Here is a 104,034-nt window from a genome sequence, read left to right on the forward strand (position 1 = left end):
CGCAACCAATCATCCACAACTCCTGCAGAAAAACTACCACATTCACCACTTACCCTTGCACTAACTATTTAATGTCTTTGTCGAAATCGTTGAATCCAAGCTGTAGAGCAGGTGAAGTTATTTTTGCCCACCCCTTTTGCAAAGTCTTCTGCCTTAGTTTGTAGACTTGGTCCGCTTAATAGAATATTCAGCTTCTTTGGACTTTGAACCATCTTAGCAAAGTTTCATCTATGTCGGGATGTTGACTGCATCGATTTTTTTTTATTTTTAAGTTGGATTCTTCAAAATTCTTCTTAATTTACTCTCGGTCTTTGAAAATGGTAAAGATTGTTGACGCCGATACAGTAAACTCTGCTGCCAAACTTTTATTGGAATCACCAGCTTGGAGCCTTGAAATTATTGCAGATTATCTTCAATCGTAAAAACTCTACGCTTTTAACTCATTTTGAAAAAAATCTAACACATTTAACCAAGTATGACTATTTCAGTTCCTCTCAGAAACAGAAATTCGAGTATAAACACAACAAAAAAAGGGAATTCCCATAATTTATAAGTGATACATTTTTAAATATTCCATTTAAAATAGTTCGTTATAGGCGATATCGTTAAAACCGATATTTGGTTAGTACATTTTGTATAAACCTCGGCCGGGACTTCGAGATAAGTTTAAATTACTGATGTTTCGTTATAACCGATTTTGACTCGACCCTAAACTAAACTGGAAACTAAATATTGAAGTACGGGTTAAGAAGGCCTGTGTTGCATTCTACGCCTGCAGCAAAACTTTCGGCAAAAAGTGAGGACTTCAGTCGAAGATGATTTTGTGGACATGATTGGATATGATTCGGTTGTGTGGTGGCCTGCCCTTAGCAAAGCCTAAAATATTGATAAGCTAAAGAAGGTTCAGAGAACAGCTTGCGTGGGCACCACAGGGGCCATACGTACTTGCCCAAAGGACGCCTTAAACGTTATTTTGGATGTTCTGCCAATCGACCTTTTTATAAAATACATAGTTTCCTGCAGCGCTTTAGACTGAAAGAATCAAACATCAGCTAGTTGTCAAAACCTTATGGTCACAGCAACACTACGAAATTGATTCCCTCAGATATTATCTCGGTAGACACTGACTACTGCACTCCTACTTTGAGCCTTAGTAAGGGTTTTAAGGTTATTTTCCCATCCAGAGAAGATTGGGAGGGTGACATCGTGTCGATAGGTTTCGACACAATCATCTTTACTGACGGCCCAAAGATGGAGTGCGGAGTTGGTTCTGGGATCTTTTCTGAGTCCCTAAATGTAGCCAAATCCTTTAGGCTTCCTGACTTTGCTAGCGTTTTTCAGGCTGAACTGCTGGCAATAAGGGAGGCATGTACGATACTTAAACAAAACCCAAACCAAAACCGAAATGCGGCTATCTTTATAGACAGTCAGGCAGCTGTCAAAGCCATTAAATCGGCCATATCCTCATCTAAATTGGTCCAGCAATGTCGCGATGAGCTTCTGAACCTGAATATTAACCTCGGTGTCACCCTGATCTGGGTTCCGGGCCATAGTGGTTTCGTGGGAAATTAACGGGCTGACGAGCTAGCCAGGCAAGGATCGGCCCTTCATAGCTCACTTGGGGAAATGGTTAACATTCCTCTTGGTGCTATGAAGGGTTAAATCTTTTCTATCTACCAAACTGAATGAAACCGAAGGTGGAGCAATTTACCTAACTGCATTATATCTAGGAAGACATGGCCCACCTATAACAAAACCCGTACAAACGATCTTCTATGCAGGCCAAGGCAAGACATAGCCGGACATTGGCCGAGTTTTTGGTATCAAAACGGCGCAATACCCCGCTTATTGGATCTCAGACTAGGTTGCCTTAAGATCGCCATTTCTACCTATCTACCGATTTTGACTGTATTTGTTATATACCGATAACATAATTCTACATTTCTCTTATTTTTAACTCATAAAACAACGACAAAAACCGTTCGTTATAAGGTCTAAGAGAAGCTCGGATCAATATTAAAGAGAAGCTCGGATCAATATTGAACGAGATATAAAGATTGTTTCCTCTAAAGCATGTCATAGAGCCATCAAAAATATTGTCCAACGAATAGATTGCTGCCAAATTTTCCTTCGTGGATGTATAATATTGATCTCTGATTCAATTAAAAAAAAATATGGACTTTATCGTCTACCCCTAAATCCATAACAAAGATAAACAATTTATGGTATTGTTTTATACAAAATTTATTGCAATATACTCTTAGATAGTTATTTTAAAAGTCCAAGCAAAATCGAGTTCATTTTTATCAATCAAATGCTTCCCTGGCATCTTGATGTGAAGACTAGATTTGTTTAATGACCACTATAAAAAAAAAACTGATTAAAATATATCTTTAAATAACAAAAAGTATGCTTACCTTAATAGTTGTACTTGGCATACCCAGCAATGAAATTTTCGTTGTTCCATCGACCATTCCATGCAAAGCAAATAAATCAATCTCATTTGAATCATAGGGATAATCCAAAATAATAGCATAAACATTTGTGCCTCCATTAGGCATTTGATTGCTTGTATACCACACGCCCGGAGTAACTGTGTCATTTTGATAAGCCCATGGCTTGGTGCCGTAAATAGCTTCACCATTTATTCGAAGCCATTTTCCCATATCTCTAAGTCTTTCCTCGAAAATAGGCAAAATTGTTCCGTATTTTGTTGGGCCCACATTAACAAGAATATTTCCACCACAACTTACAGTAGTTACAAGTTCTTTTTGAAAATCATTAAATATCATTATGTTATGTTCATTGACTGATGATTATTATTGGGATACCTTTTATGAGTTCCTTGGAGGTCATGTAATCTGCAAGGGTGGTATCATAACGCTGGCCCCAACTAGTCTTGTCTAAGGTAAATGCATTTTCCCATTTATGAGGTTGAAGGACTCCTTGAAAAGTAGAAAAATGACAAGAAAAGTCAGTAATCAAACCCCTCTTTAAAAGCTATCACAAGAAACTAAATTCTAAGATGTATAGGAATGCTGATCAAAAGAAGAGATCAACTTATAGAGTATAACCTGGATTGTATCTATCAGAACAAGTCCAGAAATCTCCATGCAAACAATGTGTGGCAAATCCCCATCTGTCGTTTGTCACCACAGTATCCCGAACTGGACTTTCATTATACAACCTTAAAAGAAAAACAAAACAAAAATTAAATTTAAGAAGAACATTTTTAACAATATTTAAATACCAAGCGATAAAATCAGTTGAATTCCAATATGGTGGTGGGGCCTCCCAATCACCATCCGACCAAATCACTTCTGGACCATAGAGTTCCACCAACTCACGAAGTTCAGGTAAGACTTTATCTTGTACATATTTGTTCTCCAAAAATATATGTAATTTATCTTCCACATAGAGCCGATTAAACCACTCAAACAGTGAATAATACAAACCAAATCGAATGGAAGTTTTTTCACGTATAGCGGTAGATAATTCTCCTATAAAATACCAAACAAAATCATAAAATTTATAAATGAAATACATTATTTTTTTTTATATCGATTTGGACACACCTATAATATCAATTCCTGGACCAACGTCTTTTGAGTTCCAACTAAAGGAACGACTCGATGGCCAAAGGGCGAATCCATCATGATGTTTGCTCGTAAGCACAACGTATCTACAATTGAAAGTAAGTACATTTTTTTCAATTCAATAATTTGCTTAAGTTAAAGATTACTTTGCTCCACTGTCTTGAAATAGAAGTGCCCATTGAGTTGAGTTGAATAGCTCAGCTGTGAATTCCTTTGCAAACTCCTGATACGTAAAACCCGGCCGGTAATTATTCTTCATAAAATCTATGTACGAAGGTATTTTCTGTCCTACAAACAAAAAAATCATAAATTGATAAGAATATTTTAATTAAAACAAAATGGAAATATATGTACAAACCTTGCCAATTAGTCCAAAACCACTCGGAACCATAACTTGGAACAGAATATACACCCCAATGGAGGAATATTCCAACCTTGGCATCATCATACCATTGCGGCAAAGGTCTTTTATCTAAGCTTTTCCAATTCGGTTCGTATTTTTGTCTTATTTTATTATCACACTGTCGATTATCACATTCGAAATTAAATTTTGAAGAATTGACTTTAACAAAATCGAATAAGATTAATACAGTAATGGAGTAAACAAGCGACAGTAAGAAGCGAGTCATGACTTATTTAAGAGACGATGCAACTAAAACTAATCATAACAATCGGTCAAGTGTGAAGTGGTTCGAGTTCAGAGAATTATAGTATGTATAGGTACGTTGTAGTGTAGGAATCTATAGTACATCTGCTTTTGCTTTCGACAATTGAGTAGATTCTAGATTCGCTCACTTGTTATCTAAATATTTATAAGCGAGTAGCTTATCGACAGTAAAACCCACTTATTATCACATTATGTTTGTATGTTACTTTAGAATATAATGTCAATAATCAACATATAGTCGATGCTTGCAACTTTTAGAGTTTTAAACTCAAAAAGGCATTTGAAAAATTATTAAAATGCGTCTGGTTAGAAGAAAGTCGCATCCAAAACGTCTTGGACATACATATTTGTAACCAGGGAATGTCATCAATGAATGAATCAGATATTAAGATAAGAAAACCTTAAAAATGTTTATAAACTATTATTTATACTCAATCTAGACTCCATTATCTGAATTAAACAATCGATATAATGGAACCTGAAAAAAGGAGGCCCTTTAAACTGCACCAACTATAGAGGAATCAGTCTACTTAAAATCGCCTATAAAATCTTCTCTGTCGTAATATATGTGAACGTCTAAAGCCCATCGTCAACAACCTGATAGACCTGGAAAGCCCACATTCGATCAAATATTCACATCACATCATCCTGGAAAAAACCCAAGAACACAAAATCTATACCTACCATCTTTTCATCGATTTCAAGGCAGAATATGACAGCGTCTAAAGGGACGAGCTGTATAGAGCCATGTCTAGTTTTGGCATCCCTGCCAAACTTGTCCGTTTGTGCAGGATAACCATGGAGAATTCACGCTGCTCCATAAAGGTTGGAAACAACTTAACGGAACCTTTCGATGTCAAAAAAGGTGATGCGCTTTGATGAGATTTTTTTTTTAACATAGTGCTTGAAAGAATAGTGCAGAGTTCACAATTCAACACTAGAGGTACTATCTTTCAAAAGTCTGTCCAATTACTAGCATATGCTGATGACATTGACATAATCGGAAGAACTCAGCGTGAGTTCCACTAACTAACCGCTGTTTCTTTGGACTAAAAAACCAATTGATTGGTAAACTCCTCCCTCGAGGGACCAAAGTTTCGCTATATAAGGCCCTTATCATCCCCGTCCTGCTATACGGTGCAGAAGCATGGACTATGACAGAAGCGGATAAAAGCACCTTGGGTCGGTTCGAGAGAAAAGTTCTTCTTGAAGGGGAGTGGAGGAGAAGATGGAATGACGAGCTGTATGGTTTGTACAGCGACGTAGACTTATCCAAAAGGGTAAAAGTGCAAAAACTATGGCTGGGTCACGTAGAGCGCATGGAAACCAATGCTCCGACCCGGAAAGTCTTCGAATCCACACCCACAGGGCAGCGTAGTAGAGGAAGACCGCGTATCAGGTGGCGCGCACAAGTGAAAAATGAGCTCATCCAACTTGGAGCCCGAAACTATAGACATCTAGCTAGGGACCGAGATGGATGGAGTAGTTTATTGGGCTAGGCCCTAGTTCACACAGGACTTTAGCGCCACCTTAAGTAAGTAAGTAAATCGATATGCGCGGGCTGTCAGACATTGGTTACCTTGAATTGTACTCCAATCGCAGTTCTTCCAGCCTTTGACAGCCAAAAACATTGTAATTATCTATCCTAAAACATTTATTCCAAATAGATTCCTGATTTCAAGCCTAAAGTCTCTGGTAGCTAGTGCTGTTAATTGCTTTTTTTATAATAAGCGGGGATAATACTAATCTTATTATGTAGACACAGTGTGAGCACTAAGAAAGTGAGAGAGGGGTTGAAAGGAGGTGTCAGTGCACATTGATACGATGAAGTTGTGCCCGAAGGTATATTGATGAGCATTCTTAGAAGCTCGAGTAATACAGTTGAACTGTTTAAGGGGACACAACTGGCTATTTCTCTAGAGCATAAACCGTTAAAATAACGGTAAAAGAAGGTGAGACAGGAAACATTTCGACGATAATAAGCGAATGATCTTATGATGGTAATATCACCAATCAATCTAAATGTGCTACGTTCAATACTGTCCAAGAAGATTAAGTAGGTTGCAGGAGCACCAGCCCAGATATGGGAATTATACTCAAGCGTTGGACGTATACAAGTCTTGTAAATAACAGCCAGATCAGAGGGGGAGAAAAACTTCTTGCATCGCCTTAGAAAACCCAAACATCTTGCGTCATTTTTGGCGACATCGCGTATGTGATCGTTCCACAAAAGGTGGTTGGTGATACACATACCGAGAATATCGAGATGTTTAGTTTCCTCAATGCAAGTGCCATTTATTGATAATGGCAAGGGGGGTATATCGCGCTTTAACGAATTTCACGCGGTTTTTTCTTCCCCATTGTACAATGCTGTTTAGGTCGGAATTTAATAAGCTTATCATATTTCGTCGTTGCAGTTCCACATCCGAAGAAGAGGGGTGTGAATCTGAAAACGAATATGAAAAGCTAAGAGTACTATCGTCAGCGAAACAATGTATTGGATTATAAGTTGCAGACAGGAGATCATTAATAAAAATGAGAAAGAGTGTTGGAGATAGAACAGAGCCCTGGGTCACATCAGCATTTATTTTGTGGTTTTCAGACTTGAATCCATCCAATTCAAATTGTATTGAATGATTCGAAAGGTAATTACTAATCCAATGAAGCAGGGATTCATGAAAACCGAAAGCACGCATTTTGGATAAAGAAGCCTGATGCCAATCATTTTGATATAACAAGTGAAATAATCTTTCTTTCTCTAAATAGATGTAAAGATTTGCTCCACTGTTCGGTGCGATTGGCGATGAGATAACCAGTGGACCTATTGCTACGAAAGCCGTATTGTCGGTCATTAAGAAAATTTCCATCTTCGAGAGCTGATAATTAATCAGCGTTTCCATGACCTTGCAAAAAGGGATGTAAGTGCAATCGGGCGGCGGAATAGGCTGCACATATGCGGTTTTCCATCCGCTCAGAACGAGACCTGAGGAGTAGGACAGATAAAAAAGCGTACGCAGGGGTTTTGCCAGCGTTGAAGTACACGTCTTCAGAACAATAGCGGGGATACCATCCGGCCCAGCAGGTTTATGTATTTTAATATCTTTTAGGACTCTCGCTACAGTACGATTACGAAAAAAGATTTGCCCCAAAGAATCATTAACTCGCTCAAGTACAGGCGGAGTCATAACACTCACTCGCAGCGTTGAATTGGCGGCGAACTGCCTAGCAAAGAGATTTGCTTTCTCTAAAAAGCTAACAAATGGAGTGTCATTGGAACCGAGGAAGAGTTTCTCATATCTTTTACAAATGACCAAAAATTTTTACTGCCTTTGGGACATTGCATTCGTGTTCATTCTGTTTAACACATAAAAAGATATTTGTGAAAAGTTACAAAATTATTATGTTATATTGCTTAATTATTATTATGTTTTTTTTTTATCCTTTAAAAAATAACGGAATAAGAACGGAAATTGTTCAGCAAGAAAGTAACTTAACGGTGAAAGTATTTCAAATTCTTTTAGTATTTTGTAGAGGCACCCCTATTATTAATAACTTCCTCCATCGAATTCACCAAATTGGCAATAATGTCTCTACGGGTGTGGAATACAATTCCCTTTAAATTTTCATTAAAATCTCGATCCGATAAGTGCTCATTTGGGTTCAGGCCGCGAGATTGTGATGGCCATTCCATAACATTGATTTTATTTTGTTGTCAGTCTTTGTTAGCCAATTTGGAGGTGTGCTTCGGCTCATTATTCTGCCAAAACTCCTATTTGATTGGCACCTTCTCTTCAGTTAATGGTAGCATAACTGAACTTAAGATGCGGACTTAATCTACATCGCACATCTTATCTTTGATCCAAAATATTGGACCTTTACCAAGTGCTGAAAAGTACCCTAAAATCATTATATTTCCACTAACGTGGTTTACTTTCTTCTTTTTGTATTTTGAGTTAAACTTCTCACATAGCCTACTCACATACATTTTTCCATAACAAGTAGACAAATTGATCTTCGACCACAAATCGTTATTCCAATAAGCCCGGTGTAAGTGTTTTGCAAAGGAAAGCCTTTGTATAATATATAATTGTTTTCTAGGTTGAAAAATGGTACTTTACGTGGACTTCTACCAGAAAGACTTGCTTCTATAAGTTGGTTTCTTATTGTTCTAGCTGCCACTGGTCCATTTATCCATTTAATACATTTTTGAGTTGTCTTAAAGAAAGAAAAGTTTTCTTCTTACATATTCTTACCAATAGTAAAAGTAACAGAGCAATTTTATGACATAATTTTGTGTTCAATACTGCCTGAAGATAGTTCATTTAAGCAGATCCAGCAGATATTATTTTTTTTTAACAGAAATTAGTTGCAAACCATTAGGTCCTTCATGCTCTTAGACCTTTCATCGTTGTCTATCCTAAGGCGTTTCTTATAAAGACATTAACGCACTAAACTATGTTTAAACGCTATTAAAAATAGGATATGGAAGGTTAAGACCCGACGCCAAAATCTGTGACACTAACAGATTAATCATTCCAATTTTAAAGGCAATTAAGTTTCTAACACGGCAAACCTAGACAAATTGTGCTTCTCCCATTGTAAGCTAAGTTTTGCACGCCAATTTGATTGAGGTTCTTTCTACTGCACCGTCCCTCGGAATTGGATTCGAAGACCTTCCGGGCTTGATTGTTAATGTCCATTTGTCTACATCTCCCAGCCATCTTATTTTTTGGACCCTTATTTATTTAACGAGGTCAGTGTCGCTATCCATCCCGTATAGCTCGTCTGTGTATCTTCTCCACTCTCCATCTTTGCAGATGAGAGGACCAAAAATCACTCGGAAGATTTTTACTCACAGCTGTCCATGGCGACGTTTTATCCAAGACGTCGTCGTTCAATGTCTATTCAAACACTCCACCAGCTTTGAAAAAATCGATAAAGAGACGGTGGGTCTCGATTCGAAGTTCCAGTTTTTTCCAAGATCTGAAATTTAAAGTTATATACCTTCTAAAAAAACAGACGTTATTATTAACTCTATCAAAACCGTTAAGCTAATGATTATACATGATACCTTAGGTTAGGTTAAGTTGGATTGGCTGTCCAGATGTCATTGGCGCTCGTAGACCTCAAGGGTCCATTGTAATACCACTAATGAGGTTACTCATGGGAGAGTAGTGAACTTAAACAAACCATTTTGTACTTTTAATAAAGTTAGAGAGACATTTTGTGTCAATCGTTGCCAGTTCACTGGTATTATCGAAGAAGGGATTACCGAGAAAGTTATTCCTTCTAATGGAGATTGCTGGACATGTACAAAGAACGTGTTGGACTGTTTCCTCTTCCTCCTCGTCCATGCAGCTTCTACAGAAGTCATTTGTGTAGACCCTTAGCCTCAGAGCATGTCTTCCTATGAGGCAGTGTCCTGTTATTTCTCCAATTCTAGAGCTTATACTTTGTTTGCTCAGGGATATCAAGCCTTTTGACCGTTTTAAGTCTATGATTGGCCATATTTGCTTGGTTGCTAGGCAGGTGGTACTCTGTGACCATCTAGCATTTGTTGATTCCAGAGCATATTGTTTGAGAAGATATTTGCATGTAGCAAATGGTGTTCCTATGTTATGTTTTTTTCTAATATGAGGCAGAAGTGTTCCGTTTTTGGCGAGCTCATCGGCTTTACAATTTCCCGGAATGTCTCTGTGGGCCGGCAGCCAAATGAGGTGAATATTAAACTGTTCCGTCATATCATTCAAAGATGATCGACAATCGTGGACTATTTGAGAGTTTGTGGAGGCAGACGCTAGAGATTTAAGATCGGCTTGGCTGTCCGAGAAGATTGGTATATCCTTGCAAGATATAACGTTTTCCTTGAGCCAGGATAGTGCTTCTTTAATCGCCATTACTTCTGCCTGGAATACACTACATTGGTTGGAAAGTCTATAGGATAGACTGAGATTCCGTTGTTCCTAATAGATACCACTTCCAACTCCGTGATCGGTCTTTAAACCGTCTGTATAGAAGTGTACCGCATCGTCTTCCAGGGGTCTCTCTTCTTTCCAGGAGGATCTTGAAGGGATGGACACATGGAAGCTTTTATCGAATACCATTTTTGGGGTGGTATAGTCTAAGTGATCTGGGATAGATCTGAAACTGTCTAGAATAGTAGTATGTCCAGTATTGTTACTGTTCCATTGAGAGGTGGCTCTAAGCCTCACACATGAGTTGGGTGCCACCATTTTGGAGAAGATGTCAAGAGGTGTTAGGTTTAAAAGCACTTACAGTGCTGCGGTTGGTGTTGAGCGAAGTGCCCTGTGATGCACATAACTGCTGACCACTGCACTTTGATGAGCTTATTTAGATTTACCATCTTGTCCAGTGCGGTCCCCCATACGACAGCTCCATAAATGAGTATCGGTCTGATTACCGAAGTGGATTATTTTTGGGGAGAAGCCCCATTTTGATCCTATGGCCTTTTTACAAGTTAAAAGCGTTACAGTAGCCTTTTTCACTCTTTCATCAATATTTGCCTTCCAATTTAGTTTTTTGTCTAAAATGAGGCCTAAATATTTAGCTTTGTCGAAAAAGCTTAATGGTATTCCTTTAATCTTGGGTGGGCTAATCTGAGGAATTTTATATCTTCTCGAAAAGAGTATTAATTCTGTTTTATGTGGATTGACGTCCAAGCCACATCGCTTAGCCCATTTTGTTAGCCTATTTAAGGAATTTTGTAGGAGTTCCGAGAGAACTTGGGGATGCTTCCCAGATACAGATATTGCAACGTCGTCAGCATAAGTAATCACCCTGAAATCCTCTGCTTCTAATGATGTAAGTAGGTCGTTTACTACCATGTTCCATAAAAGAGGCGAAAGGACCCCACCTTGGGGGGTGCCTCGATTCACCGATCTGGTGGTAGTAAAACTACTTATGTTAGAAATTATTGTCCTGCTTTTGAGCATGAGACTTATAAGATTTATGAGTGATTTCTCTAATTTGAGCTTATCCATTTCTGTTGTGATCGCCTGGTAACTGACGTTGTTGAAAGCTCCTTCAATATCTAGAAACGCTACGCTACTAGGTTATATTCTTTGTATTCGAGGGAATGAAGTGCTGATTCTACTGATTTTCCCTTAGAGTAAGCATGTTGAGCTGTGGAAATGAGACATGGTTTTAAGTTATGTCTGATGTAAATTTCAATCAATCTTTCCAAGGTTTTAAGAAGGAAGGATGATAGGCTGATTGGTCGTAGATCTTTAGGGTTAACGTGTGAGGGTTTCCCTGCTTTAGGAATGAAGACTACTTTTGCCATTCTCCAGGCTTTGGGAATATATCTCAACCTTACACAGCTTGTCAGAATGATTTCCAATGGTGAATGATTTCCAATGGTAGGAATGAAGACTACTTTTGCTATTCTCCAGCCTTTGGGAATATATCTCAATTTCCAATGGTGGAATGATCATGTCTCAGCATTTTTGTAGTTCGGCCGGAATGATGCCGTCTGGCCCTGGAGATTTATATGGATCAAAGCTGTCTATGGCCCATTGCAGTTTTTCCCGCGTTACTAGATGAACTAATTCGCTTGTAGAAGCTTGAGACTCTGATGTTAAGTCGTTGAGTATGTTAGAGCTACCTGGAAAGTGGGTGCCTAATAACAGATTAAGAGATTCTTCATCTATGATAGTCCACGTGCCTGCTTCTGTCTTTAAAGCACTCGGTATTGTTGGACTTTTTGAGAGAATTACATGATAACTTCGGTATTTGAATCTCATCTTTGTAAAGGGTGATTTTTTTGAGGTTAGGATTTTCATGCATTAGTATTTGACAGATCACGCGGGATTTCAGACATGGTGTCAAAGAGAAAGATGCTCAGTATGCTTTGACATTTCATCATGAATAGACTTACTAACGAGCAACGCTTGCAAATCATTGAATTTTATTACCAAAATCAGTGTTCGGTTCGAAATGTGTTTCGCGCTTTAAGTCCGATTTATGGTCTACATAATCGACCAAGTGAGCAAACAATTAATGCGATTGTGACCAAGTTTCGCACTCAGTTTACTTTATTGGACATTAAACCAACCACACGAATGCGTACAGTGCGTACAGAAGAGAATATTGCGTCTGTTTCTGAGAGTGTTGCTGAAGACCGTGAAATGTCGATTCGTCGCCGTTCGCAGCAATTGGGTTTGTGTTATTCGACCACATGGAAGATTTTACGCAAAGATCTTGGTGTAAAACCGTATAAAATACAGCTCGTGCAAGAACTGAAGCCGAACGATCTGCCACAACGTCGAATTTTCAGTGAATGGGCCCTAGAAAAGTTGGCAGAAAATCCGCTTTTTTATCGACAAATTTTGTTCAGCGATGAGGCTCATTTCTGGTTGAATGGCTACGTAAATAAGCAAAATTGCCGCATTTGGAGTGAAGAGCAACCAGAAGCCTTTCAAGAACTGCCCATGCATCCCGAAAAATGCACTGTTTGGTGTGGTTTGTACGCTGGTGGAATCATTGGACCGTATTTTTTCAAAGATGCTGTTGGACGCAACGTTACGGTGAATGACTATCGCTATCGTTCAATGCTAACAAACTTTTTGTTGCAAAAATGGAAGAACTGAACTTGGTTGACATGTGGTTTCAACAAGATGGCCATTTCGAGGGAAAACTTCAGAGAACAATTCATCTCAAGGAATGGACCGGTAAGTTGGCCACCATGATCATGCGATTTGACGCCTTTAGACTATTTTTTGTGGGGCTACGTCAAGTTTAAAGTCTACACAAATAAGCCAGCAACTATTCCAGCTTTGGAAGACAACATTTCCGAAGAAATTCGGGCTATTCCGGCCGAAATGCTCGAAAAAGTTACCCAATATTGGACTTTCCGAATGGACCACCTAAGACGCAGCCGCGGTCAACACTTAAATGAAATTATCTTCAAAAAGTAAATGTCATGGACCAATCTAACGTTTCAAATAAAGAATCGATGAGATTTTGCAAATTTTATGCGTTTTTTTTTTTAAAGTTCTTAAGCTCTTAAGAAATCACCGTTTATAAGAAAATCATTTTTTAACGAAGATTTAACGAAACAAAATTCCAATACGATTTTAATAGTTGAGTGGTTCGGGTATAAGATTTGATTGAGTTTTTTTTCTATATTTTTCCCAATGACGTAAATATTCTCGTTTGTCTGAGACTGAGTTCGAAAAACAAACGAAGGTAATGAGAACAATTGTTGTTCGAAAAATAAAAAAAGAGAACCAAAAGAGCGGAGAAAATTCTCTCTTAAATTTTGCCAACTGTGCATTGCCTTTATATGTGTGTGCCCTGTGCAGTGTAGAATAACAAAATACACTCAAACCATTAATATACCATTTGATGCCAAAATATAAAGCTGAAGAGTTAGCTGAGCTCCTAGCTAGCACAGCATGAGTATCGGTCTAATTACCGAAGTGTATAGCCAGTGGGTTATTTTTGGGGAGACGCCCCATTTTGATCCTATGGCTTTTTTACAAGTAAAAAGCATTACAGTAACCTTTTTTACTCTTTCATCAATATTTGTCTTCCAATTTAGTTTTTTGTCTAAAATGAGGCCTAAATATTTAGCTTGGTCGGAAAAGCTTAATGGTATTCCTTTAATCTTGAGTGGGCTAATCTAAGGAATTTTATATCTTCTCGAAAAGAGTATTAATTCTGTTTTATGTGGATTGATGTCAAAGCCACATTGCTTAGCCCATTTTCTTAGCCTATTTAAGGCATTTTGTAGGAGTTCCGAGAGAACTTGGGGTGCTTCCCAGATACAGATATTGCAACGTCGTCAGCATAAGTAATCACCCTGAAATCCTCTGCTTCTAATGATGTAAGTAGGTCGTTTACTACCATGTTCCATAAAAGAGGCGAAAGGACCCCACCTTGGGGGGTGCCTCGATTCACCGATCTGGTGGTAGTAAAACTACTTATGTTAGAAATTATTGTCCTGCTTTTGAGCATGAGACTTATAAGATTTATGAGTGATTTCTCTAATTTGAGCTTATCCATTTCTGTTGTGATCGCCTGGTAACTGACGTTGTTGAAAGCTCCTTCAATATCTAGAAACGCTACGCTACTAGGTTATATTCTTTGTATTCGAGGGAATGAAGTGCTGATTCTACTGATTTTCCCTTAGAGTAAGCATGTTGAGCTGTGGAAATGAGACATGGTTTTAAGTTATGTCTGATGTAAATTTCAATCAATCTTTCCAAGGTTTTAAGAAGGAAGGATGATAGGCTGATTGGTCGTAGATCTTTAGGGTTAACGTGTGAGGGTTTCCCTGCTTTAGGAATGAAGACTACTTTTGCCATTCTCCAGGCTTTGGGAATATATCTCAACCTTACACAGCTTGTCAGAATGATTTCCAATGGTGAATGATTTCCAATGGTAGGAATGAAGACTACTTTTGCTATTCTCCAGCCTTTGGGAATATATCTCAATTTCCAATGGTGGAATGATCATGTCTCAGCATTTTTGTAGTTCGGCCGGAATGATGCCGTCTGGCCCTGGAGATTTATATGGATCAAAGCTGTCTATGGCCCATTGCAGTTTTTCCCGCGTTACTAGATGAACTAATTCGCTTGTAGAAGCTTGAGACTCTGATGTTAAGTCGTTGAGTATGTTAGAGCTACCTGGAAAGTGGGTGTCTAATAACAGATTAAGAGATTCTTCATCTATATTGTTGGACTTTTTGAAAGACTTACATGATACCTTGGTAACTTCGGTATTTAAATTTCATTTTTGTATAAGAAAATCATTTTTTAACGAAGATTTAACGAAACAAAATTCGAATACGATTTTAATAGTTGAGTGGTTCGGGTATCAGATTTTATTCACTTTTTTTTCTATATTTTTCCCAGTGACGTAAATATTCTCGTTTATCTGAGTTCGAAAAACAAACGAAGGTAATGAGAACAATTGTTGTTCGAAAAATAAAAAAAGAGAACCAAAAGAGCGGAGAAAATTCTCTCTTAAATTTTGCCAACTGTGCATTGCCTTTATATGTGTGTGTACCGTGCAGTGTAGAATAACAAAATACACTCAAACCATTAATATACCATTTGATGCCAAAATATAAAGCTGAAGAGTTAGCTGAGCTCCTAGCTAGCACAGCACTTTTAGACATTCACTTGCGTCGGTTTGTTGGAAGCGAAAGGTTGCCGCTGCTCCTTAGGTGTGGTGCAAAAGTGTATATATCGGTAATGAGAAGAGCGCGCGTTTAAAAACTGCAATTAATTATTGATTTTATTAAAACAACAAAAAACTACATATTTATAAGAGCTGAAAATTAAACAAATAATAATTCCACTTCCAAAAAGTTATATTACCTCATGTAAGTCTTTCTTCTTCTACTGCTTAAAATTTCTTAAATAAGTTTTCAAAATCTAATCTGAAATATTTGTTTGTGTTAATATTATTTTGTACCTAGTGGATGAAGTTGATATTAAAAAATAAAAAAAATAAATATTTTTGCACTTGAAGAACGACGAAGAACGAGCATTCCCTCTTTTTTTTGTTTTAATCGGCACGGCACGGTTGTAACGAAAATGAAAAAAATCAATTCATGAGATGTTCCCTACTTGCGGGTATTTTCGTCATCATGGCTAAGACTGCTAAGAGACACGACACGTTGAACATATTTCTGATTCTGTGGGTCTTTTTTGGTGAATATCGTATGTGTACATACCTATAGCAATATTGAGATTCCTTATATTACGAATTACGAGTGCATTCGCACTGTAGGCTATTTTAAGCTACAGATTATTGGCAATTTATTTTAGTTTCTCAGTTGAGTTTTCAGTGTGTCTTTCGAATTTCGATTTCGAGGATACTGAGGATGAGGAGAGACAGGTAAGAACTTCAACTTATAGAAAATTTCCACCGCATGTGGCAGGCAGCTCTAACATGGGTGCATCTTTTCTTTTTTTTTTGTGTCGTACAGGGTAGGGTATCATCGAACTTACCTACCTAATTTTAACAGGGCTATAAATCAGTCTATATAGAGGTATAGCAGCTATGCTCCTTTCCTATGTATGGTTTTTCTTTTGTCTCGCATTGTTCCTCAGAACCTAGGTACTCGTACCTAGTACAGTACCTAAAACAAAATCGTTATTTGCGTGTGAAAAGAGGTATAAATGTCTTCTTACAGTTGTCGTTGTCTTTTATTCTTTAAGCTTAACACGTTGACAATTTTTTTTTTCTTTTCAAAGTGCACGAATAGTTTTTGAACGGTTGTTCAGAGGTATTTTTCAATATATTGATTTCTGATTAGATACGTTGTTGATTCCCCTATTGTTATAGGGTTTTAGTCTAGGGAACTTTGAATTTGAAATAATGATAAAAAAATCAAGTTACATTTGAGTATATAACAGTTTTTGTAGGTAGGTTTGTCTACACGTGTTTTTTAAAACTTCTTTTCATGAATGAATACATAAAATAAGTCATTTTCAAGGTTTTTTTCAATCTCAAGAAGCAGCTCACAAGTTCTTAATAGAGTATAGATTATTCACTTATGAGGAACCCACTAAATAAGGAAACATGTTTTATGACACAAAATGTTAAATACTCATGGTAGATTGGGTTGATAGAAATAAGAAAACCGTTAAAGGAAACAGCATATTAAAACTTAAAATTAATTAATTGTATATGACGTAGCAATTATTGTGTTATCCAAATCGGAAATGCTTTATCATTTAGTTATCATAAGGGTAAACCGTTTTATTATTTCCACTTTAAAATCTTCAAAACAAATGTTATTTGTCAAAGAGCCATTGTTTTTGGTTGATTAAACAAAACATCCCTAATTTTGAGGTTTTATTTTAGGTCGAAGGTTTCTTTAGTCAACAAATTGTATTTTGTAACTTTGTAATTGGTTATCAGAAATGAGTCATCTATTATGTACATAGGTACATACGTACATCTATGTTAGGTATATGCAACATAAAAAAGTACTTAAGGGCTGAAGGATGTTTATTTACTTCATTTTAAAAAAATGCCAAGTCATGTTTCTGAAATTTCACCAATTTCGTTCTTTCTAAAAGGTGACTAAGCAAATGCAATTTGTTGAAAATAAAATAAGAAAATTGTTTTGTGATTGGAAATATTGACAAATTTGAATAATGATGATCTTAGGTAGATTGCTTCTTTTATTTTATTAGTATCAACGTTTACAAATCACTTGTGGAAACTGAAATATGCGTGTTTTTCGGTTAAATCTAATATAAATAGAGTGGCTTACATATTTAACAAGAAATACTAAGAAACTTAATTGGTAAAAATTGACGTTCGACTTAAATATCTTTTTAAAAACTTAAGATATTGTCCTCGAACTAAGTTCATCTTATAAAAACCATAGTTTTAAACATTCAGTACGATTTTGGATATGATCTAATTGACAAAAAAAAAAAACATTGCTAAAACTTATTTTCGACTCAAATATCTTTTCAAGATATTGACATCAAACTAATTTCAACTTATCGAAACATCATACAATTGTTTAAAAAAATAAAGAACAACTTTTATATGCTGTTGTCGTTGATTAAATTGTTGAGTTCTCTATGAGTTTGATAGCTAAACACATGTTAAAAGAAGTATTTCTAACTTCCTATAGGAAACTATTGTAATCGGTCCGATTTGTCGAATTTTCAAAAATTTCAATTCGACGTTTCAAGGTCCCTTGAATCAAAATAATAGATTTTTAAGGAAATGTCTGTTTAAACGCACCTTTGTACGTCTGTGCGTTCGGGAAGCTTTTTTGTCTTCCATATCTCAAGAACCAGTGGAGATAACGACTTCAAATAAATTTTGTTTTAAACATAATAATGTTGAAAAATGCTGTAAAGACTCATATTTTGGTTAAGCCAAAATATCTCACCTCAAATATTTAACTAAAAAAAAATGTTTTATTATTGTAATCGGCTGAGTAGTCGAATTAAAAAAATTGACATTTCGTGACGTGTCAAGGTCCCTAGAATAAAAATAAAAGATTTTAAAGGAAATGTATGTTTAAATGTCTGAGTGCCACAGTAGCTCAATTTCGGGCATACTGTAAAGTATAGAGATTCTTTCTTAAATCGCACATCGAGAATGTGGAATTCTTTTGCCAACTCTGTTTTCCCTCCCATTTTGATGTCTAGAACTTTAAGGCCAATGTGCACCGGCATCCCCTCTTAAATCCTTCCCTATTCTCCTAACGCTCGCCCTGTGTTAAAATACGGGTATAAACATATAAAGGGTACCTACTAAGAGCCCCTTAAGTGCCTGTAAATTATAAAAAAAAATTACTTTTGTACGGCCACGGCCGGGAAGCTTTTTTTGCCGTCCATATCTCAAAAACCAGTAAAGATAACGACTTTCAATAAATTTTGTTTTACACATAATAATGTTGAAAAATGCTGTAAGGACTCTCAAAAAAATTATTGGTAGTTTTTGCTACCATAGCAATTTTTAAAAAAGTGAACATTTTGGTTAAGCCAAAATATCTCACTTCAAATGTTTAACGAAAAAAAATAATTGTATGCAATGAAAAAAGCGTTTCTGACATTTAGTAAAATTTGGAGAAAATTTTTTTTTTTTAAAAAAAACCCTCAAAAACATTACTAAAAGGTGGTAAAAATTGACTTACGAGTTAAATATCTTTTTAAAAATTAAAGATATTGTGTTTCAGATAATTGTATATAAAAATATAGTTTTAAATATTCAGTAAGATGTTGGGAATGATCGAATTGACAGTTCTTTTTTTAATAAACAATTTTTATACGACAGTCAGTTTTTTAATAAAAATTAAAATCTACAAACAATTATAACCAAATTGGTAAAAAATGATGTTCTATTCTCGATATCTCGTGAATTAATGGACGTATTGACTTCAAAATGATTTCATTCTGTGATAAATTTAAAAAAAAATTAATCTATTTTTTGTAAGTATAAGAAATAAAAACTTTCACGAAATTCACCTAAAACGGTCTTGTTAACAACAATATATTTTGAAATCACACTATTTCATCATATTCAAAATATTGTTGGTAATTTTCATTAAATTTTTTGGAGAAAAACAACTGACAACATTTTAAAAAAAAAACAAGAAAACAAACTAAAAAACCAACCAAAAACAGATATGGAATTGTTTTCGACTCAAAGAAAGATATTGAATTCAAATTATTTATCTTACATAAAATTGTAATGAATATTTTGTTTAAGTTTTAAGCGAGACATCGACAGACGAAATGGGAAGTTATCAGTGTAGGTTGCATCCCAGCCTCTTTTTAAAAAATGTACTATAGGATGATCTAAAAATTCGACAACTTTAACAATTTTAAACAATTTTTTTACTGCAATAAAAAAGTAACTTTTCTCGCAATATATTTTTTTTCTGAAAAATGTCATTAACCAAGATTAAAAAAATATATCTTGAGTCACACCGAACTGCACCGCAATGCCTTATAAACTTTTTAATGAAAATACAGAATTGATAACAATTAAAGTATATTATTGGCTTTTTTTGCATTTCTGTAATTTGTTGTCCCAAATTTCGACGGAACTTTTTTAATAGACATTTAGAGTTAAAGAAAAAAACCAATTCACATTTCTTGTTTCCTGCTTGTTTGTAAAATAGTTGAACTTTTAAGGATTCGAGGTGTTAGAACATTAAAATAAAGTTAATAAAAATTCAAACAATATGTAGAACACAGGTCAACACTACACAGAATTTGAATGTTCATTGTTTGTCTCAATGTGTATCTTTGATTGTAATCTTTGCTAAAGTCCACTTCACATTTTGTTTCCTCTTGATCTTATCTCCTTTTATTTTTAAATTTGTATAAATTTGTATCATCTCTCATTTTTAAAAACGATGAATTATTAAAATTACAAAGTCCAATCGGAATAAATCGATTATTTTAATAATATTTAAAAAAAAACATGTTTATCTTCTCAACTGAACACTCGTGTTTACAATTTCAATATTGCATTAGTTGGAAAATACTATTCTGTTTTCTTTTAAATTTTATTCAAACAATATAAAAATAGGATTTACGTATATGTAAACAAAAGAAAAACATTTTCCTTATGTTGTTTACTTATCTCTTATCAGTTTTTATTAATTTTATTATCTATTTCGAGCTAATGAAATAAGTACACTATATACTAGGTAGTTGAATTATGTCAATTCATTGCAATTTTTATCACTCTAACTTCTTTGGGTGAAACAATTTATATCTTTGTGCATTTTTCTAATAAAGAAATATACTAATTTTAGAGTAAATGTATGTAGTTTCAAATTAAAATTCCAGCAGCAATAGTCATATCTTATATTATATAAAAATTTAATTAAACTGTAAGAGAGGTTTGTATAGGAACCTTTATAAGATTATTATATGTAATTCATTTTATTACCAACAATTACAATGTTATTGAAAGTTTATTTGCTTCATAGGCTACTTCCATATCGAAATTAATAGTAATAGTTATTAAGTACGAGTAGTTTTATTTTTTTAAGATTTAATATAAGCAATAATTATATATTATTGCTATCTGTCTCCACCATGCCTTATTCACACATGTTTGTTAATTGAATAATGTCATAAGAGCTAAGTTAAATAAACATCCGATACACAACGTTGTATAAATAAATGATAAAAACAAATTAAAAGTCATTCCCGATGCAGTTAGAAGTTATATTTAATATATATCCAGAGACTAATCTTTATTTTTTATTGATAAATAATCAAAGTTTCAATATTTGCAATGGAAAAACTAATATTAGAAAATTTCTACAACATTTTAATCAAAAACTCTCTCGATTCAATCAAACTGTTTACGTTGAAAAAAAAGCTCTAAGAGCGATAAATAATATTTAGATTAATGAGGAACGGCTGTTTAAAGAACACCAGAACTACCCCAGAACTACGTATACGACTGGTTCTGACGCACTCTTTTAAAAGCGTTCACAAAAGTGCAATTTGTATCGTTGTGTCGATATGAGTAATTTCCACTCTTAAAAATTCCAATCAACAAATCAATTTTCCCATGTTTTGGAACATTTTTAAAATAGGACTATATCTTATTTACGGAGGGCAGGTCGGGTTTTTATAATTCAAAATTTTAAATTTTGCTATTAAACACGGTGGATAAGAACTAATAAAGGGAGTTTCTGAGCACCTTCGTATAATACTGGGTCATTTATTTGTTTGTTTTGGAAATAAAGCTACAGACCAAAATATAAAGCGGTCCTTCTTGATCTTTATTTATTTCACTACAAAGTTTGAACTTCGCCATTATGTGTGAAAAAAGGCGAATGTTTAAAAAAATAAGGACGTCAGATGTCATTAATTTCAAACTTGGAACTTCACTTGTCTTTCATTTACCAACCGAAATACCAACAAGATAACTTTCTACAAACAAAACTCCTAACAAATTCATCAAAAGTTGTGTTTTGTGTTGTAAAGAAAAAGTCCATATTCCTTTTCTAATATGACAAATTTGCATGGAATATGTGGTGAATAAAAAAGAGGACATTTTTATTGGGCAGGTTCAGCCTTCTTGAAAGTAAGGGAAGTTACTAATATCTGACTGGTCAGCTGCCAAAAAATGACCCTCCAATTAAGGCAACTTTATTGGAAAGTTGACTAGAAAGTTAATCACGAAAAATCTTCCTAACTATTAAGTCAAGTCTAGTTATGTGAAAATGACAGTTGATAATGTTTTTTTAATCAACTGAAATCTGAACTTTATTACTATATGATTCATTTATTTTCTGAACAGCTTTATTTAATGCTTTCTGTAAAAGGTTTTGTTGTCAATTTGGAAGAGAAATAAGTAACATTTCTTAACAATACAAAACACAGACCGTGATAGACTTGTAGCTTGGCTAAGGAGTGTTTTGCAGAGAGTAATCATTTTTGAACTATGATCTTAAAGTAGAGGTTTGTGAAGTAAAGTTTTGAATTTGAAATTCATGGAACTTAAAAGCTAACTAGTTGCCTTGGTCAAAATTTACGTTAAAAAAATGGAGTTGACTGCAAATGAAGTGCCTTATGTTATCTGCACCCGACCATTGACTAACTATCCTGTCAACTTTCCAATAAAGTTGGAAGACAATTTTTTGGCAGCTGGCAAATCAGATACTAAAAGCTTGCGTTACCTTCAAGTCCCTCATGTCGTTTCAACGTGCCCAATATCATTCAATTGGCGGCTTCATGAAGATTTGCAGCTGCGATTCTTTTAAAGAAATGTCAAACCAATAAATTTATCGATAACATCGTCCCTAAAACTTGAATTGACATTAGTATCACTTCCAATCTCTTCACAATTTCAACGATTGCTTGCTTAGTTGGTCGATAATGATAACGAAAAGTTAGTAAGTTTCAATAATTTTAGAGCGTTGTTCTATTGTTGAGCGATTCATTGGCTGCGTTCAATCTCGTGTTGGATTGAATATCTTGGATAGGTGGATTTTTAGATACCTTGTTGAACGAGTTGGTTTGATTCGAGCTGTAAAGAGGTTATTAGGATCAAAAATGTAAGTTTCCGGATTTACAAAGCCAACCCAACTGAGGAAAACCGGAATAAGTTCAAACAAGCTAGAAGGACCTGTAACAGACATATACGACGCATTAAATTTTGCATTACCAGAAATTAGGGCAAAAAATACTACAATGTCCCAATTGTAGTAAAAATTTCTGGTCATTTGTAAAAAATGTGCGTAACACTACGTCTTCGTCGGTTCCGACGCTTGTTTCCAATGACACTCCCTATGTAAGCTCGATTGATAAAGACAATTTGCTTGCATCACAGTTTGCTGTTAATTTGATGCTGCCAGTGAGTGACATGACTCTGCCTGTACTTGAAAGCGTTAACGATTTTATGGGATGAATCTTCTTTCGCACTCGTTCAGTTACTAGAGTACTTAAAAATATTGACATTCACAAATCCGCTGGGCCGGATAGTATCCCCGCTATTGTTCTGAAGAAGTGTTCTCCAACGCTGGCAAAACCACTGCGTAAGCTTTTCCATCTGTCCTTTTCTACAGGTCTCTTTCCGAGTGGATGGAAAACAGCATTTGTCCAACCTGTCCCTAAAGGAGGCGAATCCTCCTCACCATCCAACTATCGTCATGGAAACGCTGATCAATTTTCAGCTTAAGAAATATCTTGAAGAACGAAAGCTTCTTAATGACCGGCAGTATGGCTTTCTTTGCAATAGGTCCACTGCTGATCTCATGATTTATCTCACCGAACAGTGGAACAAATCTTTACATCGTTTTGGAGAAAGTAAGATTATTGCGCTTGATATTTCAAAAGCATTTGATAGAGTTTGGCATCAAGCTCTCTTATCGAAAATGCGTGCATTTGGTATTGATAAATCCCTTCTTCGTTGGGTTAGAAATTACCTTTCGGACCGTTTAATTCAAGTTGTATTGGACGGGTTCAAATCTGATATTCACAAAATAAACGCTGGTGTGCCCCAGGGCTCCGTTTTGTCTCCGACGCTCTTTCTCATCTTTATAAATTATCTTTTGTCTGAAACTTCTAACCCACTAAATTGTTTCGCGGATGACAGTACCCTCAACTTTTCATATTCGTTTTTAGATTCTCATCCTTGTTCTTCGGATGTGAACTACCAACGGCAGCGTATGATAAGCTAATTAAATTCAGATCTTAACAGCATTGTTCAATGGGGAATCGAAAACCGTGTAGAATTTAATGCTTCGAAAACTCAATGCTGTCCACTGTCGCAAAAGCGTAACCCTCCCCCAATGCCACTATCCATGAGTGGTACTTGCATCGAGGAGACTGGACAGCTATCAGTCCTAGGTATGTGCATTACAAACCACTTGTTGTGGAGTGATCACATATTTGACATCGCCAAAAATGCTGCTAAGTGTTTAGGTTTTCTTCGACGATGCAAGAAGTTTTTTACCCCTTCTGATCTGGCTATAATTTATAAAGCCTAAAGACAGAATTTAAAAGGGAGCTCTAAAAATGAAAGGTGACCATTGTCTAACTGAAACTTTTGCATCTCTCGAGCACCGTCGTAAGGTTTCATATCTCTCATTATTCTATCGCTACTTCCATAAGCAATGCTCTAATGTAATAGCCAGTTGCACTTCTCCCCTCAAACAATTCAACCGTAATACTCGTTCTTTTAGGAATGCCCATCAGTTTACCCTTGAGCCCAATTTCGGTCGTGATGTAAAGTTCAGAGATTCTTTTTTTAGTAAAACTACACGAATGTGGAATGCTTTACCAGACTCAATATTTCCCACTCATTACAATGTGCAGGCCTTCAAAACCAATGCGCATCGGTATCTCCTTTCAAATCCTATCCTCCCTTCATTATAAGAGTATTCATATCCCCTTGAGTGCGCGTACGAGCTTCGAACTCAAAATTGTTGTAAGATAAAAATAAATAATAATAAATAAATAATAAAATTCAGTGGCAAATAGCTTCTTCATCGTCTATTTTGTACAGAACATCCTCAAATACAACTTCAACTAATATTTTGTATGTTTTAGTTTTACCAACAAATACAAAAAGCTGAAATTAATTTTCAAATTTCTTGAAATTCGACCATGTTTTGAATCAGCTGTTCTGTCAGATACCTACGTACCCCAGAAATAATTGGATAACTTTGGATTCCTTTTTTGACATCTCAGCTGTTTTTGATCAGCTGTTATTTTACACGTAAGATTGAACGTATCTATTTTCGTAAATGAAACAAATTCAACTAAAATCATAACATTTAAAATGACATGTGTAAATCGTAAGCTCTACAAACTTGAAACTACAAAATGAATGACCTTATATTAGTTTAAAGATCATTTCATAATCACCCTAAGAAACAAGTTTCAATTAATCATAACCGCGATAATATGTACTGTCCGTATACCAAAATATGTATAATTAAATGTTAAAGTTTCTTGTGATGAAAACAATTTTTAGTGAGAATTCAGTGTCATTACACGATAACGCCATGTCATGCTAAATATTAGCATAACATAAGCCGCAAGTTACGTATAGATATTAAATAGACTTGTAAAACAACCGCCAATTAGGCAAGTCTTCCTAATGAACTTCTGTGTTACTTCTCGCTTATTATAACTACTATCGTTTTCTGTAGGCTTTAATTTTAAATTGATTCGATAGCAATGTCGTCATGTCATGTAAACTAGACCTACATTACGTACATATGAATATAAACAAATATTATTATCAAATCAAAATCAATATTCCATTTAATATTTAATTTTCCTTGAACTTAAATATGTAGAATTCTTTTGGGGCTTTAGGAATTGACAAATTTTTTGATTGTAAGTGATTTTTTCATATACTCGTATTCTTTTTCTTCATTCATTCATAACACTTGTCAAAAGAAATCAAACAATTAACAAAAGTGATGAAAGATTGCCCTCTGAATTGACATATTTTTCGTACGTTCTTGATTACATAATGTGTAGTTTTTGATTTACATAAATGTATATTACAAAGGGAGAGCCTACCATAATAATTTCGAAATGTATCTCAATTCAACTGTTAACAAAAGATACTTTAATTAAGATCATATTATGTATTAACATACTGCTATTTACTCTGAGACTTGACGTTCACACAATAAGAATATCTTTGAAAGTTCATGATTTCTTGGAATTAAAATTCTTCTAATCGAAAGTTTTTTTTTTTATTTGTATGTTTGTTCCAATGGGGAACATAAAAACACAATTTAATCTCATTAAATTTTCAAGTGATTCGCAAATCGCCACTTTGACAAAAAAAAAAACACTAATATAATAATAACAGGCCGGAAAAGGGTCTTCTATAATTTTTAACAAATGAACTTATAAAAAATTGATAGTTCAAAAGAAATTACAATACTTGCAGGGTGCTTTAGAATCACAGTAATTTTTTTACGAATTCAAAAATTGAACTCTTCTATTTTATTAACAAAAAAAATATTAAATATTTGTATCTTCTACTGACTATGTGTACATTCTTCACATTTTTCTAAGTTCAAGAAAAAAGTAAAGGGTGATTTTTTTGAGATTAGGATTTTCATGCATTAGTATTTGACAGATCACGTGGGATTTCAGACATGGTGTCAAAGAGAAAGATGCTCAGTATGCTTTGACATTTCATCAATAGACTTACTAACGAGCAACGCTTGCAAATCATTGAATTTTATTACCAAAATCAGTCTTCGGTTCGAAATGTGTTTCGCGCTTTACGTCCGATTTATGGTCTACATAATCGACCAAGTGAGCAAACAATTAATGCGATTGTGACCAAGTTTCGCACTCAGTTTACTTTATTGGACATTAAACCAACCACACGAATGCGTACAGTGAGTACAGAAGAGAATATTGCGTCTGCTTCTGAGAGTGTTGCTGAAGACCGTGAAATGTCGATTTGTCGCCGTTCGCAGCAATTGGGTTTGTGTTATTCGACCACATGGAAGATTTTACGCAAAGATCTTATTGTAAAACCGTATAAAATACAGCTCGTGCAAGAACTGAAGCCGAACGATCTGCCACAACGTCGAATTTTCAGTGAATGGGCCCTAGAAAAGTTGGCAGAATATCCGCTTTTTTATCGACAAATTTTGTTCAGCGATGAGGCTCATTTCTGGTTGAATGGCTACGTAAATAAGCAAAATTGCCACATTTAGAGTGAAGAGCAACCAGAAGCCGTTCAAGAACTGCCCATGCATCCCAAAAAATGCACTGTTTGGTGTGGTTTGTACGCTGGTGGAATCATTGGACCGTATTTTTTCAAAGATGCTGTTGGACGCAACGTTAGGGTGAATGGCGATCGCTATCGTTCAATGCTAACAAACTTTTTGTTGCCAAAAATGGAAGAACTGAACTTGGTTGACATGTGGTTTCAACAAGATGGCGCTACATGCCACACAGCTCGCGATTCTATGGCCATTTTGAGGGAAAACTTCGGAGAACAATTCATCTCAAGGAATGGACCGGTAAGTTGGCCACCAAGATCATGCGATTTGACGCCTTTAGACAATTTTTTGTGGGGCTACGTCAAGTCTAAAGACTACAAAAATAAGCCAGCAACTATTCCAGCTTTGGAAGACAACATTTCCGAAGAAATTCGGGCTATTCCGGCCGAAATGCTCGAAAAAGTTACCCAAAATTTGACTTTCCGAATGGACCACCTAAGACGCAGCCGCGGTAAACATTTAAATGAAATTATCTTCAAAAAGTAAATGTCATGGACCAATCTAACGTTTCAAATAAAGAATCGATGAGATTTTGCAAATTTTATGCGTTTTTTTTTTTTTTAAGTTTTCAAGCTCTTAAAAAATCACCGTTTAGTTGTAATATTCATAACATTGAAGTTACACAAGAACAATTGTGTAAATGTCATACGAATTTGAATAGTTTTTTTTGTTTTTTTTTTAATACATTATTTACGCTACAAATGAGTACCCTTTAACATTTATGATCGACATAACATAAGAATTTTTGTTTTCAAAGCTAAGTGAAGATACTATTTTCATATATTGTTATCTGAGCCATGTGTAAATAATACAATTAAAAGCATGGGGATGGAATGATACCAAAATTTAACTTTTTTTTTTCTAAAATGAGCAGTAAATGAGAAGCTCAAATTTAAAATTTGAAAAAATTAAAAATTTGTATCACTTATCTCTCGAAGTTTAAATATCTTTATACTTTTCAATTAGAACGGAAATTAGATTTTTTTTCAAATGCTAAGATATTTGATTTGATTAAAGATAATTTTTTATTTAGGTTCATGTTAGCCTAAGATTAAGAATTAATAACAATTCGGAATAAAAATGAGAATAACCTTCCTAGTGGTGGGACTTTTCATATTGATTTGGCTTAAAGCGTAGAAATGCAAAACAACTATAATAACGACCTTGTACGTATTTGAAGAAGGAAATAGCTGCTTATTTGAAGAGGTCCTTAGAAAAGTATTTAAGTTTATGTACCTATCTTATTTTATAAACCTGCGCACTGCAACTTTATACCTTATTTAGTTACGTAAAATATACTTTTGCATTCAATTGATTTTCAGTTTTACTAAACTTTTTTTTCGAAAATTAAAAATGAATTAATTGAGAAATAATTTGGGTTTTATCTTAATACAAAAATTACTTTATGAAAAATGCTTCACGAAGAACCAAAGGAAAGAAAAAAAAGATATAAATAGAAAAATAGAAAATACATACAAAAGAACTTATACGCCTTGGTTGTCTTTTCTTTTTCAAACTCATGGCAAAAGTCATTAAATTTCTCTTCGACTATATTGACTGCTGTCAAGGTTTGATAGAGTCTCTATATAATACGAGTATGTTCGTAAGAATGTGCATTATTTTTGCAGTGGTGAAGAATAAAGAATACAGCAAAATAGGAGGATAAGGGTAGCAAAAATATGCTACATAATAACAAGTAAAAAGTTGACGTAATTTCTTCCCTGCCTGCTGCAAAGGCTTTATTCTAATGTTGCGGTAATTTTTTGACAACAAAACCAGTAAACTAGTCAAAAAACATTCTTAAATTATTGAAACATTGGATTGTATAACATTATGGCAATTAAATTGTAAATGAGGGCTCCAAAGTCTTTGGTCGCGTGCAAGAATGTAAATATTTAAGTTATTATATTATAAGCTCGTTAAATATCCGTCCAGTCGAAAGTTCAATGAACTCAACGCCGAAATATAAATCTAGTGTCATTTATAAATATTTATGCAATATTTGATTTATTTTAAAATTATACACGTGCTTAACCCCAATTCATGCGAATTATTTTTTGGTGAATTGCCAATTACGGGAATTATCTTTTAAAAATATGTTTTTGTAAAATTTTTCCAATAGAAATCACTTCAAAAAGAAATCTACCAAGAAATAAAGTCTTAGTACTTATTTGTTTCTTTTTAATGCGATTGAATATCGAGAAACAATAAAACTGAAAAATAATATTTAAACTCATCATCATCAAATGCCCCAAGGTTGTATCCTCAGCCCAATCTTGTTTGCCCTCTACATTGATGATATTTCAGAGAATTTACCAGGTGGAGTTTGTTTTTCTGATATTCCTATAAAAGTACTTCTTTACGCGGATGACTTGGTTATGCTAGCGGATAACCCATCTTCTCTCCAGCTACAAATCAATAGGATCCAAACGTACTGTAATATCAGGGACCTTAAAATAAACTCAGAGAAAACAAAGATATTGGTATTCGAGGCACGGAGTTGTAGAAGGTTAATAATGAAATAGTACAGAAATTCAAATATCTAGGAGTGTTGAGGTCTGCTAACGGTAGCTTCAATAAACTTGTTCAGCGTAATAGTAAAGAAGCTAAAGAAGCTCTCAACATAATGTGGCCAACTTTCTTCTCAAACAAAAACATAGACTAAGGATCTAAATACCGAGTTTTCCAAGCAACCATTAACATTTCTTGAGTTCCAAATTAGAAGCTTCATTCAGCACTAGGCAAGTCCTTGAATCCCTCAATATCGACTTATTAAATAAGTTTTTTTACATTTTGGTTAACTCTAAATATCTCACGAACCAATAACGCTAAAGACTTGAATTACATTTTTATTATATATCTTTAAGTGGTACCAAACAAATATATTTATGGAAAAAATTCAATCAACGTTTTTTTATAAATCAAAAAAAAAAATGAAGAAAAAAAATATGTTGTCACTTCGAAAATTTTACAAATATTTATAATATATTATATTTATAAATTTTATCTCTAAAACAATTTTGTGCAACGAAAAATAACGTTTTTAACATCTGGTAAAATTTTGAGAAAAATCGAATTGACATTTTTTTTACAAAAAATTAAAAACCTAAAAAAAACATTACTCAAAGTTGGTAAAAATTGATTTTCGACACAAATATCTTTTCGAAACTTTGAGATATTGGCTTTAAACTACTTTTATCTCTTAAAAACTGTTGTTGTCAACATTTAGTAACATTTTGAGAAAAATTACAAAAAAAAACTTAAACAAAATTTAACAAAAATAGGTAAAAATTGATTTTCGAGTAAAATATCTTTTCAAAAATTTGAGATTTTAGCTTCCAACTAATTTGAACTTATTGAAAAAATTGTTTTCAACATTCGGAAACATTTTGAGAAAAATCGAATTGACAGTTTTCTTACAAAAAATAAAAACCTAAACAAAAAAATAATAAAAGTTGGTCAAAATTGCTTATCGGCTCAAATATCTTTTCGAAACTTTGAGATATTGGCTTTAAACTATTTTTATCTTTTAAAAAATATTGTTGTCAACATTCAGCAAAAAATAAAAACCTAATTAGCTTTTAAAAAATATTGTCTTCAAACTTTTTTTAGTTCATAAAAAATGTTGTTTTCGATATTCAGTAGTTTTTTTTTTTATAAAAATCCAACAAGCCGTTTTTTCATAAAAAAAAATAAAATCTTCAAAAAATAGTACGCAAATTTGGTAAAAATTGATGTTCGGTTCTTGATATCTCTCAAATTAATGGCATCCATCCAATTTGTAAAAATTTTATAAATGATACTAAAATTGGTAAAAATTTGTTTTCGACTAAAAATCTTTTTAACAAACCTAGATTTTCAAACTAAACTATTTCCTTATATGAAAAATATTGTTGGTAATTTTAAAACTTTAAAAAATAAGTCAACCGACAACTTTTTAACCCAACTCGAAAGTGTACAAACTTTTAAGCAAGTCAAATCGACAGAGGGATGGGAACTGGGAAGCTATCAGTGTGGGTCGCATCCCATCCTCTTTTTTGAATTGTGGTAGCAGATTTAGAAAGTCTCCAAAAATACAAATTTAAAGCGACGTGTTTAGACATTTCCTTATTTTATGTCGCTACTACTTTGTATTTTATACCATGAAGTAGAAAAGGATACAATTATAAACTATGTGAAGTTAAAATGAATCGCCAAGGTTGGACCCAACGTGAGATTGGCATATTTTGTGTTTTTTTTTTAAATAAAAGTAAATATTGTGATAAAATTACCAATTCTTTTCAATTATTGAAACCTATATTGAGCAGCTGAATCATTATAACGTGGCTGGCTACCTTCTTGAAAGACAACACCGATTATCCGCAAAAAGTACTTAGACAAATTGTGTTACCAAAATAGGAATTTGAAAATTCTTAACCCCAGTTTGCTGCTTTCTTTGGGGAAGAATCCTGGTCACCAAAGAGTCTACCTAAGCCTCGTACAAAATTGGTTAAGAATTGTAGTTTAATAGGCTTCAGTTAAATAAATAAATTCTTCAGTTTGTTAACAGTAAAAATTGATTGGCTATCAATAATTTAAGACATATTTAAATTTTTTTTTCTTTAAATATTTAAATTTTAATGAAAATTAAATTTAGAAAATGAAAAAATGTAAACAATTGAAGTACACCCCTGTTTTCTTTAAAATATGGATTGTTGCCAATTTTTTAAAATTACATTGTTTATGTAAGTTATTTGCCAAATATGCCAATATTCGCCTATAACAATTCTTCTGGGAAAAGTTTATTTCATTTCATGCTCGACCAAGCCTTCTTTTTTTTAATACGATATGAATATGTAACCATGGCACGACCGGATGTGTATAACAAACTATGAAATAATTTCTTTGATAACTTAATAATTATAGATACGGTTCTTTCTTTGTGGAAATCAATATTGATGGTGTCCAATGTTCACTAGAAATATTGTTTTGGTAGGTTAGGTGAAGTACATCCGTTGGTGGCCAAATGTCTTTATCATTGGTGCCAATTCTTATCTACTGTAAATTATTGACATATGAAATGAATTCATTCAAAAATATACAAACAAAATGTTTAATAATTTATGTTATTATTTATTCAGGTATGTATCTTAATCGACCTATTGAAGTAAATTCAATAAAATGAAATAAAAATAAACAATAAACAAAAAACAAAAAATACGCACGCGAACGGCGACGTTAAGTCAAATAATAACAATGTAACTAACCTTCAGCTATTGTTAAATACAGACTTTAAAAGTTATCTAATCATTTCTTATGTTTACCAAATTTCTTTCTCTTAGAACTTAAAGACTCTATCTAGGTGCTAGCTTGAAGCTATACACGCACAAAATATACAAAGTATCTATGAAATACCTACACAACACATTTCATTTTCTTTTTGTCACTATTTTGGTACAGTTTATATTTGTTTCGGATAATTAAATTCTAACCATGGTTGCTATAGATCAATTTAATAGCCCAGAATCGTAGCCGAAAGTAGCCCAAATATAACATCAGTTAAAATGTATTTTTTTAAAAAAAGGACAAAATGTAAAATTAGATATAAATGTTGATTAAATTCGATTTCGTATCAATATAAACAAAGCTAAAATTTTAATCTGTCATAAAGTAGTTTGGTCAACATATTAATCTTTTTTGGCTAAATTATAAATATTTTAGTTTTTACGATGCTGTAGATAGATTGTTTGAATGCAGTTAATAAAAGAAATATTTATTAATTTTTAAATTTGGGCGAAGAAACCCATAGCGCAAGAAAAATATAGAACAATCTTTGAAAAAACGCCAAATGTGGCAAGCCTGATGCCAACAATAAATCATTGCTTTTTCTATCTTTTACAAAAAAAACTATAATTTAATAGCACAAGTTGTGTCTATGGATAAAGAGTAAGGTGGCGACTCTTGTGTTAGTCACCAAAAGTGTGTAGGTTAGGTATCTACGTGTTCCATTTTTATCAATGATGATGATGGCGATGTGGGAGCGAGCGGGAGTAGCTATAACCTAAAAATAAATCTCAAACTTTATACAAAATTTAACATTTGCATGACGTCATAGAAATTTCGAAATCGTCATGGAAATCGAAATGTGTAAAAATCACACACCACATAAAGCAGAAGCAGTACATCTACCCAAGGCAAGGCCCAAGAAGACCCAAGCCCCTGGAAGAGAAAAATTGCTGATGAAATACTTTCTACAAATTTCAAAACTTACTCTCAAAGAAGCAAAAGAAAGAGTAAATGTATGTAGGTTAGGTATACACTAAAACTATACGTATAAATATACATTTTAACCGGTAAAAAAAAATTATAAGAAACAAAGCTATAGTATAAGAAAATGCTGAAGCTGATGTCATGACCATGTGCTATTAGAATGCAAGAAGTAAAACACTTAAAATATAAGTGCTTTTTATTGTTGGTTTTTGGTGTATCGTGTATTATGTATCTACGATATCGAGTTTCGAACTCACCACTCTTGTGTAGATAGATACAGGATACACTTAACGCGTGTTTCTTGTTTTTAGACAATTTCAAGATAATAAGTACAGTGCTGTGATAAAAACAGATATTGAGGTGAATGGAAGTTAATATCAAATTACTTACTGAATCTAAAGTGCCTTCAAAGAAACTAAACTCAATGCTAAAAAATTAAATTGAAATTGATAGAAGTCAAACGTAAAACAATTAACTAAATTTTTAATTGGTGTGTATTCACCCTTATTGTAGAAAGCGTTTATTCTACGAATGGAATTAAGTAGTTGTTGAACGAGCGTAAGGCTGGTTATCAGGACACAAAATAAATACGCAAATTTACTTGAGCATAAATCAAAATTGTTGTGATTTTTATACAGTAAAATATGAAATTGGCGTTCGCTCAGTTAACTCATGTTGTGAATGGGTTTGTTTGTTGGGATGGAATCGGCTAAGATGATTTTTGTTAAATGTCAAATTGATACCTAAAAACTGTCACAACAAAAATGTGATATTAATTTTCAACAAATATGTTTATTCCGAAAAGAGCTACCGGACGCTTACACAAACGACCGGAAAATTTTTTAGTTCACTCTTTCGTTAAAAAAAACACATTCTTGTGACCGACAAAGCTTACGATATTCGAAAAAAGCAAGAAAAATAAGAATTTTATTCAAACAGCCAAGTTGATACTTTTATTAAGATATTTATAAGAATCAATTTAAAATTTCACCAAGGCAATAATGAATTTTGACAATTTGAATCTTACACAGAAGGGATGAAAATGATATTCAATTTGACTATCAAAAAAATGATAGTCAACTTTCACCTTAGCCGATTCCACCCCAACAAACAACCCCATTCACAACATGAGTTAACTGAAAAAACCCCAATTTTATATTGGGTTTGTGTCGTGAATTGCGTTCTTAGCACCATCTTTTCAGTAAAACGCAAGTTTTTGTAAGAAAACCATCATTCATTTGTATTCTAATTGGCGTTTTAATTGTAAACTTAAACGTCTATCTCTGCCGATCAAAATTTTTTTAACGACTCTTCACAAAATTTACTTAACATGCAAGTTCTATTGCTATTTATATTCTTTTTTAACATATTTCATTTATTAAAGGGTTAAAATTACCAATCCGGAACAAACAAAGCTTCTTGTAGAGTTGATGGAACGAATCCATCTTTTGTAACGAATTTTGAGAGAAGAATCTGACAAAGTACTAACAAAAAAATTTGATGTTGGTCCATAGCCCCAACGTTGAACTGATGTGAACTACCAGTATGATCTGAAAAATTATATAAATTGTTCTAACTTTTTTCCTCCTCTAGTTTTTCACCCGAACTCTTTATTAGAAAAAATATCGAAACACTATTTTTTTGAAATTTTATGAAATTGAAAATTATTGACGCTTTTTGCTAATATCTTACTCGTATGTTGTAGTTGGACGCACGTTGATCGACAACTACTGACGTTTAAGTATCGTAATATTGACATTTAAACGACTAAAAAGTGACATCGACTCAGATAAACGACAATTACAATGGCTGCGGTTAATCTCAGACAGATACGGGTACCTTTTTGTTAGTGTTTCACGTGTAAAATAACAGCAGAAAAAGCTATTTGCCTCCGAATTAACAATTTGATTATGTAATATTGATGATGGGTTTTTACATGAGAAATATTCTTGGAATGTTGAACAATTCGCCATTTTATATACTTTCCGAGCAATGGACTATCTTGCTTACTCAAGATCCAAACAAAAAACAACAGTTTTTTCTCCAAGTTCTTTTATATTGCTGCACTTTGTGCAAGAGATCCTTATAATTCGAAATCGTTAATAAACAATTCTTTGTTTGTTCACATTTTATTGATGATTAGTTGATGATGCCCCTTGAATGGTTTTAAAAGAAGCGTCGGATCACCAAACGGGTATATCATGCAACAAAAGTTCTTGCGTTGGTCCCACCATTAAGCTTAAACTTTATCTACTGTGAACAAACCAATTCAAAATCTTACCGCAAAGCCACTTCTGCTCATTCGGAAATGAGATCGAAATTCTTTCAAACTATATCTAGTTATTGTGACTTCGTAAAAGTCCTCGTTTCTGTTAGAATAGTTTTCTGTTAAACGTTTAAAACCGGAGATTTCGCAAGTAAATTATTAATCTCCAGAATTCCAATTGAGCTAAGAGGAAATTTAACATAGATTACAGATTAAGATTATCTCTTTATTAAATTGTTACGCACCTATCAACTCATCATCGTCCGACGAATCAATCCAAGATACCCTATCCAACACGAGATTGAACGCAGCAGAAATATTGAACCTTGTTGACATTTTAGTTTGTCAACTAAACTGAAAATACTCTATATTATATTGAAATATTAACTTTTAAAAGTTTATTCGTTGCCCTAACGCAACTCATCAGAAAATTATAACTTAAAGTGTATTGTTATTGTTTTTTTTTTTTTTAAATACGCCCTAGTTACCTTTTGTCATTATTTCACAATTCAGAATCTTAAACTTACGATTGGAGAATACTGTCTTTTCCCTTTAGAGAATTTGCTTGTGTCACCCAGTAAAGCCATTTCGTGATCTGTTCCCTATGGAGTTCGTCATGTCTCAATTTCAAAAAAATCTAACTTGATATCAATGAAATTGAAGTGTGGCTATAATTTTATTTTTCGTATCTATAAGCGAACTTAGGTTTTTGTTTTGATAATTTTATCTGTAGGTTAATGAACTTATAAATTCTGTACTGGAAATAGTTAAGTCAAATTTAATAATTTTATGCAAGCATTTTGCTTGTACCATTAATTCAAATGATAAAAGACGTAATTTATGATAACTTATAATTTTGTAGCTTACGACATTGCATCAATACTTAAATCTTTCAATCTTTTTGTCACTTTTGTAAAACATCATTGGAAGTTTAAACTCTGAATGTAGTTAAAATCTAAAAAAGATAATATTTTTGGACACAGCAATGTATAGAAATTTAATTCGGCTTCTCTGTGAGTTCTCTTATCTAAAGTGCATAACGCGTGACGCACCAGAAAACCTCATGGTTCATGGCAATGAATTCCTTTCCTACAAATGTATTTCAAAAACTGGTTTCCGTTTTCATTTTTATTTAAAGGGGAAGATATTTATCGAAATGCTCTTTTTACGAGCCGGCCCTTTTTTCAATTCTGCAATTTGTTAGGTAAAATTTAATTTAGGATGTGCCGACCTCTTATACCTGTTCTTCTGTTCTTAAAATGTGTGTTGAAAACCTATTACATCTTCTTAGAATTACTTTGAAATTGGACATTGTACGATTCGAAATTTGACAAAGAGAAATTTTATTAAAGAGTTTCGAATTCAAATTTTTCAATTAGAATTTAATATAAAAAGTAAAAATTCTCTTTATATTTATTTTGTGAAACAAGAGAATCTTCAAAGAGTTTTTATTCTGTATTCGATTTCGATATTGGAGAAAAGTCATCAAAGCTGAGCAGAGGCAAAATCATCCACGATTATAAAGAAAATATATAAATATATCACGTGCAAGGTGCAGTATAGAAATGGCCTCAACTTAATAGATGGGTTTTCTAAGAGTATTTTATGTTTAATTTTAGGCGGGAAGAATAATATTGTCGCATCGCAGCTCACAGCAGCTATTCTGGTTTTCTCGGAGTCGGAAGCCGAATAAATTCGAAATTATTCGTCAATTGAAAAACCACGTGGTAGACGTAGTACTCGTAGTATTGTGAGAGACAATCTGTCGGAAATTATTTTCTTTTTTTAAATACACTTATACTTTCTTATTGTACTTGTAGAATATAGTTTGTATTGTTTTGTTAAAAAGTTTTACGATAGAATCGATTGTTAATTTGCAGTAGTACTAATGCCAACTAAAATATCTAGAGGGCGCGGTGATGGCGGTCTTGAAAGTAGATACCTTCTAAGATATATTGTAGATACTCGTATCGTAATTTATACTTGGCGACTATGGCTGATGCAATGCGTTTGTCTTTTTGCTAAAGCTGAAGATGAAGACCCATCAGACCCCCAACCATTCAAGACATTCACATTATAGTTTGACAAGCGAAGACGCCGCCGCCGACGATGACTGGCGCTGCCTTCGATATGCCATCACAAAATTAGATTGATTGAAAATCATTCAAGAATTTTAAATAATTTGATTTAAATTGAAAATGATTCAGTCTTTGGTATGTGAGTAAGATATTTAGAATTTTATTTAGGTACAGACAGACACACAGGTTACATACCAAGTTCATCATTTAGATTAGTATTGTTATCTTTAATTAGATTTATCTTATAGTTCTTAGGGTAGTTCAGTACATCATTGAGGATGAATTTATTCATTTATTAGGTAAATTAGTTTAATAAATACACTGGTCGACAAAGTTACATTAAAAAAGTAACAATACTTTTTCAAAAGATTAAGATGTCCTTTAAATTATTTCATCACACCAGGAATTTTAAAAATGCTAAATAACAACAAAAAACGGGGATTTTAAGCCTTAGTCAAAACTCAAATTATCTCTTAACAATAAATTGTATGAGGATTTCGAAAAGTACAAATCTTTCCTTTTAGATAGTTTCTAGAAATTCTTTTTAGTTATGAATCTTGCCCATGTTCTGCATTTCACTTATTGTGAATACACTTTGCAAAAGTAAATTAGGGTGTTCCGCAATTCGTTATTGTGAATTGCATTTTCGAACATGCAAATGGATGTTCTGTATTTCGCATTCAAACGCATTCAAATTACATTTTTTATTTCTGTGAATTGATCATTGATAGTTTCCTTCTGCTAGGAATCGAAGGGTTGCAGCAAGTTTTTGAATTGAAGGAATCGATGAAGGTATTATAAAAGGAACAAATAGAAAAGCGTCTTTACTTAATGTAAAATTATAATGAAAGGTTAATAGAGAAAATCAAGAATTTAATACATTTATTAGAACAATTCTACATAATTTTTGCACACTTACATTGTGTCAGGTAAATCCAATATATTTTATTTGTCTTGCAAAATTTGTCTTCTTATTTTTGAATTTTGTTTCCATTTTTCACTTAAAGTTGACAATAACATTGCATCTGCATCATTACTTCAGAAACAAAATAAAAATGGAGGATCCTTCAGCTCTGACAGTTCGAAGCAATTTCGAAGTTTCGAAATCGATCGAATTGAAGAACATGCAATTTCATTTTACGTGAAATTGAAAAGTGATTTAAATTCACTTTCGATCGAAATTTGGAACATGGGCGCTAATTTTTCCCTTGAATTCTGCTTCCTTTTTTTCTTAAAATTGGCAATAACATTGCATCCATTTTCACAACAGGAAAAATTTTACTTCAGAAACAAAATAAAAATGGAGGATCCTTCAGTTCTGACAGTTCGAAGCAATTTCGAAGTTTTTGAAATCGATCGAATTGAAAAACATGCAATTTCATTTCACGTGAAATTGAAAGTGATTTCAATTCACTTTCGATCGAAATTTGGAACATGGGCGTTTATTTGAATTTATGTATATGAAGTTTGCACACAAACTTGAATTTGATACTTAATAGTTTTGGAAAATACGTTTTGGACTTAATTTTTAGTGCTGATTTCGAATCCAAACTATAATTTTAACTAGGTACTTGCTTAAGTTTTAAAAATATCTTTTTTCAACATTATTTTTATATTTTTTAATATATTTCAAAAACTTGATATATGAGAATTGTTCAGGCAATAGATTCGTTATAAATACGAAACTAACGTTCAAACCGTTTCGAATGTTACATGAAATAATATAAATATTTCAACTGAATATTGAAGAAAAGCATTATATATTTGGAAAAGTATAACGGATTTTATTTAAAAAAAAACTACTTCATTAATTAAGATAGCATCAAAAGCCCTTAAATACGAGTTTCATTGATTTTAAAGTCGGATTTTAATAAAGGCTACCAAAACTCATTTAAAAATGCCATTTTTAATGCCAGTAAGAAAACCTTGTCGACCTTGAAGACAAATGGAGTAAATAGATTAATGCTTTTATGCACTAAAAGATCATTCACACTTTATATCAAACCACAATACTTATAGATTAATGTCATGGAGTAGGTTCAGGCAACATAAGGGAGTTCATTTGCAGTCAACTTAATTCTTCGATTGTACATTTTTACCAAGGCAACTAGTTAGTGTTTCGAGTGTTCTGAGTTTCAAACTTAGAACTTTACTTCACAAACCTCTACTCTAAGTGAATAGTACAGAAACTATCAAAAACTTTATTTCTGTCAAACACTCTTCGGGCAAGCTACAAGTCCATCACAATTTGTATTTTGTTTTGTTGCTATTGCTTATTTATTTTCCAAGTTGACAAGATCCTTTTGACAGAAAACATTAAATGAAGCTTTGCAGAAAATAAATAAATCATAAAATAATAAAGTTCAGCTTTCAGTTGAATGAAAAAGCATAATAAACTGTCATTTTGACAGAAGTAGATTTGACTTAATAGTTAGGGAGATTATTCTTGACTAACTTTCCAGTCAACTTTCCATTAAAGTTGCCTTAATTGGAAGGTAGTTTTTTGGCAGCTGGCCAATCAGATTTTAGAAATATGCCTTACTTTCAAGTCCCTTATGTCGTCTGTTGTGAAATGCTAACCAGTGATTTACAAAATTTCGATGATCCCAACCTGGTCTCGGAATGAGTTAAGTTCTGGTGTACTTGGTCTCCCGTCTATATTGAAAGATTCTCCATGAGCCAATAATTAGGAAATGTCTGCATAGGTATATTTAGAGTAAAGCATTGCACATAATTGAATACCGAAATGAATTCCCCTCTTGTGAATTTCAACAAAATAAAAACGAAATCTAAAACTGCTCGGGTTGAAATTAATTGGATCTCATCAAAATTAATTGATGTTCAACATTTTTGCGCCTGTTTTATATCATGCGAGTAGTGTCAAACAGAAATTCCAATTTAATAAAAGTCAATGTACCTACTACACTACATATTTGAGTTGAGCGGCGACTGGCGTGGCGGACATATGAAGACTTATTCTAAGAGGGGTCAAGAAAGATTATTGAATTAATTTTTTTAATTGAAATGAAGATTTCAGAAGATTCAAGTGTGTTTTTCGTAGATTAAGCAGAGATTTTATTACTTTGGATAATTTATATTTCTCTCGAAGTGATGCAATTGTCATTTAGCATAAAAAATCAGCTAAGAACTTATACTTTAATTAAGTCACGTATTTTGTTCTTAATTTATCGTTTATTACAAAGAATTTCTTAATAAGTGTTAAGGTGATTATGTAACTATGGATCTGATAAATGTTCTTGGCTCAAGGAAATTACTTCTTATACTATTTTTTGAAAATCAATCAAAAAGAAACAATATCAATTGTAAACTGTCAATTGATATTTGATAAATATTGATAAAATTGTTGACAATTGATGTTTTTTTGAGGTTTGGCAAAAATGACTTGATTCAGAAACTGGTCTCACGGACTCAATAAACTTAAAACGTTAATACCAAAATAAATATGAATTTGTCTGTCTTCTAGTCTAAAAGCTAAATTAATACCATATTAAGCAATTGTCCAAGTCTCAAGTTGTTAGTATTAAACGAAAAAGAAAAAAAAGAAGAAAGTCAAACCACACCAAAATCTTTAAATGCACTTTTTCGACTTAAGACCTTTTTATTAAATATAACTAGTCCAGACAATTTAACTTTGGCAAAGAGTTTAATTTATACTTGTGTGTGTCCAAGTAAAAAACGGACACACTTAGGCCAGTTCAAGGGCCCATTGTGATACCACATGAATCTGTAGACTTCCTCCTAAGCTCAAGGGAACAAGTTTAAATCCCTTACGAAACGTGAGAGGCTGATTATACCGATATGATTTAAATCGTTTAGATCGTTAAAGAAGAATTCTCCTAGGTAATTCTTGCGTTTTCGAGCTAGATCAGGGCATGTACAGAGAAGGTGAAGAACTGTTTTCTCCTCCTCCTCGTCAATACAGCTTCTGCAAAAGTAATTTGAGAAGACGCCTATTCGTTTGGTGTGGTTTCATATTAGACAATGTCCGGTTCTGCTTAGAGATAGCAAGTACCTTGAACGTTTTAAATCTAGTGTTGGCCTGATGTTTCTTGTGAATTGAGAAAATGCGGATATCACGTTTTTCTTAAATCACGACAAGGCTTCTTTTATCGCCAAAAGTTACGCCTGGAACACGCTACAATAGTGGGGAAGCCGAAATGAGATACTTAATTTCAGTCGTTTAGAGTACACACATCCACCAACCCCTTCTTTTTTTTTGAACCTTCTGTATAAAAATTTATTGACCCATCTTCCAGGAATGTCCTATCCTCCCAGGAAGATCTGGAAGGTATAGAAATCTTAAAATTTCTGTCGAATTACAGTTGGGGGATTGTGTAGTCTGTGCGCTTTGGAATTGATTCTAAATACCTAAGAATTATGGAGTGGCCAATGTTGTTGTTTTTGTATGCTAAATATGTAAAGAGGTGTTAGGTAGAGTAAGGTGTCCAGTGCCGCACATGGGCCGTCCGCTCATACAAAGGCAAGCTAAACGTTGAACTTTATTCAATTTATACCAGTTTATAGCTTTCTCTAAAGCAGTCCACCATACTGCCACACCGTACATTAAAATCGGTCTGATTACCGATATGTATAGCCAGTGCGTGATTCTGGGTTCTAAGCCCCATTTATTACCCATAGCTTTTTTGCAAGAAAAGAGTGTTACAGTAGCTTTCTTGACTCTTTCCTGTACGTTGCGTTTCCATTTTTGGGAGGCTTGACAAATGGAATTTTGTATCTCCTCGAAAATAAGAGAGGGGATAGAACACCACCTTGCGGTGTCCCTCTACTAACGAATCGTCTACTAGAAGAGTTGCCCAGTTTTGAATTAATTATTCTGCTAGTAAGCATTAAATGGATTTCCTCTTAAAGCGAACTCTCCACATTTAGAGATGTTAATGCAGATGTGTCCACGTTGTTAAAAGCACTTTCGATGTCAAGGAAAGCAACCATAGTGAACTCTTTATTATGGAAGGAATATTCGACGGTGCGTACTAAAGTGTGTAACGCTGTTTCCACCGATTTACCTTTACAGTAGGCATGTTGAGACGAAGACAGAAGTCTTGTAATAATACTTACCCTTAAATGGATATCAATCAATCTTTTCAAGGTCTTAAAAAGGAATGATGATAGACTTATAGGTCGTTGACCATTAAGATTGACTTGTGTACCAACAAAAAAAAATACTACTACTGGTAAATAAAGATTGTCCTATTTATGAAGAGTGCTTTTTAGGCTATATAAATGAAACTTATATTCAAAGTTCTGATTTTATGTCGTTTATCTTTATAAATACAATAAAAAATGTATTCAGTTCATTAACATAATATATAACATCACAAATAAATTATATATTACCTTGCAATAAAGTTTTGATCATCAGGTCTTAAAGCCATAGATCATTATACTAACCTAGAAAACCTGTTAATCAGATTTGTCTAACGTAGACTCTATTTTTATTAGTTTGTTGATAACACTTAAAATAAAAATAAAACCGTGTTGGCACTTGAGATCACATAAAGTTCCTCAATCATTACCACATTTCTAGTGTGTTTCTAATTTAAACTTTAGTGCAATTCTAATTCAATTTAATAAAATATTATTAGTTTCTTTAATTTAGTTTATTTAACAATAAGAACAAGAAATGCTTCGTCCAAGTATAGCAGTGTGGACTCTAGTCCTTGATTACGTATGCCAACCTTTTATAATAATCATTCAAAACATTGTGCTTATAGTTGAAATGCGATAAAGTTGTTTGCTGATAAGAGTTTGTTTTGAATAATATGATTTTTGCAATTGTCAATAATTATTGACGCTCGTATAGTTTTCTTTTTATTTTTGCTGTTATCATTTTTCTGTTTTGTGTTGTCAGCTTCGGTATTCTTTTGATCAAAATATTGGGAAAAACAAACAAAAAGCTTCTTGATAAAATAAACACATGTGGCTTTCAAAAAACTACATGAATAAGATTCTATCTTTTATGAAAAGCAATCTAATTCACTACACATAGCAATTATCATCGAAAAAGAAAAAGAAAAGTTCAAAATATTTTAGTATACCGTGATTTTAAAATTGGTAAGATACTTTTGTCATCTTTTTAAAATTGCAAAAATATAGTATTCCACAACCATAAAACGGAATATTTACTAAGGTTTCAAATAAGTTCCCAGTGTTAAGTTAAAAGAAAGCCCATCTAATATTTTGAACTTTTAGAATTTTACTACAGTGGCTCGAATTACATGTTTCACGACTACCAACACAATCATCATTTATAAATCTTAGTTTTATAATAATTGTCAACTTCCAAATTTGAAAAAAAACCATTCATTTATTTTTTTACCTAATTTTTTATTTATTGAAATATTTGTTAAAAATCTTTCAATAAAATCAATTTGTAAAAATTGTAACCTAAAAGCAATTCTAAAATGAAAAACAAATTAGTTCAACAAAATAAAACCTTCAAATTCCGAATAAACAATCTTCAATTTTGTTCTAGTTTTGTTTTCTTTCATATTTAAATAAAATTGCTATAATGCATGGGCGCCTAACATATCATCGAAACCGCAGACGATTTATTGGGTTTCTAAAAAGGTAACAATCTAAATATGAGAAGCTAATGTATCTACTAGTAAATCTGTGGATAAGGTGTTGGTTTAAACTATTTCTACTCCTATGTATAAAAATGTAAATATTGGCTTCATATCAAAACACGCAATAAATATTATAGATAGTAGGTATATATCTCTTTTTCGAAAGTGTATGAAATTATAAAAATTACATTTTTCTCTCGAAGCATCCAAAGACGCTCTCATCTTTCTTTGACAGGGTCCAGGCCTCAGCGCCATAAATGAGAAACGGGATGATAAGTGTCTTATAGATGGTGATTTTAGATGCTCGAGAGAGGGCTTTATTTCTCAATTGCCTTCTAAGTCCAAAGAAGCAGCGATTTGCAAGAATTATTCTTCGTTTGATTTCAGCGTTGGTATCGTTGTCTGTGTTTATAGCGGTGCTTAGGTAGATAAAGTCCTTAACTACCTCGAAGTTATAGCTATCCATGGTGATGTTTTGTCCAACATGTCGTTGTTCAATGTCCTTTTTTGATGACAGCATATACTTGGTCTTGCCCTCATTGATCACTTAACCCATCTTCTTCGCTTCCGTTGCAATGCTCAAAACGATCCACTGACATCACGCTTTGATCTTCCAATTATGTCAATATTATCTGTGTATCCGAGTAATTGGATGGACCTTTGGAAGATTGTGCCTCTAGTGCTGACGGTTGAGCTTTGCACAATTCTTTCCAGAACGATGTTGAAAAAGTCGCATGACAGTGCATCTCCTTGTCTAGAAACTTTTTTGACATCAAATGCATCGGTGAGATCTTTTTTTTCGGCCTTGATAGAGCAGCGTGCATTCTCCATTGTCATTCTGCACAAACGGATAAGTTTGACAGGGATAGCAAAACTAGACATTGCTCTGTAGAGCTCTTCCCTATGGATGCTGTCTTACGCGGCTTTAAAATCGATAAGGAGATGGTGGGGATCGATTTGAAGTTCCTGGGTTTTTTCCAAGATCTGCCGTAGTGTGAATATTTGGTCGATAGTGTACTTTCCTGGTCTGAATCCAAACTGATAAGAACCTATCAGGTTGTTGACGAACAGCTTCAGACGTTCACATAATACGGCAGAGAGGATCTTATATGCAGTTTTAAGAAGACTGATGCGTCTGTAGTTGACGCAGTTTAGAGGGTCTCCTTTCTTATGTATCGGGCACACTATGCTGAGATTTCACTCATCGGGCCTGCTTTCCTCTGACCATATTTTCCAGATGAGTTGGTGCATGTTCAAGTCATCGCCTGCTGCTTTGAATAGTTTGGCACCGATGTCGTCAGCCCCAGTGGCTTTGTTTGACTTCAGTTTAGATATAGGTATATTCGGGTAGGCGGAATTGTTGATCTGCGTCGCCTAGGTTGAGTGGTTCTATCTCCTTTACAGCGGAATTTGGTTCGTCAATTTTGTTATATAATTTGGAGAAGTGGTCTTTCCATATTCTCAACATCGACTGCGGTTCTACTACGATGTTTACCTGATCTCTTTAAAGGCTTCGGTTCGTGGCTTGTGCATTTGGGAGGTTTATTTTACCTTTTGGTAAAATTTACGAATCTCATTCCTGTTGTGGCATCCCTCTATCTGCTCGATCGCTCTCTCATGCTCTCTTTTTTTTCCATATAAGAAGCCGGTGTTCCTCTCTTCTCTTCTGCTCGTAGAGCTCGCGAACCTCTGGTCCTTTTGTGCAGAGCCGTTTTGTATGCCTGTTGTTTCGCTGAGTGCGCTTGCTGGCATTCGTCGTCAAACCAGGGGTTTCGCTGTGTTGGCCGTGTGAAACCTAGCACTTCAGAAGCAGCATCTGCAAGGCAGCCATCAGATGGTTTTCAATGCTTAATGCAGGCAGCATAGGACTCCTCAAGAGGTTATTAGCGACTCGATCGGAAAAGGACATGGCAGTCGCTTGCGATTGTAGCTGCCTAACTTCGAATCTTCACACAAAACTTCCTTGGTTTGGCTTGGACCGGGATATCCGTAGCCGTACCTTGGCTACAACGATGTAGTGGTCCGAGTCAATGTTGGCACCTCGGAATGTTCGGATATTCTGTATACTGGAGAAGTGTCGTGCGTCGATCGCAATGTGGTCCATCTGGTTGACAGTTGATTGATCAGGAGATTTCCATGTCCCCTTGGCGATATCAAGATGTGTACTGCGTACTAGCTACCAGACCGTCTCGCCCCGCAGCGAAATCGATGAGCATGAATCCGTTGTGGGAGGTGGTGTCGTGCAGGCTGTATCTTATCTCCCGATTGTGCCACCAAAGATAACTTCTCTTCCTAGCTTGGCATTAAAATCTCCTAAGACAATTTTAATGTCATAGCCAGGGCACTGCTCATATATCTTGCCCAAGAGCTCGAAGAATATGTCTTTGGTGTCTACATCTTTCTGCTCTGTTGGGGTATGCGTGAATATTAGGCTTATGTTGGCGAATTTAAATTTCAAGACTTTTTGCCTGAGTCTAGTTCCAACAACAAATCCACACCAAAATAGACGCTGTCTTTGTTCTCGGTTACAGTCGCCGTAGTATACATCGCAGTCTTTTAGTTTGCGTTTGCCCGGTCCATCCCATCGCACTTCTTGGATGGCGGTAATATCAAATAATTGCAGCAGTTAGGGCTTCCGTTTATTGTTCGACCGCATGTGGTCTGTTAAGGGAGCTAACATTCCACGTATAGATCCGAAGTTCGTTGTCCTTATTTCGTCTGTCAGAATTTGCTAGACTCATTAAAAACAACATCTAGAAAATTAAAAAGGCTAGAATCGAACAATTTTTTTTTAATTCTAGACAAAGTTCTTTGATAGGCGTCTGTTTTGTTTTGATATAACCAAAAGTCGAATAATTTTTTCTTTTGATTCGAATCTTGTGGTAAAAAATAATTGAAAAATCAATTGATATAAAATTTTAGTCTCGGAGTATTGACGCCAAAAATGAAAAATTTGTAAATTTATATTTCTAAAACGCGTGTATTCCTGAGATCATAGAAATATAAGAAAACATGATGTTTATCTCACTTAATGCTATATTTTTGTCGACCCTCAATTGTCAGCTATTAAAATTTTTGGAGGTAGGATTTCTTTAATATACAAATACAAACAAATTTTAATTTAAAATAATGCCTAAAATTCGTGTTTAAGTGTAGAGATTATTTCTTAGCCGTACTACGCGAATGTGAAGGCTTTACCACTTACCATTGCCCGGTCATTTAACAACAATTCTACCGATTGCTTAATTGAATTTCAAACAATCAATTAGTTTTTACTTTACTATACAGACAAAACCTTGAATTAAACAAAATAGCAATTTAATAACATGCCGTATCGCTGATAACGATAACGCTAAAATAAAATTTGTTTGAAAAATTGTCAAACAACAAAAGAAATAACTGATCGCCTGACCAACGCCACCATTATTTAAAAAAAATAAATATGTTATCGGAATTCATTGAAGTTTATCTGAAATAATTCCCAAGCTAACAAATTTCATTTAATCAAACATTAAATGGGCCCGCCAATTTGTCGTCTATCGATTAATTGAGTTTTAATGGATCATAATAGGGGTCATTCCTGTTATAAAATAATAAAATTAAACAAAAAAAACAATTACATATATTTCTCAATTAAATATTCTTTTCGTTGACCCATACATGAATAATTATTACTAAATTATTGTAAATTTTACTACACAGTGTGTGAATGAATTCTTTAATTTGAATATTTAAACTATAATTTAATTCTTTTCTTCTTCTCTTTTACAGAACCTTTGATTTAAACAAAACCCCCAAGATGGTTAACATATCTGTAAGTTGATAAATCAAACAAGATACAAATTAAAAATTAAATATTTCCTCTAAAGCAAAATCTCATGTGAAATTTTATTTGTTTTTTGTTTTTCAGGATGGCGGCAAAAATGTGCCGCAAGAAATGGAGCAGTTCCTTCCGCCTGGGGAAAAGAAGGCGGTCATTGTGTAAGTATCTATATTGTAATATTTGTATTTAATTTCAAAAGTATATAAATCTAGATTGTCAATTAAAAGAATTAAGATTTTATAAACAAAAAAATAGATGTTAGCAAAAAAAAAAGATTTGCAGGAACTCGAAACATTTTAATTTTGCAAGTGACTACGAAAGCCATGAGAGTAGTTTATTCATTTGGATTTCTGAACTTTTGTCATTTTTAAATATTTAATTAATTTATGTATGTGAAAGAAAATTAAAAAAAATGCCAGAATAATAATCACTTCGTAGAAATTGTTATAAATAAGATACAAAAGATTGATTTAAGCTACGCTAAATGTTTATCAGAGACATAACGAACCAATTAAATTTTCTTTAATTGATTTATTAAATTGTGTATGATTTTTTTTTTGAGCTTAAAGTTCAATGTGTTTGGCATGGGAATTGATTGCAGAGATACAGAATCTCTTTAGGAATTTTAATTTATATGGTCAAGGGTGAAGTCGTTTAAGAAAGTTTGTTTCTAACAAGATTTTTTAATAGAAGAAGAAGCAACTAGTCCTAATTGCATTCGATACAGGATATAATAATTCACTATGCTTAAAAGCATTATAAGCTGGGGTGGAATCGGCTAAGGTGATTGTTGATAAATGACAATCAAAATGATAGAATTTGATCTACATAAGGTGATAGTCAAATTGATACCTAAAAAGCTATCACAAAAAAATGTGATAGTCGTTTTCAAACAAATTTGTTTATTCCGAATAGAGCTACCAGACGCTTACACAAACGACTGGAAAATTTTCTTAGTTCACTTTGTTTCTTTTAAAAAACACATTCCTGTGACCGACAAAGCTTACGACATTCAAAAAAAGTAAGAAAAGTAACAATTTTATTCAAAATCAGCCAATTTGAAACATTTATTTAGATATTTTATAAGAATCAATTTAAAATTTCACCAAGGCAACAACGAATTTTGACAATTTGAATCTGAAATTGTTCAATCGAATTGAATTGAGTTGAATCATCTTACGCAGACGGAATGAAAATGATAGTCAATTTGACTATCAAAAAATTGATAGTCAACAATCACCTTAGCCGATTCCACCCCTGGCCTTGGTTAAAAGTGGACTTTACATTTAGTTTAAATGCTAGCTCGAATTGATATACTTTTCGATGAGTAACAGCTTCATAAAATTGTTAATGTTTTATCGTTTTTCATCTTTTGTTGACTTAGTCTTAAGTTAATTTCCACAATTTATTTCAGGTCTTTAAGATAACAGTTGCGTCCGTCAATCCATATCAGGCCATTTTGTTCTTCGTGTAAGTGATTAATATGTGATCTTGGTTTGAGTATAAATTGGTTAGAAGGGTACATACAGATTTTACAGAGATAATTAATTTGAGTAAAAGCTTTTGAACTTCATCCTGATATATTTGAGACAGTACTTTTTCGTGTTTTAAAAATGTTATATTTTTATTATTCATCGTTTGGAAAATCACATAATTAAATATTTCCTTAAACTATGGTCAGTTATAACAATGACCTTGTAAAAATGAATCCACTACTAAATTCCGTTTATGGTGATAACACCGCTCCCCATGTACAACATTGCATTAATTCATCTTTGTATGCGTTTAAAAAGTCATACCTACAGTTTCAAGGAAGGAGCTTGTCAAGTACTCCCCAATATTCCTACAAATTTATTATTTGCTTCCATAAAATTTACTATGATAACAACTTAAAGCTTCCTTCAGTTGAAATATTTGGCCTTGGCTGAGTCCAAAATCCATGAATAAATTCTAATACAAAATTTGATCGATATTCTAAAGACTTTAGACAGAGGAAAGGAAGGATTATTTAGTTAATTTATTGATTGATTGAATCAGATGTCAAAAACAACGTCAGTAACCCCACTATTTGAGGTTATCAGAAACAAGATTTTGTTTTGTTTCCCTACTATATATCATCACTTATCATTTATGACTCTTTAACTACCAGAATAGCTTGTAGCTTGGCTCGTACATACATATATGCCATATGAATCTATGTATGCTAGGAAGCAATTACTGTCAATAATTTTAAATACTTATGGTATTCGGAATTTTAAAAGATTTATAAGAAAAATCTATCGATAAATGTAGCATAATGAGCTTAGTCAGCTTCACTTTTAACTGACAAATCCTCCAAGAGTAATTCTTGTCATGGAAAAGTGCTTTCTCAAACTAGCCGTTCGGATTCGGCATATAAAGTGTAGGTCCCTTCCATCTCTGACAACATTACTCGCACACAGGAATGGTTGAGAGTTGTAAGTCACTATGCCCTGGTTCTTAATGGACTGTTGCGCAACCTAATTTTATAAGGCATAAGCTGCGTATGTGTATGTCCTTTTAGCCTGTTACAATGTGTTCTTCACATTTTTCTGCTTCACAGAAACTTAACTATTTTAAGCAGAAATTGTTTTTAGCTTGCTTCTAGATAAATATAAAATGAATACCCTTGTACAAACAGTTCTTCTGTTAAGTATTCAAAATCTTCCCAAAGATTCAAAACAGAAACGCGCGTTTCACTATTCCAAAACGATTTATTTATTGTAAATAATTTTTTGAATTCACATTATTTTTAATTCTTTCTGGAAATGAAAACAAAACTTCAACAGAAACATCTGCAATATTTTGCTTTGACCTGTTTGTTGTGTAACCTAAAATTTACCTACAAGTGTGAAATAAATTCAATGAGAATCAAAAAGCACAAAGTACTTTTATTATACCGAATGCAAAATACTTCCTGATAAAATCTTTTTCATCTCTCCCTATTGAATGAAATTTTCTTTGTTCATTCCAAACAATAAAAATAAACTCTTAACTGAAATTATTTCAAAATGCAAGAAAGTATACAAAAAAAAAATTTCTTGATATCAGGAAGAGGAGGGAATCTATTTTAAGATTTAAACATTCTGTCTACACAAATGAACAAACTATTCGTTCAACTTAGCATAAATCTTTTGTTGCAGAAAAATATAATGTTGAACTTACATACAAATTGAAATTTCTCGAAACGTAATAGTTTTCAAAAGCAAAATACTTTGAAAATGTCTCTTTTCAAAAAGCTAAAAATATTAATCTATTAATATGTGAAATAAGCAAACAAAAATTTAAGAACATCGGGACATTAAGAACGTATGTACGAGAGTACATTGTCATTAGGAAAAATTTAACAAAAATATTCAACAAAAGTTTAACCAAAGTCAAATCCGAGTTGAATAAAAACGTTGTTATAGATAAGAAAGGTTAAACAGATACGAAAAGTTCGAACTACCAAAGCTACGTAATCCTTCTTCGCAGTTGTTTTCTGTGTTATCAGAACTGAATGATGTGTAACTTTTGCAAAATATTTCCCATTTAGTACATTATGTGAAATCTGTCTAATCTTGTAAACAAAAACAAATTTGTTTTGTATGTTTTATCAATTACAATAATAGGACGTCATTAATGTTATAATATGAGGTTTTTTTTACGTAAGCACATTCAACAATGCTATGAATACGAATGATAATGAGGCTCCAGGGAAGCATTAAATCAAATGGCATCCGTTTGATTTTCAATTATTACAAACTATTATCTCGCTGAATGTATGCTATGAAAAAAATAAAGGGTTTTTCAATAAGAAGTTTCTTTTTGAAAAAAAAAATGTCAAGGTCTTTTTGTAAATATAAAAGTGCCATTAACAATAACATTGATAACAATCTAAACGTTAAAATTTTTACGATTTGTAAATTTGTTCATTACAAAGACTCAAATAATTTGATTTTAAAACAACCCGGAACTTAGTTTGATCGCTGTTTTGTACAATAATTTATCCAATGTTTAACGTTGATTCATCCCCTTTTCTAAATATTTGACGGAAGTTAAGAGCATCTACTATTTTTCTATCGTTATTCATTTCGATTTAATATTACACAAAGATTTTTTTCATTTTTGATTTTGTTAGTTTGACAGATTAACAATGGATGCGTTCAATCTCAGACATATAGGGTATCTGGATATCTTTTTGTTAGTGTCTTACGTGCAAAATAACAGCTGATCAAAAACAGCTGAGATGTCAAAAAAGGAATCCAAAGGTATCCAAGAATTTCAAGAAAATGGAAATTCTTCCAAATTTTATCTAGGTATTTTCACTTCATAAAAGTCCTCGTTTCTGTTAGGATAGTTTTCTGTTAAACGTAAATCGTTTAAAACTCGAAATTTCGCAGGTAAATTATTAATCGTATAGAATTCCAATTGAGCCAAGAGGAAATTTAACATATGTAGATTACAGATTAAGGTTATCTCTTATTTATTAAATTATTACGCACCTATCAATTCATCATCGTCCGACAAATCAGTTGAATTATCCATTAAATGTTTTATCTTACAACAATTCTGACTTCGAAGCTTAAATGTTTCTCTGTTTTCTGTGAACAGCTGAAAGTTGTTTTTATTTTTTGACAGCTACATATCTCAATACAGCTATCCAATTTGTTCAACAAGGTATCTAAAATCCACCTATCCAAGATAATATCCTATCTAGCACGAGATTGAACGGAGCCAATTTGTCTTTTCTAAATGAACATTTTTTTTTGACATAACAACTATGTATTGTTAACAATAGTTTAGAAAAGAACAGACCACTTGTCTTTCTAACGTCGTTTTCCATGTGTAAACTCAGATTTCCTTCATGAAATTGATTTCGTGTCGAATGGAACACAGTTGGATCTTTTTTTTTGTTTGTCCTTTTATCTGTGTAAATTTGTGAACGTGCTATAGAGTGCGATAGAGCTGTCAAATTCCCAGCTAAAATCTTTTAAAAATTTTATTAGTATTGGTGCGAAAAAGGTTTAATTTGATCTCAAATCAAAAATAAATCAATTTATTAAGCTCCATGGAATACAAAAATAGGAGATATGTATCAAGAATATGTTGATTTATTTTGCCCATGGAAAACCCCATTTTTAATCGACTATCTTTTAATTATCAAAAGATGACATTTTCAATATAAAAAGTGACAGTTGTACAAACATTTATTAGAAAACCCTATATTTGACGTGATTCTCTTCTCAATTGGTTCGAAATAATCGGTTGACAAAGAATCCCCTTGAGCAAAATTTCGTACTGTCAAGTAAAGAGATTCTCTTTTCTAGTTACATATCCAAAATGTGGAATGCTTTATGCAACAATGTTTTTCCCTCCTATTTTGGTATTCAAAACTTTAAGACAGATGTTCGCCGGTAGCTTTTAAAATGTTTAAACATTTTAAGGGTAGTGCCCGGAATTAAAAAGGCTGCAATACTAAATGCAGTTTAAAGAACTTCATTGTTATTAAAATCACGTTGCATGTAATACTAAGTAAAGCTCTCTCATCTTCAATTGATACGCAGAATAGAATATTTTGTATGGCTTGAAAATGTGATACTTCCTTCAGCTGTGCTACCTCAGTAGTTTGGCATAGGAACAGAAATTATAATACAGTTAAAATATCTATTAATCAACACAATTTTATGGAGTAATAACATGTTGCAAAAACAAAACTAAGACTGAATAACAAAAAGATAGAAAATAAAAAATGATATTTTATGCCCAAGAATTTATCAATATGTTTACACAAAAAGAAATAAAAATAATTTGTATTCCCAGATGAAAATATTACCTCTAAAATTAAATTGATGATATAAATAAAGCGGAAACAAAAATGACAGCTTAGGACTTTGTCACTATGACGTAATATAATATATGCATTGAGCTTATACACGTATTTCTGCTGTGTCATTTAAAAAGTGCTAATTACCAAAGGCTTGAGCAGAATGTTGAATAAATTTTTCTCGCTTTACGATAAAATATCCACATTGTATGTACATAGTAAAGGCTATAGAAGATGTGTCTCGTTAATGACAAGCTAATTAAAACATTAACAATTTGTTTTTGAAGCTTTGCATGCCTACATATGTAGTGAATCTTTTTTTTGACTATAATTAAATGACGTTTTCTGTCCATTAACAATTTGTTCTATGAATCTACAACAAAAATATTATAATATGCAATTTATTATATAGACAAAATAAAATAGACACATGTGAATGGTCGCATTCACAAAGCTACTGAATACGTGGTCAAGGGATTCTGATTGGCTAAATCTAACTACAAAAGTAGTTGAAATTTCCCCTCTGACGTAGTGTAAAAAAATTCGGCTACAAAGTTAGTGCAGAATGATTTTGACGTTTCACAATCAGCTGCTCGGTAAAGTAACACGAATTCAAAATGAAATAAATTGTTCAATATTAAAATACAAATATTATAAATCATTCAACTTGTGTCTTAAAATTGATTTAGAAACACAAAAGATAAGTTAAAGTTATCAAATCAAAATTGTTTCTTATTTTATATATTTGCATTTGTCAATAATATGACAGTTTTGCCTACGTATCCACTAGCTTTGACACTGCTTCCGTTAACTCTTTCTTAAGAGTTTAAAAACTCCCGTAAGAAATCTTTCAGACACGCTCTCCAATTCTGACCCCAAAAAATAATCTTAGGGATTAAAATGTGAACTTCCCTTCTTTAAAACCTTGTTTTGGTTTGTATTACCAGGATCTTGTTGAAGAATATATCTATTTCTATTGAAAAGGGTATTTGTTTAACAATTAACCAAACCCTTTACCACTTCTCTATAGCACAACTTGTCAACACTGTTCAAATTTGTTCCAAAAATTTGCGTTATGTGACACTTTGTCTGAGTGAGGCTTTCAATCTAAGCATTATAGAATTATTTCATGCTCATTTTTTGCGTGCCACAGTAAAAGCCCTTTGACTATTTCCGTCGAGCGACGATAGTCCTTTGTTCCCTAATCAGCGTTGAAATGGATCTGGTGAATATATCTTATTCGTTGGAAATTATCTGTCTCTTCAGAAGGGGTTTAAATCTTTATTGGCATTCGTTCTAGTAGCGTACAAATGTTGCCAAAGTTCGGACAATTGGCCTGAGCAGACGATCTTCTCTTGAAGATATGGGAAACTAGAGGAGAAACCGATTCCCGAACAATATTGTCGTTCGTAGTGGTTTTTAAAAGGCGACAATTTAACAGAAGTAAAATGAAATCTGATTGGCATTTACTCATAATAAATGAAAGTCTTGAAGTTTTGTAATAGAATTCATATACGTACATATATATACTTTTTGTAACAATTTACAATTCAGCAATTTTTGTAACAATTTATAATTCAGAATTGAAAGTGTTAAACTGTCAAAGTAAAAAATTTGTTTAAACACAAGTAATTGTTTTTGGCTTGGGAAAAAACAATGGCTGCGTTCAATCTAGTGTTGGATAGGTTATCTTGGATAGGTGGATTTTTAGATACCTTGTTGAACGAGTTGGATAGCTGTATTGAGATTGTATTTCCAAAAAATAAAAACAACCTAGAAAATTGGTCATCTACAAAACTAGAACAAAATAAGTCAATTTTGAAGTTTAAAAAAATAGATCATAATTACCTTCTAAAATTCGGAAGGAAATAGCTTCTTCATTGTCTATTATGTACAGAACATACTCAAATACAACTTCAACTAACATTTTGTATCTTTTTGTTTAAAAACAAATACAAAATGCTGAAATCAATTTTTAATTTTCTTGAAATTCAACCATGTGTTGAATCAGCCGTTCTGTCAGATACCTATATACCCCAGAAATTCTTGGATACGTTTGGATTCCTTTTTTGACATCTCAGTTGTTTTTGATCAGCTGTTATTTTACACGTAAAATACTAACAAAATGGTATCCGGATACCCTATCTTTCTGAGATTGAACACAGTGAATGCATTTAAAAGCCATACGTCATCTAAGTCGAGTCACAAATTTGTATTATACAATGAACCAATGTCGATGCCACTCTTGGCTTTTTAACCTTTTTGAAAAAAAACTAAAGATTTAAATGTTTAATTTTTTTTCCTTGCTTTATTTGTTTTGCAATTTAAAATTATAAAAATTGTTTTATTTTCAATTTTGATATTGGTCGATTGACAGATCAACAATTTCTAACAATTCAAAATTATTCAAATTATGCAAACAACATTTTAAAGCAAGGGATTTGAAATTAAGTGAAGGTTCTTTTATCCGATTAGCTGTCGTTTTGGCATAAGTGAACTTGACTTAATAGTTAGGGAAATTTTCAACTTTCCAATAAATTGCCTTAATTGGCACGCAATTTTTTGTCAGCTGGCCAATTAGACACTTGCAAGTCCCTTGCGTTGTCTGAACCTGCCCATTGCTCCTGTGATGTATAATCATACTTGGGTTTGTGTTTACCTAGTGATTTCCTATTTGTTATTAGTTTGGTTCTCTTCTGCCATTAAATTGCTCCTTTAACTGCAATCGCAATAGCTCTCCAACAAGCTCGCCGTTATTTGTTGCTATTGCATTGTTATCCCCATTACTAAAATAGGCATGTATTTTCAAAATGTCTGATGAAGCGAGGATCTGTTGGCCTCTGCCAAATACTAATTTAATCATCTTTTATGAAGTTTAACATCAACCTATTGCTGTATTTGGGATCATTAATGTATTGACATAAGAAGTTTTCGAGGATACTCGAAGTCAAATTTGAAAGCTAATGGTTTCTTAGGATTCTTGGTACTTTTATTTAGTAGTGGCTTACAATAATAAAAAAATGCAAAGTTCAGAAACTTCCTGTAATCGTAACATCCTGACAGGGTTTGTTGTTATGTAAACCCTTTTAAGGTTAACAAATGAAAACGATTGTAAAACGAAGATTGGAATACATTTTAACAGATTTTAGTATCACTATTCCAATAAGTTACAATCGTCTTCCAATAGCAAGATGTGACAATAAGATGATACTAAAAATCCAGATAAAATGTGCAGTGGAAGCATTTCAGTTTTTGGGTAAGTAGTAAAGAATCTATTGCCAACAATTCAACTTGGACTATAAAAACAATAATAATATGGTAACTTTTTGTTTATTAATGTTGAGTATCAAACAAAATTGAAGCAAATAATTTAACTATGGATTTGAGAGGTCAAAGCCTCTGTCATTTCAATACTACACTCGTATATCCATGTAAACAGTAGTAACATGATTAAAATTTTAAAAAAATCTGCAAACGTTGCAATAAGACAATTCGTCATAACAACATTCCAGACCAAAAATACTCAAGCTTAGCTGGCATTCTTTTGTATCTTATTTAGGTTTCAAATTCTTAAAAAAAAACTTTAAAAAAACAATACCCATGGCAAACTTATTATATGAAACTCATATTCACTTAATGTAAACCTTCTAAAATGTAGAAGAATAGTATAACCGATATTATGTTTATTTGGTTTTTATTATGACCCATAATGATGCAATAAAATTTCGAATTGCACTGAACTGAAAAATGCATTTTACGTGCAAAATTGTACATTTTAACTGAATTGACAGAATTCATATTCTCATTCATACGTGTAGTAAAAAATTAGTTTTTGTTTTTAAATTTTTGATGGTTTAATTTTTTTAGGGCACATTTAGAATTTAGTTGAGTTAAAAGTTTAGGTTAGATAGGTTCAACGAGAGCTGCAACAATTCTGTTGATTTTTTGTTTTAACAATATCGATTATAATTAATTAATAGATATAAAATGGCCGATCCTGAACAAGGAGGTGAAAAAGGATATGATCCGTTTGCAGAACGTCTTACAATGGAAAGTGCAACAACGTAAGTTTATATTTTTTTTTTAATTTTATTTAACACAAATAACAATTATTTGTTTTTTCTTTAGTGACAACGAAACCCTTACACATTTACTTAAAGCCGCCCTGGGAACTGGAATTCTATCTATGCCAATTGCTTTTATGTATGCCGGATTATTTTTTGGAATAGTTACAACAATGTTTACAGCTCTCATTTGCACACACTGCGCGTATGTTTTGGTAAGTTTAAATCTTCGACTACCGTAATACTGACTATCCGTGAAATTATTAAATCATTTTTATATCTTAACTAAAATGCGGTATTTTGAACTTAAAAGTTGTACAAATTTCAATTTCCTTAATTCGTTCCGAATTTAAAAAAAAACAGCTGCAGGCGCGATGGGGCACCTAGTTTCTCAATTCAAATATAAGCCTACATATATGTTACATGCCAGATAAATAAAAACACAAATATGAAATAAGTCATGCATGATGCCAAGTACTACGTGAATAATTGTTAAAGTAAAAATTAGTACAAAACTAAACTTTTCATTTAAATAAATTCCCGTATGTTGGCATTCAAATCAAAATCTTTCAATTTTATAGTAAAACGTAATTAAGTCAGGGATATAATAGGCGAGGTAATAGTTGATTGTCAATTTGTTGATATGCAGTGGTGCAAGAATTCATCGGATTTTTGGAAAGCGGTGAAAAGACTGAATTAAAATGAGTATAAGATACATAGTGATTTTGCAAAGACGACTTAATTTGTGGATTACACATAATGGTTTATTGAAGGATTTTCAAATCAGTTTCAGAGCCAGTTACTCCACGGTCGACCAAATTTTTGTCCTTTTGAACTTCCTACGAACCAAAAAGAAACTTTACTGTTTTTTAGTGGATTTTAAAGCAGCGTTTGATGCGGTGGACAGAAATGCGCTCTTATACAAACTTTATAGTCTAGGGATGTCCAGGAAATTCGGTAAAGTCCTCAAAAATATATACGATGATACTAAAGCCGCGGTTTGGAATAGTGAGAAAAACTCTAAATGGTTTCAGATTGAAACAGGCGTCCGGCAGGGGTGTGCGTTGAGTCCTCTTTTATTTGTGCTCTTTGGGGATGACCTTACCGACAATATTGGTGGAGGAGTGTAATTCGCCGGGAAAACGATCAAAGCACTATTCTATGCCGATGACATTGTGCTGTTTTCAAATTCACACAAATCACTGCAACTAATGATAAATACACAGGTCTAAAGTAGAATCTTTAAGTCAATTTAAGTAAATCTAAAATAATGATACTCAAAAACGGAGGTGGAAGAAATAAACGATGGAGCTACGATTCCAAATTGATTCAGGTGGTGAGAGAATTAAATTATCCAGGAGTGCGGTTTACAAAGAATTTTAGTATGGAAAGACATCTGAGTGGAAAACTTATAAAAACAAAACGTGCAATCAGAACTTCCTGGCAAAGTGTTTCTCAAAGCACAAAGTAGCAAATTTCTTGTGTTTGAAGCAGTGGGTAGGTCTATTATGCTTTACGTAGCACAGGTCTGGGGTACAAACAGTACAAACGTGTGGAAAAACTGCTAAGATTTTTTATTAAAAGAATATTTCATCTCCCCTACAACACACGAAATTACATGGTTTTGCTGGAAATTGGACTATGGCCTTTCCTAATTGCTCGCACAGTGTTAAATCATTATAAGGGTATTCTTAACCCCTTTAGTGCGCGCATAATATAAATAAAAAGTTAAGTCATAGATTTAAAAGGCAAATGTGATAGTTGATTGTTAAATTTTTTGATATGCTGTCGTTTTCAATATTGTTCTAACTTTTTTTTATAAATACGATAAAGCCAGCTGGGCCGAGATGATCGATTTTTTTACGCGGTGCGGGACCACCTTTCGTTTCCCAGTGAGGTTGTTACTTTAGTATTAATTAAATCATCATTCAAATTTGAAAGTACTTCCCCAAAGATCGGTTAAATGTTATTTTTACAACCTAGAATATTTTTAGATCTTATTTTTATTAAGAGCAGACTTATAACTAAGGTTTCTAGTACACTGCAGAACTTAGCTTTTTCTTGTGGCACTTCGTTTATGGTTTGATAGAAACTTCTCCGGTTGAACCTTAGCCTTATAACGGGTAAAACTCGTGTCTTACCTTCCAATCAATCCATTCGGACCTCCTTCCGACTATTGAAGCTTTTGAAAGATTTTGATATATTTACCAAAAATTAAACATATTAATTAATATAAAATTTGTCTCTCTTCTAGGTTCAATGTGGACACAAATTATATCACAAAGAACAAAAATCAAAAATGAGTTTTGCCGAAATATCTGAAAAGACATTTATGCTTGGACCTGGCTGGGTTCGAGCATTAGCTGTACCTTCGAAAATTGTTATTCTCTTTGGATTATTTCTAACATATTTCGGAACATGTTCTGTATATGCAGTTATTGTTGCCAAAAACTTTCAACAAGTAAGTAAAAAACACAATTAATTTAATTTTGTATTCAGATTACAAAACTCAAACAAAACCGTTTTTTTTTCTATCTTCTAGGTTATTGAGCATTATTATCAAAGTGAAATCAATTTGAAAATTCTTATTGCAATTTTACTTGTTCCATTGATCCTTCTAACATGGATTCCAAATTTGAAAAGCTTAGCACCAGTTTCAATGGCTGCTAACGTGTTTATGGGATGTGGTCTTGCTATAACCTTTTACTATTTGGTAGTTGGATTGGCTCCAATACATGAACGTGAATACGTGCAGCTATCCACGTTACCATCGTTCTTTGCTATAACTATTTTCGCTATGGAAGCTATTGGTGTTATAATGCCACTTGAAAACAGTATGAAGACACCACAGAATTTTGTTGGAGTTTTTGGTGTTCTGTCTAGGGGAATGTCTGGTGTAACAGTTATCTATATTTTGCTTGGATTTCTTGGATATTTGAGATTTGGAAATGATACTGGAGAAAGTATAACTCTTAATTTGCCCGTTGAAGAAGTGTAAGTTCTTAAATCTAATAACTATGATTGATTAGAGCTTCTTTTAAATGAAATATTGTAATATAGACCTGCTCAAATTGTGAAGGTGTTGATCGCCTTGGGAGTTTATTGTACTTTTGGACTTCAATTTACTGTTTGCCTGGAAATCGCATGGGATGGTATCAAGGATAACTTCACAAAAAGACCTCTTCTTGCTAATTATGTTTTAAGGTAAGTGAATAAAACAAAAATTATCTTTACGAAAAATGTATACAAAATTAACAAAAGCAGATCACCTTAAGTAATCGTCTTTATTTACATTGCAATGTGTTGGAACATAACATACACATAGCTTCATATTTTTAATTGTATTATTAATTTTTTTAATATTTGTATTCAAATTAATATCAAATGAGTACCGTTTAATATTTAAATTTCAAAGAATGAAAACATTATATAAAAAACCATGTTATTCGTTTTCAAAACTATTTTATATGAATGTTATACACTTTCCATTCTGATTTTCGGCAGTTTGTTTGAACTTTTTTTGTGTCTATCCATGGTCACAATATTATTGTTTTATTTTCAAGGCAGCTTGCATATCAGCTAACTTTTTACTAACTGTTCAGATTGTTGAAAGATATGATTGTAAATTTACTTAGGGGCTGAAAGTTTAACTAGCAACTAAATTGCCGATTTACTAATTTTTTGATCAAAATTAAAATAATAGTTTCAAAAATACGAACTTCTGCAGTAAGAACAATTTAAATACCTTAAATTGTGAATGTAACACAAACAAGCTGTTTTCTTGTTCCAAACAATCTTTCAGTTCAAAGTACAAGTTTACAATTTCAAATTGACACACAAATTTTTAAGTTAGCGAGTTTTTGGAGTTTTATTTAAATTAGCATTTTTATTAATGTTAACGCAAATCTGTTATCAAAAGTTATGCTTTAGAATATTTAATCTTAAATCTTTGATTTCATAAAAATAAGACTGGAATTAAATTAGTAAAACATTTATTAAAAGCCAGCACTTCGTCATTCGAATTAAGCTTAAATTATAAATATTCACAATTCACTTGTTTCAGAGATATGTTCAATCCTTTTTATTGACATATTTGCATTTGTTGCATTGTATTGTGTTTAATTTGATTGAATCGATGTAAATAATGTTCAGATAATTCTAGACCATGACGAGCATGAAAAATTTAACTATTTTTCAAAATTGAATAAGAAAATAACTTAAGAAAAAAATAGAATTTCCGCTCTATTTTTCTTTTCTTCAAAAATTGAGAAATGAGCTTAATATCAGCCAATTAAATAAAACATTTGAAACGAACTTTTTGCCCATGAAAGTTTGTAACATTATCCTCGAAAAGAAATGAAAGTTTCGGTACGATCTCAATAAATAACATTTTAACAGAATTGTAAAGAATTTAGTAAGAAAAATCATCTTTTAATTCGGACCTTTGATTAGAACACCCTCATGAAAATAAATAAAAGAAAATGAGCAGTGAAAACTTCAAAATTTTTTTATTTTGAAGTCCTTACATTTACAACTTATTCCGAAAAAAATTATTAATGTGTTGTACCACCACCGTTAACTATGACCTCGTACATCCTATTGGGTAAAGAATCATATAATTTCTTCATATAGTCCAGGGAAATAGTCTGCTAGGCACTTCTTATTCCTTCAATAAGTTCTGCATCAGTTGGATATTGCCTTCGAGACTCATATACCTTGCATGCTAGCCAAACCAAAGGGTACTTTTTGGAGCTCAATCCAATACTTTACGACCTTAGAGGTGTGCATAGGGGCGTTATCGTGTTGGATATTTCATTCTAAGAGCCCAAAAATATCGTTGATTGCAGGGAACGCCGTTCTTAGTACATTCATACGACGAGTAAGAAATTGTAATTCAACTGTGCCATAGTACGTTATAGCCCCCATACCATGACACCAGCACAGATGTGCAGTCGATATAAAGTATGCTCTTCCTTTCGAAGATCATGAAAGTAGTAAGCATAACCATCGAGGTCCTCCAAATTTTCTCGTCTGAAAAGAGAACAAGCTGTCACTCCTTCGTCCAGGACATATGTGCTCTAAAGAAATCGAGGGGTTGCGTCTTTCGAAGTTGGTTAAGAAGTGGTTTTTTTAATATTTAAATGTTCTTTGCACAGTCCGCACTCATGCTTTTACACCGGTTTTTTCTTTAATCTTGGCTGAAGCGTCGTGTGAATTTTTAAGGCAATAAGTAGACCAGACGACACAACAATATTCTAAAACAGGTAGAACAATAGACATAAATAAGGTCTTCAAAGTATAGGGATCCTTAAAATCTTTGGAATTCTCATGTAATCAACATGAAATCTAAAGTCAATTTTTGAATCAAAAATCACCCCAAGATCATTTACTTCAATTACCCTCAGAAGACTAACATCATAGAATTTATATTCAAAGTCAATAAGGAATGAAAACATAGATACACTTAAAGTTTTACACTTCGAGTAATTCAGCTGAAGATGGTTGTAGTTGCACCAATTAAGAAAATTGTTTATACATATCCAGCTGCATGAATTATCAATCTTCAAGTGAAGATGTTGCTGTGAAAACTTTCACATCATCGGCGTACATCAAGCAGTTACAAAATTTAAATATAGAAGGTAAATCATTAAGAAAGATTATAAAAAGAAGTGGACCCAAATGACTGCCTTGTGGAAGACCCGACACAATGTCTATAAGATTTGAAACAGAATCATCTATTTTAACATCTTGTTTTCTATCAGAAAGGCATAAATCTAACCACAGTAAAAATGAAGCAACATCTTAAGCTTTTGTAGGAGAAGACCATGATGCACGCGGTCAAAGGCTTTAACAAAATCAGTATACAGGACATCAACTTGTCTACCCTTTTCAACATGATTATAACAATAATTTGCAAAAAGACTTAAATTAGTACACGTTGATCTACCCTTTACAAAACCATGTTGTTTTTGAGACAAGAAATTCTTGACAGCAAAATAAAGTATTTGGGTGACCATTTTTTCAAAAAGTTTGGGAATAACTGAAAGTTTTGATATTAGTCTATAGTTCTTCACTAAGTGCTTAAGACCACTCTTATAAATGTGATCTATATAAGATATTTTCCAATCATTAAGAAAAACACCAGTATGTAAAGATTTACTAAAAATAAGGTTTAAAACACTGCAAAGTGAATACGAACATTTTGACATAAGAATAGGAAGAATCATATCAGAGCCCGGTTTTTTTGACACATCAATTTCTTTCCAAAACATCTTGTTTTGAAAAACTCTGTAGTTTAAAATCAATCAAAGTAGTTATATCAGGATACAAGCTGCTAATATTTTTTAAAATATCACAGTTATAAAAAGTTTGAAAGAATCGAGCAAATAGGTCACATGAGGACTGAATATCATTGGATATGATTTCATCGTATTCCATACATTGAGGAAAAGGTGAAAAATTTCTTTTAAAGTTCAGAAATATTCAAAAAGATTTCGAATTATATTTTTTATATTTGATTTAGTATTTATAATATAATGTCTATACAAAAACTTGTTGAGAAAATCAAATTCGTTTCTTAACTGAAGAAATACTGCACGATTTTCCGAAGAATTTGTTACTTTATAACGCTTAAATGCCTTACTTTTAGCATTCTCTAAATTTTGTATCCTTTTGTTAAACCATGGAAGTTTGAACGACTTTTTTTTAGTTAAGGTAGGAACAAATCGTTCAATGCCTTCATTAACAATACTTTTTAAACATGCAAACATATAATCTAGAGACTTGCCTTCCAATAAATCCTTCCAGTTGACAGTATTATACAAATTATTTTATGCCGTGAAATCTGCCTTTGCAAAATTAAATTATAAATAATACAGCTGAAATTTTAAGGAATTACCGTAGGCCATCGAGCATCTACATACATATGTACATAAAACCGAATAATTAAAGTAATCTTTCCATTGCTTATTTAATTTATTAATTTAATAATAATAAATTGAATCTTCTTAGCATTCAATATCATGGCTGAAAACCATATTGAGAAGAATTCTAACAAAGTAGAAATGTAACCTTTGTCCCTTAACTCCTCAAATACCTTGAATTTTAGCCACGAAAAGCAAGCTGATTTTTGAACTTTTATTTCTTATTTCAACCAATATTATGTGGAATACAACAAGCATTTTTTAATTATATTATTTCCTTTAATTTCTAACATATAAAAAAATAATAATCGTTTGTTTAATATATTTTTACAGAACTACTCTAGTTGTTGCTGCCATTGTACTGGCAATTGCTGTTCCAACAATTGCCCCATTCATGGGTCTGATTGGTGCTTTTTGCTTTTCAATCCTTGGTCTTATAATGCCCGTAAGTATATTTTTATTAAATTATTACAAAAAGTACTTTACATAATTTCTTTTTGTTTATTTATTTCTTTTTAAGGCTGCAATTGAAACCATTATAAATCTTGATACTGGTTTTGGTACCTGTAACTGGATTCTCTGGAAAAACATCCTTATTTTCCTATTTGGAGTGTTTGCTCTAGTATTTGGATCGAAGAGTGCTATAAAAGATATTTTAGTATTATACCAATAGTTATACAAAGAATTGCATGTTTTTTTTTAATTATGTAAAAAAAAGGAAAACAAAAAGACATTTACTTTTTAATTCCTTCACAGGGTCTTTATTATGTAATAATAATTTTGTTTAATTTAATTTATTATTTTTTTTGTATACAAACAAATTTATATTATAGCAAAATCTAAGTGCTTTGCAAGGGCAAGGCGAGTTGTAAAAAATAATGTATGTAAGTTAAAGTAACAGGTCTATTGTTGAAAATTTAATTTGTTTTTTTAAATAAATTGTATAAACAAGTGTAAGTTAAATAAGTTAAAATGTATTTGATCAAATATTTTTACAATTACATATAAATTGTCTTCCCAAGATTTTATTTTATTGTAACTGAATGTTTTTTAAAATTTTATATTTACTCGAATTTTCTTCTTAAAGCTCATCTATATGTAAACAAATTTAAAATTTTTAACTGATTTTAAACAGTAAATTATTAACTATGATATTAAAACTTAACCTAATCCAGTTTATGTAACATTTTTCGAATTAGAGTGATAAAATTGTCCTAAGTGTTTTCCATAGTTGAGGGCAATTGTATTACACTGCCAATTTTGTAATAAAATCTGTTTTTTATTTTGGAAAATATACAAAAAATTCATACATTTTTAAAAGTCTCGAAACAATTTTCAATACAATTTGAACACTTTTAGTAAATAATTATGTTTTTGAAATCTTGAAACATGTTTGGAATACTTTAATTTCAATTTAAAAGGGGTGTGCAAAATTGTATGGCTAGTCCTAACCCTTTGCAAAATTGTGGAAATTACTAGAATTCTTTATATAAACATAAGAGCAATTTCACGATGGGTTGTATGAAAGTTTTGTTGAAAGGGAATTTTGGAACAAATATGGAATTCTATAAGAAATGTTGCTGTTTGACAGGTACTATTGCGCCTTGCTGACATAAAAACATTCGTTGAAATATATTTGTGTATGCGTAAGGCGTATTTTTCGCTTTTTAAAATTAGTATAATATCCAAGAACACAAAATTTGTTTCAAACACGAAATGTGCAATTTTTGTATACAAACAAAAATCAAATTCTTGTCAAGTCTGTATACGATAGAATAGAAATAGCTTATACCAAGGATTCAATTAAATATATGACCGAAAATAATTAACTTACAACTCGCTTATATCGTTTCAAATTGATCTCAAATTTTAATACAACAAAAAATACGTAGGCCAAGGCCAACATGAAAAATCGGTATTCAATTGAAATTGTACAATTGCCTGTCGCTTGTTTTTGTTATGATGAATTTGATTTTTCTTTTTTATTATTATTTTAATTTTAATAACAACAAACAATATTTTACAATGTACATTTTAAGTACAAACATAAGTGCATGCATAGGAACTTCAGGTTAACTTTTTAAATGTACCTGTGAGGTCTGAAAGTTTTTTTTTGGACCAAGTTTATTATTACCAGCATTCATATATTTCGTTCAGTTTTTTAATTAATAAAAAATATATTTATACTTTCCGCATAAGGCAAGGATTGATATTTATGAAAGTATCCGGTTTAAATGTTTTATCTTCAAGAAAGGTACATCATTTAAAGTAAAGTCTGGATTCTTTTTAAAACTTAACGAAAACAATAAAAATTACTAGGGCTAGTTTTGATTTGCAGAATTGTTGAGTAGGAATGATTTGTAGAAATTATTTTTGTAAAAATAAATCCTTGACTGTGCTGTGAAGAAAAAATAATTTCACAGGCATTTTTAAACTAATAAATTGTATTTAATTGTAACTAATTGATGAAAAAAAAAACAAAATTATTATTTAAAGTGCCTCCAAATAATAATAATAATTGAAAGAAAAAAATAAAACAATATGAAGCACAATGCTTATTAAACCATAAAACATGTTTTAAAAATAGAAACTATAGGATTTCGTAATGTTAAAAAATAAGAACAAACATAATTATGTTAAAATGAAGCTTAAAACAAACTTAATGGTATTGTCTTTAAGTTAAATTTAAAAAAGATATAAAAAAAATAATAGTACCTTTATACCTTTAAGATATTGGTGTCCTATAGATTTTAAATTTGCGTTTTATAGAAACTCATAATTGTATTTTAATTTATTTAAAATTAAAAAAAGAAAACAAAATAAAACCAGAAAGAAGCATGCTAGAGTTACAACATGTTACATTAAAAAAAAAAACGATAATTATAATTTTATTTTAAAAGAAATTGTATTTTTTTATAAAATAAAAGCTATTTTTATAAGCAATGTGGCTGCATTTATTTGTAAGAACCCAAAATAAATAAAAAGAATAACAATACACCGAGCTGTTAACTGTCCACATTTTTACAAATTGAGTTTTTTGTTTGATAAGCTGAATTTAATAAAAATAGAAACAAAAACCAACAGTCTTGTCTTAATTTTTTTTTTAGTTTTAACTTTTAAACTAAATGTGTTTTAAGTTTTGTTGGGAAGTTAAGTAAGCTGAGATAAATGTTAGTATATAACGAATTGAATGGTTTACAGCTGTTCATAAGCCTTTCTATATCGTGTTGTAGAATACTTAGGAAATACAAATATACTTTGTTGGTATACCTAAAGTTTTAAGTGGATAACTTTGGGAATGTGAAAGATTATTAAAACTTGCTCCCTAGGAATATGTTAAGGTAAATTTGACTTTCCTTGTATTCGAATTTTGCACAAAGGAGTACACTCGACTAGGGAAACACTATATATTTATATTTTTCTCTTCTTATTCTCATTGGACAGGATTTAAAGCTGCATAATCTTTCCTAAAATGTGTAGAACGTTAATGTTTCTAGTTGCATTTTATTAATATTTAATTTTTGGACCAACTTGCCGAAATTTAGCGCTTTTTTCGTGTAAAACTGTAGGTCATACGAAACCTATTTTCTAAATCACTATAGCACAAAAATGATTGGTAAGTACATCCTTGTGGTACCTTAACTTGCTTTAGCACGAGGAGTATTTTGTCTTTTCTGGGATATGCTAATTTAAGTTCTTAGAAAACTTCACAGTTTAACTAACCAAAAGCATGCAAGTGAAATGAAGAATCACAACTCATGAGATTTATAGTGAAACCTTGTGATCTAATCATTTAAAGATTCTATTTCACTTTAAAAAATTTGCTTTTTTTTCTAATTATAGAGCTGAAATTTAAAAGTCAAGTTAAAAATAAAATCAAACTTCCTAGTTGTTTATTTGTTTGTGCATTGAATTAAATTCAATAAAATTCGATACACACAATAAAATTTTGAAGTTCTTAAATAACAGTTTGTGCAATAGTATACATATTATAATATCGATATGGCGAATATTGAATATGGAGGCAAAGGTTTTGATCCATTTGCAGAAAACTTGGTCATGGAAAATGCAATGACGTAAGTAAATATTCTTAAAACAAAGACAGTTGATGCTACAATAATATTAAAATTTGTTAGCACTTCGTATAAAATATTAAAATCAATAAATAGGTTCTAAAAATGAATTTGAATGCATTCTGAAAAATAAGTGTTCTGAATTTAGATTGATCTCAAAAAGGTCTACAATCAAGTGAATTCAAAAGAAGCTTTCATGAGGCATGAAAGCCGTGTTTTAAATCATATTCAGCCAAATTTTGTGAATAATTTTTTGATTTAGAGATAACGGAAGTGATATATACATACATGATCTATTTTTGAAAATTAGTAACATGAATAATTTTCAAAATTTGGCTGAGAATTTTTTTGTTGGGAATTCAGTTCCTATGTGAATTTTAACCCATTTGAACAAATTTGGAATTACAAGGAACGATGGAAAATTAAAAGCAATTCCAAATTTATGAAATTCGACAAAACTTATTTGATTAGATGGTTATGAATGCATTCGTTAATTTAGAATACACAGATTTTATTTTCAAAATGTATACGTAGTTTTATTTGAAAGCGAATTTTTAACTTCCCATATGAAGGTATTGTCATCGGTCCAAATTTTCAAATGGAAAATTATCACATTTCTCTACGTTCTAGAATCCTAGAATCTAAATCAAAGATTTTTTTTAGAGTTGTCTATGTGTGCGTACGTGCGTAAGTTCGTTCATATCTAAAGAACCTAAAAATTATACTTTAAATTAAATATCTTCAGGATAAAAGAAAATATTGACTTCCAAGTTGTTTCATGTCATAGAAATATTATTAGTACTTTGTAATATTTAAAGACAGTGTTTTTCTATAAAAATAACTTGATTTAACTTCTCGGATACATCTTTTAATGAAACGGTTTGAGGGGTTGTATTTCAAATACTGTATCTCAATATCATATGTTTCAAAATACTGTATATACAAAATGCTGTATTATCAAAATACTGCATCTCAAAAATTCTGTATTTCAAAATGCTGTTAATAAGGCTGAAAATAAAAATCGTTTTGACAATGTAAAAAATGTGCGCACTTTATAGTTTTTAGCGATACATTCTGAGACACAGAATTATAAATGTGCAGTATTTTAAAATACAGAATATCAACCATACAGTATTAAGACCGTATCATAAAGAATTTTGACCATATAGTATTTTAAAATACAGCATTTCGACCTGCTCGTAGTACCCTTGGCATGATGGTTGGTGCTTTGGACTGCCATGCCAGAGGTTTTGGGTTCAATAACTCCCTGCCCATCCCTGCGACTAATTGACAAATCCTCCAAGAGTAATTATTGTCATGAAAAGTGCATTCTCAAGTTAGCCGTTTGGATTCGGCTTAAAACTGTAGGTCCCCTTTATCTCTGACAACATTACTCGCGGATAGAAATGGTTGAGAGTTATAAGTCTCTATGCCCTAGTTCTTCACGGACTGTTGCGTCACCCAATTTATTAACTTCCCATAGGATTTGTCCGATTTGTTGACTTGAAAATTTTGACATTTCTCGACGTTTCAAGGTCTATAAAGTCGAAATAAAATATTTTTAGAAAGATTTCTGTGCGTGCATGTGTACGTATGTTCGGGACGTTGTTTTCGTCATCCATAGCTCAAGTACCAGAGAAGATATCGACTTCAAATAAATTTTGTTATACCGATACTAATACAGAAAGATGCAGAAAGGGCTCTCAAGAAAATTGGGTTGTTGTTTTTTTTACCATAAAAGTTAAAAAAACGTCAACATTTTGGTTAAGGCTAAATATCTCAAGAACCAATGATGCTAGAGACTTACCTAAAAATTTAATATTGTACATTATAACATAATACCAAACCCAAATATTTTGGGAAAAAATCCAATTCAGAAAATATTGTTTTCGATATTCAGTATTTTTTTTTTTTATAAAAATCCAACAGTCCGTTTTCTTATTAAAAAAAAATCTACAAAAAATATTACTATTCTTGGTAATTTTAAAACTTTTTAGATTAATTCAACTGGAAACTTTTTTAACCCACAACGAAAACCCACAAACTTTTAAGCAAGACAAATCGACAGACGGGATGGGAAGTTATCAGTGTCGCATCCCAGCCTCTTTGTTATTTTTTATTTCGACCCGTTCCCCAATGAAATAGCTTAAATTTAGGTTCTTTAAATAATTTCTCTTAATAATAAATTAGCTTGTTAAAAAAATTGCATTTGAACATTTTTGGCAGCTACCAATGGGAAGTTCTTGTGTTGGTCGCATCCCATCCTCATTTTAAAATATGATTCTGGATCTAGACGCAGTTAAAAGTTTAACGATATGTTTTTTTTAACCTTAAGAAACTTACGAAATTTGTATTACCTTTATACTACTTAGTTCGGGAATATTTTATCACATTAAGAATAATAAATTATTTTTTTAATCCAAATTTCTATTTCTATTTTATTTAGAGATTGCCAAACTTTAACTCATTTACTAAAAGCCGCCTTAGGCACAGGTATTCTATCAATGCCAATAGCTTTCTTGTACTCCGGACTAATTCTGGGAATATTTACTACTGCGTTAACAGGTATCATTTGTACACATTGTGCATATGTTTTGGTATGTAAAATAGTCAATTAATTTTAAATTTTATGTTTCTTTAAATTTGTGGAAATAAAACACACACATTTATTTATATGGGTGATTATACAAAAGTTGGTCAACTTTGGAGGATATTTTGTTTACGATAGTTATTAAATCGAACTTCTACACGGGTGTATATAATATCTAATCTAATTAATATATTGTTCCCAATCGGGCCAGTCACTTTTTCGAGTACATTGTAAGATATTTAAAAAATTCAGAATTTGACTGACGAGGTGACATAGTACTGATACATGTTTTACACAGTTTTGAAAGTATTATAATGAAATTTAATACAAATTAGTAAAAATTAAAAATAATTATTTATATGTAATAGTGGGAGAGAATACTATACCAGTTTTGAAAACTAACTTTTGAAATTTAACGTAACGTTATTCACTTATATTGTACAACTTTCGCATAGTTATAAAAAAATATTTCTTAGTAATCAATTACTTCTTCAGGAATTTTAACTGGTCACTATGCTTCGTCGATAGTGACGTGGATTCCAGAGCAGATATTGTAACAAATTTAATTCTTTGTGGAATGAGAATTTTTATCCCGAATAGGGTGAAATCTATCAAACACAAAGAGAACTCATGGTTTGATTTGAGCTGTAAGGAGGTTATTAGGTTCAGAGATGTAACTTTCCGTTGTTATAAAGCCAACCCGACTGGGGAAAACCGGAGTAAGTTCAAACAAGCTAGAAAGACCTGTAATGGTCATATTCGACGAACCAAATTTTTGCATTTTCAGAAATTAAGGCAAAATATACTACATTGTCCCAAAGGTAGCAAAAATGTAAGGTCATTTGTAAAAACGTACGAAACACCACGTCATCCTCGGTTCCAACGCTCGTCCACAATGACACTTTCTATGTAAGCTCGATTGATAAAGCCAATTTGCTAGCAGCACAGTTTGCTGTTAATTCGACGCTACTGGAAAGTGTCATGAGTTCTCTTGTTCTTGAGAGCGTAAATGATTCTATGGCACGAATCTTCTTTCGCACTTGTGCAGTCGCAAGAGTACTAAAAGACCTGGATCCGCTGGCCCGGATAGTATTCCCTCTATTGTTCTGAAGAGGTGTTCTTCAACGCTGGCAAAACCATTGCGTAAGCTTTTTCATTTTTCCTACTCTACAGGTCTCTTTCCGAGCGGATGGAAAATCAGCATTTGTACAGCCTGCCCCTAAAAAAGGCGAATTCTCCTCCCCCTCAAACTATCGTCCAATTGCACTCACATTCCTTCTTTCCAAGGTCATGGAAAGTATGGCTTTCGTAGCAATAGGTTCACTGGTGATCTCACGGTTCATCTCACCGAACAGTGGAACAAATCTTTACATAGTTTTGGAGAAAGTAAGATTATTGCACTTCATATTTCAGAGCATTTGATAGGGTTTGGCATCAGGCCCTCTTATAGAAAATGAGTGCTTTCGGTTTTCATGAATCCCTCCTTCATTAGATTAGTTATTACCTTTCGAATCGTTCAATACAAGTTGTATTGGATGGATTCAAGTCTGAAAACCACAAAATAAATGCTGGAAGCCCCAGGGCTCTGTTTAGTCTCCAACTCTCTTCCTTTTATTCATAAATTATCTCTTGTCTGTCACTTCTAATCCATTAAACTGTTTTGCTGATGACAGTACCCTCAGCTTTTCATATTCGTTTCTAGATTCACATCCTTGTCCGGAAGTGAACTTCAACGGCAGCGTGTGATAAGCTCATTAAATACTGATCTTGACAGCAATGGGAAATTAAAAACCTTGTAGAATTAATGCTTCGAAAACTGAATGCTCTCTCCTGTCGTTAAAGTGTAACGCACCCCCGATGCCTTTATTTATGAGTGGCACTTGTATCCAGGAAACCAATCAACTATCAGTACTCGGTATGTGTAAGTATTACAGATGACCTCTTATGGAATGATCACATATTCGATATCGCCAAAAATGCTGCCAGGTGCTTAGGATTTCTCCAACGATGCAAGAAATGTTTTACCCCCTCTGATCTAGCTTTAATCTACAAAGCTTTCATCCGTCCAAAGATTGGATATAATTCGCATATCTGGACAGGTGCCCCTAAAACAAGGGCTTAAAAATGATAGACGACAGAACTATAATCGAAACATTTACATAGCTAGAACACCGCCGCAATGTTTCATGCCTTTCGTTGTTTTATCCATATTTTTACAAACAATGTTCTGTCGAATTAGCCAGCTGCATTCCACCCCTTAAACTATTCAGCCGTAATACTCTCACTTCTAGGAATGCTTATCAGTTTACCCTTGAGTTCAATTTCTGGCGTACTGTCAAGTATAGAGATCCTTTCTTAAATCCCACATCGAGAATTTGGAATGCTTCGGCCAACTCTGTTTTTCTTTCCCATTTTGATGTTCAGAACTTTAAGACAAATGTGCACCGGTATCTCCTTTTAAATCCTTCCCTATTTTCCTAACGCCTTGAGTGCTTGTTAATTATAAAAAAAAATCTCAGAAACCAGACACAGGACTAACGCCATAGGACTGACTGACGAAAAAGACGAAATTTAAGATTATAATTAGGACTAATGTTTTTTTTGTAATTTCTAATATCAACAAACTACATTTTAACAAATCAAAGTCTAATATGAATAAATAAAAATAAACTTTAGATTAACAAAAAATAACGTCTCACCATAGGACTGACGTGTTGACTGACTTAGCACTTGTATAGACAACAAACATAACTTAAACTCTGGTACAGTTATGGTGGCCGTCAAATTGTGCAATTTCATTACCAACATTAAAATTCAAAGTTTGATTTGACGTTAAGTCGGCGATATTTCGCACGAGCTTCAAATATAAAATCTGATAGAAAAGCTACCAAAAAATTGTCTTCCAATTAAGGCAACTTTGTTGGAAAGTTGACTGGAAAGTTAGTCAAGAAAAATCTCTCTGACTATCGAGTCAAGTCTACTTATGTCAAAATGACAGTTGATCATGTTTTTTTTTATTCAACTGAAAGCTGAACTTTATTACTCTATGATTTATTTATTTTCTGCACAGTTTTATTTAATGCTTTCTGTAAAAGGTTTCCTTGTTAATTTTGAAAAGAAATAACTAATATTTCTCTACAATATAAAATACAAATCGTGATAGATTTTAAGCTTGCCTGAGGAGTGTGTTGTAAACTCTAATTTGTTGGTACTCTTTGTACTATTAACTTAAAGTAGAGGTTTTCGAAGTAAAGTTCTGAATTTGAACTTCATGACACTTAAAAAACTAAAACTTGTTTTGGTCAAAATATCCTTTCAAAGAATGAAGTTGACTGCAAATGAAGTCCCTTATGTGGCCTGAACCTGTCCAATGTGTTTGAGAAAAAAAAGAGATATTAGGTTTGTTCCCAAATTGTTTGGGCAGAAATTATTGGCCTATCAAATTTTGAGCAGTTTAAAACAAGAAAGTGCTTAAAATATGTGGTGCAATAGCTCAGGACCTAGTGACTTATTGCATTCAAATATTCCCCCGTGCAAGTAATTTCAAAAATGGTAAGGGCCTACAATTTTTAAAATTATAGAAAATTGAATATTTCTTTCGGTCGCGTCACAGTAAATGTTTCCACAAATTTTTCTCAAAATGTTCGTTATGGTTAGAGGTCGTTGTTTTGTACCTTTTAATCTATTTTATTTCAGGTAAAAAGTGCACACCGATTGTACTATATGGAACAAAAATCAAAAATGACATTTGTTGAAGTATCGGTAACAGCATTCATGAGAGGTCCGCCATGGGTTCAAAGCTTTTCATTTTCCATAAAGATGCTGGTTCTTGTTGGTCTATTTCTAACGTACTTTGGTACTTGTTCTGTTTACACTGTCATAATTGCTAAGAATCTACAACAGGTACGTTTTCTAGTATTGCGTAGTTGTAAATATATCTTTTGAATTAATTTAATACCTCTTTTTCGTACAAATTCGATAAAATGTCTATAACTTTTTGTAGCCTTTTAAATTGATTTAATTACTTCCACATTCTAGGTAATCGAACATTGGACTGGACAAACGTATAACGAACGAGTTCTAATTGGAAGTTTATTGATTCCTTGTATATTGCTCACATGGATACCTAATCTCAAGAAATTGGCTCCTATTTCGATGGTTGCTAATTTATTTGTAGGACTTGGTCTTGGCATCACATGCTATTACTTATTGATTGAAATTCAACCCATTGAGGATAGGAAATTCTTTCGCATACACACCTTACCATCTTTTTTCGCAATAACCATTTTCGCCCTTGAAGCCATTGGAGTAATGATGCCTCTGGAAAATAGCATGAGAACACCACCACATTTCCTGGGTTGTTGTGGTATTTTATCTCAAGGAATGTGCGGAGTAACAATACTTTGTATATTGATTGGATTCCTCGGTTATTTGCGCTATGGTGAGGGCACCGCAGAAACGATCACTCTTAATTTACCAGTTGATGAATTGTATATAAAAGTTTGACATGAGTTTTGAGCTTTCATATAATATTTTGAATATGATTTTTTATAGACCAGCTCAGTTCGTTAATCTGTTGATTGCTATGGCTATGTTTTGTACTTTTGGTTTGCAATTCACTGTTTGCCTGGAAATTACATGGAACGGTGTAAAGGATTACGTTCTGAATGGCTCACTTCTTGGGAACTACGTTGTAAGGTAATAAAGAGGATTAAACATTTTAGTAAGATAGACGTAAAAATCAGGCCACTAGTTGAAAGTCACATCTTTTAAAAGAATTTATAGACGGGACAAAATCAAAAGTACATATGCCAACATTTCACTGTGGTTTTTTTTTAACTTTTTAAAATCAATTAGACTTAATTAAAATTCATACCTTCCAATGAAAAAAATATTGGAATTAAGATTTAGATAATTTCTAATTCCTAATTGATGATTAGACTTTGTTCACTTGTAAATTATCACAGTGACCGAAAGATCAAAATTGTTCCATGGACTTTTGATTTTGATCCTGAAACTTTTAAGAAAAATTAAACATTTTTATTAAACATTCCAGAACTCTGCTTGTCATCGCAGCTGTAGGACTTGCAGTAGCAGTACCTTCCATTGCTCCATTCATGGGCCTGATTGGAGCCTTTTGCTTTTCCATTCTTGGACTTATTATGCCCGTAAAAGAAACCCATACAAATACTCGTATATGTACATAAAAAAGCTTAAATATTTCGTATTCTCTTTTTTTTTAGATTTTAATTGAAACAGTATTAGATTTAGAATCTGGTTTTGGGAAATTCAATTGGATTTTATATAAGAATATTTTCATCTTAGGCTTTGGAGTATTTGCCTTAATATTTGGATCGAAGAGTGCATTGGAAGATATCATGAAGCTGTATGAATAGTTGTTAATTATTTTATAAAGATGCATAAAACAATAATATGTGATTGTTGTTTTTTGTAAAATTTTGTGACCTATGTAAAAGTTTGTAGGTACTCCGTTTAAAAAATTATAAGTTTAAATTTATTGTAGTATAAAAAGTACAACTGTTTTATTTTTTTCTTTGATTTGGGATATAAAGGGTGAGCCAAATAAGATTCTTGTTTTGTAGGGTAATTGATGCATTTTTTTATTCTTATACAATTAGCCACGCAAAAAATAAGGACGCGTTTCTACTTTCAGAACAAGAATGAGTTCAAGGAAGCGATTTTCTGGAGTTGGAGCAACATTTAAATTTTGGATTTCCGTGTTTTGTTGCAAAATCTATATATAGTATAGTAGGATTTTACAGGAATAACAAAAACAATATCCATAGTATGAAAAACTACTATAAAAGTTAGAGTAGAATCTTACTATGGATGGGTTTTTGACATTTATACGAGTCTCGAATGGATCTTATGTGATTTCGTTGCGTTCCCAAATGTTAGTACGATTGATATTGCATTTGTATCTCGATGGCTGTGTTCGTTGAGTAGTTGTGCATTTGGAATCATGTGTGTTTCCAACTGGGGACAAAATCAATCTATTACTGTTGATATTATTTAGTTTTGTTAATGAAAATGGATTGACTGGGCTTAGTTTGCAAGAGAAAAAAATGAAAAGATATTTATGTTAGTTTATCTTAGTTTAGATTAAATAAATCTTGTTTCGATGTTTCTTATGAAGTGCAAGTGACATAGTTTGATTCGTGTTAAACAATGAAAAACTGAATAGTTCAGTACCATATAAGAATATGCTACTTTTTTTTATTTGATTAAAACAAAGCTATATTTTTTGTACACAAACATGCAAATAAATAGACCAAAATGCATTATCTGTAATACCGATTTCGATCCCCGACCGGAATCGAGTCGATTCAGGTATAAAAAGAATTGACGAGAGCTTCAAACTTGCTCCTACGAACAAATCCCCTACTTGAAGCAATTGTTAAATGAAATTTTTTTTTATAGAATCTCAATTTCCAGATGTTTTCTTAACATTTTTTCTAGAAAATTGTCCATTTTATTAGTTTTAGTTTGTTGTTTTTTGCAAATTTAATTTCAACATTTGATTTTCACAAAACTTTCTTCAGATCTTCTTTCAGTTAACCATTTTTTAAATATAAAAATCTGGCTACTGCCGATGCGTTTTCTTGGGAATGTTGTACTATACTATATTTATAGAATGCCATAAAATACATTAAACAAAATTGGCCTAGTTCTTGTAATCGTTTGTATCCGTCTACTCACCTAATTGTTTGTATTTTCAAATAATTGCACTATTATGTGTCATGACAGTTCGGCCACTGCTGGAAGATCTTCTTATCGCGTAAATTTGGGTAGGTTCAGGTAAAATATGGGTCTTTATTTGGAGTGAACTTCATTCTTTGAATGCAAAATTAGAGCAAGGAAGCTAGTTAATTTTTCTGTTGTCATTATTTTCCAAATGTTTTTTTTTACTATCTTTTACTTGTTGATCGTACCAGAAAGCACCAAAAATATTATTATCAACAAAAAAAGTTATAAAGTTCAGCTTTTAGTTGAATGTTTAATAATGATCAGCTGTCATTTTGAAATAAGTGGATTTGAAAATACTCTAATAAAGATATTACAAAATTTGCTCAAATGTTTTTTTTTACCATGTGTATACTGGTAATCAGCCCATTTGTCTACCGGTAAGTATAACGGGACATTAAAGATGATAAAACAATGAACTGGTTTGCAATTCATTACCGTTTACATTTGTAACCAGAGATTAAATGAACTTTAATCTCAATCAGGCTATTCAAAATAATAGGAGTGTGAGTTATATTGTACATACAAAAAAATCAAAAACTTTAAAAAAATAAAAAAATAAACAGTTGCGATATGAAGGAAAAACGTATAAGGATATAAAGCTGATGTTGGGGTGCTCTGACCAAATGATCGCCAATGCTGTAAAATATGGAAAAAAATCGAAACCCGGGGACGGAAACGAGTGAAAATGACGATCTTCGTATTGTTCGATACAGCCGAAAGGATCCTTTTTGCGTCCTCTAAGATGATCCAGGAAGATCTAGGACTGGCAGTAAGTAGCGTAAAAATACGAAGACGATTGTTGGAACACAATCTTTCCGCTCGCAGTACACGACAAGTGGCGATGCTTACAAAAAAAACATGTAGCCGCTCGTTTGAAATTTGCAAGAAGCCATCCTAATTATCCTGCAGAGAAATGGCGAAACATTTTGTGGACTGACGAGACCAAAATTGTTTTATTCGGTGGAACTGGCTCGGGTCAATGGGGTTGAGGTCATGGACTGACCAGTTCAGTCACCTGACCTCAATCCCATAGAAAATTTATGGGCAGATGTGAAAAAGGGTGTTTCTCGACAAAGACCCTTGATTTCGAGGCAGTTGTGGAACGCAGTCGAGGAAACATGGAACAAAATTCCAGTTGAGCGTTGTCAAGCCCTTGTGAACTCTATGCCACGCAGATGTGTAGCAATTATAAAAAACAAATAATTTTCCACAAAATACTGACAAAAAAATCTTAATATTGAATATTTTTCTTTAGTTTTTTATACTTTAGTTTGTTTACTCCTATTATTTTGAACAATTCGTTTTGGCATTATTTTGATACAATTCATGTTTTTACTACCTTATTTGTTTTAAACAAAGTAGTCTTTAAGCATAATAATAAAAGACTGGATTACCTATTTTGTACAAACACTCCTATTTTTTTGAACACAACTGTAAATACTTGGTAGCCATATTGGTTTGTCTACAAGCTAAACCGGAAATCGGACTCATAATCTCATTTTAGTATGCGTTTGATTTCTCCTCTTATTTTATTAAATTTCCCCTAAAAACTCAGTAGTTGATTCTATGTATGCGTGAAAATACGTCAATTTTTCTCGTTAAATTCGTCCACATTACAAAAAGAACAATGTAAACAAATGGGTTTTGGAGGGTGATACGTACGAAGGATTTATATATACAGTGTTTCTGGTTAGGAAGATCTTTCTTTTTTCAATCAACTCTCCAACTCCAATAAAGTTGCCTTAACTGGAAGATAGTTTTTTGGTAGCTAATCAATCAGATTCTAGAAACTTGCCCTACTTTCAAGTCCCTTATTTCGTCTAAACCTGCACATACGCTTTAGAATTAATTATAATATCCTAACCAGAGGGACGTACGTCGAGATGAATGGCTTAGGCGTAGTTCGTTTGTAGTGAGACATTATTATTCAATTTTGTTAACCCACTGATATTCAAAGGTAAACGGTAATTGGTTATAAGGCTGTTACTATAAGTTTCACCATTATTCTTCCAAAAGTTAAGAGTAAGCTTATTGTCTTATTCTTATCACCGAAATCAAGCATCAGTGGGCGTGGTTACTAGAAAGATGAGGGACCGTCTCGAAACCTACCGCGTGCTGTTGTCATGTGTTCTTTCTTTCTGTTATTCTTTCTCTTCTGTCCTTCTGTCTTGTATTAATGTCTTGTGTTGTTATCACCTTACATAGTCTAGTCGCTCAAGGTGCTGTGTTCTCTACTCTGTACATTTATGTGCAGAGTAGTGTGAAATGTAATGTAATGTCTTATTGAGTCATTAGTTTAGTTTACAATATTCAAGAATTTGTAAACAACTATTTTTGTTTTTTCTGGTGGGCTTTGACAATATTTTGAGCAACATTTGAAATAAACTTGTCAAAATGATTTTTTAAGAAGAAGAATAAACATTTGTAATACCAGATTAGCATTTGACAAAAAAAAAACATTTCCATCAAATTTGTCGCTCAAATAAAAAAGGTTAATACAAGAATAAACTCTTATAGTAAAACACCTGCAATTGAAAATAATTTATACGTTGGAAATTTTATTCGTATATAATATTCGTTAGATTTCTATTATTTCAAGAATTTTAACGCTGTGTACAATCTTGGCTATCAGAAGCACTAATAGTCTTTGGAAGACAGCATTGAAAATTAACACCCTCTTGTTGGTTCACATGCAATGTCTTCCAATGATCCTTGCCCTTTATTCGAATCATTTCTAAATACTCCAGAAATGACTTATAAGTTATGTAAAGTCTATTGGGGCAATCTGTTCTATGATGAAATACACATTCCTGATCGCAGATCCACTGTCTTTCAATGGGTTTTGTGAGTTTATAACGCTCCATGAATGCAACAAAGCTTTCCACATTATTGGAATGACACAACTGTGTTGTTGAATAACTAAATTAAAAAAATATAAAGTTTAAGTGTATTCCAATAGAACATAAAATATAGACTTACGATAGTCCATCTTCAATCAATTTCTTAACTATTGGGTTATCTATTACTTTATGAACCTCTTCACAATCAATATCACGTCCCAAAGCTACCAGCATCCACGGAGGCATCAGGCCAAATCTAACACACTTGATAACATCAAGCATATGACATTGGCGATCGCTCCAATTGTAGTTTAACCATCGAACAGCTGACATAAGAATCTAAAAAAAGGATCACATTTATGGTTGCAAGGCAACAAAGAAACCTTTTGAATATTTATCAAACGCAAACCTCAACTTCGCAATTCACTCCAATGAAGTTTGAGCTTAGGAGAGTGCAAACTTCTTTAGCACTGAGAAGTAAAAAATCCTTCGAAGCGACTAATGTAAGAAAGAACTTACAAATCCTGGTCATCATAAGGTGTTGTAACGTTTCTAAACCATAATTCCTCGAATCCAGATACAAAAGAAACGCAGTGTCTTCTTTAAATCGGATATCATCGTCCAGACACACCCAACACTGGTCTACTAGACCTTTGATTTTCAAAAAGTTTGCAGCATTAAAGAGTTCCACAATGCCCTCTCGCTGCACTGATGGTTCAGTGGATAACATCCAATCGTATACCATCATAAATGCTTGAGGAGTGACCCTTTCGGGTGGAATTTGTATAACTGCTTCATTGCTGCATTCCATGAAGAAGTCAGAATAACATTGCAAAACCATCATGTGACAGTTGAAGGTAGCATCTCCAATTTGTATTTGAACGTTTGTTTTGGTATAATTATCAATCATGTCTTTAAGTAGTCCATAGAGGTTCTGCTTTATCGGCTGTTCAATTTCGTCCCAGTCGTCGATTTTATTTGGATTGAAACCAATTTCAATGAGGGTCTTTTCCTCCACCATTGAATTGTCTTTTTTTTCTTCAGGTTCTTCGGCGAGTTCAAAAATTTTTTTTGGGAGAATTTTAGTGGGCGAAGAGCATTTTATTCGATTCGTTTCAGCTGATACAGATTTCGAAGCATTTTTTGTTAATTTATCTACGGATTATGGAATTTAATTTATGAAATAAGTAGCTTAGGTTTAATTAGTTCTTTTTGTTCATAGGTATGCCAACTTACTCAATTGAATTGGGCGAAATTTAGGTATTTCGGAAGGAACAGATGAATCAGAGTTTCCAGGATAACTGAAATCAAGGTTTGTATAGTTGGAAATAATAGAAATAAATATTTTAAAACTTACTCCATGACCCTAAAATTTTTTTCTAGTTCTGAGCTTATTGTTTCAGGATAAGCAAAGGATTCATTGTTCTTTTAACAAAAATAGTTTCTTAAGTCAATATATTTTTATTTTAAATTTTAGTTTTACCTTAAAAATTCTATTTTCCATTCTTTTCCAAAAGGTTTCCAGATAAATCCAAAAAATCCAAGATGCTTGTATTCAAAAATTTAATTTAAGTTGGCATTTTTTTCAAAACGTGCTCAGAAAAATAGTTTTCCAAAATAAAAAAACAGAGAGAAACTACTGGCAACGAAGAAACAGGAAGTATTGATTTAAGTTGATGGGCTTGAGATTGATGACGTTATCGTCAAACTTAGATTAATGTAGATCCATAGTGACCTCGAAGTATTGAACGTCCATAATAGTGAATGAATGGGTTGTCTTGTTCCATGGTTTTAGAGTTTTTGAAAAAGCCATATAGGCTTCTTCCAGGAATATTTTCGAATTCTTAAAGATCATTGTAGAAGTATCTGCCTTAAAGAATTTATTTCTGGTGTGGCATAGTGTAAGACAGTGGTATGAGAAGTTAGAAGTTTTATTTTGTTCTCACTCATAACTAATTTGTAAGGGCTTCTTTACTTCATTGTTTTGTGCGTTATTGAAAGCTCATTGAATGTGTACGAACGCAGCCTTATTTCTATTGTTGTCACCAGTAGTTTAAAGTCGTTTTTCTACAGTTTCGCTTTGAAGTAAGCATGTTTTGTAGGAGATAAAACTTCTGGACTGGTAAATATGTGAATGTCAAGAAGTCTCTCGAAGGGTTTAAGTATGTTTATGATATTTATGGGTCTGTAGGTAGTCTTAAGGGTTGGTTCGGCTAGGTTAACTAGCATTAGATACACACATTTGTTAGATTTATTACATTTGAAATTACAAGATCGGCACTTTTTTGTAGTATCATATGGCTACGGTGACCATATACTGCGAGACAAAGTAATGAACAGTAAACAAAAAAAGGAAAAATGTTGACCAGTTTTCAAGTTTTTATTTTTATTTTATTGAGTAATAGTAAATAAATATAGCGTAATATAAATTAATTAATAAATATAATATAATAAGGTTTATTTATAAAATAAACAAAAAAAGGAACTTTCATAGATAATTGTTAGAGTTTAAAGAATTAAAACAGTCCACTATTTAACAACGTTATAAAAGCTGTACTTTATTCAAAGAAGTATATATTGAGAGTGATTAACATAACATAAGAAAATAAGAAAAAAGCAAATACTCTAGAATTGCATTGCTATATAATAGACGTGAATTTAGACTTTTATAAACAGCGCACAGTAGTGCTTTAAAGTTATGAATTATAACAGTCCCCCTCAATGCAATTATCAAAAGCTTACATAAGCAATATTTTAAATTTTAATATTTGATTCCCATTAAAGTTGAAAGCTTCTCGTGTTTTGTTCTGGTCAGATTTTTTGTAAAGATATCAGCGATCATCTCAGATGTCGGGGTGTACTTCAGCTCAATCAAACCATCTTCAGACAGTTGACGCACAAAATGATATCGAATGTCTATGTGCTTGCTTCGAGGATGAAATACAGGGTTTTTTACAAGCTGCTGTGCACCTAAATTATCAGAATGGATTAAAATAGATTTAAATGATACCTTTTCATATTGGAATTCATTTAACAAATTCCGAAGATACGATGCTTCTTTAGACGCCTGCGAAAGAGCCATATATTCCGCTTCTGTGCTGTTCAAAGTGACAGAAGTTTGTTTCTTCGATTCCCACGATACTGCTCCACCTCCCATCAGAAAAACAAAGCCGGTATTCGATCGACGGTCATCAATATTACCAACCCAATCTGCATCTACGTATCCAGTAAGTTTGGTTGGTGTTCTTCCATAAGTAAGCTTGGCATTGATGGTCGTCATTAGGTATCTCAAGAGATGCTTGGCTGCTACGAAGTGCTCGGTATACGGTTCTACGTTCAACTGTGAGAGTTTACATACAGAGTACATTATGTCAGGACGGGTTGATACCGCAATGTAGAGAAGTGCTCCTATCAACGACTGATACTTCGTTGAATCTATGCGTTCTCCTCCACTATTATTACCTTTCACTAATTTCATGCCGGGGTCCAAAGGTGTACATCGGGGTTTACTTTCCAATAAGTTAAACTTCATGGTAAGTTCCTTGATATATTTTTGTTGATGGATTTCGATTTGATCACCTTGCCTTTTGATTTGAATGCCCAAGTAATAACTCAGCTCACCTTTGTCCACAATGTCAAATTCAGAGCCGATCAGAGACTTGACAGATTTCAAATCTTCATAGTTTGATGCAGCAATTATCATATCATCAACGTATATGCCAACAATACATAACACATTACCATTACATTTTGTGTAGACATACGTATCGCCATTACAACGCCGAAAACTGAGTTTTTGCATTGTGTCATTTAGTTTTCTGTTCCATTCTCTACCTGCTTGCTTTAGCCAATAAAGGAATTTTTTAAGTCTGCATACTCGATTAGGGAACTGCGGATCAACAAATCCTTCTGGTTGATGCATGAATACAGTTTCTTTCAAATCACCATGTAAGTAAGCTGTTGTTACATCGACATGGTGTAAATGAAGATCGAACTGTGCAGCCATAGCGATTAGAAGACGAATTGTCGAATAGCGAACGACAGGGGCGAATGTCTCGTAATAATTGATCATATATTTTTGTGAACAGCCTTTTGCAACCAGGCGGCATTTATAACGATCTATAGAACCATCTTCGTTATGTTTAATGCTGTAAACCCACCTGCATCCAATTATCTGGCAGTCGTCAGGAGGGTCAACCAATTCCCACGTTCCCATCAATGAGAGTGCATCAAACTCAGCTTTCATAGCTTCTCTCCATAGGTTATTTTCGGGGTGGTTGATTGCTTCAGTAAAAGAACAGGGAATGGACATACCTTCTTAAACAACGTTGATGACCTGCTGGTTAAATTGCTTTGCTGGACGGCCAACCTTTCCAGTCCTTACGATTTTCGGACGACCAGGTAAGTTTTTTGTCTGGGGTGCGACACTGGAACACGATGTTGTTGGCTGTTGGGACAATTCCAGTTCTTCTTTCTCTGCCTTCATTGGATGTTCTTCGTTTGATTCTGTCACATTTTGAGACAATTAATCTAAATCTGTGTCTAAAAAATCATAAACGTTAGGACTCAATTCTTTATCGTTTTCAAAAAAATGAACATCACGACTCCTGACAATTTTACCTGTAGCCATGTCTAGTAACCGATAGGCTTTTGACTCATCGGAGTAGCCAACAAACGTATACTCCTTACCTTTTGCCTCAAACTTTGACTTGCCAGGTTGGTTCATTAAAACTACTGCCTTGGATCCGAACACACGAAAATGACTAACTGAAGGTTTCGCACCACTCCAGACTTCATAAGGTGATTTATTACCCAAGACTTTTGTTGGACATCGATTTCGCAAATAAGCAACAGTGCATATCGCCTCAGCCCATAAAGTTTCAGGAAGAGATGAACCTATGAGCAAACATCTTGCCATCTCCACAATTGTCCGATTTGCCCTTTCGGCCACACCATTTTGCTGCGGTGTGTGAGCTACAGTTAACTGCCTCCTTATCCCGTTATCTCTTAAAAAATCAGAAAACTGATTGGAAACGTACTCTGCTCCATTATCGCTACGGATCATTTTAATTGCTCGCCCTGTCTCTCGCTCTACATCTTTCTTGAATTGCTTAAAAATTCCAAGAACCTCGTTTCTTCTTTTAATGATATGATGTACATTTTACGTGACTTGTCATCAATGAAGCTCACAAAATAGCTACCACCTCCAGCTGAAGCTGTCCTCATGGGTCCACAGATGTCTGTATGGACTAAATCAAGGATTCCCTTACTCCTGCTGAGTGATTTCTTAGGAAATGGTTGTTCGCTAATTTTGGGCTTTACACAAACTACACATTCAAGATGATTTTCACTACCAAGCTTGAGACCTAGGACCATATTCTTCGTAAAAAGTTGTTTTAAGCTGCTTCCATTCAGATGCCCGAATCTTTCATGCCATCTATTAAAAGAACTTGGATTCATTTCCTGAGTCCTCAAACTAAATGCTAACTCATGGCTCACACCACAAACAACGTACAAATCTTTACGTTTTTTAGCTTTTAAAACTACTTTATTGTTTTGGCCTCTTACAATTCCAAAATCTCTAACAAATTCAACTGCATGCCCACTAGCCGTAATCTTACTCACTGATAAAAAATTACCCCTCAATTCGGGAATAAAGAAAACATTTCTCAGCGTTACGTCACAATCATCAGTACTAATTCGAACCGTTCCTACGCCACTGGATGTAACACACACATCTGTTGTAACACACACATCTGTTGCGAGTTCTACTGGTGTCCTAGGAGCATCTTCTAAAGACGAAAACAGATTTTTATCACAGCACATATGAGATGTGGCACCGCTGTCTATGCACCATTCGTTTCTACCCAAAACTGCATTTCCATAGGTAGTATTAGAAACTATGCCAAAAGCTGCCTCGTTCCGGTTGCTCATTGATGCGGTGCATTGAGAAGCGAAATGACCTCGAAAACCGCATTTAAAACATTTGCCACGTTTGTTTAGTTTTTTATCCAAATTGCCTTTTTTTGAATGTTGAACTGGACCTAGCTTTGATTTTGCTCTTATAGCTAACACATGCTGACTACTGCTACTCACGTGCTCTTTGTCCCTATCATTTCTTCTTTGTTCCTCCTCTGTCAATTTAACCTTTAGAGAAGTCAATCGCGACTCTCAATAGCTACTATAAAATTCTCGTAATCATCAGGAAGACTACAAAGCAACATTATGGCAAGTAACTCATCTGGCATCTTAACATCGATCTCATAAAGCTTCTCAACAGTAAGGCAAAAATTATTGATATGGGCAGACATAGATTGCCCTTCATGCATTTTATTTGATAATAATTGCTTGAATAAACTTACTTGTCTGGCTGGTCCAGATGGCTTATGAATCGATGCAAGAATGTCCCATGCTTGCTTTGAACTTCTGCTCTGCTTTACGTGAATGAGCTCTGATGGTTTCACGCTGAGTAGGATTGTCGAAAGCGCCTTACTATCCTATTTGTCCCACTTGGTTTTTTCCTCCACAGTAGCATCTTCCTTGAGTTTGGTCTCACCGCTAACGTACTCCCAGAGATCACAATGCACGAGCACGCTCTTCATCAAAACCTCCCATGCACAGTAGTTATATAATCAAGTTTCTCTATTTGATATAATGATGCCATGATTTTTAATTTAAGAAAATAAGTGATATACGACAAACGCAAAAAATTATTTTGAAACTAATTGAAATAAAACTTTTAATTTAGATAGACTTTTGTTCTTAAAAAAAATGTGACCTGGGCCCATAACCTGTTAGAGTTTAAAGAATGAAAACAGTCCACGATTTAACAACGTTATAAATCTGTACTTTATTCAAAGAAGTATATATTGAGAGTGATTAACATAACATAAGAAAATAAGAAAAAAGCAAATACTCTAGAATTGCATTGCTATGTATATAATAGACTTGAATTTAGACTTTTATAAACAGCGCACAGTAGTGCTTAAAAGTTATGAATTATAACAATAATAACCAAAACAAACATAAAAGTAAAACTGATTCTTTTGTTCTCTAACTTATTTTCAAAAAAAAACAACATTAAACTCTTTTATATCATATTGGCAAGCCAAACAACTTTGACATCAAATAACAATACATTAATATTGTTGAAATAAGTACTTTTCGGAAGAATACATTTTTTTAATCGATTCTGGCTTTTCATTTAAATAATTCTTAAATTCGATGCCATTTAATTCATAATTGCATTTGCAAATTAAAATGCAACTAATTGCTTCAATTTTCATATTGTTTTTTTTGTTTGTCCATCATTGTTTAAAATTGAGGAAACTCTCTTTGTAAGGGCATTAGCCCAGAAAGGCATAAACAAAACTGTACGATTTTTGGAATGTTTTATTACTGTATCATTTTTTCATTGCAAAACTTGAAAATTAAAACCCATCTATCTCCAGCACTCATTTGGCTCTCCTTCCATTCAATAATTTTTTCTGAAGAAACGTAATTTTTTAAGCATGAAAATTCGTCGAAATCATTAGTGTTATCAATTGAAATATTGCGCTTTTTTTTACACTAAACTTAACTCAACTTTGTCGGAGTTGTTGTTGTAGAAGTACCAATTCTAAATATCTACATACGCTTTATCCCAATGCAGTGTACTGTTTTAAATAATCAATAGAACATCTGTAGAATTCATAGGCATGGCATTTTATTTTCTTAAGTACGTCAGGATTTTCTCGTTCTAAATCATTGGTCATATTTCTGAAAATTGGCAAAAAACCATCCATTTTTTTTTGTTCAATTTTAGATTTAAATTTTTTAATTACTAGAGACACTTCTATCATAATATTTCCTGAGTTTCTATTCGTACAATGCTATAATAAAAAAGCGAAGCCTGAGAATGAACAAAAAAAAGATTTCCGGATAGGGATTATTAAAAACTTCTCTCAATATTGTTGTTCACAGATGCCACTGAGTTTAGTCACTATTTTGAAGTCGCGTAGGAGACGTGATACATTTATATGTATGTTGACAATAGATCGGAAGATCCTCCTGGTATTCTTTCCATTTCCAATAATTTTAACTTAATACCTTTGAGTGGCATGAATTACCGCCCAAGAACTGGACATAGCTTCAAACTTCCATGATCGAACAATCTCTTACTTCGAAAGAATAAATTTATATGTTTGGATGATGAAGCAACAACGTCAGCGTTTTTGTGTTTTGAAGTTTTTTAATGGTGCTGTTCGATATCCAATTTTCTATTATTTGCAATCGAAAACGTTGCTGTGCATTTTATGCACTTGACATTGTCGTGTGCTGTTTTCTTTAAGAATTTATATTCTTTCTGTAAACCTTCGTTAAAAGAACACTTTCTCCAGGGTGTCATAACAATAAACTAAAACAATAAATTGTGTTAAGTATTTTACACCATATTTTTGTATTTCATTTTAAATTTACCAAACTTATTCTTTTCCAGAGGCATGTGACAAGCGAGAGGTAAAGGATATCAACAAGTGAACAAACCACAAACTTTAGTTATAATGGTCCTTCCAAATGAAATCTAAAAGTTTTTTTTTACAAAAGTAAAAAGGAGTGTAATTTTTGGAGTGAAGGATTTTTCAACAAAGCAATAATTGCAACAGTGCACAAACTCCTACCATCTGCACTCTCAAAATTACTTTTGTAAAATGCCATAACTAATCCAAATGCAAAAAGATGAGTTTTATTCACATTCACTGAAAGTTATTTTTACCATTGTCATGCTCAGTAAAATTGAATGGCAATATCAATTTCAAGTAGTGAAAGAGTCATCCTGTGGGCAAGTGTAAGGCTCGTTTCACACTAGACCGTTTTGACTGTAAGGCAAAAAACCGGTTGGCGTATGTATGAAAACATGCATTTCGTCACGTACGCCACCAAGCTTATCTCGCCGTCCGGCTGCCGTAAACTGTAAAGGCAGTAGACGGTTACTACACGGCGTGGTGCCGGCATTGAAAGCGTATGGCCTCTTTCACACGAGACGGTTTCATCCATATGGTTAAAATCCCTACGATTTTTTTCCGTACGGACTTCGTTTTCACACATAACGTATTTTTCCCGTGAATCGTCTACGTTTGGTTATATTTTAGATATTTTTTAATTTTAACTCAGGTACAAGTGACCACAAGAACGGATGGCAGACGAATAAAATCGTCTTTTGTAAATGCGTTCGCGTAGACGTCACGGTCGCCATATATTTCAGTCGTTGAGATGGCTGTTTTAAATCGTCCGTACGGGAAAAACCCGTCTCCGTCCAGTGTGAAAGCTTTAGTTAATTTTATTAGTTCACTATTAATGGCTCACGGATAAAAACCGTACGTCTCGTGTGAAAGAGGCCTATACGGTCTTCTTCGCGCCTCTAACAAAATGTCGCCGTCCGGGTTTTTGCCGTACGGTCAAAACAATGTAGTGTGAAACGAGCCTAGGGCCTCTTTCACACGAGACGGTTTCTTCCGTACGGATTTTATCCGTGAGCCATTAATATTGACTTAATTTTTCAATTGTGAGAATAGGAAGTGTTCCGAAAAAGAAAGAAAACAAATATTAAATAATGAGCAATATCTAAAATAATGAACATTTTTACGACACACATTAATTCATAATGAACATTTTCTTTAAATAATGAATTGTCCATTATAATATTGAAGGGATGGCCACCGTACATATTGCATATACTTTATCTTGCCCACCGTTATGATACCAGTCTGAACTATTTATGTTTTCGCCCAAAGTTCTTGACTCTTTTTCATTATTTACGTGATTAAATAAATAAATTAGGTGGCGCAATAGTCCGTTGAGAACTAGGGCCGAGTGGCTTACAACTCTACTTACCTTTAGTTTTAAGCCGAATCTTATTTGAGAAAGTACTTTTCATAACAAAAATTACCTTTGAAGGATTTGTCAATTCCTCTCAAGAGGCAGTGCCCGGGCAAGACGTGATTGTAGCCCCGGAAATGGGTCTGTTATGCATCTTCCTGCCGACATTTGTTATCAAACCAGAGGTTTCTTGTTGGTGGCGGTTTGAAACCCAGCTCATCAGAGGCGGCTTTTTTGAATGCGTCGTTACAATGTTCCCGCTGGTTTGCGCTATATAATGTGATGGCGGTAGAGAACTTCGAAAGAGTTTACTTGTGTCTAGGTTGGAGAAGGATTTGACGATCTTTTGGGATTGTAGCCGTTCGACGTTGTATCTTCTTACAGCACCTATCTGGCTACAACGAGGTAGTGGTCTGAGACGATGTTTGTTATAAGTTGTTCAATAAATTGTTTAACCTAACTGCAATTGTAGCCGCCACCATTACGGGAATTCCTCAGATGCCGTCTGCATAATAATACAAAAATTAAAACATACAAATAATAATCAATAAATACAAATAATACTTCCTCAAAATGGAAGCAGTTCTAAATGAAAATTTTTTTTATTAACACAGGGTAAAGGGCAACGACAAACATTTTTTCATTGAAATCCATATTTATTAATGAAAAAACTTTAGTAAACACAAGAAACATCATAGTTTAAAATTATTTGAGCTTTTAAGCTGAGCGAACATAAAAATAATAAGAACGTGTACCTTAGCGAAGATATTGTTCTTTATTTTTATCGTCCCACAAAAAACTGTCTTCAAATTCATAAAGTTGGTCTAATTTTAACTGTTATGAAAATATCTTCATTAGTCTTATAAGGACGCCCTCTTGAATTTTGTTTGTATTAAAAACCGCATTTAAAGAATGGTATCTTACCGAAATTCAATACTGAGCCAATGTAAAAAAAGACATCTATGTCAGTCGAACCACAATTTGTGCTCAAAAAAATCGTTCCAAATGCGATCATTGTCACATGACACAGGTGAAAAAACTACCCCACTTTAAGCGTGCGCAAATCGAAGACCGACTTTAAAGTCGAAATACCTTTTTCTTTATGTTTTAAAGACAAATAACATGAGATTGATGAAGATCATTAAATTTAAATCTAAGCGTTTGCCATTTCGTGTCATGAAGCTGGATGATAGTTTTAGCACTCTAGACCTACGACTCTAGAAACGGTTTCAATGATGCTAGCTAGCTAACATTGTTTTATAGGTACAAGATATGTCGTATGCATGATGTGTTGGTGCCTTTTTGTTTAAGAGTGGATCTGGATATTGTATTGCGCTACGCTGGCGCTGGCGCTGCTGGCGATGGAGCTGAAGCTAAAGCTGAGCTGCGCTGCGCTTTCGCTGCTGGTGGGATATTGCTTAATTCTTTGGTATGCCAATCGGATGGATTTATTTGATTGCCATAGAGACAAAAGATACAAAGCATCAGCATCGCGTCCGGAGTTTGACATTGCACAAACTCCTACCATCTGCGTGATATTCGGATTCTCTATCGCTTAGGTTCAGTTATTGTTTAGCTATCGGGTAAGTCGTGTCGTGTTCTGGTGTATTGTGCAGCTTCAACGAATCATACAGCAAGTTATTGTGCGCATCCTACGCTTGTATACCATCATCATCATCCAGTCAAGTATTCCTTTCACATTGAATTGGAAAAATAATAGCAACAACATAAAGTTACATTAAGTCCAAAAATTTTGTCTTGAAGTTTCCTTATAATTCAAAATTGCATTGCAAGTTCTTTGCGTTGTTTTGTAAAGTTTGTTTGTGCGAACTTTCAGTAATTTGTTTGTGTTTCTAACTAATAAAATAAATTGATCTGAAAGCGAAGGTTAAGGGTGAAAGATATTTTGTGGCAAATTAACTTCCATTCACTTTTACAACAGAAAGTGTACCTATTGAAGTGAAGTCAAAATACTTAGTTAAAGTGCACGTCAATATGGCATCAAACGTGCTTCTGATTATTTTAGTAGCAGTTACATTTACATTTTCAACAACAACAGGACGGATTGTTAAGGTTTGTATAGAGCATCAAAGCTTAATATTAACTTCCCATAGGAAGTTATTGTAATGGGTCCGATTTGTCAAATTGAAAATTTTGACATTTCTCGACGTTTCAAGGTCCCTAGAGTCGAAATAAAATATTTTTAGAAAGATGTCTGTGCGTGCGTGTGTACGTACGTTCGTACGTCCGTACGTTCGCGACGTTTTTTTCGTCGTCCATAGCTCAAGAACCAGAAGAGATATCGACTTCAAATAAATTTTGTTATACAGATAATAAGGCAGAAAGATGCAGAAAGAGCTCTCAAGAAAATTGCGTGGGTGGTTTTTTTACCATAGCAATTTAAAAAAAGGTGAAAATTTTGGTTAACCCTTAATATCTTACGAACCAAAAACGCTAGAGACTTGAATTAAATTTTATATAATAGACTGTAACGTGATCTCAAAGAAATATATTTTTTGAAAAAAAATTTTCTAACGGTTTTTTTTTCTAAATCAAAAAAACTGAAAAAAAAAATTTGTCACCTAATAAATTTAACGACTAACATATGATTTCATCTCCAAAACAATTTTGAGCAACGGAGAATAATGTTTTCAAAATCTGATAAAATTTTGAGAAAAATCGAATTGACAGTTCTTTTTATAAAAAATAAAAATCTAAAAAAACATTACTCAAAGTTCGTAAAAATTAAATATCGATTCAAATATCTTCTCAAAAACTTAAAATTTAGACTTCAAGCTTATTTTATCTTATAAGAAATATTGTTTTCAACATTCAGTAAAATTTTGAGGAAAATCGAATTGACACTTTTTCTTACAAAAAATAAAAATCTAAAAAAAAAATGAAAAAAAGTTGGTAAAAATTGATTTTCGACTCAAATATATTTTCAAATCTTTGAGATATTGGCTTTAATTTACTTTTATTTGTTAAAAAATATTGTTGTCAACATTCAGTAAAATTTTGAACAAAATCGAATTGACAGTTTTTTTATAAAAAATTAAAAACCGAAAAAAAATTAACAAAAGTTGGTAAAAATTGAATATGGATTCAAATATCTTTTCAAAAACTTGAAAGTTAGACTTCAAACTTATTTTATCTTATAAGAAATATTGTTTTAAGCATTCTGAAAGATGTTTAGAAAAATCGAATTGACTGTTTTTTTAACAAAAAATAAAAACCTTAAAAAAAAAATTTATAAAAGTTGGTAAATATTGATTTTCGACTCAAATATCTTTTCAAAAATTGTAGATATTGGCTTTTAACTACTTTTATCTTTCAAAAAATATTGTTGTTAACATTCAGTAAAATTTTGAAAAAATCGAATTGATCTTATAGAAAATATTGTTTTCAACATTCGATAGAATTTTGAATAAAATGGAACTGACGGTTTTTTTTACAAAAAAAAAAAACTCTAAAAAAAACAATACTAAAACTTGGTAAAAATTTACTTTCGACTCAAATAGCTTTTCAAAAATTAAAAATATTGGCTTCAAACTTATTTTACAGAAAATATTGTTTTCGATATTTAGTGATTTCTATATATGAAAATCCAACTGTCCGTTTTTCATAAAAAATAAAATCTATAAAAAATAGTACGCAAATTTGGTAAAAATACATAAAGACAAACTTTTAAGCAAGACAAATCGACAGACGGGATGGGAAGTTATCAGTGTGGGTCGCATCCCAGCCTCTTTTTTAGTTATGTAATTAATTTCTGATAGCTACTAATGATATTGTGGCATATTACATAAGAGAGTATGAATCCAAAATAACATAGGTACTATTATTATTTAATTAAAAATGATAATCTTACAAATGTTAATAAAAGCCTAACAGTAGGTACCTAATAGGATTTAAAATTAAAAATAAATTAGGTGGCGCAACAGTCCTCCTAATTACATACATACAACTCTTAACCATTCCTATGTGCGAGTTATGTTGTCAGGGATGGAGAGGACGTACAGTTTTAAGTCAAATGTGACTTTCTTATTTGTGAAGGCACTTTTTATGACAACAATTACTCTTTGAGGATTTGTAAATTCCTTGCAAAAGGTATTAGGATTTGTTGTGGATTTTTTTTAACAAATTATTAATAAAGGTTTGACAATAGTTATGAGTTTTTTAAACAAACGATCCACAATTGCAACCGGGATCTTGTGATTTAACACATTTAGATTTTTGCATTTAGGGCCTGCTGAAAGATAATCAATTGAATTATTTTTATTTATTTTATTTCTCTTAAAGTGGAAGTGTGGTCATACAGCCACAAAAGGTTGAAGATGGTTAGAAAAACTTTATTAAAAGGACATTTTTTTTAATTTATTTTTTTTATTTCATTCTTAAAACTTAACAAAAATTCATAAAATTGTAAAATTAGATCAATTTGAAATTCGATCTTATATCTCTGGGTTTATCTTAAAATTTTGTTTTAAAATATTTAAAACTGGAGAATTTCTTCGCTTAGGTTGAAATCATTTTTGAGCCCTAGAAATTCTAGATCTTCGTTGAATTAAACTGAGTTTTAACTAGTTTTTTGCTATTTTTATAACACGCCCTAGATAATTCTGACGCAACATTCTGACATTTTCCGAACAAAATTAAAAAAACATTTTTCAGTTTTCATTGGATTTAGGATTTGGTTTTGATTTTCTTACTTTTTTAGAAATAAAAATTGGGTTTTCTTTTATTTCGTTTAAGATTGGTGTTATATTCGTCATCATTTCTATTTAATTTTGTCCACTGTTTCTTGAGAATTCGAACCATTCATTTAGATATTTAAGTCCTGAAATCTCTAGAATATCATGAAAATCAATTTCAATGATGAAAAATTTGAAAAGTTTATGGAAATCGTTTTATCGTTTAGGTAACAACAAATGAAAGAAACTTCAAATTAATGTACATATGTATTTTTAAAGGATTAAGATGTTCTGCATTCGAATCTAGCCTCTATTTGTTTTTTATTACATCGCAGGTTTTTAAAATACGTCCAAAAACCAAAATGAAGTTTCTAAAACTTAAGCAATAAATTGTACGATGGCTTATAAGTATAAATGTTTGCCTGGTAGACAGATAAAATGATTTTAATATCTAACTCAGTTTCTGTAAATTCTCATCAATCATGGGTCTTTATTTGAATCTCTCTCTATATGGAAACAGAATTGCAAAAAAAGGTTCGGAGTTAATTTTCAATGCTTATCTTAGCTCTCTGCTGAAATTTAAAAAATTCCCATTTTCAATGTTAATTTTATATTGTTTTTTGCTTTCAATCCGTTTTGAATTTTTGTGTTGTAAACCGTTTTAGCACAAATTATCATTATTTGATTTGATTATTTTGAAAGAAGTGAAATACAGTGACATATGAAATACTAAACATATTTCAACTGATTATCAAAGAAATTGATTATAGATTAAAAAAAAAAACTATTACGAATTTAGTCACAAATATACTAATCCATGAATTTAGATAGCTTAAAAATGTGTATTTTTTACAAATTTTAAGAAGTCATATCTCAAAAACGTTCATTGAAGGAATGATTTTGAATTCGGATTTAAATTAAGGCTTTCAAACCCAATTAAAAAAAGCAATTTGATTGCCAAGAACAAAATCTTGTCGGCAAGGTGGCATTTATTACAATACAAATATTTGTGCTGAAGAGTATAATAAATATCTTTAAATATAAATAACAATTAACTTTGAAAAAACCTTAACTTAAAAAAATAGATATGTTATTACAATAATACGCTGCCTTGATTCTAATCAATAAAATTCGTTAATTAATTATATGGATCTTGCAGTTTTATTTTAGCTTCTATTCCGGAAGTATTCTTAATTAATAGCTTCAAAGAGCATACATTTTATCAATCACTGAAAGCCGTTCTTTCAAGGCAATTATTATCAAAACTTGGAAAAACTAAACAAACAAAAAAACTTATGTAAGGGACTTGAAAAGTACGGCAAGTTTCTAGCATCTGAATGGCCAGCTGCCAAAAAATTACCTTCCAACGCAACTTTTTGGGAAAGTAGACTGGAAAGTTAGCCAAGAAAAATCTCCCTAATTATTAAGTCAATTCCACTTATGTCAAAATGACAGCTAATTATAATTTTTCATTCAACTGAAAGCTGAACTTTAGAACTCTGTGATTTATTTATTGTATGCACAATTTTATTTGATGTTGTATGTAAAGGGTTGCATGTCCGATTGGAAAAGGAATAAGTAATATTTAAAAAAAAAAATACAAATTACAAGTGGAGATGGTTTGTAGCTTGTCTAAGGAGTGTTTTGTAAAAAATTATGTAAATATGTTTTTGTTAGTTTTTGCAAGATCAACTGAAAGTAGAGGTTAGTGAAATAAAGTTCCGAGTTTGAAGTTTAGGCTTGGACAAAATATAAGATCAAAGAACGCATTTAACTCCAAATAAATTTCCTTATGTGGTCTGAACCTGTCCATTATTAGGACAGACCGTCCCAAAACCATTGACTCACATATTACACGGCAACAGAAATTAGTCAACACGACTTAAAAATGTATGTCAACGTGAAAGTCAAAGTTCAGTTAAGGCGATTACATGACGTGACACCCATGGGACAGATTTTAACGTCATTTTTACGCATTGATCGTTTATGTTGAAATAATAGCTTCATAAACATAACATAAGTAGATATCTACTTACATACTTTGTAAACATTTAATTGTTGTATGTATTTCACTTGTAATGAAAATAAATAAACATAAATCACTTACTCGACGAGAACATCCAAAGAGATTCTATCCCACGGAAATACCGTATACGAAGTAATTAATTTTTTCTTATATACTTTCTTTAATTGATATTCTAATTCAATGTACATTCACTGTCAAAAGTCTGAAACCGTAATAAAAAAACAAAACAATAATTGTTATTAAAAAATAATTGTTTCTGGTCTTAATTCAATTTGTATTGAAAAACAAAAAATAATTAATTTCTTTGGAAGTGACTACCAACTGTATGAAATTCGGACGCGATTAAAATAGAAGCAGGAGCGCAAAATAAGTGACCAAATTTAAACAAAATTACTGCTTAACATGTAATGTATGTAAGTATTTATTTATTTATTTATTTATTTAAGTATTTATATTTAATATGTTAATATTCTAAGCAAATAATCAAAAAATCAGTCAGCTTCTAAACTTTTGTCGGGGAGTGTAAAATAAAACGAATAGTGCTTATGCATTTTGATGTTCTATAACTTTTTACATTCCTGCTCACATTAGTGTTTTTTTTTAAAGTAGATACAAAAAGAATAAAATGCATGAACAACGACTAAGAAAAACGTTTATGATGAGTGCGTTGAACCGCGATATCTAAACGTGTGTAGGTCGGTCAAAATTTCTGGATGTCAAATTTTATAAGAACCCGAGAGTTCAGAACTATGGCCTAGTAACTTACAACTCTCAACCATTCTTGTGTGCGCGTTATGTTGTCAGGGATGCTGGAGACCTACAGTCTTAAGCCGAATCCGAATGGATATATTGAGAAAGAACTTTTAATGACAATAAATCCTTTTGGAGAATTCGTAAAATCCTCGCAAGAGACGTACTCGGGAAAAAAAACTTTAAATGCCACAGATCTCTGGCAGAACAAACCAACGCACTACCCATCACGCCACAGTTACTTGCAAGTGCAGATTTAATGTTTAGTTGTAAATTTCTTACATAGGGTATAAATTGCCCAAAAGGGTAAATATCAGAAAAAACCTCTTTATTACAAATCAAAAATATACTCAATTCCAAAGATGGGAATCATTTGTACCGTGAATTTGTAATTTTGCATTCTGTCTATTAATATGAAGATACGAAAACCAACAACAAAATAATGTGTTTGGAAAGCAGCACCAAAATAGTATTTTGTTTTTACTTTTTTTTTTTAAATAAACATCAATTTTAAGCGATAGTTTTGTTAAATTCCCATAGGAAGTTAATTTATTGGATCCGATTTGTCAAATTGAAAATTTTCAGTCGAAATAAAAGATTTTTAGAAAGATTCTGTGCTTGCTTTCGTGTGTACGTGCGTTCGTCGTCCACAGCTCAAGGACGAGTAGAGATATCGACTTGTAATACATTTGTTGAGACTTCAATTAAATTTTATATAATATATTGTAACTTGATATCAATTTTTTGAAAAAATCAATTAACGCTTTTTTATAAATCAAAAAACTAAAAAGAAAAAATGTGTTACCTCAAAAATTTTACGAATAAAAAAATGATTTTAACTCCAAAACAATTCTGGTATTCAAAGTTTGTAAAAATTGAATTTCGACTATCTTTTCAAAAACATTATCTTATAAGAAATATTGTTGTCAACATTATTAAAAATTTTGAGAAAAATCGAGTTGACAGTTTTTACAAAAAATAAAAACCTAAAAAAGAATTAATAAAAGTTAGTAAAAATTGATTTTCGACTTAAATATCTTTTCAAAACTTTGCGATATTAGCTTTAAATTAATTTTATCTTAAGAGAAATATTGTTTTCAACGTTCAGTAAAATTTTGAGAAAAATCTAATCGACAGTTTATTTTTTACAAAAAATAAAAATCTAAAAAAAAGAAGTTCGTAAAAATTGATTTTCGACTCAAATGTCTTTTCAAAAATTAAAAATATTGGTTTCAAACTTATTTTATCTTACATAAAATATTGTTTTCAATATTCAGTGAATTTTTGATAAAATACCAACAATCCGTGGTTTTTTTTTATAAAAAAAAAAATAAAATCTACAAAAAACCAATCTCAAATTTCAAGAGTGCAGTCTTTTGTTATTTTGCAAAGTATTTGTTCTTTTTGTTTCAATAAACAATAAACTTTGCATAATATATTAAGAATTTTGAAATGGTTTTCAGTAATATGCAGAGAGACAATTTTAGTTGGCTATTTATCTAGAGCATACACTATTAAAATAACGGTAAAAGAGGGTGAGACAAGAAACATTTCGACGATGTTAAAGTGACGTAAATGATCTTATGATGGTAATATCACCAATCAATCTAAATGCTCTACGTTCAATACTGTCCAAGAAACTTAAGTAAGTTGCAGGAGCACCATATAAGTCTTTTAGATAACAGCCAGATCAGAGGGCGAGAAAAACTTCTTGCATCGCCTTAGAAAACCCAAGGCAAGGGGGGTATATTTCGCTTTAACGATACAAGACAGCATTGTGTTTTCGAAGCATTAAATTCCACGCGGTTTCTTATTCTCCATTGTACAATGCTGTTATTGTCGGAATTTAATGAGCTTATCATATTTTGTCATTGCAATCTGAAGAAGAGGGATGTAAGTCTGAAAAAAAATATAAAAAGCTAAGAGTACTATCATCAGCGAAACAATGTATTGGATTAGAAGTTACAGAAAGGAGATCGTTAATAAAAATGAGAAATAGTATTGGAGATAAAACGGAGCCCTGGGGCACATCAGCATTTATTTTGTGGTTTTCAGACTTCAATGCATCCAATACAACTTGTATTGAATGATTCGAAAGATAATTACTAATGAAGGAGTTATTCATGAAACCGAAAGAACGCATTTTCGATAAGAGATCCTGATGCCAAACCCCTTAAAAATGCTTTTGAAATATCAAGTGCAATTATCTTACTTTCTCCAAAACTATATGTAAAGATTTGTTCCACTGTTCGGTGAGATGAACCATGAGATCACCAGTGGACCTATTGCCACAAAAGCCGTATTGTCGGTCATTAAGAAGCTTTCGATCTTCGAGATATTTCTTGAGCTGATAATTAATCAGCGTTTCCATGACCTTGGAAACAAGGGACGTAAGTGCAATCTGTCGGTAATTAGACGTTGAGGAAGATTCGCCTTTTTTGGGAATAGGCTGGACAAATGCGGTTTTCCATCTGCTCGGAACGAGACCTGAGGAGTGGGACAGATAAAAAAGCTTACGCAGTGGTTTTGCCAGCGATGAAGAACACCTCTTTAGAACAATAGCGGGGATACCATCCGGACCAGCAGATTTATATATGTTAAGATCTTTTAGGACTCTCGCTACAGTACGAGTGCGAAAAAAGATTTGCCCCATTGAATCATTAACTCGCTCAAGTATAGGCGGAGTCATAACACTCACTGGCAGCGTTGAATTGGCGGTAAAGAGATTTGCTTTCTCTAAAGAGCTAACAAATGGAGTGTCATTCACAACGAGCGTAGGAATCGAGGAAGAGGAGGAATTCCTCATATTTTTTACAAATGATCAAAAATTTGTACTGCCTTTGTGACATTGCAGTATTTTATGCCGTAATTTTTGGTCATGTAAAAATTTGGTCCGTCGAATATGGGTGTTGCAGGTCTTCCTGGCTTGCTTGAACTTATTCCGGTTTTCCTCAGTTGGATTGGCTTTAAAACAACGGAAACTTACCTTCTTGACCGTAATAACCTCTTTTCAGCTCGCATTGAACCATGCGTTTTCCTTAGGTCTGATACTTTTAACCCTTTTCGGGATAAAAGTTTTCATTCCCAGGAGAATCAAACTTATGATTATATCAGCGCTACCATCAAAGTCACCAGTTAAAGATGCTAAAATAATTATTGAGACCGTCCCAGTTGACTTTCTCGTATTGTCAAATGCTTCTCTTAGGAGCTCATTCTTTGACTGGAGAGTGTTTTTACACGAGAAATTTTGCTGATATGACACAATGGTCACATGTGCCTAAAGGAGACAGAACACTAACAGTGCACTTATCAGGGTCATAGGTAAGAAACAAGTCAAGAGTGTTTTCTGCTCGACCTTTCACGTCTGATATTATAGTGGGCTCGTTGACCTGCTGAGTTAGGTGGTGTAACTCAACGAAGATCTCAGCACACACTCCTGGTGTTGACCATCCCGATTGTTGAAGCCATTAAGAATTATGTACATTGAAATCGCCCGTAACAACGATTTCAGTGCGAGGATAGGACGAAACAATTCTTTAAATGGAATCAGACAAAGAATCAAATTCACGAGAAGTTGACACTCTGTCTAGTTTGGGGCTTCGATAAAGGAAGCAATAGTGATGATTTTTATTCACGGAAAATTTAAACTACATAAAATTGAAAAAAGAATTGGTGCAGAGACCCTATTGTGGCATAAACTGATAAGCAACATCATTCCTAATGTATATGGCGAGGGCATGGTTTGAAAAGAATAATGTCACCAAGTTATACCCTTGAATAAAGAATTCAGTGGGATCGGAATCCTCACCCACTTGGGTTTCACTTAGTGCCAATAAAGCTGGCCTGTTTAAAGCAGTATGGGAGTACACAGAAATAAAATTCGCTCTAAGCCCACGAATATTACAATAATCTACCCTGAAATTTCCAGCCATTGCAAATAAAAAAATAACAAAAACCAAAACAGACAAAGACTATAAGAAATGAATGAATGAAATGAAGAATTAAATAAGAACCTATTTCGGTGTGTATTCAACATTGAATACAAAATTGACTTAAGGGAAGCTGTTCTTCTCGATGAAGCAAATGCTTTGGTTAATTCATGCCATATATTATCAGATTCTTAAGTATTTTATTAATACGAGTTTATATAATATTGCTATGAAAATTGAGTTTGAGCAGGTACTATTCTTTATTCATAGAAATATATGCCTCACTAATCTAAAGATCCTAAACTTCGATGTATTATTGTTTCTATTTTCAAAATCATCTCTTCAAAATATTTTTTTCAGAAAAGACAAATATACCGTGAACAAGTTCTGCCCCATGCTGGTGGAAAAATTCCTGATACAGCCTTTCAAACAGATCGCCTGTTTTTGAATCATTTGCAAAAGGAAGGCATTGCAATACCAGATGGCATAGTTTTGCAACAGCGCAATCCACAAGTATGTAATTTTATACTAACAAAAATTTCAACAATACCTGCGGATCAGTTGCAATTTTTTATTTATTTGACAGGTCTATCCGTTTCTAAACAAACAGTCGAGAACTGTGTACAAAGTGGCATTGAGCTCAGATGGAAGGTACATACCAAATGAAGGACGTTATTTCTACGATTCCCCACCATCAGTGGAGACAACATATTTAGTTCCACAAATTCATGACTATCCCGAACGACCATCATCATCTATAATGCCAGCTTATCCCGTCTACAGACAACTAAACATACAAAATCCACTTCTCAATCAACCCAAACTCCAGTCGAAATTGAAGCACAAGAAAAAATGTATGTAACAATTTTAGATTCAAGTAGATTTTCAACGCTTATTCTAATTGCAGCATTTTTATACTTATCACCATACAGCAAAACCTCTGCACTCGGCTCAGACAAACTAAAGATCATCAAGCCACAAACCCAAACTCTGAAAGTATTGAACGATCCTTTGGGAATTTTGTCGAACAATCATCACTTTAACTCAAACTATGGTCATGCTCATGTAAGCAAAAGAAAATTTAGAAGTTTTTCAACATATGTAATTATAATTGAAAACAACTTATTACAGCTCTTCAACGAATTCGACAACTTATTTAATGATTTTCAGCTGGACAATCCGAGGCCTATTTATAAACAATAGTTAAGTTTTAAGTTATGCATATCAATTAACTATTTTTTCACTTTTTGTATTTTTATATGAATGATCATTATTTCATTACATATTCCCTCTGTACTTTATGGAAACTGATAAACAATAATTTAAATAAATATTTATAAAACAACATTTGATCTTAATGTAACTTATTGATAACAACTTTTCTATTGAAAAGTATACGAGTGGGTCATTTAGAGTTTTTTTTTCTTAAATTATATTAGATATTATTTAGATACAAACAAATGGTATCCGTTAGAAGCTTGACAAAAATGCAAGGGCGGATACAGACTTTTAAATATAGGGAGGGGGGTCAGACACTTAACATATAGACGTATTTTTACTCACTACTTCAAAATGTTCTTTAATGTTGTGTAAAGGAGGCTGACGAAATTTAAGTAACATAATGTTAACCTTGAGAAAGAATCTGATAATTAGAATTTCTCGGC

General features: G+C 32.7%; 5 protein-coding genes across 7 annotated transcripts; 3 read left to right on the forward strand and 2 right to left on the reverse strand.

Annotated features, from left to right (window-relative positions):
* Window positions 1-2,226: 2,226 nt before the first annotated feature.
* Window positions 2,227-4,264, reverse strand: LOC129945474 (putative alpha-L-fucosidase). Its single transcript, XM_056055254.1, has 8 exons — window positions 3,955-4,264; window positions 3,743-3,884; window positions 3,576-3,682; window positions 3,251-3,500; window positions 3,075-3,187; window positions 2,832-2,945; window positions 2,418-2,767; window positions 2,227-2,362 (listed from the first exon to the last, which is right to left on the reverse strand). The coding sequence occupies exons 1-8, from the start codon at window positions 4,223-4,225 to the stop codon at window positions 2,261-2,263; spliced, it is 1,449 nt and encodes a 482-aa protein (XP_055911229.1). The 5' UTR covers window positions 4,226-4,264; the 3' UTR covers window positions 2,227-2,260.
* An 11,124-nt stretch (window positions 4,265-15,388) lies between these two features.
* On the forward strand, window positions 15,389-67,926 carry LOC129944106 (proton-coupled amino acid transporter-like protein pathetic). Of its 3 annotated transcripts, none has more exons than XM_056053297.1 (10): window positions 15,389-15,613; window positions 47,983-48,025; window positions 48,122-48,192; window positions 57,839-57,922; window positions 57,987-58,137; window positions 60,177-60,383; window positions 60,465-60,916; window positions 60,983-61,126; window positions 65,179-65,290; window positions 65,366-67,926. In XM_056053297.1, the coding sequence occupies exons 2-10, from the start codon at window positions 48,011-48,013 to the stop codon at window positions 65,516-65,518; spliced, it is 1,389 nt and encodes a 462-aa protein (XP_055909272.1). In that variant the 5' UTR covers window positions 15,389-15,613; window positions 47,983-48,010; the 3' UTR covers window positions 65,519-67,926. The 3 variants fall into 3 exon arrangements, with proteins under 3 accessions (XP_055909272.1, XP_055909271.1, XP_055909273.1); XM_056053296.1 differs by lacking the exon at window positions 15,389-15,613 and adding an exon at window positions 16,103-16,131; XM_056053298.1 differs by lacking the exon at window positions 15,389-15,613 and adding an exon at window positions 43,678-43,696.
* Window positions 67,927-68,677: 751 nt separating this feature from the next.
* Window positions 68,678-77,036, forward strand: LOC129946727 (proton-coupled amino acid transporter-like protein pathetic). The gene is made up of 7 exons (XM_056057022.1): window positions 68,678-68,921; window positions 71,365-71,515; window positions 75,205-75,411; window positions 75,547-75,998; window positions 76,063-76,206; window positions 76,565-76,676; window positions 76,752-77,036. The coding sequence occupies exons 1-7, from the start codon at window positions 68,848-68,850 to the stop codon at window positions 76,902-76,904; spliced, it is 1,293 nt and encodes a 430-aa protein (XP_055912997.1). The 5' UTR covers window positions 68,678-68,847; the 3' UTR covers window positions 76,905-77,036.
* Window positions 77,037-80,807: 3,771 nt separating this feature from the next.
* On the reverse strand, window positions 80,808-82,758 carry LOC129946991 (uncharacterized). Its single transcript, XM_056057374.1, has 6 exons — window positions 82,600-82,758; window positions 82,474-82,541; window positions 82,353-82,417; window positions 81,526-82,271; window positions 81,256-81,455; window positions 80,808-81,195 (listed from the first exon to the last, which is right to left on the reverse strand). Exons 1-6 carry the CDS (start codon window positions 82,618-82,620, stop codon window positions 80,880-80,882), a joined length of 1,416 nt encoding a protein of 471 aa, XP_055913349.1. The 5' UTR covers window positions 82,621-82,758; the 3' UTR covers window positions 80,808-80,879.
* A 9,688-nt stretch (window positions 82,759-92,446) lies between these two features.
* Window positions 92,447-103,672, forward strand: LOC129947059 (uncharacterized). The gene is made up of 5 exons (XM_056057495.1): window positions 92,447-93,044; window positions 102,731-102,883; window positions 102,957-103,224; window positions 103,278-103,435; window positions 103,502-103,672. The coding sequence occupies exons 1-5, from the start codon at window positions 92,967-92,969 to the stop codon at window positions 103,571-103,573; spliced, it is 729 nt and encodes a 242-aa protein (XP_055913470.1). The 5' UTR covers window positions 92,447-92,966; the 3' UTR covers window positions 103,574-103,672.
* Window positions 103,673-104,034: the final 362 nt, after the last annotated feature.

The sequence above is a fragment of the Eupeodes corollae genome, chromosome 2, assembly GCF_945859685.1.
Source record: "Eupeodes corollae chromosome 2, idEupCoro1.1, whole genome shotgun sequence".
Lineage (NCBI taxonomy): Eukaryota > Metazoa > Arthropoda > Insecta > Diptera > Syrphidae > Eupeodes > Eupeodes corollae.

What these genes read in the sequence shown, in the direction of transcription:
- LOC129945474 (XM_056055254.1), bottom strand. Translation starts at nt 4,225, where the DNA reads ATGACTCGCTTCTTACTGTCGCTTGTTTACTCCATTACTGTATTAATC. An exon ending in TCAACTGATTTTATCGCTTG is followed by an intron (nt 3,188 to 3,250) that starts GTATTTAAATAT and finishes TTTTCTTTTAAG; the next exon opens with GTTGTATAATGAAAGTCCAG. An exon ending in CTCCAAGGAACTCATAAAAG is followed by an intron (nt 2,768 to 2,831) that starts GTATCCCAATAA and finishes ATTTTCAAAAAG; the next exon opens with AACTTGTAACTACTGTAAGT.
- LOC129946991 (XM_056057374.1), bottom strand. Translation starts at nt 82,620, where the DNA reads ATGGAAAATAGAATTTTTAAG. An exon ending in TGGAAAATAGAATTTTTAAG is followed by an intron (nt 82,542 to 82,599) that starts GTAAAACTAAAA and finishes TTTTGTTAAAAG; the next exon opens with AACAATGAATCCTTTGCTTA. An exon ending in TTGATTGAAGATGGACTATC is followed by an intron (nt 81,196 to 81,255) that starts GTAAGTCTATAT and finishes TTTTTAATTTAG; the next exon opens with TTATTCAACAACACAGTTGT.
- LOC129947059 (XM_056057495.1), top strand. Translation starts at nt 92,967, where the DNA reads ATGGCATCAAACGTGCTTCTGATTATTTTAGTAGCAGTTACATTTACA. An exon ending in CAACAGGACGGATTGTTAAG is followed by an intron (nt 93,045 to 102,730) that starts GTTTGTATAGAG and finishes TATTTTTTTCAG; the next exon opens with AAAAGACAAATATACCGTGA. An exon ending in TGCAACAGCGCAATCCACAA is followed by an intron (nt 102,884 to 102,956) that starts GTATGTAATTTT and finishes TTTATTTGACAG; the next exon opens with GTCTATCCGTTTCTAAACAA.
- LOC129944106 (XM_056053296.1), top strand. An exon ending in CACACTGCGCGTATGTTTTG is followed by an intron (nt 58,138 to 60,176) that starts GTAAGTTTAAAT and finishes TCTCTCTTCTAG; the next exon opens with GTTCAATGTGGACACAAATT. An exon ending in CTTGCTAATTATGTTTTAAG is followed by an intron (nt 61,127 to 65,178) that starts GTAAGTGAATAA and finishes ATATTTTTACAG; the next exon opens with AACTACTCTAGTTGTTGCTG.
- LOC129946727 (XM_056057022.1), top strand. Translation starts at nt 68,848, where the DNA reads ATGGCGAATATTGAATATGGAGGCAAAGGTTTTGATCCATTTGCAGAA. An exon ending in AATTTACCAGTTGATGAATT is followed by an intron (nt 75,999 to 76,062) that starts GTATATAAAAGT and finishes GATTTTTTATAG; the next exon opens with ACCAGCTCAGTTCGTTAATC. An exon ending in CTTGGGAACTACGTTGTAAG is followed by an intron (nt 76,207 to 76,564) that starts GTAATAAAGAGG and finishes TAAACATTCCAG; the next exon opens with AACTCTGCTTGTCATCGCAG.